At 43.6% G+C, this 144,179-nt stretch overlaps 1 protein-coding gene across 5 annotated transcripts; it reads right to left on the bottom strand.

The window, feature by feature from the left end:
* Positions 1-31,176: 31,176 nt before the first annotated feature.
* On the bottom strand, positions 31,177-140,717 carry wasf3b (WASP family member 3b). Of its 5 annotated transcripts, none has more exons than XM_085999262.1 (10): positions 140,645-140,717; positions 117,412-117,486; positions 116,930-117,091; positions 87,418-87,552; positions 67,557-67,710; positions 59,822-59,939; positions 54,823-54,998; positions 39,788-40,060; positions 33,724-34,079; positions 31,177-32,422 (listed from the first exon to the last, which is right to left on the bottom strand). In XM_085999262.1, the coding sequence occupies exons 3-10, from the start codon at positions 117,060-117,062 to the stop codon at positions 32,265-32,267; spliced, it is 1,503 nt and encodes a 500-aa protein (XP_085855388.1). In that variant the 5' UTR covers positions 117,063-117,091; positions 117,412-117,486; positions 140,645-140,717; the 3' UTR covers positions 31,177-32,264. The 5 variants fall into 5 exon arrangements, with proteins under 5 accessions (XP_085855388.1, XP_085855389.1, XP_085855385.1 ...); XM_085999263.1 differs by having other exon boundaries at positions 116,930-117,088; XM_085999259.1 differs by lacking the exon at positions 140,645-140,717 and adding an exon at positions 140,498-140,638.
* Positions 140,718-144,179: the final 3,462 nt, after the last annotated feature.

Below are 144,179 nucleotides of genomic sequence, written 5' to 3'. Positions count from 1 at the left end.
ATTTGCCCCTGAACCGGCAACGCCTTGATTTTAAAATTCTCATCCTTGTATTCAAATCCCTCCATGACTTTGCCCCTCCCTATCTCTGTAACCTTCTCCAGCCCAACAACCCTCCAAGATCTTTGCGCTCATCTAATTCCGGCCACATTTCCTTCACACTACCATTGGAGGCCGTGCCTTCTGTTGCCTAGGCCATAAGCTCTGGAATTCCCTGCTAAACCTCTCCGCCTCTCTACCTCTCTCTCTCCTCCTTAAGTCGCTCCTTAAAACCTACCTCTTTGACCAAGCTTTTGGTCTAATATTTCTTTATGTGGCTCAGAATCACAATTTGTCTGATAACGGTCCTGTGAAGCGCCATGTACAGCAGGCACCTCAAAGCACTGGAGAGGTACCACCAACGCTGCCTCCGCAAGATCCTGCAAATCCATTGGCCAACATTGCTCAGGCCAACATCCCCAGCATCGAAGCTCTGACCACGCTCAATCAGCTCCGATGGACGGGCCACATTGTCTGCATGCCCGATACGAGACTCCCAAAATAAGCGCTCTATTCGGAGCTCCAGCACGGCAAGAGAACCCCAGGTGGGCAGAGGAAACACTTCAAGGACACCCTCAAAGCCTCCTTGAAAAAGTGCAACATCCCCACCGACACCTGGGAATCCCTGGCCCAAGACCGCACAAAGTGGAGGAGAAGCACCCGGGAAGGCGCCGGACACCTCGAGACTCTTCGCTGGGGGCAAGCGGAAGCCAAGCGCAGGCAGCGCAAGGAGTGCACGTCAACCCAAGCACCCCACCCACCCGCCCCTTCAACCACCGTCTGCCCCACCTGTGACAGAGACTGCAGGTCCTGCATTGGACTCATCAGTCACCTGCAAACTCATTTTTAATGTGGAAGCAAGTCATCCTCGGTTCCGAGGGACTGCCTAAGAAGAAGGAGAAGAAGCGCCTTGGGACGTTTTACTATGGTTAAAGGTGCTATATAAATACAAGTAGTTGTTGGTTTTGAAGTGATTGATGAATGAAGCTTAGGAGCAGAGAGGTAAAGCTGGAAGTCATCAGTCTACATGCGAAAGTTGACCCCATGCTGAAGATTTATGTCGCCAAGGAGAAATATGCAGATAAGGAAAAGAACAAACCTTAGGGCACGCTGGGTGTGGGGGCAGGAAGAAAAGCCATTACATGAGATGGGGTAGCTACATCGGGAAAGTGAAGAGTTGAACCATGCTAGGCCACTGTCACAGCGATAGACCACAAAAGAAAGGCAGTGGAGAGGATGGAGTGGTCAGCTGTGTCATACGCCACCAAAAGATCAAGAAGAATGAGGAGGGACAGCACACCATGGTCACAAACATGAAGGATGTAATTGGTAACTTTAAGAAGGGCAGTCTTGGTGCTGTACATAAGGCAGAAACTGGATTGAAGGCATTTAAAAAGTAAGTAATGTGAAAGGAAACAAAAATCTAGATTTTCCTCTCTTAATGTGAATAATTACTGGTGGGTTTCAGACTGCCGCGAATGGAAATGGACTGTTTGCACACAATTTTCTGGGTCAGTTGATCAGCATAGCTTCAGGTGTAAAGTAGAGATGTTTCTAAAGTAAAATTCAAAGGGGAGTGTTACAACGGATTGACTAAAGTTTTGAAAGCTTTTGGAGAGCTGCAGAGGCATCTCAACACAATAGAAGTCTTTTTTAAGTCTGATGGGGCAGGAGACTCAGAGACCGGTAAAAATGAAAGGGAAGGAAATCCAAGCGCACTACGACATGTGGAAATGGTTGCTGACATCCTGGTGGGTTCAGCCACTCAGACAAGGCTGACTCTTGCATACTCCGGCATACATTCTTTCATGCAATGTCACTGAACGCAGAAAAATCCCTGATTGCAGGGATCATCCAACATTATGGTTAACCAGGAATTCTCGTATCCTAGTGTTGTCATCCGGGATCTGTGTTACAGTTTCTTTTGGGGAGCAGAGCCTCCGCCAGCACTAACGGTCTGCCAACCTCTAGTCGGACCTGGGCCATATCTGTCAGGAATTGGAGCCATTCCTCTGTCTGCTTAGAGTTTACAAATACAATACCCATTGTCCTTCAAAAGGATCAATAATTTGATTAGCTTAAATTCCAAGGACAACCTTGGAGCATGCAAAATGTTAGTGTGTTAGGCCTGACCAAACTCTGTTTCAGTTGCACTATCTCATTCAGGGAAATAAAACCCAGTATCACAGCAATTCAATATGTATGATACAATCATGGAAGCCTTAGTTTGCCATCAGATCTACCACCAGCCAACATAGGATCCACGTAGGAACCAAAGACACGGGTAAAACTATGAATTAGGTTCTGCTGAGGGAGTTTGAGGAGCTAGGATTCAAATTAAAAAGCAGAACCTCAAAGGTAATAATCTCTGGATTGTTACCTGAGCCACGCGCAAATTGGCATAGGGACAAACAGATTAGAGGTTTAAATGCGTGGCTCAAAGAGTAGTGTGGGAGGAAGGGGTTTCAGTTCATGGGGCACTGGCACCAGTACTGGGGAAAGAGGGAGCTGTTCCGTTGGGACGGGCTCCACTTAAACCAGGTTGAAACCAGTGTCCTGGCGAATCAAATAACTAGGGCAGTAGACAGGGCTTTAAACAAATGAAGGGGTGGGGGTGGGAGGATTCAGGAAAGAGTAAATTAAAAAGCAGTGAGAGAAATGTCAAGGCTCTAGAGCAGAGTAGAGTTTTGGGTAAAAATAAGCAGAGTGGGTCAGGAAGGACAGAGAGAGTAACAAAGGTGATAGGGCATCAGTGACTAAGGTGACATAGACATAGACATAGAAACATAGAAGATAGAAGCAGGAGTAGGCCATTCGGCCCCTCGAGCCTGCTCCGCCATTTAATGAGATCATGGCTGATCATCCAAATTCAGTACCCTGTCCCTGCTTTCTCCCCATATCCCTTGATCCCTTTAGCTGTAAGGACATCAGGGAAAAATAGAAAAAAGTCAAAGCTAAGGGCAATATATCTGAACGCGCGAAGCATTCGCAACAAAATAGATGAATTAATAATGCAGGTAGAAATGAATAGGTTTGATCTAATAGCCATTACGGAGATGTGGTTGCAAAGTGACCAAGGTTGGGAACGAAGTATTCCAGGATACTTAACTTTTAGAAGAGATAGACAAAATGGAAAAGGAGGAGGGGTAGCCCTGATAATAAAGGATGGGATAAAGACAGTAGACAGAAAGGATCTTAGCTCAGAAAATCAACAAGTAGAATCAGTTTGGATGGAGCTAAGAAACAGCAAAGGGCAGAAAACATGGGTGGGAGATGTTTATAGGCCCCCAAACAGTCGTTGTAATGTAGGGCAGAGTATAAATTAGGAAATTAGAGGCGCATGTAACAAGGGTAATACCATGATCATGGGGGACTTTAATCTACATATAGACTGGGCAAACCAAATTTGCAGTAATCGTGTAGAGGACGAATTCATGGAATGTATACAAGATAGTTTTCTAGATCAGTATGTTGAGGAACCAACTAGGGATCAGGCTATGTTAGATCTAGTATTGTGCGGTGAGAAAGGGTTAATTAATAACTTTATAGTAAAGGGGCCTTTAGGGAAGAGTGACCATTATATGATAGAATTTTATATTGAGTTTGAAAGTGATTTAGTTAAATCCGAAACTAGGGTCTTCAATCTAAACAAAGCAAACTATGTAGGTATGGGGGGTGAATTGGCTAAGGTAGATTGGGAAACTACATTAAAAGGTATGACGGTAGACAAGCAATGGCTAGCATTTAAAGAATTAATACATAATTTACAACAAATATACATTCCTTTGAGGCTCAAAAAACCCACAGGAAAAGTGGTCCAAACGTGGCTAACAAGAGAAGTTAAAGATAGTATTAGATCAAAGGAAGAGATTTATAATATTGCCAAAAAGAGTAGTAAGCCTGAGGATTGGGAGGATTTTAGAATTCAGCAAAGGAGGACCAAGAAATTGATAAGGAAAGAGAAAAAAGAATATGAGAGTAAATTGGCAAGAGACATAAAAACAGAATGTAAATGTTTTTATAGGTATGTAAATAGGAAGAGATTAGTAAAAGTAAATGTGGACCCATTAGAGGCAGAGGCAGGAGAAATTATAATGGGCAATAAGAAAATGGCAGAGACATTAAACAAATACTTTGTATCTGTTTTCACAGTAGAAGACACAAAAAACATTCCGGAAATAATGGGGAACCAAGGGTCTAGAGAGAATGAGGAACTTAAAGAAATCAGTAAAGACATAGTACTGGAGAAATTAATGGGACTAAGTGACGACAAATCCCCTGGAGCGGACGACCTGCATCCTAGGGTTTTAAATGAGGTAGTTGCAGAGATAGTGGATGCACTGGTATTAATTTTCCAGAATTCCCTAGATTCTAGAACAGTCCCCAAGGATTGGAAGGTAGCAAACATAACCCCGCTATTTAAGAAAGGAGGAACAGAAAAAACAGGGAACTATAGGCCAGTTAGCCTGACATCAGTAGTAGGCAAAATGCTAGAATCTATTATTAGGGACGTGGCAACAGGGCACTTAGAAAATCATAATACGATTAGGCAGAGTCAACATGGTTTTTTACATAGGGTTACGTTGGATATACGGCGCAGAAACAGGCCATTCGAGCCTCCTCCCATCTTTCCTCATTTAAATCTATCAGTATAACCCTCTATTCCCTCATATGCTTGTCTAGCCTCCCCTTAAATGCATCGATACTTTTTGATTCAACCACTCCCTGTGGTAACGAGTTCCACATTCTCACCACTCTTTGGGTAAAGATGTTTCTTCTGAATTCCGTATTGGATTTCTTGGTGACTATCTTATATTGATGGCCTCTAGTTATGCTCGTCCCTACAAGTGGAAACATTCTCTCTGTATCCACTCTATCAACACCTTTCATAATTTTAAAGACCTCTATTAGGTCACCCCTCAGCCTTCTTTTTTCAAGAGAAAAGAGACCCAGCCTGTTCATCCTTTCCTGATATGTATGCCCTCGCATTTCTGGTATCATTCTTGTAAATCTTCTCTGCACCCTCTCCAGTGCCTCTATATCCTTTTTATAATATGGCGACCAGATCTGTATGCAGTACTCTAAGTGTGGTCTAACCAAGGTTCGATACAGGCTTAGCGCATAACTTCCCTACTTTTCAATTCTATGCCTCTAGAAATAAACCCTAGTGCTTGGTTTGCTTTTATTATGGCCTTGCTAACCTGTGTCGCAACTTTTAGTGATTTTTGTATTTGTACTCCGAGATCCCTTTATTCCTCTACCCCACCTAGACTCGCACCCTCCAAGTAATAAGTGACCTCCCTATTCTTCCTACCAAAATGTAATACCTCACATTTATCTGTGTTGAACTTTATTTGTTAATTATATGCCCATTCTGCAAGTTTATTAATGTCTTCCTGTAATTTGTTGCAGTCCTCCTCAGTATTGACTATCCCCCCCAATTTGGTGTCATCCGCAAATTTAGAAATTGTGTTTTTGATTCCAAAATCTAAATCATAAATATAAATTGTGAATAACAGTGGTTCCAGCACTGATCCTTGTGGAACACCACTACCCACCTTCTGCCACTGTGAATAACTACCCTTTACCCCTACTCTCTGCTTTCTGTCTTGAAGCCAGCTAGCTATCCATTCTGCTACTTGTCCCCTGACTCCACAGTCTCTGACCTTGTTCATCAGTCTATTATGGGCTACCTTATCGAAGGCCTTTTGAAAATCTAGATAAATTACATCTACTGCATTACCATTGTCTACTCTCTCTGTTACCTCTTCAAAAAATTCAATAAGGTTGGTCAAGCAAGACTTTCCCTTTAGAAATCTATGCTGACTATTCATTACTATGTTTTTGATTTCTAGATGTTCTTCTATTTTCTCCTGTAGCAGGGATTCCATTATTTTTCCTACCACTGATGTTAAGCTGACTGGTCTATAATTCCCTGGACATGTTCTATCCCTCTTCTTAAAGATACGTATTACGTTAGCTAACCGCCAGTCCTCTGGCACTACACCTTTTTCTAACAAATTATTAAATATGTGTAATAATGCCTCTGCTATCTCTTTAGATTCTTTTAAAATGCAACCCATCTGGACCAGGGGTTTATCCTGTTTGAGTTTGATTAGTTTATTTAATATATCCCCTCTTTTTATTTTAAATGCACTTATCTCATTACTAATCGCATCATCCAATGTCATGTCCACTGTTCTATCTCCCTGGTAAATACTGAAGCAAAATAATGATTTAATATTTCTGCCATCTCTCTATCGTTACCTGTATTATCCTGTCTATCCCTTAATGGCCTTATACCCATCCCAACCTCCTTTTATTGCTGTGCCTGTAAAATATTTTACTATTTTGTTTTATGTTCCTTGATAATTTAATTTCATAGCTCCTCTTTGCCTTCCTAACTGTTTTTTTGACTTCTCTCCTTATGAAAGGGAAATTGTGTTTTGACAAATTTATTGGAGTTTTTGAGGATGTAACTAGTAGGATGGATAATGGGGAACTGGTAGATGTGGTGTATTTGGATTTTTAAAAAGCATTTGATAAGGTGCCGCACAAGAGGTTATTACACAAAATTAAGACTCATGGTATTGAGGATAATATATTAGCATGGATTGAGGATTGGTTAATGGACAGAAAACAGAGAGTAGGAATAAACGGGACGTTTTCAGGTTGGCAGGCTGTAACCAGTGGGGTACCTTCACCACCTAGAGGAACAGAAGAACATATCTTAGGTCCCTTGAAGCCGGGCTTTACATGGCAGGACATTGTAATATGTTATGCTGCAGCTTATGTCTGTGTGTGACAGAGTGAAAGATTGAATAAGTAAGGAGAGAAAGAATGAAGCACAAATGCATGATTGAATGAGGAAGAAACAAATGAAAAGCAGGCCTAAGTTTTGGGGAGGCCTTGAACCTCATCCTCTGCTACTTCCTCCATTGCCTCCACACCCAGAATTTCCAGGGACTTTTCCTCAAAAGGAGTCAGAGGCTACAGTATAGGTGCACCCCGCTCCTGTCTGCATTCACTGGGGCTGGTCATGTGCATCCTTTTCCCAGTCCCCTGAGGAAGTGGTCGAAGTTTTTAAACTGCCAGAAATTAATTCAAAGGTCCTCCCTCGCTGGTCTGTATAACTCCAAAAGGAAGTCAATGTCTCTTGGATTGATTGCTTCATGCAGGATTACTTATCATTGACCACAAAGTGGGTAGAACTGGCAGGGATTCCGGTGAACCCAGAAAACTGCCAATCCTATTCCCCAAATTGACATCATGATGGGAGAATGTGGGGGGGGAGGGGAGCGGGGAAGGTAAGTAGCACCCATCTCACTCCACTGGAATTTCTTGGAAGTTAGCAGTGAATCATCGTAAAAGATTATGGTCGGGGATCTAATTCCAGGTCCAGTTTTACATTGATTTTTAGTACAGGACTACTTTTTCTATGTTCCAAACAGGAGGGCTGCCTACTTCCACTGCCATAACATTGCCCACCTCAGCCCCAGATCAGCACAACTACCACTTAAACCCTCATAAATGCCTTTGTCACCTCCACACTCAATTACTTCAATACGCTCTTGGTCAGCCTCCCATTCTCCACACTTCATAAACGTTCAGCTCCTCCAAAGCTTGTATCCTGTCACGCTCATCCATCATCCCTGTCCTCGATGACTTACGTTAGTGCTCATTCCAACAGCACCTCAGATTTAAAATTCTCAGCCTTGTGTTTAAAGCCCTCTATGATTTCACCCCTATCTCTGTAACCTCCACCTCTAACTCCACCTCTTGTGCATCAACCTCCTCATTTGCCCCAATCATGACTCCCCATGACAGTGCTCTGTAAATGGGACAATGTCCTGTGACACTAGAATCACAAAATCATCTACAACAAAATAAAGAAAAACAAATCACTAATTGGCAATGCCAAAGAAAAAAACAATGCTTTCAGAATAAAATAGAAAACTAGCACACTTGAAAGAAGTGGGCCGACAAGAACTCAAAAGACCCGATGAAGAAGTTAATACTAATAGAAACATAGAAGATAGGAGCAGGAGTAGGCCATTCAGCCCTTCGAGCCTGCTCCGCCATTCAATGAGATCATGGCTGATCATCCAAATTCAGTACCCTGTCCCTGCCTTCTCCCCATATCCCTTGATCCCTTTAGCCTTAAGAAATATATCCAACTCTTTCTTGAATATATTTAATGAACTGGCCTCCACCGCCCTCTGTGGCAGAGAATTCCACAGGTTCACCACTCTCTGGGTGAAGAAATTCCTCCTCATTTCAGTCCTAAATGGCCTACCCCTTATCCTTAGTCTATGACCCCTGGTTCTGGACTCCCCGACCATCGGGAACATCCAGCATCTAGTCTGTCCAGGCCTGACAGAATTTTATAGGTTTCGATGAGATCCCCTCTCAATCTTCTAAACTCCAGCGAGTATAAGCCCAATCGACACAATCTCTCCTCATACGTCATTCCTGCCATCCCAGGTATCAGCCTGGTGAATCTTCGCTGCACTCCTTCCATGGCAAGAACGTCCTTCCTCAGGTAAGGCGACCAAAACTGCACACAATACTCAAGGTGCAGTCTCACCAAGGCCCTGTACAACTGTAGCAAGATATCCTTGTTCCTGTACTCGAACCCTCTTGCTACGAAGGCCAACATTCCATTTGCCTTCTTAACCGCCTGCCGCACCTGCATGCTTACCTTCAGCGACTGGTGCACAAGAACACCCAGGTCTCATTGCACTTCCCCTTCTCCCAATCTATTGCCATTCAAATAATAATCTGCCTTCCTGTTTTTGCCACCAAAGTGGATAACCTCACATTTATCCACATTATAGTGCATTTGCCATGTTTCTGCCCAATCACCTAACTTGTCCAAGTCGTACTGGAGTTTCATGACCTCCTCCTCACAGCATACCCTCTCACCCAGCTTTGTGTCGTCTGCAAATTTGGAGATATTACATCCAATTCCCTCGTCCAGATCATTAATATATATTGTGAACAGCTGGGGTCCTAGGACCGATCCTTGCGGTACCCCACTAGTCACTGCCTGCCACTCGGAAAACGACCCATTTATTCCAACTCTTTGCTTTCTGTCCGCCAACCAGTTCTCTATCCAAGTCAATACCTTGCCCCCAATCCCATGTGCCTTAATTTTGCACGCTAATCTCTTATGCGGGACCTTATCGAAAGCCTTCTGAAAGACCAAATACACCACATCCACTGGTTCTCCCTTATCTATTTTACCAGTTACATCCTCAAAAAATTCCAGTACATTAGTCAAGCATGATTTACCTTTTGTAAATCCATGTTGACTTTGTCCGATCCTGTCACTGCTTTCCAAGTGCGCTGCTATTACATCTTTTATAATGGACTCTAGCATTTTCCCCACTACCGATGTCAGGCTTACCGGTCTATAATTTCCCCCTTTTTCTCTGCCACCTTTTTTGAATAGTGGGGTAACATTAGCTACCCTCCAATCCATGGGTACTGTTCCAGAGTCTATCGAGTTCTGGAAGATGACCAGCAATGCATCTACTATTTCTAGGGCTACTTCCTTAAGTACCCTGGGATGTAGATTATCAGGCCCTGGGGATTTATCGGCCTTCAGTCCCATCAATTTTCCGAACACCATTTCCCTACAAATACTGATTTCTTTCAGTTCCACCCTTTCATCAGACCCTATGTTCCCCGGCATTTCTGGGAGGTTATTTGTGTCCTCCTTTGTGAAGACAGAACCAAAATATGTATTTAGTTGGTCTGCCATTTCTTTGTTCCCCATTATAAATTCCCCCGATTCTGACTGCAAGGGACCTACGCTTGACTTCACCAATCTTTTTCTCTTCACATATCTATAAAAGCTTTTACAGTCAGTTTTTATGTTCCCTGCAAGCTTACTCTCATATTCTATTTTCCCTTTCTTAATTAATCCCTTTGTCCTCCTTTGTTGAATCCTAAACTGCTCCCAATCCTCAGGATTATTGCTTTTTCTGGCCAATTTGTATGTCCTCTCCTTGGATCTTATGCTGTCCCTAACTTCCCTTGTTAGCCATGGCTGAGTCACCTTTTTTGTTTTATTTTTATGCCAAACTGGGATGAACAACTTCTGTAGTTCATCCATTCGGTCTTTGAATGTTTGCCATTGCCTATCCACCGTCAACCCTTTGAGTGCCATTCCCCAATCAATCCTACCCAACTCACTCCTCAGACCATCGTAGTTTCCTTTATTTAAATTGAGGACCCTAGTTTCTGAGTCAACTACTTCATTCTCCATCTTAATGAAGAATTCGATCATATTATGATCGCTCCGACCCAAGGGGCCTCACAAAACAAGATTGCTAATTAATCCTTTCTCGTTACATAATACCCAGTCTAAGATGGCCTGATCTCTGGTTGGTTCCTCGACATATTGGTCCAGGAAACCATCCCGTAAACACTCCAGGAATTCCTCCTCCACAGTATTGTTACTAATTTGGTTAGCCCAATCTATATGTAGATTAAAGTCACCCATGATGACTGCTGTGCCCTTACTGCACGCTTCTTTAATTTCCCTTTTAATGCCATCCCCAACCTCCGCCTTACTGTTTGGAGGTCTATATACCACTCCCACTAATGTTTTTTTCCCCTTAGTATTCCTCAATTCTACCCATACAGATTCCACATCATCAGAGCTAATATCCTTCATTACAATTGTGTAAATCCCTTCTTTAACCAGTAATACTACCCCACCTCCCTTTCCTTTTTGCCTATCTTTCCTGAATATCGAATACCCCTGGATGTTGAGTTCCCAGTCTTGGCCATCCTTGAGCCACGTTTCCGTAATCCCAACCAAATCATATTCGTTTACCTCTATTTGCACAGCCAATTCATCCACCTTATTACAAATGCTCCTCGCATTAAGACACAAAGCCTTCAGGCTTGTTTTTTTAACGCTCTTAGATCTATTATAATTATTATTTACTGTGGCCACGTTTGATTTAAACCGTTGATTTCTCTGACTGCCACTTTTGTTTTTCTCCTTCCTATCTTTTGCTTTTATCCTGGTTTCCCTTTCCTCTTTCTCCCTGCTCAGGTTCCCAACCCCCTGCCATTTTAGTTTAAACCCTCCCCCAGAGCACTAGCAAACACTCCCCCTAGGACATCGGTTCCAGCCCTGCCCAGGTGCAGACCGTTCGGTTTGAACTGGTCCCACCTCCCCCAGAACCGGTTCCAATGTCCTAGGAATTGAATCCCTCCCTCTGGCACCATTCCTCTAGCCACGTATTCAACAAACGGTTTCAACAAAGAAAATGTTGAAATTATCAAAAACATTTCAGGGAAAACTGTTTTAAATCTATTTAAAATGTTGCCTGTTGATCAATGTTCTGTTGTCACCAGTACTTAAAGTCGTTAATACATTGTCGTAGCAAACAAAGAGGAGCTTTATCACCACTTCCAAACCTGGATTGCGTTTGTCAGGAGTCTATTCGAACCCAGCTAACAACAATGCAAAATTGAAAATGTTGTAGTAATCAAAGACAAACTAATAGATGTAAATATTAGACATGGATATAAAATAAATGCTAGAAATCTGAAATAAAAACAGAAAATGCTAGAAATACAAATATCATTTAATGGAAATTCAAGTGCATAAATAACAAATCCAGTAAAATGTCCTCCACCATTACACTGGTAAAATTACATCCTGGTAGCATAGTCACCCAGCACCACCAGTGTCACCTTGCTTCAGCTTTCAAGGATCTTGAAAAACTCTGGAGCTGAATTCCATTACTGGTGCTCTGATACATTGGGCAAGCAGCCCAAGGTTACTGCCTTACTGAAATTTCAACAGGCTGATTACGCAGAAGTACCACAAATCCAAAGAGATTACAAAAATAGTTTCTGAGCAGTCTATGCGGAATACTACTGCTCAAGTATGCAACAAACAATGACTAAGGTTTCATAATGCAAGATTTTAATTTACACTAAAATCTAAATTCTTTCCCACTCTTCAGGGTTACATAGAAGTATTTATTAATGAAAGGTGACAATGGTTTACTTTGAAAATTTCATATTTTATTAAAATAAAGCATTCTGCTTGATTATGTTGAATTTGCCCTAAGACAATAGGTTTAAAATGCAGAATTATCTTCTGTGTCATAAATCTTCAGCCGTTCTGAATGAGGCAGTGAACCTGTGTTGCTTTTGATGATTTCAGTAGGTGAGGATGGGCAACTTTGAAATTATTTAAGATAGTATGGAAATTAAGGGATGCTCAGAAAGGAATGGTCCAATCAGTGATAGTCGGGATGGATTTATAAAGTGTACAACATGCTTGACTAATTTAATTGGATTTTTTTAAGGAAATCACAAACTGTGTAGATAAATGGGATGCACTGGATGTTGTATATGCAGATTTTCAAAAGCTATTTGATAAGGTGCCACAGAGGAACTGTGTTGTCAGATTGAGGCACACGGTATTAAAGGGAATGTAACTGTATGGACGGATGGAGATAGGAAGCCCTATCTTTGTAACTCCCTCCAGCAACTATATCCCGACAACCCAAAAAACATCCATCCCTGGAAGGCATTGAAGGCAGGATGAACAGACTCCTGGGTGTTGGTGCCATCAAATCATACATTGTATCACTTGTGGCACCTGGATGCCGGTGCCACTCACACTAACTACCAACTCCCTCACCCCTAGGACTGCAAAACAGTGCCGCCTAAAGCTCCACCCCTTCACATGGCAGACAAGGGACACACAGCAGATCTAACACTTTTCTTCCTTGCCTAGCCAGGGCACGAGATCCCTCTTCATCCTCTTAAAGTAACACTTTCTATCCATTCACCGTGCTTTCTGGTTAATGGGAGCTCCAACTCAACATCTTGTACTATGGTTACCCAGCTCCCCTCACAGAAATGCACAATCCTAAAACCCCTTTGTCCACTTTAACATCTCTTATTTCAACTCTCTCAGCGTCAGTTGTGGTTCAGTTGGTAGCACACTCGCCTCTGAGTCAGAAGGTTGTGGGTTCAAGCCCCACTCCAGAGACTTGTGCACATAAAGCTAGGCTGACACTCCAGTGCAGTGCTGAGGGAGTGCTGCACTGTCAGAGGTGCTGTCTTTCGTCAAACCAAGGCCCCGTCTGCCCTCTCAGGTGGATGTAAAAGATCCCATGGCACTATTTTGAAGAAGAGCAGGGGAGTTATCCCCGGTGTCCTGGTCAATATTTATCCCTCAACCAACATAACATAACAAAAACAGATTATCTGGTCATTATCACATTGCTGTTTGTGGGAGCTTGCTGTGCGCAAATTGGCTGCTGCATTTCCTACATTCCAACAGTGACTCCACTTCAAAAGTACTTCATTGGCTGTAAAGTGGTCCAGTGGTTGTGAAAGGTGCTATATAAATGCAAGTCTTTCTTTCTCTTATTCTACTTGGCCCACACTCCTGCTAGCCTTGCCCTCATTCACTCTATCTTCTTGCAGGACAAATTAGCACACAATGCCCACCATAAGCAGGGCGCCGGAGGGACATCCCCACCATTAACACCCCTTCCCCCCCAAGGTTACTGACTGAGCACCTACACTGGCCTCCTGATGTCCCTGTGAAGCACCACACAACCACAACCTTCTCTGTTTCCTTAATCCCAACAGGTGATGTTCCCCCATTCTTAGCTCCTATCCTAGTTTTCTGGAGATCCACCACAACAACAAGAGGAGGAAGTTGATGATAGTGGTGAAGAGGATGACGGGTACCAAGCCAGCCAGCCAATCATCAGTCACAGCTCCGTGATACTGTCTCTCAGGAGGGCCATCAGTCACAGCTCCATGATACTGTCTCTCAGGAGGGCAGCACATGCTAGGCCCCTAGCCGTCCACCTCATAGCATTACACCAGTGGAATGTGGAAGGCAACACACTGCCGCTAAGTAGTAAGTAGACATGAGAGGAGGGCCAACTTAGTCCCATGATCCTCCTGTCGTGCATGAGCAGTCAACCACCACTGCAATCCCGGTCTTCATGTGGGACCTAGAAGAAGCACGAGAAGTCCTGACGGTGGCAGGGGTGTGGGTTTGAAAATTTGTTGGTGGCCCAGCCCTATGGGAAGCAGTGTGAAGAAAGTGCAGCTGTCTAAAGGGAGAGTTAAACCAAATCATTCAAATTCAGCACTATTAAAAGAAACATCTCACTTCTGCTTTGCACAACTAATCCTGACAGTGGCTGCACTCCACTGAACTGTGTCTAACTTACCCCAGGTGCAACAGCAGTCCAACTACAGAGAGCTCAGAGGTCCTTCACCATTGGTTCGCTCTTTGAAGTAGTCAAATGAGGTCCGTGGCGATTCAGTGGATCAGTGGGTCACGGGTGAGCTGCAGAAGTGTGAGGAAACTCAGGCAAATCCATTAAAATGCAGAAATTGGGCAAAAACAGATTCCACCTGTTTGCGGAAGAAGTTTCCTACACTGTCCCAACATGGTAAGTGTGCTGGAAACAGTGAGGAAATTCACTCCATATGACTATAGTTAAAAGCACTGGGCCTCCAAATTTACATTGGGAATGCATTCGTTTTAATCCAAAAAGTCGACAGTGAATATTAGTGGAAAATATTCACGCACCACTTCTCCTGCTATGTCCAGACAGATTTATTGCCTGGAATTCCCCTTAAAAACTGAAATTTTGATGCAGAGATCCATTATTTACTGAACCAAAAATGTTGGAATATATATTAAACTGTAAGAAATTAGTTGTCTCTTGGTACCCCAGTATAGTTTCTCCAAGACTTTCTGTGCTCTCAGCAACAACCAGGAGCACCTTCAGGAGACATCGGTCGAGACATCGGTCCTTATTACTGATAAGAAAGAAATTTTCTTGTTACTCATATCACCAACTGTACCCTAATTTGAGTCTCTAATTGAATTTGCCATCTAGGAGGCACAAGGGGTTCTCCCAATCTCCCACCTTAACTTCAGCAGAAGAATCGATGGAAACCCTAGAGAGATGATGGCTATTTACGTCGTTTCTCTGGGGCGTCCGCCGATCTTCCATTGAAGTTACAGCAGGTGATCAAGAGAACCCCCATGGAAATTTTACCCTTGATGTATAGTAAATGTAAAGTTTGTTGCATTTGTTTACATTTAGAACTGTCAATCGTCCATATAAGTGGAACAATGGTTACATGAGTCAGAGACTGTAGTTACACTGCATGCTATGCAAAATTAAACAATGGTCTGCAGGGGTCTCACACTTCACAACCTTAGTGGGGTCAATAATCTCCGGAGTTATACTGCCACGTTTGCTCTGATGCTCATTTAAAACCATTTCACAGTGACATGAAAGTGACAATATAACTGTACACTGAAAGTTGGCAGAGCCTTCTATGGAAAAGCAAGACCTAAACAAACAACAAAGGTTACACTTATCCAAGCTTTTTCCTTCAGGGTTATTTTGTGTAACTTTGTTCATGGAGCCACTTTTATTTCTAGACTGTAACTAACAGATGGAGACACACAATCCCCTTAGGGAGAAGCCTCGAAGCCTAATTTTAACCACTTTAAACAAACATGGTAAACAAAACAAAAATACTGCCAGTATTAATTGTTCTTGAAAATGTCCTCCTTGACTCATTGACAATCGCTGTCATTTTACAGTGGACATCTTCAGGGTGAAAATGCTTGATTTCAGCTGGAAGGTGACTCGTTGGGATACAAAATTATTGTTCAATCATAGCGGTCATTTTCTCAACATGAAAGCTTCCATTTTTGCAGAAACAGACAAGAACATAACAGACCAGAGTTTGAACAAACTGCTTTTCACCTCTAGCCATGCAGTGAAGTGGTAGCTATTTTTGTATATAACTATTTCCATTTGTATTTTCTCCAATTTATCAATTGTAGATAGATTACATTGAGACAGTCCAATCACCTTGCTCAATCCCTTTTATAATTTATGATAGAAACCTAATGTGCGATGTCCAAATTAGGATCTTTAGCTGAACCAATCACATTTCCTATTGTTATCTGGTGATAGGTTTTAGATTTTTCACAAGCCACATCTTGCAGGTTTATACACTGAGTGTCATTTTGATGGCTTTATTATTAGTAAACTACTTAACTATAAGAGAAACACTTGTATTTAAGGATGTATTTATCATTTAACAATTAGAAAGAATAATGAAATCAACATTATTTTCCTGAATGCATTGGTTTCTTGTTGAGGTATGGTTCTACAGACACTTGTGGCCTCTGGTAACTCACCCAAGTGACTTAATTACATGTGAGCCTTGACAATGAGTGTCACCAAGCTATTCCACTATAGGAACGTAACAGCCAAGCCCAATATTGTACTCACATAAGGTCTACACACATGCACATCCTGTTGGGATCACTGGATAATGATCAGGACCAGAACATAAGAAAAGACAGGACCAGAAAAAAAAACTATGCAATCCATCAGGCCAGGCCCAAAAATGAATGCCTCTCAATTGCCTACTTTTTCAAATATCTATCCAGGTATTTCAGGGAATGGATGATTGAGAGATATTACAGTACTTGTTGGGACTGATGAGCTGAACTGCATAGTTTTTTTTTCCCAGTGCTGTGTGTTTTCATGCTGCAGCCCTCTACTTACCCATATTCCTAGGACCCTGGCTGATCTTTCCTTCCCAGAGCACCAAGCCCAATTGTAGTGCTCTGACTACTGAGATTTACTAACGCACACAGGTCAGAGACTCAACCTGGAACCTTCCTAGTCTGAAAGGCTCAGACAGTCACTGGATAAACTTACTGAGGAAGCTCTAGGAGTTATATTTAAAGTACATTATTATTGACATAATAATAATAATAATCAACTTTATTGTCATTGTTAGTGCGCAAGTGCAGTACAACGAAATGTAGGCTTGCGACTCCCGAGAGTGTACATTTAGATTAAGACATTTAAACATTCAACATTCATTTGGCTTGTAATACATTAACATAAACATAACCATAATAAAGTGCATTGGCAGATGTGCAGGCTTTATAGTTTATTTGTGGAGTTCAGTAGGATGACAGCCCTGGGAAAGAAGCTGTTCCTAAATCTGGTCGTTCGGGTGCGAATGCATCTGTAGCGTCTCCCAGATGGCAGGAGGGCGAACAGACTGTGGCTGGGGTGGGTAGGGTCTTTGATGATGGTCCGTGACCTCCGTAAACAGCGTTTCTGGTATATGTGCTCTATGGTCGGTAGCTGGGTGCCGGTAATGCGTTGGGCAGTTTTGACTACCCGCTGCAGGGCTTTCTGGTCATAGTAGCTACAGCTGCCATACCATACTGTGATACAGTTTGTCAGGATGCTCTCTATTGTGCAGCGGTAAAAGTTAGAGAGGATCAGGAGTGACAGGTTACATCCCTTCAGCCTCCTTAGGAAATATAGGCGCTGCTGGGCCTTCTTCACCAGAGAGGAGGTATTGAGGGACCAGGAGAGGTCTTCCGTGATGTGGACTCCGAGGAACTTAAAGCTGTCCACCCTTTCCACCACAGCCCCATGGATGTGGATGGGGGTGTGACTTCCGCCTTTAGACTTCCTGAAGTCCACAATGATTTCTTTGGTTTTCTTGATCAAGTTCCCATCTTTTTGAATTTAAATGTTCTTTTCCGCTCCAATTATTGCTTCGCATCTTCCCACTTGCGTCTCCACTCCTAAAGGTGGTGACTTATGCTGGTGCATGGCTCCTAAGCTAAAAAAGACATTCTTCCAGTACGTCGATGGAAAAGGTGCAGTGTAGATACACTAGGATGCTACCAAAGATGAGGCATTACAGTTATGCAGAGAGACCTGAGAAGTTAGACTTTTTTTCACAACAGCTGAGAAGATTGAGGTGACCTGATAGAGGTCTTCAAGATTATGAAGGATTATGAAAATATGAATAGTGATAGGTTGTTCCCACTGGTTAGCAAGACAGTAGCAAGAGGGCACGAATTTAAGAAAATTGCAAAAAGAATTAAAATATCATTTCACAGAGAGTGGTTAGAATGTGGAATTCTCTGCCACAAACCATTATCACTCAATTGATAAATCCTTCTAAAAGACAATTAGATAGTTACTTGAAAAAGAAGAAAATTAAAAGGCACGATGAGTCAGCAGGAAAGTGGGATTAAACTAGGTGGCTTACTTGAAGAAAAACACTGGTGCAGACTTGATGGGCCAAATGTCTTGTTTCTGGACTGCAACGTTCTATGACAAGTGTTCATTCTTCATAGGCGAGCCTGAACTGTTGACAGGGTTTGGGCTGTGGGAGCCATCAAACCCAAGCCTAAATCTATCCTTGTAAAAACTCTTTCAGCAGCTGTCGCTAGATAGTAATTAAGAGTGAGAATCTTTGCTGATTTTTTTCTCTTCACTCATCCTGAAACATAATTGAAGCAATTACACTTCTGAGATCAGCTAACTCAGCACAGAACAAAAATAACCTATATAGCTCAGTGTCACAATATTTACCCACTGTCCCATTTGATTCTAGGAATGTGCATCTTAATCACAGCATCAAAACTGGGCAGTTGCCTGTTTTTAAAATTCTTGGTTCATCTTTCAAACTATTGCCTCCTTACACCATGTTTAATTTCCAGCTGAGAGGCTGACAGTCCAAGCCTCTAGCAATACTGCTATTGATCAGGCTGCTAGGACATGGGTTTTATTACTAAAAGAAATTAGTCATTTAGACCACAGATAAAATTGACCCTAAAATGGGTAATGTTACAAATTCGTACTCCTAGAACGGGTGAAGCTACACGTCAGGAGCACAAATGCGTAAAATTACCTCATAGTTCAGTTTAAAGGTTCAAGTCCTGGTGTTGGCTAACACTTAAGTATCCCAATTACAAGTATGATGAGTTTTGTCATCATCCCCACCAACATGATTTACATGCATAGGGTTAGCTTTCACATGCATGCTGATGACACCCAACTCTACCACTTTGCCACCACATAGACTCCAAGGTCAGTTATTCTACTATCTGCCTGACATTAAGTCCTGCATGAATCAAAACTTCCTCAAACTCAAAACTAGCCAAAGTGAGTCAACCTGTTTGGCTCGTGCCAGCACCTACTGCATTTGGCTTTGGCTCTGACTCCATCAACTTTATTGGCTGCCTACTCATGGTGAAGCCAGTGGCATGTAACTTTGGAATTCAGCTTAACCCTGAGCTCCATATCCAATCCAATGCCACGACCACCTTTTTTCCACATCTGGAACATTGTCTGCTTATGCCCCATCTCATTCTTCTCCAATGCTGAAGTGTTCATTCACACCTTCATCATCTTTAGGATCAAGCATTCAAGTGCTCTGTTTGCTGGCATCCCTACCTCTATTCTTCACAAACTTGAACTAATCCAGAACTCTGTAGTCTAAGCCCTCTCCCACAGAGTCCTGCACACCCAGTACCTCCATTCTCGCTCAGTTCCTGGAGATAACAATTGCGTGAATAAGCATTTCAGAAGTTGAGGGGAATGAGGCAGGCTCCGGTCGTGGAAGAAGGCAGTCTTGGTGCTGGCACCCTGTTCCCATGAGAATCGATTTTAAGATGGTCCTTTTTCAAATTCCTCCATGGCATTGATTCATCCTATTAGGTAAGCTTCTCCAATCCAACACCTCCACTCAATAACCAGAGGCCAATCATTCAGCCATTATGTGCCTGCCTGCTGGAATTCTCTTCCCAATGCTCTTTACCTTGCTATTTCTCTCACGACCTTAAATGGACTCCAAAAACCCCTCTTTAACTGTTCCTTTAGTCTGCCCCTCCCTCACTCTGTATGGTGTCCCTCTTGTAAGTTGCTCTGAGATGGGTTTTTGAGGAGTTTTAAATAAATGCAAGTTGTTGTCATTCAACCAGTCAGATTGAAACTTACATCACAGAGAAGGAATACTTTTCTATTCTGAGCACAGCAATGGTATATTCTGTATCCAATGCTATTTGTAGAGGAATGGGTGGCCTAGCAGCCCTACCCCATAACAAAATGATTATGACTTCAACTTCCAGAGATTCAGGTGACGAGAGCTTGCCTGATAGTAACCAATTCAGCCACTTTATTATCTACAAGCAGCCAGCTTACCATGGTGGAAGAGAAATAAAGAAGACGGCAAAATTAAATTATTCACTCTATTCTTTGTTTGATAATGCATAAATTATTGAGATAAATTACTCTTTGCTTTTGAACGAAGTAGGTTGACATCTCTGATAAAGTAAAGGAGAAAGGCATTTGATATGAACATGTTAAATATTTGTACATTATTTTCTGCCCTTAAATCTAAATTGATTAGATCTGCCACAAATTGAGTTTTTACTAGTACGATAGCAAAATACTGCAGATGCTGGAAATCCGAAAGGTTTGATGAAGGGTTTCGACCTGAAACGTTGACTCTATTTCTCTCTCCACAGATGTTGCCTGGCCTGCTGAGTTTTTCCAGCATTTTCTGTTGTTATTTTTGAGTTTTTACTAGTTTGTTCGTAGGAAACATTGCTGACTGAATGCATTGGAGTGAAGTTGGAGGAGATATTCTGCTCATCTGCTATTTTTCATGATAGTAGGAAGGCACATTCTTGAGATCCTTGATGCTTGAAATTACCTTTGCATGTGTGTAAGGAAGTCACTATTTAAACCACATTTTCTTGTGTGTTATTTTTCGCTGTAGGAATAAGTTATAACATTGACCTATCCAGCTTCTGGGTACAATTGCATATTTAATTTTCCATTCAAGAAATTAATTAAGAATCAGTTTACCATCAGTTACTAAAGCATATGCTTTGTAGTTACAACCACATATGCAGTGCTTGTCTGATGCTTTAGAAACTGAACACTATGAACACAGCATGGTGTTAAGTGTTAGATGACTTTACGGTAAATCACAGCAGAGTACAAGCTGCTGAAAAGTGAACTATTCTGATCACTGCACCACTAGCCAGGATTCTTCTCTTCTTCTTAGGCAGTCCCTTGGAACCAAGGATGACTTGCTTCCACACTAAAAATGAGTTCTCAGGTGGCTGATGAGTCCAATGTGGGACCTACAGTCTCTGTCACAGGTGGGGCAGACAGTGGTTGAAGGGGCAGATGGGTGGGGTGCTTGGGTTGACGTGCGCTCCTTCCGCTTGGCTTCCGCATGCTCCCGGTGAAGAGACTCGAGGTGTTTGGCGCCTTCCCGGATGCTTCTCCTCCACTTTGTGCGGTCTTGGGCCAGGGATTCCCAGGTGTCAGTGAGGATGTTGTACTTTTTCAAGGAGACTTTGAGGGTGTCCTTGAAGCGTTTCCACTGCCCACCTGGGGCTCTCTTGCTGTGTCGGAGCTCCGAGTAGAGCACTTGTTTTGGGAGTCTCGTATCGGGCATGCGGACGATGTGGCCCGTCCATCGGAGCTGATCGAGTGTGGTCAAAGCTTCGATGCTGGCCTGAGCGAGAACACTAACGTTGGTGCGCCGATCCTGCCAATGGATTTGCAGGATCTTGTGGAGGCAGCGTTGGTGGTACCTCTCTAATGCTTTGAAGTACCTGCTGTACATGGTCCATGTCTCTGAAGCATACAGGAGAACAGGTATCACTACTGCTCTGTAGACCATGAGCTTGGTGCTGTGTTTGAGGTCCTGTTTCTCAAACACTCTCTTCCTCAGGCGACGAAGGCTGCACTGGCACACTGAAGGCAGTGTTGGACTTCGTCATCGACATCTGCCCTTGTTGACAGTAGGCTCCCGAGGCATGGAAAGTGGTTCACGTTGTCCAAGGCCTCGTCATGGATTTTGATAATTGGGGAGCGGCACTGTGTGGTGCAGGCAAGTTGGTAGAGGACCTTTGTCTTATGGATGTTTAGTGTAAGGCCTATGCTCTCATACGCGTCGGTGAAGGTGTTGACGATGGTTTGGAGTTCGTCCTCAGAGTGTGCGCAGACGCAAGCATCGTCTGCATACTGTAATTCGATGACAGAGGATGGGACGACCATGGGTCTGGACTGGAGGCGACGGAGGTTGAACAGTTTCCTGTTTGTTCTGTAGATTAGCTCCACTCCAGCGGGGAGCTTACTGAGGGTGAGATGGAGCATTGCAGCCAGGAAGATCAAGAGGAGCGTTGGTGCGATGACGCAGCCTTGCTTGCTTGACCCCGGTCCATACGTGAATTGGGTCTGTGGTGGAACCGTTGGTCAGGATCATGGCTTGCATGTTGTTGTGAAGCAGGCAGAGGATGGTGACAAACTTTTGAGGGCAGCTGAATTACAGACCAAAGGAAGAACAACAAAAGAATAATGATGGATCGCCTGTTGTGTTAACGAAGAGCTGTCACGCATCTTTTTATTGAACTCATTGCTCTTCATTCTTATGATTCCTCCACTCATTGGATTTGTATAAGAGCTTCTAATTAAATTTGGTGTATGTATTTTCTTGCTCTCCGATTCATAATGCTGTGGTCTTAAGAATACAAAATTACACAGAACAAATTGCTGAAACACATAGTGGAATTGCTATTAACTTTATGAGAAAATACTTGTCTTAGATATTTAATTAATAGCAATTAATTTGAATTATGTCAGCTAGGATTTTTACAGCTAGCAGCAGAAATAGTTCTGAATCACTGTATAATATTATGTGACTGTATTCATGATGGCTCAAATGGGTAACATACCTGGGAGATTTTACTTTCGAATAAGTAAATTAAATTTGGATTCCCCTACAAATGTTTATTTCATTGAAAAATAATGGCCAAAATAATCATAATCTGATGCAGTTTGTTCTTTGAGATATTCTGATCTAATGTTTGCTATTTAAACAAAAATATTTAGTACTGTACTGTGAAAGGTAAAAACTGTCAATCAATTATAGGGGAGACGATGAGTTGGACACAGGTTGCAGAGAGCTTTGTATACGCATTCCTCCCCACAGGAGGACTTTTCATTGTTGCTTCAAGCTGCCAACCCCCGCCTGCCTCAACCCTTCCCTGGCTCCATAATGGAGAATCAAAATCACCACTATTCAGCAAAAGTCATGACTCTACATTAAACACAAAGCTATTATTGTAACTGAACATATTCAGAAACAATAGTTATAAAGTGTGTGATCTGAAACTGGTACACTGGCTCCTATCTTGGCACTTTGCCCAGTCTTTAATAACCAAATGAGAAGATAGACATTTTTGCACCAACCCCCTTGGTCAACTTCATCATGCTGCTATTATATATTTTTGTCGCCTCTAGATGGCGTTGCTTAACCAATTAGAACCAATCATTACTGCTCAGTTGTTCTGTAAATAAAATCCAGAAGCTGGGGTTCCTCTTGTTTTGCTCTGGACAGTTTGATTCACTTAAAAAGAATGTTAAACACAGAGAAAATAAGTCCCTTTAAGTAAGTCCCTTTAGCTCCTCCATCAGCTGCCAATTAAGTGATGGACAAGTACACCACCTTAGACAAGACGACAGCATATTTAGTGGACTAAAAGGCACTGTTACAGCTGTGAAAGACATTTCCCGATTGATAGCTAGAGACTCTGTACTATTAGACTTGCTTAAATGTAAAATTTTAGATTTTTAAGTTAGTAAAAATCATTTGAATAGTTCTATGATTAAGAGATCTGTGCAATATTTTGTGGGGAAGTTGCCATAAAGCAGGGATGTAAACAAATGTAAGTCACATAAAAATGAAGCTGATAATTTAATTGGGCCAAAGATACCATTGAAAGGACTATACTGCAGTTGACAGTAGAAGCAATTTGCTTCTTTGTACTTCCCACGTCATTCAATTTGCTCATGTTGAAGTTACTTTTTGGTGCCAATTGTGTTTACCTGTCCTTCAGATTGCCTGATAGAAAATACCCCAGCTTTTACCTAAATTTGCTCCTAAAAATCCTTGGTAGAAGCCATGTATAAAGCAAACATCTTAAGTAATTCAGTTTCATGGCAATTATCAGTTTAAAGGAACTTTCAGTACACTTATATATCATGTTACTAGAAATAGCAAATCTTCCTGCTAGGTTTAAGGTGTTGCTGGCACATAATGGCCCTGAATTTGCGGTCGGAGGTGTATGCCTCCGACCCGAAAAAAAATCCGAAAGTCTCCGGAGCTTCGGAGTCTTCAGGTCCTGGGCCTGCAGACGTACGGCTGTGTAAAGGCCCACGGATCATAGAAACATAGAACAATAGGAGCAGGAGTAGGCCATTTGGCCCTTCGAGCCTGCTCCGCCATTCAATATGATCATGGCTGATCCTCTATCTCAATACCATATTCCCACTCTCTCCCCATACCTCTTGATGCCTTTTGTGTCTAGAAATCTATCTCCTTCTTAAATATATTCAGTGACTTGGCATCCACAGCCTTCTGTGGTAGAGAATTCCACAGGTTCACCACCCTCTGAGTGAAGAAATTTCTCCTCATTTCAGTCCTAAATGTCCTACCCCGTATCCTGAGACTGCAACCCCTCGTTCTAGACCCCCCAACCAGGGGAAACATCCTCCCTGCATCCAGTCTGTCTAGCCCTGTCAGAACTTTATATGTTTCAATGAGAACCCACTCATTCTTCTAAACTCTACTGAATACAGGCCTAGTCGATCCAATCTCTCCTCATATGACAGTCCTGCCATCCCAGGAATCAGTCTGGTGAACCTTCGCTGCACTCCCTCTCTATGACAAGTATATCCTTTCTTAGGTAAGGAGACTAAAACTGCACACAGTACTCCAGGTGTGGTCTCACCAAGGCCCTGTATAACTGTAAGACCTATGCTCTCGTACACTTCGGTGAAGGTGTTGACGATGGTTTGGAGTTTGATCTGAGTGTGCGCAGATGCAAGTGTCTACCAAAAGTCCTCTACCAACCTGCCCCACCACACAGTACTGCTCCCCAATTATCAAAATCCATGATGAGGCCAATGGACAACGTGGACCACTTTCCATATCTCGGGAGCCTACAGTCAACAAGGGCAGATGTCGATGACGAAGTCCAACACCGCCTCCAGTGTGCCAGTGCAGCCTTCGGTCGCCTGAGGAAGAGAGAGTGTTTGAAGACCAGGACCTCAAACCCAGCACCAAGCTCATGGTCAACAGAGCAGTAGTGATACCTGCCCTTCTGTATGCTTCAGAGACATGGACCATGTACAACAGGCACCTCAAAGCACTGGAGAGGTACCACCAATGCAGACTCTAAGATCCTGCAAATTCATTGGCAGGATAGGCGCACCAATGTCAGTGTTCTCGCTCAGGCCAACATCCCCAGCATTGAAGCTTTGACCACGCTCGATCAGCTCCGATGGACGGGTCACATTGTCCGCATGCCCGATACGAGACTCCCAAAACAAGCTCTCTACTCGGAGCTCCAACACGGCAAGAGAGTCCCAGGTGGGCACAGGAAATGCTTCAAGGACACTCTCAAAGCCTCCTTGAAAAAGTGCAACATCCCCACTGACACCTGGGAATCCCAGACCCAAGACCGCACAAAGTGGAGGAGAAGCATCCGGGAAGGAGCCGAACACCTCGAGTCTCTTCGCCGGTAGCATGCGGAAGCCAAGCGCAAACAGCAGAAGGATCGCACGTCAACCCAAGCACCCCACCCACCCGCCCCTTCAGCCACCGTCTGCCCCACCTGTAACATAGACTGTAGGTCCCGCATTGGACTCATTTTTAGTGTGGAAGCAAGTCATCCTCAGTTGCGAGGGATTGCCCAAGAAGTATAACTGTAGTAAGACATCCTTGCTCCTGTACTCAAATCCTCTTGTAATGAAGGCCAACATACCATTTGCCTTCCTAACTGCTTGATGCACCTGCATGTTTGCTTTCAGTGACTGGTATACAAGGACACCCAGGTTTCCTCTGTACATCAACATTTCCCAATCTATCACCATTTAAACAATACAAAAAGAAAATACTGCAGATGCTGGAAATCTGAAATAAAAACAGAAAATGCTGGAGAAACTCAGCAGGTCAGGCAGCATCTGTGAAGAGAGAAACAGAGTTAACGTTTCAGGTCGATGACTTTTCATCAATTCCCAGGTGTCAAGTTCTGATGAAAGGTCATCGACCTGAAACGTTAACTCTGTTTCTCTCTTCACAGATGCTGCCTGACCTGCTGAGTTTCTCCAGCATTTACCATTTAAATAATACTCTGCCTTTCTGTTTTTCCTACCAAAGTGGATAACTTCACATTTATCCACATTATACAGCATCTGCCATGTATTTGCCCACTCACTCAACTTGTCTAAATCGCATTGAAGCCTCTTTGCATCCTCCTCACAACTCACAATCCCACCTAGTTTCATGTCGTCAGGAAACTTGGAAATATTACATTTGGTTCCCTCATCCAAATAATTGATATGTATATATATTTTGTGAATAGCTGGGGCTCCAAGCACTGATTTCTAGGGTACCCCACTAGTCACCGCCTGCCACCCCGAAAAAGACCCATTTATTCCTATTCTCTGTCTGTTAACCAATTTTCAATCCATGGCAGTATATTACCCCCAATCCTGTAAGGTTCTCAAAATTCACACATTCCCCCAAGGTTATTAATAAAAGGGACCCTGTATGGACAATTTAAAAAGGGTACCCAAAAGATGGCATCCGCACCTCGTGACCAAATGCCTGTAAGATTTTAAAAGCTTGGACTCTGCAGCACAGAACAGGCAGCTTTGGGAAATCGAAACTTAAAATGCATTTATGTGAAAAGGACTTTGTGTTTGAAAAGCCAGACAGCTAGGCAAACACTGAATATGCATTGCGTCAGATCGGAACAGATCAAACCCAGTTAGGCCTGAGCATAAGGCCATTAATTTGTCCGCATAAATAATCGGAAACAGCTTAAGGAAGCCACCAAAGCTGGACAGGTCGATTAAAATGCATTAATGAGAATACAACTCGGACATCGGGCCATCAGGTGCGATAAACGGCCATCTAAAGCCAGTTAGTTTAAATTGGTATAATCATTTAAAACAGCCCGCCAAAAGTTAAACAATGGACTGGCCTGATTTGGCACGCAGATAAGGGCCATCGGAAGGAGTATAATTGTAGGCCCATCAGTAGCAATCGCTCTCTTGACTCTGACCTCTTGTCTGGTCTTGGGCTGCTGCCGCTCGTACTCGTGCCCTGGCCTCATGGCGGGTTCTCTTCTTGCTCCCCGCATTGGGTTAAACAGCCAAGGACATCCATACCAATCGCGGGAGAAGGACAAGACCCGAGTCCAAAGTCATACAGGACACATGGGCCATGAAACGAGACGAGACAAGTCGAGACGAAGAAGGTGGTAAAGACCCGACAAGAGCAGAGAAGGGCAGCAGAAGATGCATTGATAAAAGCCAAACGCCTAGTTATAAGCTGCCGTTTGGGGAAGAATTTAGACGAATAAGCTGGCGTTAAATGCAGGTGTCCACGCCACAACGAATATACTGGCGTTCAAAGAATGGGTAGAAAAATCTAAGCAGTGAAGACTGCCAACCGCCCTCCAATTGCAACGTTACCGACGACGACCGCCCGAGGGAGAAGAGAACCCATCGCGACGAGACGACGATGGTAGCTGAGGAGAGGGAAGGTGTGTCGCATCAACAGCTCCAGTACCGCGCCCTGAGACCATGTGGCGACGGAGTACCCCAAAGGACAGGTGACCAAACCTCAAAACTCGTAACTGTTAAAGCAACAGGCTTTGGATTGGTGAGCATGAATTCCTGGCCCCTCATAGCTTAATCTAGTTAGGTATAGGGGGTGGGATAAGGATAAGGGGATTGTTAATGTAATTGGTTTTTTTTCCCCTTCGATGTGCCATGTGTTCCCCATTCCCTGTATAAGTATAGTTATTGTTCATGCCTGTAATTTCTCATAAGACTGTGCTTTATTTCTGTTTTTAATAAAATCTTGGTTTTCTTACACCAAACCATTTGTCTACTCGATTTTTCTGTATCGCCGCCTGTACCTAAGTCCAGTGTCTAGAACCCAGGGGTGTGGGAGCGATTCGAACCGCTCACAGGCAGTCAGGGGCATAACTGACAGGGCACACGCGCCACGCACCACACGCCACCCCCTACAATCCCATGTGCTTTAATTTTGCACACTAACCTCTTATGCAGGACTTTATCAAAGGTCTTCTGAAAATCCAAATACACCACATCCACTGGTTCTTCCTTATCTATTCTACCAGTTACCTCCTCAAAAAACTCCAGTAGGTTTGTCAAACACGATTTCCCTTTCATAAATCCATGTTGACTTTGTCTAATCCCGTTGATATTTCCTGTGTCCTGTTATCACATCCTTTATAATAAACTCTAGCATTTTCCCTACTACTGATGTTAGGCTAACCGGTCAGGTACTTTACAGCCTTCTGGACTCAACATAGAGTTCAACAATTTCAGATCATAACCTCGGCCCCCATCATATATATATATATTTTTTCCCCACACTTTTTGTTTGTCTTCTTTTCTTCTCTCCCACATGGCAGCCATCTTTCATTCTGCCAGTGCAATTTACACTTCATCTAGAGCCATCTTTTGTTTCTTAAACTGTCCCATTACTATCTCCTTTTGCCTTGAATATCTCTTAATGTCTCTTAACCTCTCCTGCCTTCTAGACTATCACAAACCTTCCCTTTTGTTCTTTCATCCCCTCCCCCCTTTCCCAGCTCCTACACTTGCTTAAAAATGTTCCATTTCCTGCTTTTGTCCAGTTCTGACGAAAGGTCATCGACCTGAAACGTTAACTCGGTTTCTCTCTTCATTGATGGTTTAAAGCTGTGTTTTGTCCAGGTAAAGGGCAATTTCAGTCCATTTTCCATAAAGACAGGAGAATTCACTTGGTGGCACATGTCATTTTTCAGTAGCCATATATGGAGTAAGGGTGGGGTCATCCTATCATTTAACTAGGTACTGGGCAGAAAGGATACACTCCAGATAATAGCAGATGCAAGGTCCACCTACAGTGGTGACTGGTAATGTTGAACTTGGGAGAATGCGTAGCAGAAACAACACAAAAACTGTGGCGCCCATTAAACCTGGACTCCTTTCCTTGCCAACCTGCCCTTCTGACTTTTCAGTAGCAACAGTATAATTTCTGAATAGGCTTAGAAATTCCACTCTGTAATGGGGAGGCAATTTAGCAGATTTGGAGCATAAGAGAAGGAAATTTGGGTACTTCTTCACTGCAACAAGAGCTTCCGACTGGGAGGGTAGTAGGCACCTCTGACACCAACGCCATCCTGATGTCAATTTGTGGGTGTGCCTGGCAGGATTCCATCAGATACATTTCTTGTGCAACCAGTGGTAAGTTCGCTTGCATGAAGAAGTATACTTGCCATCACAATGCCATATTCGAATTGCAATCTATCCTAAATTAATCTAATGTCATTTGAACGTGGGGCTCCATCAGCGAAGGAGCAACAGCTAAGAAGATCTGATCCATTAAAGACATTCAGCCAGACTGCCCTGTCCCCCTCTGATGGAGTAGCAAATTGTCACTCCAAAATCCTGCAAGGTCTGCAAAGTGGGTGGCCCAGTAGTTCCAACACTGGTGTGGACACCTGACCTTAATATGTGAATGACTTTGTCCCTAGGATTTGGGATGGGGTCATGAGGACAGACAGGCAGAAGTTCCGTCCTTTCGGACTCTGACAGTGCAGTGCAATGGCCCCACTGGAATTTCTAAATTACAGTCCTAAAAGCTATAAATATTTATGAGGGTGAGCATCATCCCCTACAATGTTAGAAAGATGTTTTAATGTAATTTAAAAACACTGGGAACAACACAGATGTGTTGGGGTTTAGTTTATTTGAATTCACTTTTATAATTTCCAGCATTATAATTTTACACATCCATATACAAGTAAAGAGTAGAAAAAATTATTTGCTGTAAATGAAAATTCAGTATGAAACAAATCAAGCATAAACTATGTTGTACAAGCCGGTTTTGTTACATTATTTGAAAATTGTTAAGTATTACTGCAAAAATATTGAAACAGGAATAAATAATACCAAAGAAATGGGATTTACTTGAATTAGTTAAAAAGCAAAAAAAAGACTTGCATTTATATAGCGCCTTTCATGACCTCAAGACGTCCCAAAGCGCTTTACAGCCAATTAAGTACTTAACTGTAGTCACTGTTGTAATGTAGGAATGTGTAATGTTACACTTATATATTTACAACAATGCATACAGAAAATAAATCTTGAGCTATTGGCAATATCTGCTGACTACTTCATAAAAATACTATACATGATCAGAATAGTATAACATTTCTATGTAGCATTCAATTACATTAATATGATTTTTACAATTTATGATACTGTTTGTAGGGGCAATACTTAAATTTTCAACTCAAAATAAAACTGGTAGATTTAAAAACGAATAAGCTGCATGTCTTAACTGTGGGTTAATTTTGTGCCTAGCTATTTTGCAGTTATGATCCTCAAAAGTTTACACTATATGGATGATAGTCATTGAGGTTGAATGAAGATTTAGCTTTAATTTATCTAATGCTCAGCTAGTGACTATCCTCATACAAATGCAAAATACTGCAGATGCTGGAAATCTGAAATAAAAACAGAAAATGCTGCAAATACTCAGCCAGTCAGGCAGCATCTGTAGAGAGAGAAACAGAGTTAATGTTTCAGGTCGATGATCTTTCGTCAGAACTGGAAAAAATTAGAGATGTAACAGGTTTTAAGCAAGTGCAGGGGCAGAGAAAGGGGGGGGGGGCGAGGAAAGAACAAAAGGGAAGGTCTGCGATAGGATGGAAGGCAGGAGTGATTAAATGACAAAAGGTATGATAGTACAAAACAAAAGATGAGTCTAGAAGAGGTGTAAATGGGAATGGCAGAATCATCAACAGCTGCCATGTGAAAAAAATAGGGGCAGAGGTTATGGTCTGATACTGTTGAACTCAATGATGAGTCCAGAAGGCTGTAAAGTGCCTAATCGAAAGATGAGCTGCTGTTCCTCGAGCTTACGTTGAGCTTTGTTGGAACACCTCTTCTACTCATCTTTTGTTTCTTTACTTGTCTTATTACCATCTCCTTTTGCTTTGTACTATCATACCTTTTGTCATTTAATCACTCCTACCTTCCACCCTAGCACAGACCTTCCCTTTTTGTTCTTTCCTCCCTTCCCCTTTCTCTGCCCCTGCACTTGCTTAAAATCTGTTACATCGCTAACTTTCTCCAGTTCTGATGAAAGGTAATCGACCTGAAACGTTAACTCTGTTTCTCTCTCCACAGATGCTGCCTGACAGGCTGAATATTTCCAGCATTTTCTGTTTTTATTCATGACTATCTTCCTTAGGCAAAGGGGGATAAGTTGGATCTCTCTGGGTCCAAGATGATATCACTGTCGATGGGAGATTGAATCCTTATAGCAGTGTCAGTATTCCAATTCCTGAGGCAGGCAGATCTACAGTATTCCAGGGCATTGTTGATAATTGACCTGCAAGTCTATTTCATTGATGGGACTGATGGGGTAGACTAGTCACTGGGATCTGGGATTCTTCCTACTTAGCTCCAAATAACACCACAAGCCAAAACAACACACAAACAGGATGGTCTCAGCTGGGCAAGCTGTGGAAAGCTAAACTGTGCTTTATGCTGGTAAGTAATTATTCACACTGGTGGGGAGAAGGGGGGGGCGGGGGGGGAGTGGTTGGATCGCTAAGCCTTTGCTCTTGCCAACTGCACCAAAGTTCTCTGGGTTTAGAGAAGTGAGGTGTACTCTGTAGAGAAAGATTGTGCATTCCAAGTCAGGCAAATGTAAACTCTACATATGTGCATTTCTCAGGAGTTTCATTTGGAGATTCTTAAGCATGTTGATGAGTTCCCATACAGTTCAAGACACCCAGCTGGCCAAAAAGGAAAAAAAGATAGCTTCACTTTCTATGGCTACTGAGTCAAAGAAAGTTGTTCAATGGGTCAATGAAGCATTTTCAATAACACTGAAACTGATAATGAAATGGTATATTAATTGGCACTAGATATGAGCTACTTAATCTGCTCCTACATAGTATGTTCATTATAAATGAAAATTTGTATTTCTACAATGCTTAACTGTGTCAAGAAATCATACAGTAATACTCCTGGGAAGTGTACTTAAACAATTCAATTTGTGTTTAACTCTTTTAAAAAAAAATCATTTTAACTTTTGAAACATTCACAACAGCTTCAGCTGGAATTCTTTTTCTCCTCATCTAAAATCCATTTAAATAATTATAACTCTGCTGTTTCAGATTCGTCCCATATTACTTTTCCACTTCATATTAAATTATTAGGAACATTGAAGCATCGATGTTAGTCAGACCAGTCATTCTCATCAAACTCCGAGTCATCATCCGAATCACTATATTCCACAGCAATACGTCTCGACAGAATAGTTGCCACATCATTCCCAACTGGCTCTCGCTTAGCTTCTTGCTCACGTTGCTCTTGAACCTTTTTCAATTGAATACCTAGAGTAAAGAAAGTTGATTCCAGTAAAACTACAAGATTATTTGAATAACCAATAGTGGCATTTGTTGAATCAGAGAGAATAGATCTTATGCTTAGCAACAGGCATCACAATAGGCCAACACTAATTTTGCTCATTTATTCAAAAAGATTAAATTTAGTAACTCAAAAATAAAACTCCATAGTATACCATTTTTTCTGTTATTGAAGTTGTTAATGAGAGTGATCTGGTGTTATCTATAAATTACATTCAACAATCATAAACCTTACAGCAGGCAACTAAGATATACAAGAACGGTCCTCTATATAACTGGAACTAGAATCATCAATGGCAGTTCAGGCTTAAACCAATAAAAAAATGCAGATTTTAAAAAAATGTACCAGTTTGGTTTCCACTTCCCCAACTGCTTGCACCCTCCTCATATCCACAATGTACTATTCTTTCTATATATATCCTATAAGTGTGTCCCAGTGTGTTCAGAATCTTTTATAAGAAATCTACTCTGAAAGGTATAACCATTCCATCCTTAAATATGAGTCTCATCGATATATAATGAAAGGATTCTTCACACAGAGAAATATTTTCACTGAAGTTGAGCAAAGGATATGAAAAGCGCCTAGGAAAATAAAATGAAGGTCATATCTTGAGAAACTCATCTCTAAGCATCAGGAACTATGGTCTGATTTAATTATACCACAGTGATGCACGAGAGTGTCTGCAGAGATTGATTCCCGTTCAGGCCTGGATAGTGGGGAAGGAAAACATTCAAGCGGATAGAACTGGCTCCCTTTCCAACAATACTCATGGAAGAGGGAAATATTGGCAGGTAACACTTTAAGGTCAGTCAACTCCACAAGAACATTGGTAATAAATATGATAAGGAAGTACCAGGACAGCCTCACTTTTTAGGAGTGCTGTGATCGCAGTTTTATCCCCTCATTCTAAAGAACACCTTTATTGATATTAGTTTGGGAGGATATTCAGAGAGAACTTCAAAACAGGAATGACTTATTTTAATACGGGTCCGAGGAAATTGCAACACTCCTTATATTATCCATTATACAATGTGGTGTACAATCAGTCTTTTCAATGTCCTTCTAAGTGGAAGTTGTCAGTTGTAGCCTTATAAAAGAGAAAAATGATCATAAATCATAGGTGCTGGTTTCCTCCAGTTAAAAAGCATTTAAGATGTTTTTCTCGGGTTTCCATTGGCTCTTCCGCCTGCCCCCCACCCAATGTTTGAGAATGTTAAATAAAAAAGAGACAGGCAAGAAAATGAAATTCTGCACTTTTATTACTTACCCATACGAATAGCAGCAAGGAGGTCACTTCTGGCATCATTGAGAGGAGTACCTGCTGGTTCATGCCGTTTGTTTTCAACCACAAGCTGACAGTGCATTGGAGAAGAAGCAAGGGAAGAAGGTGGTGGTGGTGGAGGTGGAGGAGGTCCAGGGGGACCAGGCGGAGCAGCTGCTCCAGGTGGGGGTGGGGGAGAAGTATATGCAACACCCACCAGTGATCCAGGATGGGAAGCTGGAGGAGTAGGCACTTGGACAGGACTGACAAAAGCCGTTTGTGCTGAAGGAATTACTGGACCAGGGGGGAGCAGAGGAGGGCCAGCAGAAGTGTAATATTCCATCATCTGAGGAGGTGTCATGCTACAATGAATAACAATATTTATTTAGTTTAAAACATAGCATTCAACATATGCATCGGATATCTTTGCTATTTTCATATCCTTAAAATTTATAATATTAACTAAAATCGATATTCTCGACTCTGCACTGAATATTTCAGTAGAGTGGTAACTTACAGGCACAGAATCTGGTTATTCATCCTCGCCAACAAAAATAAAAGTCAGTGTTTTATCCCAACTCTCTCCATGAGAAGAGCTGAATTATCTATCAAGAAACATCTACAGTTGTGTTTTCAGGTAACACCAAAACACAGAAAATGTGCAAATAGGTAAAACTAAGCAAAAGTAAAAATGTCAGAAAAAAATCTTTGTGTAGAATTGTGAAAAAGCAAAAATGCCTTCTTTCAATTAAAGTAATAATTCACAATGAATGTTTTGTTTATTAACTCTTAAAATGACTTACAAGTTTTTGCTGCTGAAAATCTTAGGTCACTTCACTAAAGATATCATGCTCCAAATGAGTGTCTGATAACATATCAGCACTTTAAAATTATTTCCTCAATAATAAGACATAGACAGTTAGTCTGATTGCCTGAAGGATGAACAGATGGTGCCTTCCCACCTACCTGTACCAGGCACCATTTCCAAGGCAATGGCCCAGAAATTCGGCTCTCCCCGGGTGAGTACACACGGGGTACTCACCCGTAGGCCGAATGGAATTGCCGGTTTCCTGCATGCACTGCGCATGCGCGGGAAACCGGCACTTCCGATCCTCTGAACGAAGAGGTTCAGAGGTCGAACGCGCGTGCAGGGGAGACTGCGCGTGCGCTTTGAACTTAGGTTTTTTTTTTATACAGGTTTTCCCGGGAGGGTAAGCCTGCAGCATTTACACATTTAAAAAGCAGGCGCAAGGCCTGCTTTTTGCAAGGTAAGTGGTCAATTAATTAAAATTAAAACATTTTTTCCACAGCTTTATTATTTTTAAATACTTTAAAGCAAGGTAAGTTTATTTTTAGCCCTGTTATAATATTAAATTATTTTTTTCAAAAATTTAAATTGTTTAAAATAGTTATTTAATGTAATTTATAGTTTTTTTTAAAAATTATTTGAAGGTTTACTGCTATTTTGGGCCCGTAGTATTTATAAGTTTTGACAGGTCTACCTGTCAATCTTATGAATGGGCTTTTCCCTCCTCCGATTGGCTACCCATGGCCCATGTGATCCCAGGGGACGCATCGCACTAACTACGCCCCTGGGACACGCAAGCACAGCGCGCCGGCAGCTGGGCCAGACCCCGGAGTGGAATTCCACGGGGCCCTACAGCTCAACTGCTGGCGCACAAGGTAAGTGCAGGTCGGGGGCTTACACCCGCGGGAAGCCCCCGACCCGAATTTCTGGGCCAATGTGTTGGTTGCCTAACTAGAAATGGTAGGCCAGTACTGCATCAATCATTCTGACTAACTCAGAGTAGGGTGGAGAGAAGGGGGATTCTTCTGTACTTGAGAATAGGTACCCTAATATTTTGAATCTAAAATACGTGTTTCCTAAATATTACAATAATCCATTTTAAAAAATGAGGGCAGGTCACATTTAAAAAGTTATCAATATACGCAGTTGCATTAAGTATTCTGGGAACTTATCATTTCTTTAATTATACAGGTCTAGAATAGGTCGTGCTTTCGAGGGCCGACTGTCCTCTGCCTTCTATCTGGGAACATTAATTTCCCAGGAGCAAAGCGGCGTTCCTACTTCCTGCATATTTTCAGCATTTTCTATTTTTCCCCCCCCATAACAATTTAGGCAATGATTGTTTTGGAGCCACTGAACCACTGACAATACCTCACATTGTGTACTTTTCTGCATTCCTAGCAGGAATTTCACTTTGTCATCCAACTATACTTTGCTATTGATTACTCCACATTGCCCCAATCACCTTGGCTGGAATTTTCAGAGGTAAGAATGGGTGGGATGGAAGCATGTGGTGGTGGGGGGGGGGGGGCGGGATTCAAAGTTGTAAAATATGTGAACCCCAACCCGTCCACTTTCATCTTTAACTCAGGTGGGACAGGGGCGGGCTGCCAACCTGCTGCCAAGAGGCAGGGTGGTTATTTACATAGTATAATGAGGCTTGAAGCCTCTACTTTAACCTGCTTTGCAGTTTTTAATGCAGGCTGCCGGGGATCCCAGGGTTCGAGATTCCCAGTGGCTGCAACGAGGCAGCCTCAGCCTCGGGAAACAATCCTTGTGGGCTGGGAGGAGCAGGAGTGCTTCCTCCCAGACCCCCAAGCTCCCCCACCGTCAGCCTGGGCCTCCCCGGGGTCGGGGTTCAGACTCCCCCACCCCAGGATCGCGACTCGGCCCAGGAGCCAGGGATCAGACCCCCCGCCCGCCCCACCACCATCCTGGACCCAGCACTTACCAGGTCCTGTGGCCTCCTTCTCTGAGTTTCCCGCATGACTGGAAGCCATTTGCCAATCAAGCTGACTTCCGGGAGAGGAACCGCCCCTGACGTCGCACGCCTATGCTGTGGAGTTAAACGAGTGCTTCTCCAGGCCCCACAAGGAAAGTTTAGGCCTTCCTTGCCCCGGACAGCCTCCCTCGATCAATTTACCAGAGTGCTGCCAATCGTTCCTTTGGTCTCCAGTTGCAGCCTCCTGCCACCCGACATTCTACTCCTGCCCGCTGCCCATCTGCCGCTTCCTACCGGTTTCGGACGTTAAAGTTAAAATCTCCCGGGCCTCACGCTGAGGGGGCAGGACAGTTTGCCGCCCACCTCAGCACTTGCCTGCTTGAGTCCCATCATTGGGGCTATTGTGTTCCACGCTGGACCTTTAAAAGCTTGAGATACACATAATTTAACAACTTAAAACTCTTTTCTGTGCCAACTTGTGAAACTTAAAATACATTTCAGAACTTGCATTTTGTTGCACCCAATATAAACCAGAAAGATGGATATAAATGTCAGACCATTTCAAATATATATTTCCCTCTTGCCAGTTCATCCTCTAACAAAAAGACTTGTACAAGTGATTGGCAGATCAATAACATTTTCAAATAAAAAGTAGGACAGAAATACTTTACTACACAAGAATGTCAAAATAATTTAGACCGAAATGTAACTAGACAACTAGATTTTTCAACATACCAAATCTACTGTGGCACTATAAGTTTATTAATATGCTCAAAGTAATAAAATACCATGGGGAAAAAAATTGGGTTGCACCCCTTATGGGGTGCTAACTTCGCACCCCGCAGCCGAAATTCACCGGCAGCGCCCCAAGAGGGAGGCGGGGCGCTACTAGGGCGCTGCGAGTGAACATCATGCCGCGGTACTGCAGGCCTTCCTCCCCTTATTAAAGGGGAGAGGCCTAGCACAGCGCGACCCGGGGCCCAGCTGGGCCACCAGGGATCGGAGAGCCGGCCAAAGAGAAGTGCCGGGCTCACGGAGCGCAGCCGGTACTCCGCGGGGTGAATGCTCAGGAGGCAGGTGCTGGCAGGCGGCCAGCAACAAAAATGGCCGCTCGGCACCGCCTCTTTAATTTGCGCTGCCCCAGCCGCAGGTAGGTCCCCCTGACCCGGTCAGACATAGCGTCCGGCGGTAAGTCAGGAGGCGCTACCGAAGATCGCAGCCGGTGCCGGTGATGGGGCGCTAGCGGTTACCGCTGCCGCTAACCTCCCGCTGAATTTCACGGGAGGCACTGACAGCGCCGTGACTAGGCACTAGTTGCTTTGCGCCCCGTTAGCACCCTCTTGGGGCGTTAACGGGAGGCGCAAAGCAACCGAATTTTTAGGCCCATGAATCTCTAGCTCTGGTATAGTTAAATCAATATTGGTGCATTACATAACAGTATAATGCAATCAGAGTTTAATTCTATCATATTCAAGACAGATAAACAAAAATAATACTACAAAAATATTGTTCCAAAGCTTATGCAATCAAGTGGTTGATAAGAACATAAGAAATAGGAGCAGAAATAGGCCACTTGGCCCCTCGAGCCTGCTCCGCCATTCAATAAGATCACGGCTGATCTTGGGCTCAAAGCCACTTCCCTGCCCACTTCCCATAACCCTTCACTCCCTTATCTTGCAAAAATCTGTCTATCTCCACCTTAAATGTATTTAATGACCCAGCTTCCACAGCTCTCTGCGGCAGAGAATTCCACAGATTTACGACCCTCAGAGAAGAAATTCCTCCTCATCTCAGTTCTAAAAGGGCACCCTTTATTCTGAAACTATGCCCCAAAGTTCTAGATTTCCCCATGAAGGGAAACATCCTCTCTGCATCTACCTTGTCGAGCCCCCTCAGTATATGTTTCAATAAGATCACCTCTCATTCTTCTAAATTCCAATGAGTATAGGCCCAATCTGCTCAACCTTTCTTCATAAGTCAACCCCCTCATCTCTGGAATTAACCTAGTAGTCTCTGAACTGCCTCCAATGCAAGTACTGTATATCCTTCCTTAAATAAGGAGACCAAAACTGTATGTAGTACTCAAGGTGTGGTCTCACCAATACCCTGTACAGTTGTAGCAGGACTTCCCTGCTTTTATACGCCAACCCCCTTGGAATAAAGGCCAACATTCCATTTGCCTTTTTGATTACTTGCTGTACCTGCATGCTAACTTTTTGTGTTTCATGCACAAGGACCCCCAGGTCCCTCTGAACTGCAGCATTTTGTAATCTCTCTCCATTTAAATAATAATTTGCTTTTTTATTTTTCCTGCCAAAGTGGATAACCTCGCACTTTCCCACATTATACTCCACCTGCCAAATGTTTGCCCACTCACTTAGCCTGTCTATATCCCTTTGCAGATTCTTTGAGTCCTCTGCACAACTTGCTTTCCCACCCATCTTTGTATCATCTGCAAACTTGGCTACATTACACTCTGTCCCTTCATCCAAGTCATTAATGTAGATTGTAAATAGTTGAGGCCCCAGCACCGATCCCTGTGGCACCCCACTAGTTACCGTTTGCCAACCAGAAAATGACCCATTTATCCCGACTCTCTGCTTTCTGTTAGTTAGCCAATCCTCTATCCATGCTAATATATTGCCCCCAGCTCCATGAGCTCTTATCTTATGCAGTAACCTTTTATGTGGCACCTTATCGAATGCCTTCTGGAAATCCAAATACACCACATCCACTGGCTCACCTTTGTCTACCCTGCTCATTACAGCCTCAAAGAACTCTGGCAAATTTGTTAAACATGATTTCCCTTTCATAAAACCATACTGACTCTGCTGGACTGCATTATGATTTTCCAAATGCCCTGTTACTGCTTCCTTAATGAAGGATCCCAGCATTTTCCCAACGACAGATGTTAGGCTAACTGGTCTATAGTTTCCTGCTTTCTGTCTCCCTCCTTTCTTAAATAGGGGTGTTACATTTGCGGTTTTTCAATCTGCTGGGACCTCTCCAAAGTCCAGGGAATTTTGGTATATTGCAACCAATGCATCCACTATCTCTGCAGCCACTCTTTTAAGACCCTGGGATGCAGGCCATCGGGTCCAGGGGACTTATCGTCTTTTAGTCCCATTATTGTACCAAGTATTTTTTCCTTAGTGATATTGATTGTCTTTAGTTCCCCCCTCCCTGTGGCCCCTTGATTATCCATTATTGGGATGTTGTTAGTGTCTTCTACCGTGATGCTAACAATTACCTTAGCAGAATTGGATTACTGTTCAAGGCTCCACAATATTTTGACAACTGATGAGATTCAAGCTATTTACCTGTAGTCCACTGGTTGTGGTGGTGATGGAGGAGCACCATTTACAGTAGTTGGTGGTGGAGGTGGTGGGGGTTGTTGAGGCCTGTTCAGAGTACCGTGTCTGAACCCTGCTGCAGAGGATCTGTAGTCATGTTCCTGGACCTGATTACCAGTCAACATTTGCTGCTGGTTATCGCCAGACATGTATGAAGCTGACATTTTCTGCTGCTGTGGATGATGAACATGGTTTGGGGTAGCAGGGTATGAGTAATCGGTAAGATCTGATCCATGAGATCTGGTGTTAAAAGCAGAGACAAAATATTTAATAATCAGCAAATGTAATGGCGAGTTCTCTGGAAAGGATTTCAGTTAGGTTTCAAAGCACAGTATCATAACTGAAATCCAGTATGCTTATTGAACATTCTACAACCAATATTTAAGATGTTTAATTTTGGGCCTTTAGAAAATTTGATTAATTTCCAAATTTCTGCAAAGCACTGTAGCATTCAAGTATATAACTTAAGCATATATTTATTCAAGTACAGAATACATTATCTTCACAATACTAAAGTTTAGTATTCATATAATCTAATTTTAAAAATCATGATACTTTGAATATCCATCAAAATTTGTAATGCAATAGAATAGTTATGTAACAAAAATATAGATTGGAGAGCAACATTCATTAAGTCATTTATCTGCAAGTTGGGAAAGAAAAGATAAACCCTGAAAAGACAGAATATACAATGAGACACCAGTGAGCATTAGTAGATTTTATGTGAGCCTATCAGACAGTCTTCCCCACTAAAGCATAACACTGACCCAACAGACTGACAAAAGTACTGATACCCACCATATGTGGCAAAGACGACCAATTCAAAAGCTTTCATTATTCCTGCCTCATTCTCCCAATTAAAACACAATTCCATGAAATAACCACAAAAATTTCTAGCTTTTAAAAATAATGCAAATCTAAATAGAATGAGGCTTGTGTTTCTAAGAGCTATATATGAGATTTTTTTTTTTTTTTTTTTTTTTTTTTTTGGCAGTTGCCTAGTTCCAACTTCCCTACAGTCAAGTCCTTATTATGGAAGAAATAAAAACATAACTGCTGAAGATGCATAGCACGTCTGTCAAAATCTGAAAAAAGCAATGAACAACAACTACTTGCATTTATATAGTGCCTTTAACATATAAAACCTCCCAAGGTGCTTCACAGGAGCGTAATCATAAAACACTGACACAGAGCCAAAGAAGGAGACATTAGGACTGGCGACCAAAAGCTTGATCAAAGATCTAGGTTTTAAGGATGGTCTTAAAGGAGGGGAGGTGTAAAGGCAGTGAGGTTTAGGGAGGGAATTAGGGAGCTTAGATCCGAGAAGGCTGAAGACACGTCTGCCAATGGTCGGGTGAAGGAAGTGCGGGGGTTGGGGGGGGGGGGGGGGAGATGGACAAGAAGCCAGAGTTGGAGGAGTGCTTGGAGGGTTATATGGCTGCAGGATGTTACATAGATAGGGAGAAGCAAGGCCAGGGGGGGATTTGAACACGAGGATGAATTTTTTTTTAAATAAATTGAGCCATTCAGGAAGCGGGAGCTAATGTAGGTCAGTGAGCACAGGGGTGATGGGTGAATGGGATTTGTTATAAGTTAGGATATGGGCTGCAGAGTTTTGGATGAGCTTAGGTTTATGGGGGTGGAAGATGGGAAGCCAGCCAGGACAGCAGTGGAACAGTCCAGTCTGCAATTAACAAAAGTGTGGAATAGTGTTTCAGCAGCAGATTGACTGAGGCAGGGGCAAAGACAGATGATATTACGGAGGTAGAAGTAGGCAGTCTTGGTGATGGAGAGGATATGGGTCGGATGCTCAGCTCAGGGTCAAATAGGCTGCTGAGGTTGCAAACAGTCTGGTTCAGCCTGAGACAGTGGCCAGGGAGGGGGATGGAATCGTTAGCTAGGGCACGGAGTTTGTGGCGGGGGCCAAATATCTTCAGCCTTCCCAATGTCTAACTGGAGGAAATTTCAGCTTGTCCAGGACTGGATATTGGACAAGCAGCCCGACAACATAGAGGCAGTGGAGAGGTTAAGAGGTGGTGGTGAGGTAGAGCTGGGTGTCGTCAGCGTACATGTGGAACCTGACATTGTGTTTTCGGATGATGTCGCCGAGGGACAGCATGTAGATAAGAAATAGCTGAGGGCCAAGGACAGATCCTTGGGGGACTCTGGAAGTAACAGTGTGAGGGTGGGAAGAAAAACCATTGCAGGAGATTCTCTGGCTACGACTGGGCAAGTTAAGAACCAGGCGAGGGCAGTCCCACTCAGCTGGACAACAGAGGAGAGTCATTGGAGAAGGATGGTGTGGTCAACCGTGTCAAAGGCTTCAGAGAGAACCCTTGTAGCTCCTTTGTCAGAACTGTAAATTGGAAGATAAATTAACCCCTTAATAGGACTGAACAACGTGAACGGGTGGGAGAAGGGAAGAAACCAACAGGTACTCTGACCCCAGTCATAAAAGGGGACTAAACACAATTTTTATAAACTGAAGCGATGAAAAACTACTGGATAATATGCAAAGATCATTTCAATATCAGTGAAAAGGCATATGGGAAAGACAGAAAAACCACCAAAATGGAGGGAAGTAAAGCGATAGTAGATCAGAGGCTGCAGAGTGCCCTGAAGCTTACATTAACGTTGGTTGGAACAGAATAGAAAGCCAAAGGCAGAAAGGTCAGAGGGATAAAGGAAGGGAGTGTTAAAGTGGCAAGCCACAGGAAGGTCAGGATCATACTGCAGTTAGTAGGGAGATGTTTGGCAAAGCAGTCATCTAATCCAGTTTAGTCAAAATAGAGACTGACTTATCAGTTGCAAACAGGATACAAGATTATAGGAAGTACATGTACATTGCTGTTTCACAGGGAAGGAGTGTTGGAAGACCTGGATAATGGTGTGGAAAGAGGCGAATGGAGGGGTGTTGCATATGCTACAGTTGCATGAGAAAATGGGTGCAGAAATGCCATCAGAAGGTGGGGTGAAAAAAAATGAAGGATAAAGTGGAGGAAAGCGTCCCTTTGGCAATCGTGGAAGGGTTAGATATATTTGGTGGTAGGATCGTGTTATGGGTGATGGACAGTAGATTAGGGAAAATTTCAACTGAGAAACAAGGTAATTTCAGAAGCTCTGGTGGGGAAAGTAGAGTTCTCAGAGCAGGCATAATGGAGGCAGAGAAATTGGGGGAAAGAGATACAGGCCTAGAAATTGGGTATAGCCCCGCTTGAGGCGTTAGAACTGGCGCTGAGCAAAGTTTATAGCCAGATGCAACTTATCGCCGCCTGGCGCGATATTGGGTTGCATCGCCCCCAAAGGTGATTGAGGCGCGAATTCAGACGTTGCACAGGACTCCTAAGGCACTAAACTTCCGGCGCAACCCAATATCGGCGCGGACGGGCGCAGCGCAGGTGCTCTCAATTACTGATAACCACGAGACTTCCAGGCGCCGGCCGGCTCTTAAAGGGGTGGGTCAGTCAGCCTCAGCTTCCACACTCAGCGCCTTGTAGGCCTCAGAATCGGCGCAGGCCCTTCTCCGGCACAAAAAACTTGGACCAGATGGAGAAGGTGAGGCAGAGAGCAGAGCGCTTCAGCAATGAGGCTCTGGAGCAATTGGTGGCCGCAGTGGAGTGCCGTCGAGATGTTCTGTACCCAGACAATGGCAGGAGGCCGAATCATAAGGACTACCGACGAGCTTGGAGGGATGTATGCCAGAGGGTCAACTCCAGCAACATGGTGACCAGGAGCCCTGTCCAATGCAGAAAGAAATTCAATGACCTCACTCGGGTCGTCAGGGTGAGTGCTGTTTCTGCATACTTCTGCATCCCTTCATTAGCACCTGTCTTTATGGCTACAGGATGGCCTGTGCCCCATTGGTCATCTGCCAGCAAGCACCGATGGCCCTTTCTGGGCACACACATCCACATTTGACTCAGGGCATCATGTAAGGGCTCTTGCACCATTGGGGGCATGTAAGGGCTCTTGCAACATGGGGGGCATGAGATGATCACTCAGGGCATCATGTAACATAACTTCCCCTCCTTTCCCCTGCAGTCCAAGCTGGCGAAGATTCGCAAAGACCAGCTTCGAACCGGTGGAGGACCTCCACAAGTGGTCACTCTCACGGATCTCGAGGAGAGTGTGCACCAGATTCTTGGAGGACGTCTGAGTGGTCCTGTTACCACTGCAGCTGCCGACCCCATTGTCGGCAGCGATGGTAAGGTTCTCACCTTTTACAACTGTCTCCTTCCACTTGGCCCCCCGCCAGCATGCTTTCTCACTGTGGAGCCATGTCATAGCCTTGCTGCAATCTGGCATCCCTTGCTGCCAACCTGTCCTTTTGCTAAAGCTACTCTTCCACCTCCCTGCTTTCAGGTGCTGCATCACCAGCTCGGAAGCCAGGCCCTGAAGCTGCCAGTGCCAGTGCCTCCGGAGGCGAGGAGCAGGAGGAAGCCGGACCATCCGTTCCAGCCTCAGGGGAGCCTACACCTCTGCAGACTGGGGATAGTAGTTCCCTGGAGGGGAGGAGGGGGGGGGGGGGGGGCTCTGATGAGGAGCCAGTTGCCGGAACAAGCGGCCTACAGCAACGCGAGGGGGGTAGGCAAGTTCGGGCACCAGCTCCCCGGAGGGCAAGGCAGGGAACGATGACTGCTGCACAGAGTGCAGAGGAGGTGCGTAGCCTGGCTGAAATGAGCACCCAGGCCCGGCTCAGGCACACTGAGCTTATGGCTGCAGTGGGGAGGATGCCTCAGTCGATCGACACACTGGCAAAGAGTATGCTGGACTTTGGGGCAGCAATGGAGGAGGACTGTCCAGGGCTGCGAGGCCGCTATGGAAAGGACTGTTCAGAGCTTCGGACAATCCCTGGAAAGGTCTGTCCAGGGCTTGTCCGAGGCAGTGGAATGGACTGCTCCGGCCTTGTCTGAAGCAATGGAAAGAACTGTCCAGGGCTTCTCCGAAGCACTGGCACCTGCCACACAGGTCCTCACTGCTGCCACACAGTCACTTGCTGGCCTCGTCCACACCCAGATTGAGGCAACGCGAACTCTCACTGCTGCCACCCTATCTGCATCAGCCAGGATCACCCTGGGCCCTTCCAGTACCACACGAGGCCAGGAATCAGTGGAGCAGTCGATTGTGGCAGATGATCCGAGCCAGTCCCCTCAGAAAGCCAGTGTGTCATCCGACCATGGTGCAGGTGTCCTCTCTCGGCAGGTGAGCATTGCTCATGCCACCGCTGGAACGTCTGCAGTGCAGCTGCCACCACCTGCAGTGCACACTGCTTCCAGCCATGCCCAGTTCAAGCAGCCAGCTTCAGCGCCCTCCAAGCCCAGAGGTCATCCAGGCCGTCCCTCAGGGGCTTCTGCGCTTCCAGACAGTCAGCAGGCGTCCCCCAGCCTTGACGCTGCCACTGGGGTTCAATTATGTAGGAGCTGCAGGGAGGGAAGGGGCCGACCGCGAAAGAGAAGTCGGTCTCCATCAAGGGGCCAGCAGTAGAGGGAGGTGCTGAGACGTTTCTTTCTCCAAATTCAAGGACGCCCTCACCTGTTGTGATTGTTTGTGATGGTTTATTTAGTTTTGCGGCTTTGCCAGAGAGTTAACTGTTATTTTGTTAGTTATGGTTTCTGTTGACATGACGTTGTTATGCTGGAAGGAAGCACTTTTTTGACAATAAAGATTTTTTTTTATTTACAATGGTAATCATAACTATTTACACTCATGGTGGCCTTCATAGGCTTTGTACGAGCCGAAGTGCACAGTACGAATGACACCCATCATTCCGTCAGAGGGGCCTAGAACCGAGTCCTTATGAGCCTCTGACGGACGGCCCTTCCAGTTTCAGGAGCCCTCCCATCTTCCTCCTTCTCCTCCTCCTCGTCCACATACTCCTCCTCCTCCTCGTCCGCCTGCTCTTCCTCCTCCTCCTCGTCCGCCTGCTCTGCTGGACCTTGAGGGTCGGCTGGCATTGGCTGGGTTCGTCGAATGGCCAAGTTGTGGAGCATGCAGCAGACAACGACAATGCGACCCACTTGCTCCGGCGAGTACTGCAGGGCTCCCCCCCGAATGGTCTAGACAGCGGAAACGCTGTTTGAGCACACCAATAGTGTGCTCCACAATGTTCCTGGTCGCCTGATGGCTGCTGTTGTAAAGCTCTTCTGCCGGGGTGGCGGGCAAATGGAGTGGGGTCATGAGCCATGGGCAGAGAGGATAGCCCTTGTCGCCAAGAAGCCAGCCTCGTGGGTGAGCCGGGCCCTCAAAAATGTCAGAAACTCAGGTCTGCCGCAGGATGAACGCATCGTGGCTGCTCCCAGGGAATTATGCGTTGACTGCCATGATCATCTGGCGGTGGTCACACACCAGCTGGACATTGAGGGAGTGGAACCCCTTGCAGTTGCGGATTCTGTAATGGCGCCCGCAAAGCCACGTGTGCAATCAATGGCCCCCTGCACCATGGGGAAGCCCTGCGCGCGCTCCGCCTGCTTCTCCAGGGTCACAGGGAAGGTGATTAATTTACGCCTCCTTCTATAGAGGGCAGCTGTCACTTGCTGGATGCAACAATGCACTGCAAATTGTGATATATTCGCGATGTCCCCAGTGGCTGACTGAAAGGATCCGCTGGCGTAAAAGTTCAGGGCAAGAGTCACTTTGATGGCCACCGACAGAGGTCCTGCACCGTAGACGCGGCTGCAGATCTTCAGCAAGCAGGTGGCAAAGCTCAGTCACAACCTCCTTACCGAATCTGAGCCTTCGCAGACACTGCTCCTCCGACATAGTAAGGTATGACACCTGCTGCCTGAAAACCCTCGCAGCGTATCGTCGGATTGGGCGACCTCCATTGCCCCTCCTCCTTCTGGCCAATCCCGGCCCTCTCTCCCGCCGTCTCTGTGCCCCTTCCAAGTGTCCGGCCATGAGGATGTTCCCCTCCAAAGCAGCTCCCATTGCTATGCCAGACTGGCAACACGCAGTAATGTCTAGCGCTCCAACTGCTCCGGACAGGGCTGCAGGTCCCAAGTCTCCGAAGGCTAAATCCGAAAAATTCTGTGCAACAGTAGTTCACCAACGCTCTCCAGCAATGTTCAGAATGACCAGGCCAAGTGGCTGCAGCTTTTATACTAGAGCTGTCCCCTTTAAATAGCGCCCCCCGACTCCGAGAAGGGCCGGGGAACGTTCCATCCAACTGTCACTAATAGCACCAGGCGGAAAGGTTCCGGGCGCCACCGAATATCCGGTCGGGGCGCCAAAAAGGCGTTACACATTGAAATGACGTCATGATCTGCCTGTGCACGCGGGCGCATGCTAAGAGTTAGCGCAGGCGCTAAATGGATACTCAATATGGGAGGTGGCGCTATCTTCACTGCGCCCGCCCGAACATTGGGTAACACCCCAATTCTCGGGCTCTTTAGGCGCTAATCGCTGGCGCAAACAACCGAATTTCTAGGCCATAGTCTTTTACAGGAAGTAGAGTGGGAGGAAATACAATCCAGGTAATGGTGGTAGTCTGTAGGCATGTAACAGATATCTTTGAAAATCCCACTGCTTGAGATGGAGAGACAGAAGCCAGGAAGGGAAGGGAAGCAAAGCATCAAATGAACCACAAAAATGTCAGGAATAGATGGTAAAGGGAAGCAACATCAATTAAATTCTTCAGATCAGTGTGAAAGCAGGAAGCAGCACCAACACATGTATCAGAGAAAGAGATTAGGGGAGACCAAGTAAGGCTGAAACAAGAGTGTTTTACACTTTCTACAAAAAGACAGACATAGCTAGAATCCCTGTGGGTTCCCATAGACACACCTTTTATCAGGAGGAAGTGGTTAAAAGAACATAGGAACAGGAGTAGGTAATTCAGCTGCTCAAGCCTGTTCCGTCAATCTATTAGATCATAGCTGATCTGCACCGCAACTCCATTTACCCACCTTTGATCCATATTCTTTGATACGCTTACCTTATAAAAAAAAATCAGTCCATCTTAGAGTTGAAAATTTCAACTGACCTAACGCTTTAAGCCCCGGTATCATTCTGGTCAATCTGCACTGTACCCCTTCCAAGGCCAATATATCCTTCCTAAGATGCGGTGCCCAAAACTGAACTTAGCACTCCAGATGGGGTTGACCAAGACTCTGTATAAGTGAAGCATAGCACCCCCCCCCTTTGTAGTCCATCCCACTTGAGATAAAGGCCAACATTCCATCAGTCTTTGATTACTTCTGTACTTATGCACTGACTTTTAGTGATGTGTGTACCTGGACACTCAAATCCCTTTGCTCCTCCACAGTTCCTAGTCTCTCGCCATTAAGAAAATATTCGAATTTCTCTTTCTTGGATCAAAAGTGGAGGACCTCACAATGTCCCACATTGAATTCCATCTGCCACAGTTTTGCCCACTCATTTAATCTGTCTATGTCCCTTTGTAACTTCCTGATCTCATCTACACAACTTACTGTCCCCCCTAAAGTGCACTTGGATATACAGCTCTCTGTTCCTTCATCCAAGTCATTGATTTTTGTGGCGAAAAACTGAGGCCCAGTACTGATCCCTGTAGACCACCACTTGTCACATTCCACCAATAAGAGCACATTCCCTTCATCTCTACTCTCTGTCCACCACCTCCCAATCAAATATCAAACCATGTCACAAGGTTACCTCCAATTCCGTATGTTTTTATTTTAGCTAATAAGAGAAGTTGGTTAAGGCAAAAATAAGTTTAGTCAAGCAGAGGAGATTGATTATGGATGGAGACATTTGAGATGTTACTTGACAAAGAGGAGACAGCTGGGGCTAGAGAACTGGAAATTGCCAGAGATACTAAAACTGTTATAATGAATAAAAGTGCCACAAGAGTCATGGTTGCATGTAGAGACTGGACAAGTGGGGAGAAAATCAAATCAAAATAAGATACTGGTTTGGTGGGATAGGAGAAAGCTGAAATAATGGGCCTGCCGCATTCTGTCTCCATCTTATGACAACACAGTTGGTGCAGAGAGATGTATTACTTTGTAAATCCAATAAATTGATATTTACAAGCAAGTCTACATATATTTCAGTGCAAGTCTTGAACAATCGTGTTCCTAAGACTTGTGAATTAACAAGATAAGCTATAAATATTTTAAAATAAAATAGAGTTGTATTTTCAAGAAATAATGGTACTATTGTGTTAACGAATAAGCACATTTGAAACTTAATTTGTAAGTATTTCTCTCCCTCATCAATAATACTGACTTATTCTCCAACATAAATTAAAATATGACTTTAAAATACAACTATTAAAAAATTTATGATACAGCACCAAAAAAGGCAACACGGACAAACTGAAACTGATTGTTCGATTAACTGCACTGAAAACGTTTCGGAGCACTTAAGAAGCTATAGGAAGAGAATTAGAAAAAAGAAAATTGTCATTCTGAATTAGTTGAGCAGAGAGTTCATAAAATGTAAAGGCCCAGAATACCCAAGAAAGATGTTTTGCTGCATGAAGATGCTTCATTAGTATGTAGAGTCATTTGCTCCCCAGCATGCCATTGATCTGAGCAGTAAGCCCAATTAAGAGGCAATTAAGATACTGCTGCTCTCATGCAGCAAAGTCATTGAAACAAGACCTGAAGCAGGATTGGTACCAAAGCAGTCAGGGCTTTGATAATAAAACTAACAAACCCTTTCGGCATTTTCTCCTCTTTCATGCCCTCGGCCTGCTCCAGTTCCTTTGCGTCTGTCATGAACTCTTTGCCCATTTTCATTCTCTCCCATTCTTCTTTTCTTGTTCTGACTTTTCTCACATTAACTTGGTGGTTTCTGTTTGAATTCAACTTATGTTTCTCTCTCTGGAGGGGAAACCATACCAATATAGGAAATAAACATAAGACCAGCAGCAGTTGCTTAAACAAAGTTCTTTAGGAAAAGCCTCCCAGCTCAACTTAAGGGTGCAAGTGAACCAAAACAATAATATGGGTAACAGTCTCAGAAAAATCGACAGTCTCAACCACTGCTCAAAAACAGCACAATGAAGATTTAAAAGTGACCAGGTTGAAATTCATATTGTACAGTAATTATGAATATCAATAACAAATAAAACAATGTTATCAATTACTGTTTGAAATTCCCAAACTAAATTGCATGATTATGACTGATGACAGTACTGCAGCTTGTTGACTGCAAGTCCATCAAATTATTTTCTATTTCATATTATGAATCTAAAAGAAGTTAATCTAAAATTACTTTGCAAGCTGCATTGAACAATGTCTAATTGGTGAAATAACACAAAATGTAAAGATAATATTTTTAATGATGTGACTCTAGGCAGAGTGAAATGTGTGTAACAGTTTATAATTTTTCAAACTCATTTTAAGTGTACAGTCTTATAGCTACAGTGAAAAACACTAATGGGAATACAAAATCAGAAACCCATATTGGAACTGGATGAATCCGATGTGAAACTAGTTTCAATGGCCATTTCAATCCAGTTCCTAGTGGGCAAAATTTGGCACTAATTCACAATGTCATCAAACAGGCCTACGGATAGTTGGCGCAGTAAGAGGTGTTCTTCTGAGGTTGGCGCTGAGGTACATTGTAAAGGGAGCTTTGCTCTGCATCGGTCTGTGTTATACCTAACCTGGAGTGCTTGATACTGACGCAGGGTACCTGAAATGGAAAGTGTTCCATTGCCCAGCATTAACATACTTGCCTTAACGAGCACAACAAAATAAGTTTATTCTGGGATTGGAAACAGCTCAGCTAAAAAATGCTCTGAATACAAATTCATAGGCCAAGAGTTTTCACTTTGGGCCCAATCGGCGGGCTGGGACAAATTGCACTCAAAATTGCGCTAGTTTTGTGAAGTGCTTTTTTTTTCAACTTTCCGCTCAAACTTATTTGTAAAATCTCCCCTAAACCAGCGCAATTGGGCAGCGTTTTAGAATGTTGAAAAAAAAATTTGCATTAAAAAATAGTCTGTGATATATTTAAGACTGGTAACCTGTTGCAGTTTTATTAATATAGAGCTGAAAATGGGTTTATCACAAAATTAAGCATTTTTAATCAGTGTCTATTCAATCACCTGTGAGTAACCAGATTTTAAATAACTGAAAATTACTTTAAAAAACAGAACCATTTACTAGTTTCATTGGTGTACAGTAGTCAGTTACTTAGTAAATTAAAAAATTAAAAGCTTTTAAAATGTGTCTATTAGTGTCCTTGCACTTTAAAAAAAAAAAAAGCGCTTAATTTTAAGAGCCTCCGCGAAGGACCACAAATGAGCACAATTAGCTCTGGTAATTAATTCGATCTGGGGGTATGGCCAGTTGTTTTGTGGGCGGGGCCGGCTTCTAGCGCGATGTTTTTTTAAAGCAGCGTAATAGATCATAGAAACTCAATTTGCACTGAACATAATTTGTACTTCAAATTCCTCAATTTCATGCAAATTGTGCTGAAAAAACTAGTGCAACCTAGTGGAAACTCCTACCCATAATGTGTATTGGAGAATATTTCATATAATTTAGTCAAGCTTTCCTGTAGTTGTTGGTTCACAATTTTGCAGGCAGTCCTTTGATAGCTTCCTGTAAGAAGGCATATAGTAAAAAAAAAACAGAACTTTAATTTTAACCTTATATGTTTCGCTAGGTGCCTTCATTTTCCATGTTGAAATATTAAGGCTGGAATTTTCTCAAGGGAGGTGGGTTGGCGGCGGGGGGCTTCCAAGGTGGGCAGGAAACCCGGGAGGCTGGATTTCCTGCAGGCCCTACCAACTTTAACAGCAGGGCCAGAATTGAATATGAGGCCTCGAATTCCTGCCCACAGCCAGCCAGCTTGAGAGGCTGGCTGGCTGCAGGCGGGTAGGCCTCAGAAGTGAGGGACCGGTCCGGGGGAGGGGGGACGGCAATTGGCCGGGGGTGGGGATCGGTGGGGTAGGGGGGAAAAATCGGCCAGGGTGGGGGATCGGGAGGGTGGGGTGGGGGGGTGGGAGAGAGAGGATCAGCAGGGGTTGGGGATCAGGATGGGGGGAGGGGGATTTGGGCAGTCCTCAGCATCATCGTTGCGGGGGGGGGGGGGTGAGGGAGGAGGCCTGAGGAGATGATCGGAGGCCTCGTGGCGGGGTCTCCGATCGCGGGGGTTGGGTATGGTCAGGACATTGGATCCAGGAGGTGGGTATAAAGCCACTTACCTCCTGGATGCAGCAGTCCCCGCCTCTGTTTAACTGCCGGGTTTCATGAATTGTGCGAAACCAGTCCACAGGCAGTTAAACACAAAATGGAGGGGGGAAAAGAGGATTCAAGCCTCATTACAATATTTAAATTGAGGTAACGCCCCCTGGGAGTGGGTTGGTCACCCCCCACTCCCCGTCCCTGTCCCGCCTCCACCAAAACCGGAAGTGGGCGGGTTGGAAGCTGGACCAGGTCAGGAATTCCATTTTTAACACTTCAACTGCCCCTATGCTCCAAACCCACCTGTTTATTTTAGGGGAAAATTCCAGCCTAAGGGCTGGATTTTACCAACCTCGGTGGGTCCGTGGCAGGTGACGTCGGTGGCGGATCCTGGCCTTGCTGCCGACTCCAGCTCGCTGTCCAAAATGATTTTCCTCTGATTGGGCTCGTTAAGCCCGCCCAGCGCATTTGCCAGCCGACGGAAGCGGGTCTGATGATGTCATTTGATGACGCGTCATCAGCCCGTTCCCATAAAGGGATGTGCGTAGATTGATTTTGACAGTTGTGCGGTCAGTGTTCTACAGCAATGAGGTGCTGCAAACACTGACAAGCACTGCACAGAGGTGCACAGTTGCACCCAAGCTCTCCCACGACTCCCTCCACGCTTATGGAGGGAGTCACAGCACGCAGGGAGGTTCTCTTCCCTTCCAACGGGCGGACGAGACCTCCCCAGGAAACCAACGCAGCCTGGTTGCACATTGCACAGGAGGACACAAGCAGGGATGTTGGCAGGAGGACCAGGCTGCAGCGGCGCAAACCTTTCAATGATATCAGATGATCATAAAACGTTAATGCAAAGCCACACTCAACCTCATCCTGCTGTACCACTTATCACATCCCCATCACTCTGCACATCCTTACTCACATAAAATAGAAGTAGAGATGACAGAATGTTGGGAGAGGTAATGAGGTCAGACTGGATGGAAACTTGTGTAAAGACTTGCAGCATTCTGAATCTGTAGTGGAAATGCAGTTTAACGAAGCTGGTGGCTGAGGGAAGATATATGATTCAACTGGGAGCTTTGACTTGATATTTGAAGCGGTCAACTCATCAGTTGAAACAATGGCAAGTCACCTCCCGCCTCAGCTTCACTGACGAGGTTTAGGCACAGCAGAAAACTGGTTGGGGACCTGTCAAAATCAAAAAGCTGGGAAAAAAGTCAGGGAACACTTCAGTAGTCAAGGACATTCAGCCTTCGATCTTCGGGTAAGCATTCTCCAAGGCGGCCTTCGAGACACACGACAACACAAAATCGTAGAGCAGAAACTGATAGCCAAGTTCCGCACTCATGAGGACGGCCTCAACCGGGATCTTGGGTTCATGTCACGCTACATGTAATCCCACCTGACGTAGGGTCACCTAGACTCGAGTCGTCGTTGGCTTGTTCTCTCTACACAGGTGCGGCTGGACCCACTGTGATTTCCAGCAAAAAAAGTTTTTTTGTCTGTTTTTTGTTTTTCATACAGACCCCAGCATCTGCAACATTTGACCCCTTGTGACCCCACCTCATTGTTCTTTGATGTAATGTTTTCCTGACTGACCTGTTTGGACACCATTCACACCTTTGATTGCTGTGATTATCTCTCTGCCGAGGTGTGATAAATGGCAGTTAGAAAGATTACCTGTAATCATCTCGCATTATTCTCTGACTATAAAAGCTGTGTCTTTATGCATCTCTCCACTTCACCTGATGAAGGAGCAACGCTCCGAAAGCTTGTGATTTCAAATAAAACTGTTGGACTATAACCTGGTGTTGTGTGACTTCTTACATTTGTCCACCCCAGTCCAACACCGTCATCGCCACACCAAGTCAAATACACTGTCAGCATTTACTGACATGGCTCAGTCCTTCACAAGAGGAAGGTGAGAAAATCAACAAGAAAGCTGCCATTAAAAAATATAGGGAGATAAATTCAACTTACGGCCACCCGTTTTGTGATAAAAAAGGCCTTTGAATTTTGCATTGCGAGCTGCGGTGCCCAATCTGGACTGGAAGTGCGCCATATTGGCTTAGGTGACTTCTAGTCATTCGGGGCGCCCACCTGAAACAGGAGTTAGACTCCTTACATATGCAAATCAGGGTCCAATGGCAGTTGTAGGACCCCGAATGAGAGATTCTAATGGCCAGAGCAGAATTTGCAGCGGGACTAATCGTACCACATTTCAGCAATCTAACCAAGGGTTTTTAAAGGGACTGCTGGAGGCTACTCAAAAACAGCCCCAAGATATTTTCAGTTTTTACTTCTCTGGGCTCAGCAGGACTGCTCCTCCCGAGTCCACAAAAAAAAACAGGCCTGCTGCCAGAACGTTCAGGCCCCACCATCGCCCCCTCCTAGACATGACCTCCTGGCTAGCTGTTTTCCTGTCCTCCCCAGCCAATGGGTGCCTGTTTGGCATCCACAGCTTGCTGGTGGGATTTAAATGAGGCCTGAAGCCAAATTTGGCTCGGCCTCAGGCCACCGTCACCAGTGTAGAAAGTGCTTGCTCCTCCGCCCATATTTTGGGCGCAACTTGAATCTCTACCCCCATAAAGTCATCACTGTCTACCATCACCCACTCTTGGTTTTATACTACTTTATTTCCAAATGTTGGCATCTTTAAATTTAAAAAAAAAAAATTGTTTTCTATTTACATTCAGATTGATTTGGTTTTGTCAGTACAAGACCTCAGTCTACCTTTCTTAATCATTCAAATTAAATGTTCAAAAATGCATTATGTGTAATTATAACTTGTTTTCTTATAGAAAATAACAAAGAATTCTGGAAACATGGTTACTCTTCCAAGTGATTACAGACCAGGCAGCTTTGATATGCACAGACCTATTGTCTGGGGAAACTGATCCCTCTGAAGATGCTCCATGGTACAGATTTTGAGATAACCTGTTGTCAGGTCTAAGTTCTTTGTCATACGCCATCATATTCCATTCCTGCCGCCTGTTCTTGGCCTTTCTAATTTTTTTCACCTCACGGGTTGTGCCATCTACACGCTTCTGCTCCTAAGGAGTGAAGAAAGCATGCCAAGAGATAGAAATGACGAGACATACAGTGGGTAAATTTTGTTAGCATAACAGAAAGAAAGTGCAACGCTTCAAAGAAGGAATCTTGCATATTATATGAAAAGCAGTGCAATTGTTCATTTTTTTTTCCAGTAAAGATATGGATTACAAATATAGATTATTAAAAGGTTTGGATTCCAATATAGTGCTCATTAAGTCAATGAAATCTTGGTGAACACTTAATTATTTTGTATAACCTTCACTTCCATGGAGGAATTAAACAGTATTAAATGGATTTCCGTTGGAAATAGAGGGTTTTAAAGGAAGTAGGTGAGAACATAGCAGATGCCCTAATTATAATCTTCCAAAGTTCTCTTGATTCAGGAACTGTTCCTTTAGATTGGAAATTGCTTCTGTCACTCTGTTATTTAAGAAAGGTGAGGGAGGGAAACCAGGGAATTATAGACCAAATAAGCCTTACATCTGCTGTCAGGAAATGACTAAAGTCTATAATTAAGGATAGAGTGACTGAACTCCTTGAAAATTTTCAGTTGATCAGAGAGAGCCAGCATGAATTTGTAAAGGGTAGGTCATGCCTGACAAATCTGATGGAATTTTTTGAAGAGGTAACTAAAGTAGTGGACAGGGGCATGTCTATGGATGTTATTTATATGGACTTCCAGAAGGCATTTGATAAAGTCCCTCATAAGAGACTGTTAGCTAAAGTTGAAGCTCATGGAATTGAAGGCAAATTATTGAAATAGTTAGGAAACTGGCTGAGCAGCAGGAGACAGAGAGTAGGGATAATGGGCAGCTACTCGAACTGGCAGGATGTGACGACTGGTGTCCCCAAGGATCTGTGTTGGGGACTCAACTATACACCGTATTTATTAACTTAGATGATGAGATAGAAAGCCACATATCCAAGTTTGCCGATGATATAAAGATAGGCAGCATTGTAAGCAGTGTAGATTGAAGCATAAAATTACAAAGATATATTAATAGATTAAATGAATGGGCAAAACTGTGGCAAATAGAATTAAATGTGAGGTCATCCACTTTGGACCTAAAAAGAACAGAACAGAATACTTTCTAAATGGTGAAAAGCTAGAAACAGTGGACGTCCAAAGAGACTTGGGGGTCCATGTACATTGATCATTAAAATGTCAAGGAAAGGTACAGAAAATAATTAAACAGGCTAATAGAATGCTGGCCTTTATATCTAGATCTAGGGGGTAGAAGTTATGCTACAGCTATACAAAGCCCTGGTTAGACCACACTTGGAGTACTGTGAGCAGTTCTGGGTACCACACCTCAGGAAGGATATATTGGCCTTGGAGGGAGTGCAGCGTAGATTTACCAGAATGATACCTGAACTCCAAGGGTTAAATTACGAGGAGAGAGTACACAAACTCGGGTTGCAGTCCCTGGAATTTAGAAGGTTAAGGGGTGATTTGATTGAACTTTACAAGGTATTAAGGGGAGCTGATAGGGTAGATAACGAGGAACTATTTCCGCTGGTTGGGGAGTCTCAGGCTAGTGGACATCGTCTAAAAAATTAGAGCCAGGCCTTTCAGAAGTGAAGTTAGGAAACACTTCTACACGCAAAGGGTGGTAGAAGTCTGGAACTCTCTTTCGCAAACAGCAGTTGATGCTAGGTCAATTGTTAATTGAGATAAGCACACACCAAAACAGCAAATTAAAAAAAAAATCTATTCAAAAAGAATAGAACGATACAATTGTGTTTCAGTTCTATTATGTTGGTACAAGTTGTGTTTGTTTCTTGCTTTTATACTATAACATATTAAAGCTGCTTTCTGGCATTACACAAATTTAATGTTAAGATGAGAACCTAGAAATTACTGCTGGTGATATTAATGATCAATATTTAACACACTTTTAATGCAGGATTAACTCATTTATTTTAAATGGATTAATGCCTCCACTGAAACAGTATACAGGAGAATGCCAAACAAATGTGTTAAGTGTACATCTGCGAATGTTGTCAACAGTTATTTCCAGGCCTTAGATTTAAACTAGTAATATTTTTAAATGAATCATGTGTTTAATAACATTTAGAAGTTTGGTTAAAATCTAATGATGCTAATACTTAATTACATCCCAAGTCAGTATTTATGGGCACTTTAACATAGAGGTTATTTGCAGCTCACTTAATATCAAAAGAAACCAAATGCTTGATGTTCCAACCACTAATTGAATGAGTGGCAAATCTAGCTGTTGATCTGTCTTGCATGATTAAAATCTGATAAACACTTACAATTATTGTGGTGAAAAGTTTATGCTGAACCACAGGATATTTACAAACTTGTGGTGCAAGACACAGATGGTTCACTTCATACCTGCTTTCAGAATTAACACAGAATTGTGACAGCAAATAATTTGTTGGGTTTGGTTTAAATATAAAATTACATTTTTATGTTAATGATGTGAGAGATTATTTCTTACACACGTTAACAAGATACGTGCGAGTGTGACTTTCAAAAAGGAACTTTGTATCAAGTGGTAGAAGACAGTTTGTTTAAAATTTAGTAAAATGTTTTTAAGACACTGAGGTAATAAGTTGTTACTCACAGACAGTGATGCAGGTACAAAAAGATTAACAGCTCTGTTATCACAAATTGGCAGTTCTTGGGAGTGAGGGGAAGAGATTGAAAACAAGACTAATTAGCAATATCTTGGGAGTGGGGGAGAAATTGAAAATTAGCACTAGTTTACAATATTTTAGTAAGGTTGTTAATTTCTTACAAAATGTGATGATGGATGCCAGTTTTTACGCTTTTAGGAATATTTTGTACTGTATTATCTTCTGGTTCAACATGCCAACTACTGAAATCATGGCCCCGATTTTAAAAGGGGGATGGGAACGGTGTGAACGAGCCCTAAAGCAGTCACGCACTGAAGAGTCGGGGACATGGAAGCCCTGCTGATTTTTATGGCTGTGCCACATTTGAACAAATGTTCCCGAAGTCCCGCCCGAACCAGCCAGATTCACTACCTGGTCGGCAGCAGGAATTTTGCAGCAGGAGGCGGCAGCCGGGGACCCATAGGAACAGTCCCCGGCAGTCAATGGGAGGAGGGGATCGGGAGAGGGGGATTCCACTGCAATCAGGGGAAGCCGGGTCTGGAGAGGCCCAAGGACTCTTTTGGGGCTTGGAGGGAGCACTCCTGCGCCTCCTGGCCCACAAGGAATTCTGACTGAAGTCATTTTTCAAACTTACCTTGGCCTCTTGGCGAGTCTCCCGCTGTGGTTCTGCTGTTGGGCTCCAGACAGTGTGGGACTCCTCCTAACTTTCTGTTAATATCATGGCGCAGCGCCGATGATGTCATCGGCCAGCAACTTTTGCATTTAAAGTAGACCCCCGCCCCCCTGCCTGTAGCAGAGCCTCAACCAATTTGAAAGTCGGCCAAGATGTGCAACCTCAGGCCGGGAAATTGACTTGGCATAACTTCAACCTCTTTCACGCACCATTTTCACTGGGTGAGGGTGTTTAAAAATCGAGGCCCACATGTTACTGAAAACCAATAATATTTCATGTCCTTAAACTGAATAGTATTGGAGTGTCAAGGTTAGATGACTCTAAATAGACTTAAAGATCGCAGTTTTCTGCTTCTGTGCTCACCAGCCCACAATTTTCCGTCCATTTGAAATGAATGAGCGTTGAAGCAGAAAGCCTCAGCCATCATTGTTAGCCATTTTCATTCAGTTAAAAATTCCCAGGCTGTTTAAAAGGAGGATAGTGAAGGAACTCCTCCAGTTACATAATGTGAAAAATAAAAAAAGGAATATCCTATCTGCTGGAAGTTTGTATTTCCACCATTATATGGGGATTTTGCATTTTAGGTTTCCAGACGCAGCCGAGAGCTGCAACAGTGAATTCAGCTTTGAGACTGGCCAGCAATTGGTTTCACTGAAATCCCAGAAGGCAGCATCTGGACAAGCCCCACATGCCAACCAAGTATCTGAGATGCAAACATTCAGTACCAGTCTAGTTTACAGCAGCACTCATCTGTGGTAATGAATTTCTTTACAATTACCTCTTCCTATAGAAGTAAAATCTGAGGAAGGGAGGGGAGTCATAACAATACAAGTCATATGTTTACAGTTTATTTTTATAAATCACATTCTACTCTTTATTGGTTTCCCCTTTGGCCACATACTATTCCCTAGCCAGTAGAGTGGCCAGCTCATTTCCAGGCCTCTGCCAATGTTGCTTCGTAACCAAAAAATGTGATTTCTCCTGACCACCCTAAATAGATAGTGCCTAGGCTGATCTTGGCCTCTCCCTGCCACACCTCCCCAAATAGCAAAGATCTGATCCAGATGACATATGTGGTGAATCATGAAAACTGATCGATTATGTAATTGACAAATACAACAATAAGGCTGTTATATTAGTGCAATTGTTCAATCAAGAGTAAAAAAAGGTTAAAAGCATTTTCTCAAATGTGCAATCAAAAACACTACTTTTAAGTCTCCTTCTTTGAATGCCAGGCTGCATGTAGCTCAACAAGCTGTTAACACTAAAACTAATTGCTAAGCCATGAGATTTTAATAGATGCATTTGCAGCATTGTTTTTGAAAGCAGTTTAGTTTTCAACAGTTTGTGTTATTCTGGATTAACATAAAAGCAGCTCCATTTCTAGCACTATAGAAAGTTAATTCCTTGTTAAATTATACTTAAGAACTTTAGTCAAATTACTTTGGCATGCAACAACACAGTAAATACTTTATTATTAATGGTTGTTAGTATATAATATAATGCAGATATAAAAATCCACCATTCCTCTCTAACGTTTCGTACCTTTTGTCTTCTTTTCTCTTTTCTCTTATCCTCCGTATCCTGTAGCATCTTCTCTTTCCACAAGTCAAAGAAATAAGATGGATCTGTGTAAAACTTAAGTCCATCTTTTTTATCATCTCTGCAATTGGAAAATACAATCATTTCAGCTCTTCATAAATGTCAGGATAGTGCAGTGAATTCTGTCCCAAAGATCTACAGTAACAGCCTAGGATAATTGCCAACAGTAAGTTACCACAACAGAGGGATAGGTTTTTAAACAGCACCTGATAAACACCACTGTTTGATTTTCAAACCAATTTTTGTGATTTTGACTGTCGATCATAATTTAGTGATGAACCCCGAGTCCCTACAATCATTCCTTTTCAATTTTCATTGTTCTTTTCTCTTGTAGCTTTCAAAGTCATGTTTTTTCATTACATAACTTGTAGCAGAAAATGTATACTTAAGATATCTCTGGCCGAATAAGAATCTACTATACAATGGAAATTCTATTGATTAGCAATCTGTTCTATGACTAAATAAAGATTTTGTTTCTGGGCCTCAAAAGGTTCATTTCCATGGGATAAACAGAGGTTAATAAATAGAAACACAAACTCATTATCCAATGAACATGGAAGATTGTATAAGTTATGAGACACAAAATTATGCATTAATTAATTACGGTACATAAACAGTTCCAATTCAGTATTTTATTTATAGCATGAATTGGTTAAAAAAATTAGAATGTTTTTTATTTAATTTTATTGACAATTACATGTAATGTATTTCAATAATTCCCAATCAGAAGAAGGAACTTCCACTTCTATTCAATATTTTCTCAGATTACTAAATATGTGTTAAGGATTTAGGTTGAAAGAGCAATGTCTTCATGAAACATACATAGAAACATAGAAGATAGCAGCAGGAGTAGGCCATTCGGCCCCTCGAGCCTGCTCCGCCATTTAATGAGATCATGGCTGATCATCCAAATTCAGTACCCTGTCCCTGCTTCCTCCCCATATCCCTTAGAAATATATCTAACTCCTTCTTGAATATATTATTGTTTATAGAGGCAGAAGACCTGTGTGTTAATTTTGTCACAAGGATGTCATATGCCAGTGTTGGATTGATGCTTCCTAAACAAGATTTACCTCAATTAACTATGAAGTTATGAACAAACCAAAATAGATTTTGGTTTATTTTTTTCATGAAGGCAGTGCCCCTTTAAATAAATAACACACATCACTAAAGTATCAAATAATTAGGTGATATTACCATTGGAGCAGAACTAATGAAAGTTTTGGCACAGTACTGAATGCTATTTCATTGGAACTGAAAATTAATTCTTTTTTTAAACCAAAATGGAGTTGCTAGAAATGTTTAATTCTTAAAAACTGTTGATTGATTAGATTCAGTTAATTACACACACTAGTTAAATGCATCCAAGATAAATGGCCAACTTAAATAATGCTATACTTCAGAATGTTTTTCATAGATACCAATTCTTTTTTAAATCAATGTCTGCTTTTGTTTCAACATACACAGTCAACTGCAGAGAAAATTTAAAAGTAAAAGTCTTGTTAACCAGCTACCAAATTACCAGAACCTGTAAAGATCACATGTCTTTCACAGCCAGATCAGGCTTGCTAATTTGGTGCTGGTTTTGGCCTCACTTCTCCAATCAGTAATTTATTAATTGCTGATTTGCTTTATAGCCATAAATATACAGGTGGTTATGTAATTTAATATAAAATCCAATGCATTAAGTCACACATTCATGCAGGTCTTTATGACTTGCAAAGTTGGGGTGTCATTCATCAACAGTTGCAATATATTTTACCAGCTGGTAATTCAGGTGTAATTTCTACACTAGTTTGAGAAACACTGAGAACAGCAGCTTGGAGTAGTAACACTTCGAAGTGCTGGGACACGAGATTAGGCCTGCAATTCCCTACATGCTGAGTTCCCAGATATTAGCACGATAGCAAAATACTGCGGATACTGGAAATCTGAAATAACAACAGAAAACGCTGGAAAAACTCAGCAGGCCAGGCAACATCCGTGCTGTTCCTCATCTTCCGATTAGGCACTTTACAGTCTTCCGGACTCAATATAGAGTTCAACAATTTCAGATCATAACCTTGGCCCCTATTACATTTTTTATCCACACTTTTGGTTTGTGCCTTTTCCTTTTTACTCTCTCTCCCACATGGCAGCTGTCTTTCACTCTGCCAGCGCATTTCACACTTCATCTAGAGCCATTGTCTGTTTCTTTACCTGTCCTATTACTATCTTGTCTCACCTTGAATATCTCTTAATGTTTCTTCTTTCATCCCCTTCCTCATTTCCCAGCCCCCAAACTGCCTTTTAATCTGTTTCATTTCCTGCCTTTTCTTCTCAGTTCTGTAGAAGGGTTTCGACCCGAAACATTGACTGTTTCTCTCTCCGCGGATGTTGCCTGGCCTGCTGAGTTTTTCCAGCGTTTTCTGTTGTTATCTCAGATATTAGCTTTGTGTAAGAAAAATGTAAAATGAAGAGAGACAAGGCAGTTCCTACAAGCAAGGAGCAGAAAATATTAGTTTTATTAAAGGAGAAGTGATATCTCCTGTATTGCCTCAATCTCAAATGTAATTAAGTAAGATAAACATGCATTTAAGGCATATTTCAGTTCTTTCATTACCTTATTTTAGAAATATTGGCCAGGCACAGCCTGGAAACAGACATTTTGTACAGAGCTCCTATGATGTGATATCATGAAGTTATGTTTGAATGATATTATGACATAAATTTTCATCCTCACTGTCTGGGTTGTAATGTAGTGGAGTGGATTGGTCGTCCATTATTGAACCTGTCCGATTTTCATTCCATAGAATCGTACAGCACAGAGAGGTCATTCGGCTCATCATGCCTCTGCTGGCTCTTTGAAAAAAGCTATCCAATTAGTCCCACTCCCCTGCTCTTCCCCCGTACCCTTGATTCCGTTTAAATCAATGCAAGAAAAATTGGGTGGGTTCTATAATGGGTGGGTGAACCACTCCACCAGATTACTGCTCATAAGGTGAATACTGGAATTTATCCCATGAATGAGACAGTGAGCTGCAAGCATCCTTCACCATTCACTGGCAGAACTCAATGATGTTACAACTGTGCCAGGCCCAAGAAAGTTTGCTACCACCAGGGGATGCAGAGTACTCAGCTGGTAGCAGCTTTTCCTCAGTCGGCTGGCTCTGGACCATCTCAAGCTAGTCATCATTGACGTCACGTAGGTGGCAGAGGATTGTGCATCTATATTTTTATTAACATATATCTTTTCCAATTAAAAGTGTATTCCCTTAGACTTTTCCTCCCCTTTAATTGGCAAGCTTGATAACAGATACACAATCATAGTATTGAGGTCCTATGAATTGAATCACTCAAAACATTTTGAATTTAGTCAAGAAGCAGAAACTTAGTCCTAGATTTCACTGCCTAAGAAATGTTTGCAGTCTCCAGCTAATATTAAGAGGCTGAATATGACAAGACTCATCTTTCCATTAGCAGTACTTTCAATAAGCTCACAGCTGGGTTTGAAATCACTGTAATTGGTATTTCTTGGATAGAGAACTGGTTGGCAGACAGAAAGCAAAGAGTTGGAATAAACGGCGCTTTTTCCGAGTGGCAGGTAGTGACTAGTGGGGTACCGCAGGGATCGGTCCTTGGACCCCAGTTATTCACAATATATATTAATGATCTGGATGAGGGAACTAGATGTAATATCTCCAAGTTTGCAGATGACACAAAGCTGGGTGGGCGTGTGTGCTGTGAGGAGGATGCCGAGAAACTCCAGGATGATTTGGACAGGTTGGGTGATTGGGCAGAAGCAATATAACTTGGATAAATGCGAGGTTATCCACTTTGGTGTCAAAAACAAGGCGGCAGATTATCTGAATGGCAATAGACTGGGAGAAGGGGAAGTGCAACGAGACCTGGCGTCCATGTGCACCAGTCGCTGAAGGTAAGCATGCAAGTGCAGCAGGTGGTTAAGAAGGCAAATGGTATGTTGGCCTTCGTAGCGAGAGGGTTTGAGTACAGGAACAAGGATGTCTTGCTGCAGTTGTATAGGGCCTTGGTGAGACCACACCTTGAGTATTGTGTGCAGTTTTGGTCGCCTTATCTGAGGAAGGATGTTCTTGCCATGGAAGGAGTGCAGCGAAGATTCACCAGGCTGATGCCTGGGATGGGAGGAATGACGTATGAGCAGAGATTGGGTCGATTGGGCTTGTACTCGCTGGAGTTTAGAAGAACGAGAGGGGAGAGGGGATCTCATTGAAACTTATAAAATTCTAACAGGACTAGACAGACTAGATGCAGGAAGGATGTTCCCGATGGTGGGGGAGTCCAGAACCAGGGCTCACAGTCTAAGGATAAGGGGTAAGCCATTTAGGACAGAGATGAGGAGGAGTTTCTTCACCCAGAGAGTGGTAAACCTGTGGAATTCTCTACCACAGAAGGCAGTAGAGGCCAATTCATTAAATATATTCAAGAAGGAGTTGGATATATTTCTTAAGGCTAAAGGGAATCAAGGGATATGGGGAGAAAGCAGGGACAAAGTACTGAATTTGGATGGTCAGCCATGATCGCATTGAATGGCGGAGCAGGCTCGAGGGGCTGAATGGCCTACTCCTGCTCCTATCTTCTATGTTTCTATATTTCTATGTATGTTTCTACGAAGACTGACCATTCATAGAATTGTGAATGGGTTTCATTTCCTACTAAAAAAATAAATTTAAAGTGAACTTCAGTTTCAAGGTACCAACATAATGGCCCAGAAATTCGGGTCCCAACGCGTGAGTACGCACGGGGTACTCACGTGTGGACCCAATGGAAGTGCCGGTTCCTTGCATGCACTGGAAACTGGCACTTCCGATCCTCTGAACGAAGGGGTTCAGAGGTCGAACGCGTGCGCGCGGGAGTCTGCGTGTGTGCTTTGAATTTACGTGTTTTTTTTTAAAACAGGTTTTTCCCGTGAGGGTAAGTCTTTAGATTTTAGAAATGTAAAAACCAGGCGTAAGGACTGCATTTTAAAAGGTAAGTGGTCAATTAATTAAAATTAAAACATTTTTCCCACAGGTTTGTTATTTTTAAATACTTTAAAGCAAGGTAAGTTTATTTTTAGCCCCGTTTTTTTATAAAATTATTTTTTTCAAAAATTTAAATTATTGTTTAAAATAGTTATTTAATGTAATTTATAGTTTATTTAAAAAGTGTGATTTAAATTTTTTTTTATTTGAAGGCTAACTACTGTTTTGGGCCCCCAGCATGCATACGTTTTGACAGGTCTTTCTGTCAATCTTATGAATGGGCTTTTCCCCCCTCCGATTGGCTGCCCATGGCTCACGTGATCCCAGGGGACGCATCGCACTAACTACGCCCCTGGGACACGCCAGCACAGCGCGCCGGCCTCTGGGCCAGGCCCCGGAGAGGAATTCTACGCAGGCCCAGCGCTCAACTGCCGGCGCGCTAGGTAAGTGTAGGTCGGGGGCTTGCACCCGCGGGAAGCCCCCGACCCGAATCTCTGGGCCATTAAGAAAGTTGCAAGCATCTGGGTCATTGGGTTAATTTTATAAAAGAAAACACATTATTGCTCTTGAGTACAACTATCTCAATTGCTTTCACACCAGCAAAATAGATGTGAATCAAGCAGATGCTGATTATCACAAGAACAAAACTAGACAGTTGCTGAACAACTGGGATGTGAACCCTTTGTGACTGAATTGATGCCGATTTGCAAAACTGTGAAGATCGTTTTGCCATCCCATTAATGTTAAATTTGAGCCAGGCAGCTTTTAAAGGGGCATCACATTCTTCAAGCAACTCAAATTTTCTCCCTGCTTCTCCTGAAGATGCTGAATCATGCTGGAGTGGTGTTCCATGGCCACCAACTACCCTCCAGAACATCGCACAAGTGGTCATGCTTCATGTGTGAGCCAATACAGTGACCGTCAGTAGGCTATTCATAATACTGGACAAAAAATAAATCAGTACACACTGCAATTTACATCAATGTACCTCAGGACATAAAATGTGAGAGTCTGCCATCTGTATTGGGACTTAAAAGTTTTACAATCCAATTGTCTGAATTCAGGGGTCTAAGAGGAAAGTTATAATGCTGGATTTGTACCAGAATACAAGGGTAAACTTGAGGACTAACCAAATTATAAAAAAAACTAGTAAATAGCAGGTAACACAGATTCACAAGAGGTAGATCTTGCCGAGTAAAATCCTTGATTTTTGGGGAAGTGACATCCCAAGTGGACATGAAAAGCCCTACAACATGGTGTACTTAAACTTCCAAAAAGCCATCGACAAAGTTTCACACAAAAAGACTGCTAATTAAGTTTAAAGTGCAAGGGATACAAGGTAAAATTTGGGAATGGATAAGAAATTGATGGTTGGGTTGGATACAGCAGGTACTTGTTGGAGTGGGACAAAGTGCTGAATGGAGTTTCAAGGGATCCACGGAGGGACCTCTACTGTTTTTTATTTACATAAACAATTTAGATTCAGAAGCTTATTGCAATCTGGTCAAATTTGCAGATAATACCATACTTGGGGTGAGGCAGTTGCATCTGAGGAGCCAGCCAGAGACTTACAAATTGAGATAGATAAAATGTGAGTGAACAGAATAGTGTCAGATGAAACTTAATATGGACAAGTGTAAAGTATTCCACATAGGAAGAAAAAAAGTGAGTGACATAGCCACTACATTATGTTGAAATAGCCAAGGGCTAAAGCTGAATTATATAACCGAAACAGCATGGCACAAATTAGAGGAAATTATTCCTAAACTGTACAGCACTCTGGTACTTTGTCAAATTCTGGTCTATAAAACACAAGGGAGAAATTCAATCTCTGGAGGTGATGCAGAGAGGCAAAAACCTGGAAATCATTTAAGAAACAAGATGATGCTAAGAGGGCGACAAGAAGTTCTTTCCAGACGCATGAATTAGGATGAGCTGAATGGTATTCCTCATCTGTACCTATCTTGTGAACTCCAGCTGTTTACATTGAGTCTTGAAAAACTACCAGGTTTCTAATGGTTATGATCTCCATGGTGAATGGGACTTAGACTGCAGAAACTCTCACACGTGAAGTCAAAACAGAAATGCTGCAGATGCACTGCCGGGTCAATCAGAAACTTGAAGAGAAAGGGTGATTAATGTTTCGGGCATAACCCTTCACCAAAGTGATATCATCAGGCTGCAGAAGTATGTTTTATAGGTTAACCTGTTTCTCTTTCAAATTCCTTTTTGTTCACCCTTGGGCCTCGCTGGATGGATACTGAACAACCTATTGTGCATCTCCAGCATGTTTTTATTTCAGATTACCAGCATTTGCGTTTTAATTTTACTTCTACAATTCATGTGATCTGCTGTAGAAATCATGACCAAGATTTTCAGTTTAAGTTCTGCTCCCTGACATAACCGAGGCAGACTTGGTTGGGAAATACAACCGGAGCTGATGATCTTACGGCTTCCTGCTTTCCTACGCTTTTTTTTTAATGTTTAAAAATTTATTGCATTTCCACTGGTAGCACTGGAATGCTATGGAAGGCCCCTGAAGATCTAGGGTGCATGCCAAAACAATAAATGACTTCAGGCTAGAAATCAGCTGGGGTCAGGGGTACAGCTTTGCGGCAGATAGAAGTAACACTACACCAAAGATGTCCCCAAATCTGCAAAAGCAGAATATCTAGGCATACATTTCACATTTGTACCTGTATGGTGAAAGGATGTCCAGTGGAGGTGGTTTATCACTCTTAGCATACATTTCCAGCACTGGGTTTGGAGTTGAACTCTTTGAAACAACCTGTTGGTCTTGTATTGTAGAGCTCTTGAAAGCTTTCCTCATGTTAATATCTTGTAAAGAAACTACACAACAACAGTTCATATTAAAGCCTTGTTTTCAAACCTAAGATTACAACTAGTGCAGAACACTAATCACTGACATATTGAAAAACCTTTTCAGTTTTCAAAATATACATATTTTACTTTAATTTTTATACATCTGTAAAACTTTAAAATGTATTGATTATTATAAGAAATCAGACTAAAAAGTCAAGAGATTTTTCAGTTCACACACTCTGATTTTTGCCTTTATTCCCCTATTACAGTTTAGGTTTTCTCCCAATACCTGTGTTCACAGCAAAGAGGGAAGCTTCCATAAAAAGACTAAGGGCTAGAAATTGGTTTGCCTCCAAAAACGGGTGCAGGGATCGCAATGCACTAGCAACTCTCACCCGTTTGGAGGACTGCAGGCAGCACGCGTAACTTCGTGCTGCCTGCTCATTTGCATGATTGTGGTGTTCAGCCTAGACACGCTGCTGAGCAGCTGAACGCTCAGCAGGGGGCCCAAATTTTTGTGAGGTTAGCACCAATTAAAGGTAGCCTGCGCTACTTAAAGGTAGCCTGCACCTCTTAAAAGGGGAAGTGTATTCTGCCTGCAGATCATCATTCAACTGGCTGAGGAAGACAGTGCAAAAACTCAAATCAGGTTGGCACAACAGGGGAGAGGGCGTGCACCAAGGTTCTCCGATGCAACATTGGAGGCCTTAGTGCAGGAGGTCAATTTGAGGAGAGGGGTCCTCATTCCACATGGGGCCAGAAGGCCCTCCAGGCAACAGACAAAAGTGCAATGGGAGCCGATAGCCAATGTGGTGAATGCCAGCAGTGTTGCCCCGAGGACGCGGATGTAGTGCAGGAAGAAATTTAATGACCTCGCACGCGTGCTCAAGGTCAGTGAATTCTTCTTCAAGAGCCATATCCTACCATCTGCACTGCTAGCCTCACACACTGCTCAATACACTACACCCCCATCACTCACCTACCAACAATCTCTACCAAACACGACTCATACCTCACATTCATAGCTTCACCTCACCCTCACACACTTACCACTGCTACAAGCTTCACACCCACATCTCACAGTTTGCATACACTGCCAGCTATTCAACCATGACAGGTACAACACCCAAGCACTTTGCACCACACTCGTTGACACAAATCCCTTTCTCTTACAAGAAAAGGTGATACATAACCGGCACCAGCAGAACCTAACCAGTGGGGGACAGGCTCGCCTGCGTCACCTTGCCCCCTTAGAGGAGACGGTGCTGGCCATTCTTGGGAGGGGAATGGCTGAGTCCATGGCCAGCGGCGGGGCTGAAAGAGTACAAGATGCCGAGTATACTCATACGTTATCCTCCTTCTCATATCCCACTTCCCCCTCATCCCACAATCTCTTCTGATTTATAATCTGCACATGGTGTAAGCATGCACCTCTTGCTTCCCCGCCCCACCCCCTCACCACAACCCTACCCTTGTGCCTTTCTCATTTCAGATACGCAAGAAATCCAACCTGCCCAGCCAGCCAAGAGTGAAAAGGAGGGAGGAGGGGGAGGGGGAAAAGAAACCCCGTCACTCGATCTCACACTCGCTGCCACCAGCTCAGATACTGGCACTGCGTGGAGTTTAAAGGGTAGCTTAGACGTGGGATCAGCACATGGTGAGTCACCAGGCACAAGTTGGCTACAGCCAGGGTAGGGGGAAAGGGTAGTGTAGATGCCAGCTTCCTGGACAGCAAGGTCACAAACGAGTTCTGCTGCAGCGGACTCAGATAAGGACTTCAAAGGGGCAGTCTACAGAAGGACGCTAATGGGTATGCACAACCAAATGCTTGGTGCTTTGGCAGGCCTGCCAGAAAGTCAGAGTGCAATGCCAAGGAGCATGGAGGAGTCTGACACCAACCTTGCACAGAGCTTTGCTGGAAAGGATGGGCAGATCCATTAGCGCACTTGTCGACCCAACCATCATGTAGCGTCCAAAGATGTGCGGGTTAGGTTGATTGGCTATGATAAATTGACCCTTAGTGTTAGGGGGATTAAATATGTGGGGTTACGGGGATAGGGTGGGATATGTGTTGGTGTAGGGGTTACGGGGATCAGGTGGGATATGTGTCGGTGCAGGCTTGATGGGCTGAAATGGCCTCTATCTGCACTGTGGGGTTTCTGTGATTTCTGTGATCTGAGTGATGCAGTGGAAGTTCAGACTGAAGTCATGCAAGCTCAGCTTACTGCAAGACAAGCTCAGACTGCTGCCGCCGTGGCTGGGTTTACCAGTGTGGAAAGGGGCTTGCAGAGTGTCACAGCAATCTGTCCTCCAACAGATGGCTAGGAATGCTGAGGCGCCGCCCTGGGGAGTGGCAGTGGCTCCATGGAGGACGGACCTGCTGTCCTCTCTCAGGATGACAGCATTCATCCTCCCACCATTGCCACTCCACCAGTGCCCTTGCTGTTGACTGTCACCCAGCCAGCCCAGACTGCTGCCGCCCATGCCGAGGTGGTGCAGTCTACAGTCAGGCCTTCTCGGCTCAGAGGTGCTCGAGGTCGTCTTGCAAGGCCATCTGCAGTCTCCACCACTGAAAGTCAGCAGCCTTCCAACAGCCATGCTGCAGTCACTGAGGTAGCACTTCGTAGGAGCAATAGAACAGGCAAAGGCACACTGAAGACAGGCACCAAGAGAATAAGCATAGGGGATTAGTTGACTTTGTTAGGTTATATTGGATGGATTGATGGATAACATTGGATTAGAATGTTTCTTTTGTGATGGCTTTTACTTCAGCATACTGGCCAAGAGGACGCTGTGATGGTTAGTAACTGAGAAAAGGTAGTGTGTGGAACTATTGTTGAATGGGGAATTGGGATTGCGTTCACTCGTACCGCAGTCGGATGAGTTGATCACGGATAGCCCGGGCAGAAAGGGGCTGTCTGGGTTGCCTCCTCCCTTCCGCTTCCTCCTCTTCCACTTCCTCCTCCTCCGCTGGTCACCGTATGCCTGGTGGCAAGGGCTGTGCCTTTATGATGGCGAGGTTGTGGAGCATGCAGCAGACCACGATGAATCTTGAGATGCATTCTGTGAATACTGCAGGGCTCCGCCAGTGTTTAAGGATGCCAATGGTCTGCTCTATCAAATTCCATGAAGCAACATGGTTCTCCTTGTATGCATGCTGCCTACGTGTGGTTGGGTTGCAGAGCGGAGTCATGAGCCAGGTGATTAGCGGATAGTCCTCGTCATCCAGTAACTACCCTGTGGTTTGTCATGGTGGCTCAAAGACTGAGGGAATGGCAGACTGGCGCAGAAGAAAAGCATCATGACTGCTGCCAGGATACCAGGCATTCACCATCATGGTCGCACACCAACTGCACATTCAGCAAGTGTTAACCTTTGCAGTTGTGGTACCTCTCAGCATTTAGATATGGTGCCTACAAAGCCACGTGCGTGCAGTCAATGGTGCCCTGCACCATGGGGAAGCCCGCTATCCTGGCAAAGCCACGTGCATGCTCTGGCATAAAGAGCTTCTGTTCCCTTTGTTATGTAGCTGTGGACGGCAAACTGGAAAATGTTACAGATGTCGCCTGATCCAGCCTGGAAGGATCCCGACGCAAAGAAATTCAGAGCCACAGTCACCTTCACAGCCACCGGCAGCGCTGTCCTTGCCCTGCTGTGAGGCTGTAGGTCTGGTTGCAAGAGGTGGTAGAGTTCTGTGAATACCTCCTTCGTAAAGCACAGGCACTTCACACACTGGTCCTGGCTCAGGTTGAGGTTATAGAATTGCTATCGGAAGACCCTAGGTGGGTAAGGTCTCCTGCCGAGAGCCCTTCTCCCCCTCCTCCTCCTTCCTCTGCGAGCAGCTTGTTCTCTTCTTCGCTGCCTCTGCTCTATCTCCCCATCATGCTGTAGGCCAAGAGGGATGACAACTAGAGCACCCATGACTGGGAGCAAGTGGTCTGACCAGTGCCCTTGAAGTCAGAAGCAAGGCCTTCTCCACTTGCAACACCACCTCCTGTCACCTCACCAACTTTAAACAACTCTAGAAAGCTGCAAACACTTCTACAAACTTGCACAGAACCAGTAGAAATTAATCAGCAACTAACCTGAGTGGTCGATGATCCCTTTAAATAATCGCTGGCAGGGGGTCCTTGCAGCTGCTGAACGCATGTTCAGCTGTGCGAGGTTAATTCAGAGTGGTACTTCCAGCATAGAGGACGAAAATGGCAGTGCTGGTGTCCAATCAGCGTTGCACACTGATTGAGGCAACGATCTGCCTACTTCATGGTGCACCCCTGCAGCGCCAACGCTACCGCCCTCACCAAGATGGCGTTCGGCGCGGTCCGCACCAGAATTGTGAGCACAGCTCTGATGCCTTTTCAAACCAAAGTGACACTTGTAGCGCCAAAACAGGCTCTACGCAATCGAATTTCTAGGCCAGAATCTCGTCTGAACTGAAACCTGTGCCCTTGAGTGCCACGAGTGGGATAATGTGCCACTGAAACGAACAGTTACCCCTTAACTATAATATACTGCATCAGAGATCAGATGGGAACCCAACCACATTCTCCATCTACCCAAAGAGGCAGTAAATACCAAGGGTCATGATTAAATAAGATAATACACAGATGCAGTAAGACTTAACATAGACTCATAGAATGATACAGCATAGAAGGAGGCCATTCTCCTCATCTTGCTTCTGGCTCTTTTGCCAATTAGCTTAAATCTGTATCCTCTGGTTACCAGCGCTTCTGCCACTGGAAACAGTTTTTCCTTATTTACTCTATCAAAACCCTTCATGATTTTGAACACCTCCATCAAATCTCCCCTTAATCTTCCCTGCTCTAAGGAGAACAACCCCAGCTTCTCTAGTCACTCCACGTAGCTGAAGTCCCTCATCCCTGATATCATTCCAGTAAATCTCCTCTGCACCCTCGCTAAGGTCTTGGCATCCTTCCTTAAATGTGCTGCCCAGAATTGAACACAATACTCCAGCTGGGGCCTAACCAGTGACTTATAAAGGTTTAGCATAACTTCCTTGTTTTTGTACTCTCTGCTTCTGTTTATAAAGCCTAGGATTCGGTATACTTTTTTTTTTTTTTTTTTAAAAACAGCCTTCTCAACTTGTCCGCCCACCTTCAAAGATTAGTGTACATACACCCCCAGGTCTCTCCGTTCTTGAACCCCCTTTAAAGTTGTTACTGATGGCACAAACAGTTAGAAATGATTAAAGGTAGATTGATTCCTGGGATGAAGGGGTTGTCCTATGAGGAGAGATTGAGTAGAGTGGACCTATTTTCTCTGGAGTTTAGAAGAATGAGAGGTGATCTCACTGAAGCATATAAAATTCTTAGAGGGCTTGACAGGGTAGATGCCAAGAGGCTATATCTCCTGGCTATAGGGTCTAGAACTAGGGGTGATAGACTCAGGATAAGGGGTCGGACATTTAGGATGGAGATGAGGAGAAATTTCTTCACTCAGAAGGTTGTGAATCTTTGTAATTCTCTACCCTAGAGGGCAATGGATGTTCAGTCGATGAGTATATTCAAGACTGAGACCGATGGGCTGTATGAATATATAGGAACATAAGAAATAGGAGAAGGGGTAGGCAATTTGGCCCTTCAAGCCTGCCATTCAACAGCATTACCATTGTCTAATCCCCACAATCAACTTCCTGGGGGTCACCATTGACCAGAAACTTAACTGGACCAGACACAAATACTGTGGCAACAAGAACAGGTCAGAGGCTAGGGCCTCGATTTTCCTGCAGCCGTCAGGTGGGGTGTCAGGCGTGTGGGGGGGGAAATAAAAAAATTAATAATCGCAGAAATAGGGGGTCGCGACCCCCACCCCCCCCCGCCCGATTCCCCGCCCCGTCCGACTTTCGCCCCGGCGTTTCAAAGCGACCCGAATCAGTCCCGCCCGCAGCAGGCAGGACTGGTCGTCGGGAGCCTAATCAGCAATAATTGCCATCTATAATGCCATTTTAAGGGGCCCTTGCAATTTTCAGCCTTTCCCCACGTAAACCACGCCTGGTGGGAACACCGCTGATGAAACCTGGCGTGAACAATGTCGGCTTGCTTACTTTCAGCTGCAGGTCAATCAGGAAAGAAGAGATTTAATCAGACAGCATTTGTAGGTTGCAGGGCCTTGTTGTTTCAGGCTTGGGGCAACTTGTTGAAGGCTTAAGCACAGGTGTAGAAGGTTGGAGCCTCACACACTTCTCCAGTGAGCTCCTGGGAAGCCCCTCTCACCACCCTAACTCCGTTGAGGAAGCGCTGAGGTATCGGCCAGAAGCATGGGAGGCCTTTTGTTCCTTCCCTTCTTGGCATTAGAGGATCTCCAACAGCAGAGGAGGCTGCAGCAGATCCAGCAACAACAGCAGCACCAGCAGCAGCAGGAGCGACAGGCTGCGGCTCACCCAACTGAGGCAGCACAGGCCAGAAGGGGCCAGCGCATGGAAGGCCGTCGGCGCAGGAGATACCCCCCCGAACAGGGTCTACAGACACAGGGTGAGCTACCTCAACATGACTGAGCAACAGTGCCAAAGGCGGCTCCGACTTTCGCGAGAGGTAGTAACTGACATCTGCGCAATGCTGCAGCAAGATCTGGAGCCCAGAGCACCAGGTCGACACTCCTTACCAGTGGCCATCAAAGTCACCACCGCACTCAACTTTTTTGCCTCAGGCTCCTTCCAGGGATCAGCAGCAGACATCAGCGGCATCTCCCAGGTGGCCGCACACACTTGCATCACTCAGGTAACCGATGCCCTCTTTGCCCTCACGCACAATCACATCCATTTCACCAGGGATCGCACAAGTGTGAGGGCGCGAGCGCTTGGATTAGCTCAGCTGGCAGACTTTCCAAGGGTGCAGGGCATCATTGACTGCACACGTGGCCCTTAGGGCACCCCATCGCAGTCCAGGAGTTTTTGTCAACCGCAAGGGCTTCCACTCCCTTAACGTTCAGCTGGTGTGTGACCACAAGGAGAGTTTGCATGTTTGTGCCAAGTACCCTGGCAGCTGCCATGACTCCCTCATACTGCGCCAGTCTACTGTGCCTCCGCTATTTAGTCCGCCAAACGAACTTCAGGGATGGCTACCTGGAGACGAGGGATATCCCCTGCGGACTTGGCTAATGACGCCGTTGAGGAGACCAGCCAACGAAGCTGAGGAGCGCTACAACTCCAGCCACATTTCCACCAGATGCATTATCGAGCAAACCATCGGATTGCTAAAGATGCGCTTCAGATGCCTCGAGAGATCAGGTGGAGCCCTACAGTACTCAGCAGCCAGGGTCTCCAAAATCGTCGTGGTTTACTGTGTGCTTCATAACATGGCACAGCGTCGTGGCTTGCAGATTCCGCAGGACCAAGAGGCTCCTCACAGAGCCACCTCGGATGAGGATGATGCTGAGGAGGAGGAGGAGGAGGAAGAGGAGGAGGAGGAGGCCGGAAACGAGCATCCTGCCGAGACTCATCAACCAGCTGCATCAGTACGCGAGAACATTGCTGGCCGGAATGCAAGGAACGCACTCAGCCTGGCCAGATTTGCTTAGCCTGGTGCATCAAACACTGTAGCGTCGCTGATTCTTACCTGACCATGGACAGTGGCCCATCCCTGCGCATTTCTACCTATTTGACCAGCTTGCTGACATCTGCAAGTAATCCTAAGGCCTCAATGTGAAATCCCCATTCGCCAAATGACAGACGCCACAACTGCAGCAGTTGCCATCAGATTTTTTATGTACAAGAAACTGATGGCATTAAAACTATATACAAAACTTTTCACCCAAGTGTCTACCCTTGTGATTAGTGGTGCTTTATTTTTCACTTACGCGTGCTCCTACGTAGTGGTACCCCTGTGGCTTCAGCAGATGTGGAGGCCCCTTGCTCACTTTCCTGCTGCTCCTGTCTCGGCACCTTTGGCGGGCGTCCTCTGGGGTGGCGAGCCTGTGACGGCTCGCCAGCAGTCTGCTGCTCCTGTGGCTGTGCAGGGGTTGAGACGCCTATCTCACTTGGGTGTGGACTCTGAAGTGGCATGGAAGTGTGAGCGCGTAGAGAGGAGCCCCCACTTCCTTGAGGTGTGCCAACAACCTCCCCCTCATGGGTCAGCTCCCCCTCAGCGCCTGCAAGTGGCTGGAGAGCACCTTGCTGCACATCAGGGGGGCCATGGGGACCCATATCTGCACTGGAAGTCCTGCTCAGAAGGACTTCCATGAAGGTCTGGTTTCGATGCTCATTAGATGCCCATCGCTCCTAAAGAGATGTCATTCTATTCTGAGCACTCACCATGTTTTCCATACCCTGGCGACTAAGCTCCTCCATGGCCGCAGCCCTCCTCTCCTCGGCCGCAGCCCTCCTCTCCTCGGTGGTAGCCATCCTTTCCGTGGTGATGCGTTCATGCGCCAATGACTCCAATAAGGCTCTGCTCATGTTCGCCACGGACTCCTCCATTCGCTTCACACTCGCAGCGACCCTGGAGACAAAACCTGCCAGAGACTCCTGCATCTGTGCATTGAGATCCATCACCTCTTCTCTTGCAGATGGACCCAGAGGCATAGGGTCGACATGCAGCTGAGCTGAGCTGGCAGAGGCCTGCGCCCTCCGACGAGGGCTCTCCACTGCCGTCCGTCTCCACAATCTGCTGATGCTCACTTGTGAGCTGTGAAACACCAGATGACAACACTACTCTATGTCCCGAAGGCCCCCCCGAGGTGTGAGTGTCTGCGCTGGTGCTGGGTGCGCTTACTTCTGCTGACGCTGCACCCTCAGAGGTTGGAGCTTCCTCTGAGGAGTCTGGCTGCACAGCCTCTTCCTCCTCGACAGTGGGGACGGGGGCTCTGGATGGTCCTGTGGGGGAGTAAAGGAAAGAGTTAGAAATGTGATGCCAAGGCTACATGCACATTGGATTTTGCAAATGTTCATAAGTCCAAATGATGTAGCTTCAGAATCATAACAGCGACTCATGCTATGTCAATGAGAGAGATGGAAAACTATTCTGTCACCAGCTTGCGGGCTTGCTCCTGTCTCTCCTTCCCCAGCTTCCGCAGCCACGTCAGCCCCGACAATCTCCAGCACTCCTTCCTCCCAGGGGGTCAGGTGGGCGATTGAGGGTGGGCCTCCTCCAGTCCTGGCTCACTCTCCTGTTGTGAGTTCTCTTTTCCTGCAATGAGGGAGACAAGTGGAGTTTGAGTGAGTGTAGAGATTGCATAGCATAGATACTTAGGAGACAAAGATGGTGTGAGGCTGCAAGACCAAGGGCCTTCCCTGTGTGTTGTCAGTTGTGTTCCAAGCATCAGAGTGAGAGGCAGTGTGAGGGCTGTATGGTGGAATAGTTATGTGAATGTGAGCATAGAGAGAGAGGGAATGGGTAAGGGTGCATGGATGTGACTGTGAAGTGGGATGTGGAGGAAGAATGTGCTGAAGCGGAGTACTGTTGGGGAAAGGCAATGGGGATCAGGTTGAGGGTGATGGAAACTTCATACTTACTTTTCCTGTACAGTGAAGGTCATGGAATCGCTTCCTGCACTGCATCCAGGTTCTTCAGTTGACTCCGAGAGTTCACCTCTGCTGCCACCTCCATCCAAGCAGCCCTGGTCTCATTGGGAGGCCTCTTCCTCCCGGAGCTGGGGAAGAGGACCTCCCTGTGGGCCCTAACCCCATCCACTAATGTCTGCAGTGAGGTTTCGTCAAATTTGGCGGCAGCTCGGGCTCTGCCACTGGCAACAGCTGCTGCAGGCTCCTCTGCCATACTGGACGGCTAGCTGGGAAGCCTGCAGAGGTTGAAAAGCTTGCTGTAGACTTTAAAAGCACCACGAATGATGACTGGAAATAGTCAATTGGCAAAGGTGCCCACACGCTGGAAATTAATTGGCCAATTGTGCAAAAATTGCATCCAGCTGGCAGACCCATTTAGATTCCTGTCGGAACCCGACATTCAGGGAACCCGACAATTCCCCGCAGCTGCAGGAAAATCGGCCCCTAGGGATTCTGCGGTGAGTGTCTCACCTCCTGACTCCCCAAAGCCTTTCCACCATCTACAAGGCACAAGTAAGGAGTCTGATGGAATACTCTCCACTTGCCTGGATGAGTGCAGCTCAAGAAGCTCGACACCATCCAGGACAAAGCAGCCCGCTTGATTGGCACCCCTTCCACCACCTTAAACATTCACTCCCTCCACCACCGGCGTACCGTGGCTGCAGTGTGTACCATCTACAAGATGCACTGCAGCAACTCATCAAGGATTCTTCGGCAGCACCTCCCAAACCCGCGACCTCTTCCACCTACAAGGACAAGGGCAGCAGGCGCATGGGAACACCACCACCTCCAAGTTCCCCTCCAAGTCACACACCATCCTGACTTAGAAGTATATCACTGATCCTTCATTGTCGCTGGGTCAAAATCCTAGAACTCCCTACCGAACAGCACTGTGGGAGTGTGGTGATTATTCCTTGATTAGTAAAAGTATTGTGATTCGTTGTTTGTTAACTGCCTTGGGATATGTGTTGTAATCTCATTGGTAGTTGATGATCACATGATGTGTTGTGGCTACCTTAAATTCAGTCCTTTTCTAGCTTTAGTTGGGACTGGATGTAGAAAGATATGCTGCCGATTTTAAAGTTAATAAAGCCTAACTTTGGAAGGCAAATCTATTCTTTATTTCAATTTATTAACTTTATGTTAGAATGGAGCGATATCTTCAACCAGAACGATTCAAGGCTGACCCCAATTCTGCTGGAGTGGATGATAAATGGAAACATTGGTATTGTACATTTAAAAACTTTTTGGGTGTGTTGGATCAAGAGGCTCTAAATAAACTGAATATGCTGATCAACTACATTGACCCGGATGTATATAAATATATTTTGCACTGTAAAACTTATGAAGAGGCTACTTCTACATTGGAAAAGATTTTTGTTAAACCAAAGAATGAGGTATTTGCACGTCATCTTCTATCTGCCCGTAGGCAGCAGGTGGGAGAATCTTTGGATACTTATTTACAAGCACTTCGGTGCCTTAGTGTTGACTGTAATTATAAGGCTGTGACGGCTGAAGAATATAAGGACGAATCGGTACGGGATGCTTTTATTAATGGATTACTGTCTAGATCAATTCGTCAGCGGTTGTTAGAAAATAAGACTCTGGATCTTAAAAGTGCTTTTGAGCAAGCTTCTACATTGGATATGGCTCAGAGAAGTTCGGATTCTTATGCTCTTTTTAATCGGCCTGCGACTATGGTTTCGGCAGTTTTGGATGAAAAGGAATTATGTGGACTTAATGGGAGTGGTTTACTAGATTTTGAAACAGTTTCTACTTCGGCGGCCGTTGCCTCTAGGATTCAGAAGTGTTATTTTTGTGGGAATATCCGGCACCCTCGTCTGAAGTGTCCTGCTCGAGAGGCTGTGTGTAGTAAATGCGGCAAGAGAGGTCATTATGCACGTGTGTGCAAATAATCAGGTTCAATTACCTTCCCTTCTCCTGGTGTGGGAGGGTCTTCCTCCACTACCTCTTCTGTGACTATTCAGCCTTTAGATAGGGCGTTTATTGCATCAATTTCTGCTGCATTTGCTCATGGCCTAAACAAAGCTATAGTTACGGCTCAAGTTAATGGGTTGGAAGTGAAGGCCCTTATAGATACGGGCAGTACTGAGTTTTATAAGTCTTCAGTTTGCGAAGGAGAAGCATTTGAAAATTTCGCCTGTTACGTATCAGGTGTGTATGGCTCAGATGACCCTTACTTCACAAATAGCTGGTTGTTGCTTTGTGAAAATGTTTCTTCTAGGTAATACGTATGCTGATATACGCCTATCTGTTTTGCCTAATCTCTGCGGATATTTTGATTGGACATGATGTGCTTCAGTTACACGAGTCTCTTAGTCTTTCATTTGGCGGGACTAAGCCACCTTTATCTATTTGTGGATTAACCTCTATCTATTCCTCCATTATCACTTTTTTCCAATTTGATGTCGGATTGTAAGCCAATTGCTACCAAGTCAAGAAGGTATAGCAGTCAGGATAGAGAATTTATTAATTCTGAAGTTCAACGTCTCTTATTGGAAGGAATCATTGAACCTAGTTGTTCGCCTTGGCGAGCATAGGTAGTTGTCACGACTAACGAGAGACACAAGAAACAAATGGTGATAGACTATTCCCAAACTATTAATAGGTATACTCAATTAGATGCATACCCTTTGCCTAAGATTGATGAGCTTATCAATAAAGTATCTCAGTATAAAGTTTTTAGCACTATTGACTTAGAGTGCTTATCATCAGATTCCTATTGTTAAGAAGGATCAACCATATACGGCCTTTGAGGCTGGTGGAAAGCTGTATCAGTTTTGCCGAATACCATTTGGTGTTACTAATGGTGTTGCTTGTTTTCAACGGGCAATGGATGCTTTTATAAGTGATAACTCTCTCTCTGACACCTTTTCATACTTAGATGACATCAGTGTGTGGCAAATCAAGGGTGGAGCATGATTCTAATTTAAAAAGATTCCTTCAAGCTGCGGAAAAAGTTGGTTTAACTTTTAACAAAGAGAAATGTGTTTTTTCGACTACTGAGGTAAATCTATTGGGGTCTATTATTTCGGGAAATAAGATTAAACCAGATCCAGAACGTCTGCGACCATTGATCGATTTACCTTGTCCTACTAATTCTAAGGCTTTGCAACGAGTTGTTGGACTGTTTTCTTATTATTCTAATTGGATTGCAAATTTTTCACAGAAGATCCGGCCTCTTATTCGGGTTACGACATATCCTCTATCATGGGAGGCCAGGACATGTTTTGAGAATTTTAAAAAGGATATTTTAGGAGCAGTTGTGCATTCCATTGATGAGCAGGTTCCCTTTGTGATTGAGACGGATGCTTCGGATTTTGCAATTGGGGCTACTTTGAACCAAAATGGAAGACCTGTGGCCTTTTTCTCACGTACTTTGAATAATAGTGAAAAAAGACATTCCTCAATAGAAAAAGAGGCATACGCAATAGTAGAAGCATTGCGTAAATGGAGACATTATTTATCGGGGCGACATTTCACGTTGGTAACTGACCAAAAATCTGTGTCCTTTATGTTTGATGTTAAACATTTTGGAAAGATTAAAAATGATAAAATAATGAGATGGAGGATTGAGTTGGCATGTTACCATTTTGACATAGTTTATCGTCCGGGGAAGGATAATGTTGCTGCTGATGCACTGTCGAGGGCTTATTGTTCGGTGATTCACGGAGATACGCTTATTAATCTTCACAATGCCTTATGTCACCCTGGGGTTACGAGGATGATACACTTTTTGTACGCAGTAAGAACTTGCCTTTTTCAGTTGAAGACGTCAAGCGGATGACTTCATCATGTTCTATCTGTGCTCGGTGTAAACCGAATTTCTTTAAGCCTCAACGAGCTCATCTTATAAAGGCTACTTCTCCTTTTGAATGTTTGAGTGTTGATTTTAAGGGACCTCTTCCTTCAACTACTCAAAACCGATATATATTTACTGTTGTGGATGAGTTTTCAAGGTTCCCTTTTGCTTTTCCTTGTGCAGATGTATCAGCTGCTACAGTTATTAAATATTTGACTCAACTTTGTCATCTTTGGGATGCCTGCGTATATCCATTCGGATCAGGGAAGTTCTTTTATGTCTTCCCAGTTGAAGGAATACCTTCAGAGTCGGGGAATTTCTACTAGTCGAACTACCCCGTATAATCCCCAGGGTAATGGACAGTGCGAACGATACAATGGGGTGATCTGGAAGGCAGTTATGTTGGCGTTGACATCCCGGAACCTTAAGAATACACAGTGGGAAATGGTACTGCCTGATGCCCTGCATTCCATTAGATCATTGCTTTCAATGGCTACTAATGTGACCCCCCATGAAAGGCTCTTTAACTATCCACGGAGATCTACTACGGGATATTCGGTAGCTTCATGGCTTACTATGCAGGGACCTGTGTTGCTTCGACGCCATGTTAGATTGTCAAAATATGACCTCTTGGTGGAGGAGGTGGAGCTGTTGGAGGCAAATTCCCAATATGCTCATATTCGATTCCAAGATGGGAAAGAAAGTACTGTTTCAATTAAAGATTTGGCTCCTTGTGGGGGCCAGCCCTCTTTTGAGGATAATAATAATGGTCATGATTCGGATAATGTGGATGCTGTTACAGATACTACGAATATTTCCAATCCGATTGCAGATAATCATACTTCAATTAGTCAGCCTTTGATAGATGTTTATGACGGTCCCAGTGCATCTTCTGATGGGATTTCTAATCCGGAAACCGTTGAGAATCGGGATATGGATAGCCTTCCTGTTGAAGATACTTCTGTGCCTTCTGGCGTGGGAGGGCAAGGAATTTCACCAAGGTTAAGAAGGTCGACACGAACAAGATATCCGGTCGACCGATTGAAAATGGACTTTTAAATTGATAGTAATGTTATAGTATATTGTTTTAGTTGAGAGATACTTAATACTTATGCGTAATGTTATTATTTGTTGTTGTTCATTTAGTATTGTGTTATGTAAATAGTTTTATTCTCGTGCATAGTTTAGTTGTAAATAATTAATTGTAAAAGTTATTAGGTTAGAGTATATTTTAAAGGAGGGGTGAATGTGGTGATTATTCCTTGATTAGTAAAAGTATTGTGATTCGTTGTTTGTTAACTGACTTGGGATCTGTGTTGTAATCTCATTGGTAGTTGATGATCACATGATGTGTTGTGGCTACCTTAAATTCAGTCCTTTTCTAGCTTTAGTTGGGACTGGATGTAGAAAGATATGCTGCCGATTTTAAAGTTAATAAAGCCTAACTTTGGAAGGCAAATCTATTCTTTATTTCAGGGAGTACCTTCACCACATGGACTACAGCAGTTCAAGAAGGCAGCTCACCACCACCCTCTCAAGGGCAATTAGGGATGGGCAATAAATGCTGGCCTTGCCAGCGATGCCCACATTCCATAAACAAATTAAAAAAATCATGGCTGATCTTCTACCTCATCTCCACTTTCCTGCACTATCCCCACATCCCTTGATTCCCTTAATATTCAAAAATCTATCGATCTTGGTCTTGAATATACTCAATGACTGAGCCTCCACAGCCCTCTGGGGAAGAGAATTCCAAAGATTCACCACCCTCTGAGTGAAGAAATTTCTCCTCATCTCTGTCCTAAATGGCTGGCCCCTTTATTCTGAGACTGGGACCCCTGGTAGGGCCTATTCCTGCTCCTATTTCTTATGTTCTTAAGGGAGATTTTCCTGAATCTGCACCCAGGTGCACCATATTCCTCTCCTCCTTTAAGACCCTCCTTAAAACCCTTCTGATTACGATTTATTACAGCACTTACTGCATTAAAGTTGTTTTGTCTTTTTTTTACACCTTTAAAATGCTGTAACAGCAGTGGTTATTAAATGTCACTGATGTATGGGCCTATTCTGCAATGTTAGATACCCAACATTATTTGAAGCAAAATACACAAACATCAACCAAAACATAGGAAAAGCCATCCCTGCTGCCATATTTCTTCAGGAGCCCTCATCGAGCCTCCTACCTCCATATTGGTTTTCCCTCACTTACCAATAACAACATTGGCCAGTAATTTCCGATAGGAGGCTTCCTGCGTGTGGATGCCTGCTATCGGGGAAAAAATCTACGAACTTACCCGAGGTCCAGACACTTCTGTTCCTGGGCCTCTCCACAGTCGAAATGCGCAGGGCCCATGTATCCCAGGGGCGCATGCAGTTCGCAAGCATCCCTGGGATCACGTGGGCCAGGCCAGCCAATAGGAGAAGGAAATCTCCCTATATACTTTTGACAGATAGACCTGTCAAATATATGAATGAAGATCATCCCAAAGACATTAAAACATTAAATACCTTAAAAAAAAAAAAAAAAAAAAAAAAAATGATGTTTTTAAAATGAGTTAAAATTACATTAAATTAAATATTTTAAACAAAAATTGAATTTTGAGAGTTTTTTATGGGGCTAAAAATAAACTTACCTTTTACCAGGCGTAAGATTTCTAAGGGTTTTCAGCGGGCAGAGGTTCTGCAGAAAGCGGAACTCTCACCCACAGAGGCCCTTCTCTAGGGCAAGAGGATTCTTGACAGATCGCAAATGCCGGTTTTCAGCGCATGCGCTTCGCATGTCTGAAACCGGCATTTCTGATGTCCCTACGGGTGTGTACATAGCTCGTATACACCCGTAGACATCGGAAAATACGGGCCCTTGTGTTTTACTGCATTCCCAGAGTTCCCATTATTGAAATAGACTTTGTTTCCCAATTTTTTGGAACTACTGCACATGCAGTGTTCCTCAAGAGTTGGAGCTCAAAAGTTTCGGCAGTAACTGGGTAAATTCATGGTGAACAGAGGGGAGAGAAACCATAGCCACAATGCAGCCATCTGGGATCCTCCACACTCGCGCAACACAGCAAAAAGTTAACGAGGCAAGGCCACAGTTTTGCAGCCTGAATCTGGGTACAAGCACTGTTTTTCACTTTAGTGAAAGAAAAAGACTTGTATTTATATAGCACCTTTCACGTCCACCGGATGTCTCAAAGTGCTTTACAGCCAATGAAGTGCTGTTGTAATGTAGGAAACACAGCAGCCAGTTTGGGCACAGCAAGCTCCCACAAACAACAAGTGATAATGACCAGGTAATCTTTTTTTTAGTGATGTTGATTGAGGGATAAGTATTGGCCAGGACACCGGGAATAAGTCCCTTGCTCTTCATCGAAATAGTGCCATGGGATAGTTTATGTCCACAAAAGAGCAGGCGGGGCCTCGGTTTAACATCTCATCCGAAAGATGTGGCACCTCCAACAGTGCAGCACTCCCTCAGTACTGCACTAGAGTGTCAGCCTAAATTTTTGTACTCGAGTCCATTGAGTGGGACTTGAACCCAGAATCTTATGACTCAGAGGCAAGAGTGCTACCCACTTAGCCACAGCTGACACTACAGTGGGCATTGTTTGTCATTATACCCATAGGTGGGATTAGGCCAAGCAACATCCAGCTGGGGAGGGTGGAGAATTAACTCTAACCATTGGTCATGCAATTACCCGAAACCGATTTTTACACGCCCAGCACAACTATCACTCTATAGTCAAGGTTGTGCACCTTTCTGCTCTGTCTCATCCTTGTTCTCTCCAAGCCCACTCCCTTGCATAAAGGTAACAAGGTAAAAGACAAGATCATTTTAGAGCTTTGAAACTTGGAGCCTGTGTCAACATGACAGATGAGAGAAAAAGTAGAGCATGCAAGGCATATAGAAAAATAAACAGACAGAAAAGGAGATATCGTCTCATTAACATCATGATTTTGAGCAGTAGCGAGACAGAAGAGGAAAGAATATCTGGAGGATATTAGTTCTACTGGATTCCCACGTGGTTATAGTCGCTCTCGATATTCGAGTCAGGGCTCGGACAGGCATCTGAAGTTCTTGCCGGAAACAGGCAGGAGCTTCAATACTACATTAAAAATGGGGAATGGAAGGGCTCTGCACCATTTTCAGTCCCAAGGGCATGCCGGATACCTAGTCTACATCACGCCAGTAAAATTCAGCCGGGAAGAAGGCCTCAAGTGGACCTGCAAGTGAGAGGAAATTTAAAAGGCAGCAATTCAAAAATCACCCTCATAGACTCAAAGGCTGGAATTTTAACTGTCCGATGCGCTGGCAGCAGGGGAGCCCGATCGCGCGTGGGGATCCCGGAAGTTTCAGCAGCACGTTGACTTCCGGGTTTCCCGACCAATTAACGCGAGCGAGCGTGATGATGGCAAGCATGAGTCTATTTCAGCTGAACTATTTAAAGGGACCATGCAAAGATGAAAGTTGAAGGATTGTCCAGGTGGGGGAACAGAGGAAACAACTGTATTAATGGAGTCCCAACATGGCAAGGCTGCATCTCACTTAAATAATGCCTCCCTAGAGCTGATGCTGTGTTCTTTAAGGGCCCGCAGGGAGATTCTCTTTTCAAGCCGACTCCAGCACATCACTCCTCATACATACTTACCTTGCAGGTACACCCATTCCTATCTGTCCAAGCATCTAAAATGCAACTTCAGCATTCCGATTGCTTGCTTGATGACAGTTCCCGTGGTCATGTGGCTTTGATTGCATCTCTCCTGGGCCTCACTGTTTAGGCTCCTAACAGGTGTCATCAGCCACATCTTCAGGGGGTAGGCCTCGTCTCCAAGGAGCCAGCTGCTAACTGTGCTTCGAGGTCCGAAGAGCTCTGGGAGGGTGGACTAGCGCAGGAGGAAAGCATCATAGCAGCAGCCTGGGAATCTTGCACACACCTGCATGATGATTTTTTTTTGTGGTTGCAGACAAGCTGAACATTGATGCAGTGGAAGACTTTGTGGTTGATGAAGACTTCAAGGTAATCTGGGGTCACCTTGATTGCCACGTGTGCAATCGATGACTCCCTGGACCTGTGGGAAGCCAGCCAGGGCCGCAAAGCTGAGCATTTTGACTGGCCTCATCGGTTGCAAAGTGCACATAATTGCTGGCCCTGGCAAAAATGGCATTGGTCACCTTGAGTGATGCATTTGTGGGCAGCAGAATGCGAGATTCTGCAGATATTGCCTGCAGATCCCCGGAAAGAGCCAGAGGCGAAGAAATTGATGGCAGTGGTGACAGACAGCCACGGGCAAAGCGTGCCCACCAGGTCCACTTGGCAGGAGGTCTTCTTCCAGGAGGCTGCAAACGTCTGCCACCACCTGAGACACTGGTGTTCTGCCATGTCCAGGAAGCTTTTCCTGCTGCTAGTATTGTTGCTACTGCTCATCTTAGTCCTCATCTGAGGTCCAAGGTAAAGCTGCATAAGCAGCACCCATGCTGAACTGATGCTTGACAGCTGGAAAGTGTAGATCAGACTCACAAAAATCCAAGGTAGCAGAAATGACCTCCAAAGTAGTGAAAGCACACTCTCGGAACAAGTCCTGTGAGCAAAAGCCTTTCACTTAGGCAAGGAAGCAGGTGTGAGATCTGAGTATTTATAGAATTGTTTGCCTGTCGTTTGGTCAGCCCCTTCAATTCGCACTGTCATCTCGCCTTGCTTTCACTGGCGAGTTCCAGGAAGCCTGGGAAACCTATGCACTGAGTTAAAGCTCAAATCTGCAGTTACAACAGCTCCTAATTGCCTATTAACATCTTTTAATCGCCAACTGTCACGGGGGTTTCTTGCACGCAGCTGAAAGCGCTGCAGTTAAAAGTGGAAGTCGGCGGGTTCGAGCCAGCTTCCCAAAATGCTGTCAGTTTCATCCCTTTTAACCACCCACCCACTCCCAAACACTCACTTTTTTTTTTAGGTAGAAATTCCCCACAAAGTGCTTATCGGCGATTTTGCACACTTTGTTTTAGCCTATTTCAGACTATGTAAAGCTAGGTTAAATTAACAGTTTTATTGTACACATCACACCCACATGTAGTTTAAAACATGAATAAATTTATACTAAATGTGTGCCTTTTTTTGAAAGAAAAGGGTATACTTTAAACAGGTTTAGGTGGATTAGCTATTTCCTGGGTCTAAGAAGAAAGTAACTTATCACAAAAACGGGCAAGATCTACATTAATAATTAAAAAGATTCTTATTTGTTTCTCTACTGGAATCTTAGACTGCTTTCAGTAATTATTCAAAAATGGAACAGAAAAATCATTAAGAATGTCTTCAAGTAAACCAAACAGAAAAAGCGAATATTAATTCTTCTGGTAGCATAATAATCACCACAATATCAGCCCTACCATGGAATTACTTACCTTCCTCCACTGTAGAGTCCAGCTGAGTGACTTTGACAGCCAAACGATCAATTCTATCTTGGAGAGAGTTTGCTCGGATATGGAAGTTATTGGCTTCATTAAACAGCTCACCAAATATGTCCTCTGCATGTTTGCCTAAACAGATCGGTACAGAACAAGTTTAAGGAACAAGGGAAATCTATAGTGCAAAAGAAGAAAAATATAAACTATCCAGAATTCTCTTGATAAATACTTTACCATTAAGTTTATGATAGCAAAATACTGCGGATGCTGGAAATCCGAAATAACAGAAAATGCTGGAAAAACTCAGGTCAGGCAACATCCGTGGAGAGAGAAATAGAGTCAACATTGACTATTTCTCTCTCCACGGATGTTGCCTGACCATTAAGTTTATGTTTAGAATAGAAAAGTAGCAATCCTCAATGATATTTTACGGTCACTCTAAACAGCAAAATGAAGGCACTGCAACTTAAAAGGACTAAAAAAAAGAGATACTCTGACCACTGCACCACAGGCATAAGAACCATTCGGTAACATATAACAGGAAATATACAAACAAATAATAAAGTGACTATATGGATCTAAATAAAGAGTTTAGTTCCACTTTGAAAGACAACATGCTGCCATAAAACTGCTCATTCAAAAAATGGATTTGATAAAGCATTTGTATAGTGCTTCTCTACTGGCACAAGATATGTCTGGCAATTTTCTGTGGAATTTTAAATACCAATGTTGTAACGCAGAGCAGTAGTAGTCTAAGCGCTCTCATAATGAATGAAAAAGATCACTAACATATAAGCAAATAAATGGCAAAAACTAAAATTTGATTACTCTATTTGGTTTTACACTTCTGACTTAATAATGGCTGCCATCAAGATACACAATTCAGCAATGCCAGAAACTCTATAGGTGTCAGTTAAGCTATCTTGGAAGCCTTTTATGAGTTTCTAGTAGAGCAATGCTTTTTCAACAATTCAATTTCAATGCACCAATCCTCCATGCCTTTTCTCTTCCTGTCCACACATCCATGGTCATCATTTCTACACTCCCTGCAGCCATTGCATCTTCCTTAATTTTGGCAAGTTTGCTCCACAGCTATATTTGCTAACCTCTTAAGTTTTCTCAAATCTGCCAATATTTCTTCTGTGCCTTTCTCTGTTGGTTCCATTAATACAAAAGGTCAATAAAACACAAAATTCAAAACAGGATAAAAAATAAACATTGAAAGGGGAGGCAAAGACAAGGGGAAGGAGGGTCATAGAATCATAGAATGGTTAAAAGACCAGCATTTACATAACGCCTTTCACGACCACCAGACCTCTCAAAGTGCTTTACAGCCAATGAAGTACTTTTGGAGTGCAGTCACTGTTGTAATGTGGGAAACGTGGCAGCTAATTTGCGCACAGCAAGCTCCCACAAACAGCAATGTGATAATGACCAGAGAATCGGTTTTTGTTATGTGGATTGAGGGATAAATATTGGCCAGGACACCGGGGACAACTTCCCAGCTCTTCTCCGAAATAGTGCCGCGGGATCTTTTACGTCTACCTGATCGAGCAGACGTTGAATGTCTCATCCGCAAGACGGCACCTCCGACAGTGCAGCACTCCCTCAACACGGCACTGGTGTGTCAGCCTAGCTTTATGTGCTCAAGTCCCTGGAGTGGGACTTCAACCCACAACCTTCTGACTCAGGCGAGTGTGCCACTGCTGTTACAGCACAGAAGGCGGCCATTTGGCCCGTCGAGCCTGTACCTGCTCTCTACAAAACCACCTCCAGTTAGTCCCACTCCCTTGCCCTTTCCCCGTAGCCCTGCAAATGCTTTTCTTTCAGGTACTTATTCAACTCCCTTTTGAAAGCCGTGATTGAGTCTGCCTCCACCACCCTTTCAGGCAGTACATTTCAGATCCTTACCGCTCGCTGAGTAAAATTTTTTTTTTCTTATGTCACCTTTGGTTCTTTTGCCAATCACCTTAAATCTGTGTCCTCTGGTTCTCGACCCTTCTGCCAATGGGAACTGTTTCTCTATCTACTCTGTCCAGACCCCTCATGATTTTGAGCACCTCTATCAAATCTCCTTTCAATCTTCGCTGCTTTAAAAGGAGAACAACCCCAGCTTCTCCAGTCTATCCACGTAGCTGAAGTCCCCCATCCCTGGAATCATTCTCGTAAATCTTTTCTGCATCCTCTCTAAGGCTTTCACATCCTTTTCTTGGTCAGTCTCCAAAGAGACAGAGTACAATGATGCTAATACTGCTTTACCGTGCATCCGTCCAGAACATTTTTTATATCATCAAGTGGCTGAAAAGAGGGCTCCAGGGGGAAACCTGAAAACAAGATTGTTTTTCTCTTTTCTCCTTTCTCCCATCAATCATTAGCAATACATCTCATACAAACTCCAGGCATGCTCACTGGATCCTTCTTGCAAGAATGCAATAAAGTGTTACTATGAAATAAAATATGACAGTGTCATCCCAACATTCTCCATGTGATACATGTGTAGTTTTCACTTTCCACTCTTAAATAGAAAGAACTACTCCTGAATTTATGAAGCTAAAGACAGTTGTGCAGAAACAAATCTAAAGTCAAATACCTTAACATTTTACTTATTTAATGAAAACTTATAACAAGGAATTTTTGGACATTTCTTGACCAATGCAGGCAGGACTCATAGGCAACAGGGAAAATATTAATGGAAATGTGTTATCATACAGGCAGCCCTGATTCCCTGGTTTATCAATCATTCACCTAGCCTGATAATCATCACATTAGAGATGCATTTTCTGAGCCATCTTTTTACCTTTAGTTTCCATGGGGTTGAAATTCATTTAGGCCCCAAATAAAACCGATTTCTACCCCTATGTCTTTATACTTGAATAGTCAATTAATTTCCTTCCTTTTCTTTGTCATCAATCGTATTTGATCAATTGATAATCTCAAACAGGATGAACAGAGGCAGGGAAGATAGACTGTACCAAGTATCAGTGATGCAGATTTAAATTGACACCTTTCACCAGTTCAGATTATACAATAAGGAATTGATCCTGGGGCTTTATGTATGCAAGTTTGAATAACTAGCTATAAATCTACTGATTCAAATTCTGGGCGGGTGGGAGCACAAATGAGGCAGAAATCTGATGACAGGCAAAAAGAGAAAGAGCATCCAGCTAGTCTGACTGACCTTTGGCTACATATAATTCTTATTTGCAACAATTTAATTTATTTAAAAGCTTCACAGGCTCATCTTAACATACTTTTCCCACGACCTTCATGGTAAAATACAATTCCAAAGCTACATTTTATTACATTCCAAAATTTCAGTCCTAATGCTTTTTAATGCTATGTAATCTATGCAATAGTTCTAAGTAACACTAGTGCCCTGTCACAATGTAGAACTACTAGAAATGCCAATGATAGAATTATTCTATATTTAAAAAGAGGAAAATTCAAAAAGTATGCCAAAAATGTAGTACAAGAACAATACAAAAGGTACTTAGCCTATCAAGTCACTTATTCCATAAAATTGAGAAAAAATTGCATAGCCACAGACTCTACAAAGATTGGTTAATCTCCTGAGAAAGTTTAACAAAAGCAACACATCCATGTAGGAAAAAAACTGAAAGATCTCCCTGACCACTGAAGGCAATCAAACAGAAATTCAAGAATTTGAATCCATTACATTCTTGATCAGTTACCTTCTATGAAAAACATTTCTACAGTCCCAAAAGAACTGTACAGTGTCTGATCATCTAAGTTAATATTTATCCCTATAACCTTCTATCTCTTTTATAACTGGATATTTGTCAAAATCCTTTTTAAAGCAAAGCAAATTTACAAAGCAAGTTACTTTTGATGGAAATGTATTCCACATATACTTTATGGGGAAAATTTCTATGTTCTAATCTTGCATAGAGGGTTGTTTATTTTGTATTCACATCAACTAGTCCAGTACTGTCCAATACATTACTTATTAGCTACATGTAACTAATTGGGAATCCAGGTGTGGCTAATTGCATTTTTGATTAGTAAATAAAAATGAGTAAGACACACTGTCGTTGAGCATGTGATCGCAATACTCATATTTGCATAAGCACTTTAGTCTTTTTGTGCATTTGTTGGTAAAATGGTAATATAAAAAGCAGAGTATGCGAGTGTTTTTGATTGTTGTGTGTGCTTTACTTTCTTAATTCAGTGGTCATGAAAGGCACTATATAAATGTAAGTCTTACTTTTCTTTTTGGTTACTGTTTATTGGTTACCTGCTAAAATGCTGTGTCACACGGGTGAAAACGCTGGACTGCAGCACCATGGATGCACCAACAACATTGTATAGAGAAAGTGTGGTGTATGTGCCTTTAAGAGCCCCAGGTGTGCTGTAATGCCGGTAATTGCCACTCTGGCTATATAAGTCTGTATATTGTGTATATCCGTTAGAACCCCCCCCCAAGACTTTGCTTAGTAAATACCTATGAACCAACTCCTGTCTTCAGTGTCTTTATTAACACACAGACACTACAGTGGCGACGAAGTGGAAACGGACTTACCTGCAATTCAGCAGCACCTCAAGGACATCGATTCCTCGGGCGTCCAGAAGACTCAAGGAAGTGAGAGAAGCTGTGGTTTCACCAGCTGGCCAAGCTGGTGGCAGGTACTGCACTAATCCTGCCTGGGCATCAGGCTGGGGCTCCAGCGGCTGGCTCTACAGCTGAGACAGGCAGCGAAATCGGAGGCAAGCAATAACGGACTGGGAGGGAGCACTCTGGAGACGGCCGGCGCGGCAAGCAGGTCAGCGTTCAGACCTCCGGCGGGAACGAGTCTCCAACAGTAAATTTAAAAAAAAAACGGAAACCGCAGTAAACAGCTTTGTTATCGGCAGCAGCGGTGGGAAAGCGCGGGAAGCGCCATATCTTTGCTACAGAAAAGAAAAAAAAGCGCGGGAAGCGCCATATCTTTTCTGAAATGCCTAAGTCTGGCAATATTGATGCTTTTGATAGTGAAATAGAGGATTGGACCACATACGTGGAAAGAGTAGAGGTATATTGCACTGCAAATGGAATAGAAGATGAAAAAAAAGCTTCAGTACTTCTGAACTTAATGGGCGCAAAGACATACGGGCTGTTACGAAATTTAATCACTCCAGCCAAACCAAAGGACAAGAATTTTAAAGAAATTGTTGATACCCTGCAGGACCACTTAAACCCAGCACCGCTGCTGATAGCGGAACGATTCAAGTTCTTCAAGAGAAATCAACACAAGAATGAAAGTAACGCTGATTACCTAACCGAATTAAGAAAGCTGTCAAAGTACTGCCAATTCGGGGCAGGACTATCAGATTATCTCCGAGACAAATTCGTTTGCGGTCTCTTAAGTGAAGGAACACAAAAAAGACTGCTTTCTGAAAAAGATTTAACATTGGACAAAGCTTTCAGTATGGCTGTATCATACGAAGCAGCAGCAAAAGGAGCTGCAGAGATACAACAAGAGACACAAGACTTCGGCACCCATGAAATGACACAGGGTTTCGAAAGATGTTATCGCTGCGGCAGATCCACCCATAACCAGAGGGACTGCTGGTTCAAGGACAAAGCATGCAGGCAATGCGGGAAGATTGGACACATTGCACGGGTATGCCGATCTGGACAAAATAAATCCACGGACAGAAAAAAAAAAATCAATAAAGAAAAGTACAGGAAGGTACAAACGATGACGGACAGTAGCTCCGAAGACCAGAAGAGCGATAGCGACTTCGAAAACAAGAGACTAAGCTGTCTCAAATTACATAATGTACTTGCCAAAGATGATTACTAAACCATTTGGGTTACCCTCACAATAGCAGGGTCCCCAGTTAAAATGGAGCTAGATACAGGATCAGCTCTAACCGTAATAAATCGACGGGATTACGAGAGGCTATTTTCGCATATACCTCTAAAAGACACATCCATTATCTTAAAAACATATACGGGGCAGAAAGTATACCCCAAAGGAAAAATAAGGGTGCCTGTTGTATACAACGGCAAAGAAATACAAAAGTTGTATTTATACATTCTACAAGATGGTGGTCCACCGTTGTTGGGACGTGAATGGATCAGGAAGATACGTTTAGACTGGCACTCCATTCAGGCACTGACGGTGACCAGTAAGGAAAAAAACAATGATATCATACCTGAACGATTAAAAGACATCTTGGCCAACGCCAAAGAAGTGTTTCAAGAGAAACTAGGAACCTTGAAAGGCATCACCGCCTCAATAAAAGTGGAAGATGCAGCAATTCCCAAATTTTTTAAGGCAAGACCGGTGCCATACGCAATACGTCCAGCAGTCGAGGCAGAGCTGGAGAATTTGGAAAAAGCAGGCGTATTATCCAAAATAGATTGGAGCGAATGGGCAACACCCATCATTCCAGTCATGAAAAAAGCATTGAATAAAGATAATTCTGAAGAACAGAGAAAAATTCGCATCTGTGGTGACTTCAAGGTGACTGTAAACCCGGTCCTTCACACAGTACAGTATCCTCTTCCGAGGATAGAAGATATTTTTGCCTCACTATCCGGAGGGAAACGTTTCACCAAAATTGACTTGGCACAGGCATATCTACAGATGGAGGTTGAGGAGGCCTCTTAAAAAGTATCTCACGATAAACACACACAAAGGCCTGTACCAGTACAATCGACTGGTTTTTGGAGTAGCATCAGCTCCAGCTATCTGGCAAAGAGCTATGGAGCAAGTCCTGCAAGGGATTCCGGGGACTCAATGCTACCTAGGCGACATCCTTGTAACAGGAGAAAACGACAACGAGCACCTTGCCAATTTGGAGCAGGTGCTCACTAGGCTGAAAGAACGGGGCCTGCGAGCGAATCGCCCCAAGTGCAAATTTTTCCAAAATCAGATCATATTTTGGCCACATAATTAATAATGAAGGGTTGCATAAGTCACCTGAAAAAATTGAAGCGGTTATAAAAGCCCCAACACCTGAAAATGTTTCACAATTAAGGTCGTTCCTGGGATTAATAAATTACTATCATAAATTTTTACCGAACTTATCAACTCTTCTACACCCTCTTAATGAACTGCTACAAACTGGAGTGATTTGGAAATGGAACGAAGACTGTAAACGTGCCTTCCATAAATGCAAAGACTTAATCACATCCGAAGAAGTTTTGGCTCATTACAACCCATCACTGCCAATCAGACTGGCGTGCGATGCATCCCCTTATGGCATAGGAGCAGTATTATCCCATAAATTCCCTGATGGCTCAGAACGGCCGATAGCTTTTGCGTCACGCTCATTAAACTCAGCTGAGCGTAACTATGCCCAAATCGACAGGGAAGCACTCAGCCTGGTATGGGGAGTGAAGAAATTCAACCATTACCTACACGGACAAAAATTTACCTTGTTGACTGACCATTAACCCCTCATCTCCATATTCAACCCTAAAAAAGGTGTTCCCATTATGACAGCGCAAAGGCTACAGAGGTGGTCCCTTTTTCTAGGGGCACACCAATACAACATTGAATACAAAGGGTCAAAACAGCATGGGAATGCTGACGGTTTATCGCGCCTACCGTTGCCAACGGTAGAAGAGGCACCTACAGTAGACCCAGTAGAGATGTTCCACTCTACCATAGTGGAATGTCTACCAGTGGCAAATTCTGCCATTGAAAGGGAGACGAGAAATGACCCGACTCTCTCACGGGTCTACGATTTAACAGTGAAGGGATGGCCAGCACATGGCGAACCACTGTTGCCAGCATTCTCGCAAAGAAGAGAACAGCTGTCAGTGTGCCGAAGAACCTTGATGTGTGGATCCAGAGTGGTGATTCCACCCAAACTCCAGGATAAAGTGCTAAAGGAGCTTCACGAGGGGCATCTGGGTGGAGTGAAAATGAAGAACCTAGCTAGGGCGTTTGTATGGTGGCCAGGTATCGATGGAGACATCGAAGAAATGACCAAGAGCTGCCTAGGATGCCAGAAGGTCCAAAACGCTCCACCACAAGCCCCTCTACATCCATGGGAGTGGCCCTCATCTCCCTGGCAAAGGGTGCACATCGACTTTGCTGGTCCATTTATGGACTCAATGTTCTTAATCGCGGTTGATGCACACTCCAAGTGGCCGGAGGTAATAGAGATGTCCTCCACCACCACGGAAAAAACCATCACAGTATTAAGGACCATATTTGCCAGGAATGGGCTGCCGGAACAGATATGTTCTGATAATGGACCGCAATTTATGTCCGAAGAATTCAGAAAGTTCTTAAAAAAACAATGGGGTTAAGCACTACACGTCCGCCCCATACCATCCCGCCACCAATGGATTGGCTGAAAGGTTTGTCCAGACCTTCAAGAAGGCCATAAAGGCCATGGGTAATGAAGACATAAAACTTCAGCACAAGGTGGATAACTTCTTATTCGCATACAGGAATGCAACACATATGGTTACCAACCAAACTCCCGCCATGATGTTCTTCAATAGAAACCTAAGATGCCGGCTGGATTTGGTCAAGCCCAACATCAGAAGGGACGTGGAGAACCAGCAGTTTCAAGGCATAAATGAAAGGCCAACTAGAACCTTCCAGATAGGTCAACAAGTTTTGGCCCGGGACTACCGTACCGAGAAATGGCAGCCTGGAACTATCTGCACACGACGAGGACCACTGATGTATACCGTGGACATCGGAGAAAGCATAATAAGGCGCCATGCTGACCAAATCATAAAGTCATCCGAAAAGGGACAACCTACACCACAACTCTATACATCTAACGATGATGAAGTAGAGATACCCATATCTACCTCCGATCCGGTGATACTGGAACCCGATGAACCCGACACTGGCATTCAAGCCGAATCCGCCTTGCCAGAAGAACCTACTATACCACCAGAAACTACTACACCCCCGAGGCGTTATCCGGACCGAGTCAGGAAGCCTCCTGAGAGACTAACTTATAATTAATTAACTACAGCAATGTATATTATTTTGCTTATAACATGTAATTAATAATTACTTAAAATATGATGATGTGGTTAGCTAAAAGGGGAGGAATTGTGGTGTATGTGCCTTTAAGAGCCCCAGGTGTGCTGTAATGCCGGTAATTGCCACTCGGGCTATATAAGCCTGTATATTGTGTATATCCGTTAGAAACCCCCCCCCACCCACCCAGACTTTGCTTAGTAAATACCTATGAACCAACTCCTGTCTTCAGTGTCTTTATTAACACACGGACACTACAGAAAGTAGCTGTCATCGTGGTCAGCTGTGACCAATCAGAATAACTGCTCCAGGTCAGCAGACAATGCAAGCCCAACCAATAACGAGTCGCTCCAACAGGGCAGGTCACAGAAAAGGTCGAGCAGCAACCAACTGCGTTCTGGATGGAGAACAGAGGTGGGTCTGGCGCATCTCATTGTGTAAGTCAACATTCTCATCAATCACTCTGATGAAATCAAAGTACTGTTCACAACCGCTGGACAAAAAGCTAGAAGCTACACCAAGATGTGCTGTGCCTGATAAATTCATGCCACAATTCCAAACTTTGGTGAAAGAGAAAGACTGCAATGAGTCACACTGAATCTCTTCTCCAATGCAAAAAAAGACAAATTGTCAGCCATCCTCATGACTCAGAAGAGGGAGAATGGAAAAAGGTTTTTTTTTGCTTCATGACATTAAAAAAATTTATTCCTTGTTTAACAGGAACAAGAAAATGAATTTTTAAAATAGCAAAACGTTACCAGGGATGCCACCAAAATGTAATAGAAATTATGAAACAGAATACAAAATGGGCAGTGAAGTAAAAACAGGAGAAAATAATAAACAGGAACAGAGAAAGTGAGAAAGCAGATGCAGAACAAAATACAGAACTATAACAGAAATAAATGAAAACAGACAAGAAAGAAAGGAAAAGCAAGTTAAGGTGCACTAATACATCTGCGTGAGCAACAGAAATAAGCAAGATACACATAAACAATGCATGACCTGAGCTTCCGGTCACTTGCTATTTTAATTCTCTATCCCACTCCCACTCTGACCTTGGTCTCCTACACTGTTCCAATGAAGCTCAACGGAAACGCGAGGAACAGCAGCTCATCTTTTGGTTAGGCACTTTACAGCCTTCTGGACTCCACATTGAGTTCAACAATTTCAGATCATAACCACTGCTCCCATTTTTTTTTGGACAACAGATGCTGGTAATGATTATGCTGGTCAGTTCCTCTATAACCATCTTTTGTTTCTTCACTTGTCCAGTTACCACCCGCTTTTGCCTTGCCCCATCATCTCTTTTGTCATTTAAATGCTCCTGCCTTCCACCCTATCACAGACCTTCCCTTTTGTTCTTTCCTCCCCCAATCCCCCACCTTTTCCCTGCCTCTGTATTTGCTTAAAACCTGTTACATCTCTAACCTTTGCCAGTTCTGACGGAAGGTCACCGACCTGAAACGTTAAATTTGTTTCTCTCTCCACAGCAGCTGCCTGACAATTTAAAAAAAAAAAAAAAAAAAAAATCATTCCTGGGATGTGGGCGTCAGTGGCAAGGCCAACATTTATTGTCCATCCCTAATTGCCCTTGAGAAGGTGGTAGTGAGCCGCCTTCTTGAATCTCTGCTGTCCTTGTGGTGAAGGTACTCCCAACAGTGCTGTTAGGTAGGGAGTTCCAGGATTTTGACCCAGCGACGATGAAGGAGCGGCAATATATTTCCAAGTCAGGATGGAGTGTGACTTGGAGGGGAACTTGCAGGTGATGATGTTCCCATGCGCCTGCTGCTCTTGTCCTTCTAGGTGGTAGAGGTCACGGGTTTGGGGGGTGCTGTTCAGTTCCATCTGACCAGCCTGTCCTTCAGCCTCCCAGTGGCAGCGGCGCGGGTGGAGGAGGAGGGACACCAAGCCGGAGCCTCACTGCCCGTGTCTCCAGAGAGCGAGACGTCCGATAACGGGGCCACGCTGTCACTGGAAGGGAGCAGAGGAAATGGCTCTGATGTGGGTGAAGCTCCGGGATCCAGCAGGTAGCAGCAACGCCATGAGGAAAGGGAAGCTCAGGGACCATCTCCCCGGAGGGTGAGTGCGCACACGAGTTCTGCTGCACAGGACTCCGGTGAGGACCACGATGTCGAGGCGATGACACACAGGCGATGAGCATGTATACTGAGCTCATAGGTGTAATGGCAAGGGCGCCCGATAACATGGATGCACTGGCTAGAAGCATGGAGGAGTCCACCTCCAGCATTGCGCTCATCTCTGCGCTAACCATCGAGCCCATCCTTGGCACTTTGCAGAGGATGGTTGACTCGCAGAAAGACCCAGACATCATGCCATGTGTCATGGGTGAGGAGGCAGCAACTATTGCAGCACAGGCCGAGGCAACACAATGGCTTAGTGCTGTAATGGAGTTAGTGGTTGGGGGCATCCAATCTTAGACTGCTCTCATGCAGTCTCAGATTGATGCCACGCAAACGCTGACTGCTGCCATCGTCGCTGGGTCGTCCACTGTCAACCAGGGATCTCACGGTGCCGCAGCAGGCCAGCAATCTGTGCTCGAGCAGATTGTTCCAGATGCTGAGGTTCTGCCCCGTTAGTCTCTTCCGATCCGCCATTTTTCAGCGTCTCCCGCGCTGCCAGTAGTCTCTTGGAATAAGTGTACAGTCAACTACAGTACTGTATACAGTCGTTTACTGTATAAGTTTTGTTTTACTGTTAAGTAATTAAAGAGTTATGGATTACCCTCAATTGGCAGTACTGTACTAATCAAGCATCTTCCACCATCCATTTAACACAACATTCTGTAGGTGAGTACCCAATTACTGTATACTGCACATTTCTTGATTTTCTAATTTTTGTTTGTTAAAAATAGCCTCGGTAGATAACCCTCTTCGTCATCCGGAATTTTTAATCAACCGGCACCATCCCGGTCCCATCGGTGCCGGATGCCAAAGAGTTTCCTGTATATGGACTTTCAGAAGGCTTTCGATAAGGTCCCGCATAAGAGATTAGCGTACAAAGTTAAAGCACATGGGATTGGGGGTAAGGTACTGACTTGGATAGAGAACTGGTTGGTAGACAGGAAGCAAAGAGTTGGAATAAACGGGTCTTTTTCCAAGTGGCAGGCAATGACTAGTGGGGTACCGCAGGGATCGGTCCTTGGACCCCAGCTATTCACCATATATATATTAATGATCTGGACGAGGGAACTAGATGTAATATCTCCAAGTTTGCAGACAACACAAAGCTGGGTGGGCGTGTGTGCTGTGAGGAGGATGCAGAGAAACTCCAGTACGATTTGGACAGGTTGGGTGATTATACTGCATCTGCCCAATGTGGATAAATGCGAGGTTATCTACTTGTGGCAAAAACAGGAAGGCAGATTATCTGAACAGCAATAGATTGGGAGAAGGGGAAGTGCAACGAGACTTGGGTGTCCTTGTGCACCAGTTGCTGAAAGCAAGCATGCAGGTGCAGCAGGCGGTTAAGAAGACAAATGGTATGTTGGCCTTCATAGCGAGAGGATTCGAATACAGGAGCAAGGATGTCTTGCTGCAGTTGTACAGAGCCTTGGTGAGACCACACCTTGAGTATTGTGTGCAGTTTTGGTCGCCTTATCTGAGGAAGGATATTCTTGCCATGGAGGGAGTGCAGCGAAGATTCACCAGACTGATACCTGGGATGGCAGGAATGACGTATGAGGAGAGATTGGGTCGACTGGGCTTATACTCGCTTGAGTTTAGAAGAATGAGAGGAGATCTCATTGAAACTTATAAAATTCTAACAGGACTAGACAGACTGGATGCAGGAAGGATGTTCCCGATGGCCGGGGAGTCCAGAACCAGGGGTCACAGTCTAAGGATAAGGGGTAAGTCATTTAGGACCAAGATGAGGAGGAATTTCTTCACCCAGAGAGTGGTGAACCTGTGGAATTCTCCACCACAGAAGGCAGTTGATGCCAATTTATTAAATATATTCAAGAAGGAGTTGGATATATTTCTTAAGGCTAAAGGCATCAAGGGATATGGGGAGAAGGCAGGGACAGGGTACTGAATTTGGATGATCCGCCATGATCTCATTAAATGGTGGAGCAGGCTCGAGGGGCCGAATGGCCTACTCCTGCTCCTATCTTCTATGTTTCTATGTTTAGCACGCCGATAGTCTGTTCGATCAGGTTCCTGGTGGCGCTGTATGTGTGCTGAGCAGGCGTGTTGGGGTTGCAGAGGGGTGTCATCAGCCAGGTGGCAAGTGGATAACCCTCGACTCCAAGCAGCCAGCCACGAACTTCATTTGGTGGGTGGAATATTGCTGGGACACCAGTCTATCGCAGGATGAATGCATCATGGCTGCTGCCAGGGTAGCAGGCATTGACGGCGAGGATGTCCTGTCTGCGCGTTCAGAGAGTGGTAGCCTTTGTGGTTGCGGATCACCTCTGCATTGTGACGAGATGCCCACACGGCTACGTAGGTGCAGTCAATGGCGCCCTGAACCTTGGGGAAGCCCGCTATCCTTGCAAAGCCACATGAGCGTTCATGCGGTGTCGTCTCTGGTCATGGGGAATGAGATGTACTCCCTTCTCCTTCTGTAGAGAGCTTCTGTTACCTCCTGGATGCAGCAATGGACGGCGAACTGTGAAATGTTTGCAATATCCCCTGTTGAAGCTTGGAAGGAGCCGCTGGTGTAGAAATTGAGAGCAACTGTGAACTTCATTGCCACTGAGAGACGTGTCCTGGTCCTGAGCTGAGATTGGAGCTCTGGCTGCAGGAGGTGGCAGAGCTCTGTGACCGCCTCCTTGCTGAAGCAGAGCCTTCGAAGGCACTGCTCCTCTGACAGATGACTGTAGGAGAACTGCTCCCGGAATACCCTGGGAGAGTAAGGTCTCCTGTTGAGAGCCCTGTTGGCCCTCCTCCTTCTGGTCATGTTTTCCAATCTTTCTCTCTGCCTCTGCTGCCTCTGACGGTGAAGCTGGAGGGAGAGGTCCCGTGCCAGTACAGCCCCATTAAGTGTTGGAAATGTTACAGTATCAAAAATAAGACAAATGAACCAGATAAATTTTTGTCCGGAGCAAAACTCCTTCAAGTAGGAAAACCTCAAATGGGTCAAGACGCCTGTCTGCTTCTGTCATGGCCTTTGCTGTATTGTTTGCTGACAAAAAAAAACAGGAAGTGCACGCCTTTAAACAGCGTTCCTGCAGCTCCCAGCTGACTGCAAACCGCCTCCTCTACCTGTCGTTCCGAACAGCAGGCGCTGAGGCAGGGTGCGAAAATGAATTTCCCGTCTGGGGCAATGCGGGTTTAGATGACGTCACGATCTCTGGGCGCAGGAGATCATGGCGGTAGTGGTTAGTGTCGCCACAAACCGCCAGGTGAATTTCACCAGCGGCGCCAAGTCGTTAGCGCCCACCCTTTTGTCCATGTTTGGACCAAGGCTGTAATGAGGTCTGGAGCCGAGTGGTCCCGGCGGAACCCAAACTGAGCATCGGTGAGCAGGCTGTTGGTGAGTAAGTGCCGCTTGATAGCACTGTCGACGACACCTTCCATCACTTTGCTGATGGTTGACTTATGGGGCGGCAATTGGCCAGATTGGATTTGTTCTGCTTTTTGTGGACATGACATACCTGGGCAGTTTTCCACATTATCGGGTAGACGCCAGTGTTTTAGCTGTACTGGAACAGTTTGGCTAGAAGTGTGGCTAGTTCTGGAGCACAAGTCTTCAGCACGACAGCTGGGATGCTGTTGGGGTCCATAGCCTTTGCTGTATCCAGTACGCTGAGCTGTTTCTTGATATCTGAATCGAAGTGAACTGAATTGGCTGAAGACTAGCTTCTGTGATGGTGGGGACCTCCGGAGGAGGCCGAAATGGATCATCCACTTGGCACTTCTGGTTGAAGATGATTGCAAATGCTTCAGCCTTGTCTTCTGCACTCGCGTGCTGGGCTCCACCATCTTTGAGATTGAGAATAGTCAAGATGGCGTCAGAGACGGTCCAGCGCTAGCACGCTCTCCCTGCTTCGGGCGGCCCGCTCTCGCCACTCGCTCCCGCAACCGGAGCGAGGTGTTCGGCGAGTCGGGCGGAGGCAGCGCAGCGCATCGGGACGCAGCAGCAGCCACGTCGACCCGCTAGGGCACGTCGGCCAGCTGCTCCTCAGTGGGAAGGCATTCCTGGGAGGAGGGGAGCCGAGCATGGCGGCCAGAGGCCGGACCAGAAGCGGGAGAAGCAGGCCCGGGCCGTCAGACCGTGGAGCTGGCGACGGTGAGGTGGAGGCCGCGGCAACCGGAGGATGTGTTCGGCGAGTCAGGCGGAGGCAGCGCAGCACATCGGGATGCAGCAGCAGCCACGACAACTCGCAGTCCGACTGGGAGGAGGGGAGCCGGGAATGGTGGCCAGAGGGTGAGCGGGAGAAGCAGGCCACCACACGTGGAGCTGAGCCAGCAACAGTGAGGAGGAGGCCGCGGTGACGAGGACGGAGCGGCTGAGGGACATCATGCACCCACTGCCACTGGATGCCAAAGAATTGACTTTCTGAACACGGCACTGTAAAAATAGCTGACGTGTCCCTACGGGGAGTAAGCATTCCATTGTACTTGTACTGGTTACATATGGCAAATAAAATTGAATTGAATTGAGGATGTTCATGGAGCCTCCTCCTCCCCGTTAGCTGTTTGATTGTCCAACACCATTGATGACTGGATGTGGCAGGACTGCAGAGCTTTGATTTGATCCATTGGTTGTGGGATTGCTTAGCTCCGTCTGTAGCATGCTGCTTCTGTTGTTTAGCATGCATGTAGTCCTGTGTTGCAGTTTTGCCCTGGTTGGCACCTCATTTTTAGGTACACCTGGTGCTGCTTCTGGCATGCTCTTCTACACTCCTCATTGAACCAGGATTAGTCCCCTGGCTTGATGGTAATGGTAGAGTAAAGGATATGCCGGGATTGTGGTGGAATAAAATTCTGCTGCTGCTGATGGCCCACAGCGCCTCATGGATGCCCAGTTTTGAGCTGCTAGATCTGTACTGAATCTATCCCATTTAGCATAGTGGTAGTGCCACACAACATGATGGAGAGTGTCCTCAGCGTGAAGATGGGACTTCATCTCCACAAGGATTGTGCGGTGGTCACTGCTATCAATGTAGCCATGGACAGATGCATCTGCAATAGGTAGGTTGGCGAGGACAAGGTCAAGTAGGTTTTTCCCTCGTGTTGTTTTTTTCACCATCTGCCCAGGCCCAGTCTGGCAGCTATGTCCTTCAGGACTCGGCCAGTAGTGGTGCTACCTGATGCGCTTTTAATTACTCATAAAAGACTGAGAGTTAAGAGAGTAACTAAAGGCTTTTATTAACAAAAGAATGAAGGTCTGCCTCGAGTGGTCGACCGGTCCAGAAATACAAAGGGCTGGGGAGCAGTCACCTTTATACTAGGACTTGTGGGAGGAGTCAGCCGAGGCATGTCCAGGCATGTACACAGTGGAATACAAACAGTGGTTTACCACACTACCGAGCCACTCTTGGTGATGGACATTAAAGTCCCCCACCTAGAGCGCGTTCTGTGCCCTTGCTACCTTCAGTGCTTCTTCCAAGTGGTATTCAACATGGAGGAGGGTGGTAGGTGGTAACCAGCAGGAGGTTTCCTTGCCCATGCATGACCTGAAGCCATGAGACTTGAGTACTCCCAGGGCCACTCATTACTGAATACCACTGTGCCCCACCTCTGGTAGGTCTGTCCTGCCGGTGGTGATGAAGGAGTCTGAGATGTTGGCTGAAAGGTATGATTCTGTGAGTATGACTGTGTCAGGCTGCTGCTTGACTAGTCTGTGGGACAGCTCTCCCAATTTTGGCACAAGTCCCCAGATGTTAGTGAGAAGGACTTTGCAGGATCGACTGGGCTGGGTCTGCCTTTGTTGTGTCCGAAGCCGGTGCCTAGGTTGATGCCGGGTGGTCTGTCCGGTTTTATTCTTATTATTGTTTCTTGTAGTAGTGTGGTACAACTGAGTGGCTTGCTAGGCCATTTCAGAGGGCAGTTAAGAGTCAACCACATTGCTGACTAGAGTCACATATAGGCCAGACCAGGTAATGGATGGCAGATTTCCTTAGCTAAAGGACATCAGTGAACCAGATGGGTTTTTATGACAATCAGGTAGTTTCATGGTCACTATTACTGATGGTAACTTTTTATTCCAGATTATTAGTCCAGGCCTCTGGATTACTGGTCCAGTAACCGAACTACTATGCTACCATACCTGCTGAGTATTTCCAGTTTTATTTCAGATTTCCACCTTCTGCAATATTTTGCTTTTGTTATATACAGAAACACTTCCATTTTATAATGAAAGCAGTGCAGTCAGTGTCCCCTCCTTGCTAAATAAGTTATTTTCAAAACTAAAACCTACAATATAGCACAAAAAATGTTTCTACAAAATGCTTACAGCAAATAACATCTTTATTTCACTTGAGGTCATACCTGATCAAAACTGATTATTATCCATTGTTCTGACAAATACTTAAAGTAAAAATGTGAATTTGGAGTAATATTACAGTATGGCATCCATGTCAATGCATTTGATCAATTCTGCTATTCTTCAAATCTCCTGGAAGACAATAAATCCTTGTCTTGAGTTTAATTCCATTGCAGCTAGTCTGTGGAGCACTGAGAGTGCTTAATACACTTGGCCAACAAAAATCTATTCTCTATGGAGCTACAGTGCCTTGAACTAGTGCCCAACAGTACAGTGCTCCATACTGACCCAATATTATTTATATATAAAAAAGGAGCTGATCAAAATCCATTAAATACCACAAACACTTAAAATACCACAACAGACACACACATATTGTACACTAGTAAATCTCCCACGGTCTTGCTCACCGTTTGTCTTTCAGCTAGGTTTGCTGTAAAAGACTGATAGAGGTTAGAGCACCAGCTCTTAAGCAAGTAATAATAACAGGCATTTGTGTATTACTTTTAGTGGTTACAGCACATCATCAGGAAATAAGAATAGCAAGTGTTACTATTATCATGGATTCTGACGTACTGGAGGTATTACCAATTCGAGGATTTTGAAATATCTGTAACAATTATATATTAACAGTGGGGGTAAAATTGGTCTTCGGCGTCGACACGGAATGAGCGATAACGAAGCAGCAGCCCATTTTACACCATACCCAATTTAGATTGAAATCTCTGGTAGTCCGTTGGCACCGTACCAAAATTGGCTGCGAAGCACAGCAATGAATCAAGCATAGAGGAAGAGTGCAAAATATAAAGGTTAACACAATTAATTATGGAAATGGAAGATTACAGTAAAGGGAACTTAAAAATGACAGGTACAGTAGCGTCAGCACTGCACAACAAACATTTCCTCAAGTGTTCCAAACCATAGCGTCCTCCGCCTGGACAACAAGTATGCAGACAAGAGTAATAAATGCCACAACTGTAATAGGACAAAGCAACTACCTCCCCCACCCACTGAGTATACACCGGAGAAACCTACCAAGCCCAACATCGTGTTTTAAACCCTCCCAATAAGCTCACATCAGCACTGAAATTTAACTAAGCAGACAGCTACACCTATCCCATTTGCCTCCGCACAGCAGATTGGTGACACCCATCAACCTCACACCCACCCGTAGTAGTTCGGTCAAACCATACTAGCCCCACACTAAAAATGTCGGACAAACACCCCACACCCACACAAAGAAAACTTTGACTCCCCTCTCACATTCAGTTGAAATTGGAACCCCACCCCCAGCCCATGAAAACAGTTCTAAACCCCTACAAACTAATTCCAACCTCCCTCCCACTCCATTTTATGGCCGGTTCAATGCACACATAACCCCCCAAATAGAGAACATCTCATCCATGGTTCTGCAAACATATACTGGAGATCAAGATAACCACTTACAGAGCACATAGCACAGAATGCGATTCCCACCAAACCACATGTAAAATCAGGATGACCTCATTCCTCCACTTAAACAAGAACAAAGTGTTAAATGTATTACAATAATAATGGAATTCCCATGACTTTGGGGAAGCTTGTTATTTAAACTGGAAAGGGCCTTCCCCAAATCTGTGGCTGCCAGAAGAATTTAATTTTCCTACTCCCTCCTTCTATCCCAAGCACTGGATCCTTCTCACCCTATATCATTTTGCTCACCTTACTACAGCTTCCTGCCTAGCGTCTCCACCTCTCGCCCTTTTCCTCTCCCTTCAACTACCTGCTGCCCCAACCACCATTCCTTCCCGAGCCTCCCGCTTTCTCTGTTCCCCCAATGTATTTCACCTCTTGCCCTCTTCCTCTTCACATCCATTCCTTTCCACGGCTTTACCTTTTATCCTCACAGAAATACAAAGAAGTTACAACATGGAAACAGTCCATTCAGCCCAACCAGTCTGTGTTGTGTCTAACCTCCACAGGAGTAAATAGTTCTAATCCTATTTAGCCACCCTTTTCCCATATTCCTCCACCCCTTTTCCTTCATCCACCTACTCAATCTAATTTTGAACGTTAACATAGGCCCAGAAAATCCTTAGAGCTGTTCCTGCTCCGCAGAACAAGAGCAGCTACAAGGAAATTCTGAGCCATAGTTTCTGCCTCTACCACTTACTCTGGAAGTGAATTCTGTGGCCTCCAAGCTCTCTGTGTAAAGAAGTTTCTTCTGCCCTCTGTTCTAAATCTCTTACATTTCATCTTGTATCTATGGCCTCCTCATTCTTGACCTCTCAACTACTGGAAACCGTCTGCTTCTACCAGAAGAAAAGATAGTGACACAATCTGAAGAGGAGAGAAGCTGCAACAGAGACAAGTAAGAGAAAGAACATCTCCTTTTACAACATGGGTATTATGGCAAGGAGTGTTACCAAGAACACTGACTTGGGGGTGGTCCTGGGACCTACGAAGGGAGCCCAGATCCTAGTGGTACTGGGATGGGAATCTTGGCACCAAGCAGCCTTTAGAAGGGAGTTTCCAAGGTCTGGGGAATGGGGGTCCCAGGAACATTGAACAAGGTCCTGAAATCTGGATCACTGCAAGAAGATTCTCAAAACTAGGGTCATTGGGGTGGGAGAACTGGGGTCAGTTCCAGGAGAAGGGAGCACTGGGAATGTGGTCTGGGAGGTTGTGAGTACAGGTAGACTATCCTTTATCCGAAAACCTCGGGACCAGCCATGTTTCGGTTTTCGGAAAATTTCGGATTTCGGAAGGTATTTTATAAGACTGGGAAATTTGTCGGGGGTGGGTCGGCGGGGGTGTCCGCGGGGGGGGGGGGGGGGTCGGGGTCGGCGGGGGTCGGGGTCGGGGGTCCGCGGGGGGTCGTGCGCACGACTTACGCTGACCCTCTGCTCAGCGTAAGTCGTGCGCCACTCTGGTCATGTTGTGCGCACGACTTACGCTGAACGAAAAAACCTTCGGTTTTTAGAGGGTTTCGGTTTTCAGAAGTTCGGATAAAAGGTAGTCTACCTGTACTGAGACAGTGTCCTGGGATCTGGGAGTGTGGAGGAAAGTGTCTGGGGAGAGATATTCAGCAGTCCAGCAGGACTCAGGAGGGTATCTTGGAGCATTTGGGAGCCAAAGTCTAGGAGTTTTGGGGGTTTCTGGGATCTGGCTGTATTGGGAGAAAGCAAAGTTTAACAGCCTTGTGGGGGGAAAAAGAATCCAGGAGAATCGGACCCAAACTACTGCTAGCCCCTTTCAAATCATCAGGTCCCAAGCCCCACGTGATCCTGCCTCCTTCCCCAACCTGTCAGCAGCCCCTTTGTGCCCTCCGCTGCACCCACCAATATTTTATCATCATCAGCCAGTTCTTATCTTTATGCTCCTGCCTTAAAGGATTTAAACATAAATTTTTTGCTTCTTAAAATTAATGGATCAAAAAATCAAAGGCTGGGGTGCACAATTTCCTGATATACAATCCCAATGTGTACCAAGAGCGCAGAGTGAAACATTTAATGCACTATTACTGAGCTTGTTCAAAAGTACATAATTAATGCAGTTTCTAAGATTACAGATAGGCACAATTGTTAATAAATTGATAAAAATTAATCTTTAAGAATTTAATTTGCAGTTTCTTTCAAAGTATTTTGGAAAAAACAAAGAAATTCTCAAATCCTCACAGGATATGGGGAACACCCTCCTATTTCTGTTAATCCACAGATCACATGCTGGGGAAGTCTGCAAACTGCACATGCTCAGAATACACAGATGTGACTGAAAGCTCTCTCTTAATTCTGTAAAGGTAAAAATATCCAGTTGAAGCGCAAGCTGGTGAGATAGCCTTAAAGTAAAAACCTTAATGATAGTATTGAAAGACACAAAATATATTGATAAATTTAATCATCTTATTGTGAAGCATGTCATTTAAAAAAAAATTTAAACTTATTTTGTATATGCTGGGCACAAAATTGGGATCGGTAGTGCCTGTTATTTGGGCACTACGGCTGCCATTTGGGTATCAAAATGGCGTCTGATGCGCAAGCACAGACTTGTGGGGAGAATCGTGCCAGCTGCCACATTGGTGAGGGCATTAGCGCACACGCGCAGGTAAAGTCCACTGGAAGTATGCAGAGCAGGCAGATCATGAACACATTCAGCAGCAGAAAGGACCCCCCACCGCCGCTATTTAAAGGGATAGTCAACTACTTACAGGTTAGTTACTGGTTGATTTCCTCTCGCTGTTACTACGATTCTACAAGTTTTGGTGCTTTCTATAGTTGTTTCAAGTTGCAAAAGTCTACAAGCATTGGTGTGGCAGGTGCTGAAGGACTTTCTGTTGACTTCAAGGCTTCTGCAGAAACCACTTGCTGCCAAACATGGGTTCACTAGTAGACATTCCCCTTGGAATATAGCATGACTTGGACAATCAACAGAGGCCATGCAGAGCAGGACAAGCTACTGGTAGAGGAAGGAGGAGGAGCGGGGGGGTGGCGGGAAAGAAGGGCTCTCAGCAGGAGGCCATATCCATCCAACATATTCAGGGAGCAATTCTCCTACCTGAACCTCAGCGAGGAACAATGTGCGAGATGTCTGCGCTTCAATAATGACGTCCTCACTGAAATCTGCCACCTGCTGCAGCCACAGAGCAGGCCAAGGACCGCATAGCCAGTGGCTATGAAGGTGACCATGGCGATACACTTTTATGCATCTGGCTCCTTCCAGACTGGAGCTGGAGATATTTGCAACATCTCGCAGTTTGCTGTCCACTGTTGCGTAAGGGAGGTCACGGAGACTCTCTATTGAAAGAGAGCTGACTACGTTTCATTCTCTCTTGCCAGAGACAGCGGAGCGTGCACACGGCTTTACTAAGATTGCAGGCTTCCCCATTGTGCAGAGTGCCATTGACTGCACGCACATTGCTTTGCGGGCGCCGCATGTCAACTCTGCCATGTACCGGAACTGAAAGGGATTCTACTCCCTCAATGTTCAGCTGGTGTGTGACCATAAGCAGCGCATCATGAAGGTCAATGCCCGGTATCCTGGCAGCAGTCATGATGCCTTCATTCTGCCTTTTGAAAGGTGACTGACCTGAAATGTTAACTCTGTTTCTCTCGCCACAGATGCTGTCTCACCTGCTGAGCATTTCCAGCATTTTCTGTATTTTATTTCAGATTTCCAGCATCCCCAGTATTTTGCTTTTGTTCATAATTTATTATATTGAAACGTTCCTGTAAATAGTTACCTTGTTTGGAAAAAAAAAAAGCACGCATACAATGGGGGCAGTGCATTGGAACTCCAGCATGCTGTACTATGGAGTGATAGGATACATGATCTCTGTCACAAACCTTGAGCAGTGGCCATGAAGAGAAAATTGGAGGGAACCATCATGTGTGCTCATATCACATCAGCATGAGAGGCCTCTCATGCCAATAGTACTCGGCTTACTCTTTCAAGATGGTCTCAGCATTGAGTTTTTTTTTTGTTCTTGGGATGTGGGCGTCATTGACAGTATTTATTTTACATCCTTAGTTACTTTGAAGGCAGTAAAAGTGAACCATGCTGTATGGGACTGGAGTCACATGTAGGCCATACCAGGTAGGAGTGGCAGGTCCCTTCCCTGAATGACGTTAGTGAACCCATTTGGTTTTTACAATTCAGCAGCTTACATGATCATTTTTCTGCTGCCCATCCACAATTTATAGAATTCAATTTCACAACTTGCCATGCTGGGATTTGAACTTCGAATCTCTACTTTGCCAGTCCAGTATTATATCCTACTAGCTGGGGGGGCCCGGCGTTGCCAGGGCTGTTTTGGGCCGGGCAGTTTAAATCGAGTCCCAGGCTTTCGGCCCTGTCTCTCTGTGAATCTGCTGCCGGGCAACATTTCTACTTTTTAATACCTTCAAAGATGAAAGTGAAAGTACTTATAATACGTTTTTGGTAAATCTTATGTTATTTTTAAAAGAGATACTAACTTTTTCGAAGCTGGATTAGCAGATTTTGAGCTGGAAGTAGTTGAAGTAATGGCTGCCCGATGCCGGAGTTCAAAATCATTAGTCCCGCCCACAGATGCAGCGATTGGCCAACCATCAGGTGACTGAACTGTAGGATTGGTCAATCATCAGGTCACAGGATTGGTCAACCTTGACGTCACTCAATGCTAATTAGCAGATAATGAGTGGAATTTTGAAAGTTTTTTGTATATTGTCTGACCGAAAAGTAAATACGCTTATGACCATTCCGGAATCGTAAGCTTTCTTTTGATGTAACGCGCGTGTAGGTATGCTCTATAACTTTAGAGTGTATAGCCGGACAGACACACCGAAGGACGGACAGACTGACAGACAGGCGGGCTGGACAGGCGGGCTGGACAGGACAGACGGACAGATGTGACCCATTCTTTTCTGAGCAGAGAAACTTGCGCACATCTCACATACTGTCGGGATTGTGCCTGTTTGAACCCAAAGCTAAAGAATGCCTTGTAGCATTTGGCACAGTATTTAAAACCTGGCATCAACTTTAAAATAAAGAACATCACCACTTTCTGCGTATGAACAATAGCACTAAATGTTCAACTGCTGACAAAGATCAAATTAAGTGAGATACCAACCTAGAGAAAATGTCTTTATGGTACAGGAAAGGAAGATCAAATAGAGGACATTGTACTGAAATCAAAGTAACTACATAGTCTAGGATGTCAATCGAGGACTCAGGATTACTCCTGAAATATGTGGAGGACAGTGAAATGAAGAATCTCTCCCTCTCTCATTAACTGCACCTCAGCCTTCTTCACCAAAATTAGAAACAAACCAATAATTAAATTCTCTAGCCACATGCCAAAAACATACAGCCTTCATGCACATTTCCTTTTACATAAACACTACTCCCCTGTTCTCGCCCATACATTTCCAAAAGCAACTAAAAGCCTTTGAAGACATTTAAAATTACTTTCTGCTCTGTCCAATCATTGCTAATAATAAACTACTCTTATTAAATATTAGATACCAAGAGAATATATAATTCTGTGGATGAACATAGATAGATCCTCAAAAAAAGTAATTACTTAAATCATGTAAAATAAAATAAATGTACAACAAATCTTGAAGTATCATTTAGTATAATTTTTACATGTGTGAATTAACTTGACTGTCACTTTATTGTAACAAATATTGAACAAAAACATTTAATAATGGATACCTGGAAGCTATGATAAAGCTATCATCTAATTGAAGGGTTTGGCTACATCTGCAATCAGATTACATTGCAGTCTTGTTGTTTACACAGATATTTACAACTGTTTAAAATGTATAATTTCAATTTAATGTGGGGGTTTATTTATTTTAATGGCATAACTTTTTGCTGGCAGCATGGATTTCAATTCTCAATGTACTTCCTGCCACAGATCATAGATTAATATGACATTAACACAAGAGGCTTTCATTATGGTTTGTGAAAACACTGCCACAGAAATACTGAGAAATAAAGCAGCAGATAATGTTGCAATTTGATTAGTAAACATATTTCATTATATAAATGTATTCAGAGGCAGAAGCAGGGGCGTAGGGGAGGGGGGGTCAAACTAGATTTGGCCGACTCCGCCTATAGGAAATGCCCTGTGAGCTGCTCCATCCTTCTGCCTTATCATCCTCCCAAAATAGATCTGCCTCTGCATCTATGAGCCAGATAAAGCAGAGAGCACCTGGAAACTGAGGGCCAGTGGAAAGCGCCGCTTGAAGGGTGCCGAGCTGGGAACTTACTTCGAAGGCCAAACCGAGAACTGCACACGGAGGCTGAAACCTGGAGGCTCAAGAGGTTCCTGGGAGCAAAACGGTGGTAGTCCTCCAGTGCCACGTTGGCTGATCTCAATGATTTTTTTTTTTTTTTTTTTTTTTTGGAAGTGGGGTCAATGACACCCAAATCCCCACTGAATGCATTTTGTGTGGTTTTAATCTCACATTACCATGATTTGGATGACTTGGGGACACACCGTTTCCAGGTATCAAACCTTAACTATATGCCGTTACAAGGCACACAAGCAACTCAAAACCTCCCAAAGCCACAGTTTCCCTTAAAAGCCAACAATACACTTCACAGAACTGCTACTATGCAGACAGTATTCTCTTGGTAAACTAAGCATGTGTGTTTCTGTATAAATTTCAATTAATATCCCCATACAGTTTCAGTTTCTGTTCCTTTCAGGTAGATATAAAGTAGTGAATCATGAAACTACTATATTTAAAAACAAGAAGTGATGTTCCATTTAAAGACATTTTCATTATTAGTTTTATGCTTTTAAACTGAGAAATCAGTACAAAGTGAACAAAAACATCAGCCAAATAAGCCTGATAACACAGTTTATCATGCAACTAACTTGGGGTCAGCTTCCATCTGTATGCTGACAACATTTAGCTTTACATCACTGCCTCCTCCATCAATTCAAAAGCTGTTGCTGCATTTTCTAACAGTATGTCCAACATCATGATGTGAATGACCCAAAATTCTTTCAAGTTAATGTTGGCCAAACCAATGCCATTCTTTTTGGCAAACACCAACACCTACATGCCTTTGGCCTTGATGCCATCAAACCCTGGCTGCTATCTCAGGCTGTCAGAAGGTACAAAATCTTAGTGTATTGCCTGATCTAGGTCATTCACCTTACAAATGGGAGGTATGGAGTTCAAAGAGAAACACCAATACTCATCCAAAGCAAATATCTTGAAGAGAACTAAATGATTATATTTGAATAAATAACAGGACACTAGAAAGTAGGACTGTAAAACAACAGAATTAGAATTCCAAAGAAAGTTTTTAGTTATGTAAATAGCAAAGAGACATTTATAGACCATGTAGGTCTGTGAAGAGATAAGTGAGGTACAAAATAGTATAAAAGATCAGGAAATGGCAGATGTATTAAATTAATTCCTCATTGCAGTCTTTACAAATTAAGTTTGTAGATAAATCAAGAGTCAACTTTATGTTAGCTCAGGAATCTAGAATATATGTAAACATCAGTAAAGCATATGCTCTGAAGACATTCAAGGCACTAAATGTACACTGTTGGTCCTACCGTTCACGGAGGTCCCAGGTGCCCCGTTCCCTTTACCCTGTCGTTATAAGCTCGCACTTCCTGCAAAAAATGTTGAGCTGAAGGGTGCAGAAAAAAGTCGAACAGGGCACGCCACAAAATGCCCAGCTCCAGCATGATTTGGCCCACTATTTTGGTTAGACCAATGCCAGCCCAATTAAGACAATCATCAAGGATCCCCATTTACTGATAGGGCACCACTATTATTTCAATGACTGCCTCCTCTTGTAAGGGGTGGAAAGCACAAACATTTTGAGAGTACGTTCATCCAAACATATTTTAAACAAAGGTAATAATAAATTAAAATAATGAAATTAGGATTCCATAATAGAGCAGATTATACATGGTAGGTGGAAGGAAAGAACTTGGTGGGCCAAAAGTTGTTTCTCATTCCATGCTTTATATTCTTATGCTTGTGAACATTGGAAAAACATCCATTTTGAAATTCTTAAGTTATTCTTCACATACCAAATTTAATGAAGTTGCAAAACTTGTGGAGAGATGTATCATAAATACAGATGTGCATAGAGTCCAGTTTCTCAGTGATTACTGCAATACTGACAAAGTTCCTTAAAGCATTAAATATCTACTATTAACCTAAATAACTCACCATCCTTGTGTGAATGTCTTTATTTCATTTAGTGATAAATAGTACATTTGGTTTGTAGAATACCATGAATTCGCCAAATTAGAAAAAAAAGAAATAAACACACAAGCAGAGCAGTCAGTCCATTACTGAATCGATGGTGATGCTGTCAATAGATTCCTCTGTCTTGTATTATCTTTCCAGGTCATTTTATGTATTGCATTACTTTGTCCCCAAGTGTTAATATAGTTTAGTTTGTCTCACCTTTAGCCACATACAATCTTCTCTCTTCCAGACTTTGCAACAAAGTCTATACCAGCACATGTACCCTCTTTCACTCAGGAAGTAAACAGTACAGAATGGGAAAGGGGAAATGACAGAAAGTGAACCCCTTTCCACAAGTGCCACCCAATGCAAAAAGTTACAGAGTACACCACAAGAGCCTGGTTTTAAAACAGGTTAAATAATCCACACAAAACTGCCTGTTTGAATCCCTCTTTACAAAACTGGCAGGATTGTCCATCTGCCTCACAACTGTATATCCACTGCCAAGCGGTTTCATATATAAAGCACATCAGCAATGCAAGACGTATGCTGACATCTATCATGACATGCTAACCATACAGCATTTACAAAACAAAATTTAGAAAGACAGCGGCAAGAGCTCAGATGTCAGAGCTTTGGCGCTCCCTTATGTGGACAGTGCAAAACTAGATTTTTTTCCTTTAAAAAATGGCCCAGAATTTGCAGTAGTAATCATGGTGAGGCTGTCAGTGCTTGCCGTTATTACTGTGTAAAACTGACAGCATCTTCTGCTGTCTGCAGGTGGGCAGTTAAACGCAGCAATCCAGAAGTTGCTGTCAGTGATACCCTGCTCCTCCACAGGATGCGCTGTTGCAGCCTTCACAGATAGAATCAATTAGACATCACTGATTTATCAGGAACTTCAACTATTTGCACACTATTTTCTCACTGCAAGGACTAATGAAAAAGTTAAGCATTGATCAATCAGGAGTAACTGAGTTTTCAACTACGTACGAAGTCATAATTACTGCAGAAAAACCTCATTGGCCCTGGAAAAACTAATTTTATAAGTGTGAAGTCTTTCTCTCAGAAGAACATTTAAAAATTGCAGATTTTAAAAAATATATATATTTTTTTAAGTTTAGTGTTCTGATGTTTATGTTTCTCCCTTAACCCCCGTGTGCATGTCCCAATCTTTATTTTGCTTTCTGTACAATTATTTAAATGTGATTTATATTCCCTGCTTTTTACTTCCTGCTTTGCCATCAGCAAGAATTCTTCAATCTGATTGGCTGATCTGCCTGCCCTGTTGCTGGACGCCACAGACCCCCTGCAGAAGGCGCTAAATTCAAAGTGGCGCCGGAATAGAGGAAGTCTGCAGTCGCGAACCAGATAAAACATTGTGGGCAGATTTTTTGGGGTCAGCCATGAGTGCCGTTCCTTCACTGCTGACCGCAAAATCCAGGCCAATACTTCTACATGGCCACCATTTGCTCAAAACGATAATCCCTTTTATTCTACTGAGCAATGGACGCATCTCAGAAAATATCTGTTATGCCCAATCTTTTCCAGTTATAATTTAACATGGATATGGAAATGGATTTGGGACGTTTTACTACGTTAAAGGTGCTATATTAATACAAGTTGTTGTTGTTGTTGAAATAATAGGGAACTGAGAGATTTTTGCACTCAGCTTCTCTTTAGTCACAAATACAATCTTAACACTAATGTGCATATGTGATTAAGCCAGATTGCCATCAGCAGCAACTCTAAATTACAAACAGTGAATGTGTTGATCAACCATTTTGAGGTCTGGCTGAAGTCAATGTACTTTTAGCATTGCTGACCTCTACAGATAGCTTAATGCTGACTTCAATCTGCCAATGAAATTTAAAAATATCAGATAAATCACGATTTTCACATCATCCTCTTTTCTATTACAGTGTACAGAAGTGTGGCCTGACAATACAAGTGAAATAGAAGTATAAATGTGTTAAACACCAAGAAACAATTATTTTGGGCGTTACTCTACTGAATTTGTACAGTCTGCCTCCCAACTCATCTGTAACTCCGCATTTTATGGTCAATACAATTTAAAGGCAAACACATTTACCACAAGACATCAAATCTATCTCGTAACTTCTGAACGCTCCATAAATTTTCAGTTATTTGGGTCATACTTTTTACGTTAACAAGTGTCTATCCACAGATATTAGTCACACCTGCTGATCAAATGAGGAAAAAATGTTTCTTTTATTAATATTTGTACCAAAAGATTGAGATTTAATGGATTTTATATGAACATTTACATTAAAAAAATTTTTTTTTTTTTAAATGAGACAACAAGCATTGGTTAGATCCAAATTATGAAAATAATCTAAAAGTCAACAAACTCAGAAAACAGAAAGAGGCTTCTACACTTACTGAGACTGCTGAGCTGACGAATGATGGCTGCTAGCGTATTGTTTGTAACACATTCCAATTCATTGCTAATTCCTTCAGGCAAAGCACCATGACAGAGGTGCCTGGGTTCAATGTTCCTCTTTACTAATGGCATGTTTTCTTGTAAGGATAGAAAACTACCTGCTAAAAACAACATGCAATATTTAACAAGGGGTCAAGGCATTAAACTCATTTCAATTTAATTTCATTTAGCCACCAAACTTTATATACCTTGAGACAAATAAAACTGTTAAAGTTTACAGCATACATTATAAAGCTGAAATTCACTACATTTTGAGAATGTGAACTGCACTGATTCTAATATTGTAAAAGTGAGATTTACCAATGAATGCAAACACAAATAAGTAACAAATCTTTTATCATCAACCATCAAGTCACTGTTCTATTGTCTAAAACAAATGGCTGCCAGATTAAAGTATTATGGAAAAAGGAGAGATGCTGACCTGCTAATCCTGTTCTCACTGTAATGGCTGATCATACCTAGCCAGTGGTACCTCCAACAGCTGAAACAAGCTTGCCTGGAAATTGAAACATCTGTTGATTAACAGTTTGATAAATAAAGCTGTGAAGTCAGCATACTTTAATAACTAGGAATAAACTTATAAATAGAAAATGGCTACCATACTGCCCTACATAACAACCATCACTGCATTTCAACACAATTAGCACTTTGAAGCACTTTAGCATGTTTGTCAGATAGTATGGCATTATACCAATGTAAGTTTTATTTTATATTCACAGCAGTAGATCTATTGTGGTGCTGCTCATTGTAAGGCAGATTATTGTACACAAGTTGTGCTATTGTGACTAGGAAAACTGTAAATTTAAAGCCCTAATGATAAACAGCTCATCTAGCATTCATAAGAGTGCTTGTACAAGTTAACATTTATAAAAATATTCCTGAAATAAGATCTTTGTACTGATCAAAGTAATTTATCAACATTCAACTTTATTAGTAAAACTAGTGGATACTTTTGTTGTGGTAAATGAGAAGTCTTCATTTTTGCATATTCCAATTATATCTTACTGGGTGTTCATTAATCACTAGCAATCATGCATTTATTCCATATCAAAAAAGGTGCACCCCATCACTGTTTTACATATTTTATGCATTTTCTATGTCTGTGTCTGTATGCTACAGGCCATTCCTCAGCTCAGAGGGCTAGCAGGCAAATGTCCAAACTTTGTCAAGGCTAATTAGTTATCAATGACATGAAAGTTCACAGAACAACCAAAGGTGACTCGACCTCTGATTTTTCTCTTCCTCTCAGCAAATCATATGGCTTTTATTCTGCACGTTCCTTTGGCATTCTATACGCATGGGGTCACCTTCCACATGTACATTGATGACACCCAGCTCTACCTCTCCAGCACCCCTCTCGATGACCCCTCCACTATATTGTCAGATTGCTTGTCCAACATCTAATCTTGGATGCAACACAATTTTCTCCAGTTAAAAACTGGGAAACTGAAGCCATTGTCTTCAGCCCCGGCCACAAATTCCGTACTCTTGCCATTGATTTCATCGCCTTCCCACTGTCTCAGGTTGCAATCTGTGTCCTATTAGACACCCAAGCGGAGCTTCTGAACCCATATACTCTCCATCACAAGGAACGCCTACTTCCAGCTCTGTAACATTACAAACTTATGAAAATGATGACAGGCAAGAAAAAGCCAGTTGGTCAATCAAGCCTGCCCCAGACTCATGATGCCTGTAGAATCATGAGTAGACACTACCTACACACCACCAACAGCCCCCACCCCACCCCCCCATCCCTTCCCCCAAAGCCGGGGAATCTCCTGGGAGAGACAAAATAAAGGGGGAAACTAGAAACTTCCTCTCCGACCCCCTCAGGTGATCAAAACCAATCCAGGAGATCACATTGACCATGTGTAGGTTATCTATTAATCCACTTACCATGGATCAGTATAAGGTTTAAATTAATGCTCTAATTAATTTTCTTATATTTCTATTTGCTAATGCCAACAGGCCTTGCTGTTCTGATTTAGGATTTATTTGCCATTGAAGCAACATTACTAAAACCAGCCCTTTCTAAACTTTCAGGCCCACAAAGTTCAAAACAAGCCAGCAAATAAGAAATGTAAACACAAATATGACTCAGTTCACTGGGCTAGGAGGGTCGGATTGCCAGGGCTCTGGAGCTGCATTGCTCTAGCCAATGCAATGAATGTAGTTTGCACATCCCTACATTAGAGTGAACTCAGTGGCGACTATAAGCAAGCTTGTGTAGTTAATAACCCAGAAATTCGGGTCGGAGGCTTGCACCCGCGGGAAGCCTCCGACCTGCATTTACCTAGCGCGCCGGCCGTTGTGTTGTGGGCCCGCGTGGGATTCCAACCCTGGGCCTGCTCCAACTGCCGGCGCGCAGTGCTTGCGTATCCCAGGGGCGCAGTTAGTTCGAAGCATCCCCTGGGATCACGTGGGCCATGGAGAGCCAACGGTAGCAGGGAATCTGTATTCATAGATTTGACAGGACGACCTATCAAATCTATGAATACAATTCAGCCCCAAAACATAACTAAAACTTCAAATAATTTTTTTTTAAATCACATTTTTAAAATAACTATAAATTACATAAAATGACTATTTTAAACAATAATTTAAATTTTTGAAAAAATTAATTAGAGTTTCTAACAGGGCTAAAAATAAACTTACCTTTCTTTAAAGTATTTAAAAATAATAAACCTGTGGAAAATTTTTTTTTAAATTTTACTTAATTCACCACTTACCTTGTTAAAAGCAGGCCTTGCGACTGCTTTTTAAAAGCGTAGCTCCGGGAGACTTACCCTCCCGGAGAAACCTGCAAAAAATCCAGAAGTTCCAGGTGTACGCGCTGCCTCTGCGGCACACGCGTTTGACCTGTGAACCCCTTCCTTTAAGGGAACGGAAGTTCTGGTTTCCCGCGCATGCGCAGTGCATGCACGAAACCGGCACTTTCGTTGGGCCTACACGTGAGTACCCAGCGCGTACTCACCCGTGGGGACCCGAAGTTCTGGCCCATTGTTTATACTATTTATGGCAAATTGTTCTCAGAAATTGCTAAAGTTTTATACTACTTGATTCTTAGGGAGAGAAATTCGGTATCGCCCCGTTTGGAGTACAATTATCGTCCGGGCGCAAAGTTTAGCGCCTGGCGCTATTTCTCGCCTCCGACTGCAAACTTGGCTTCTATCACCCCTGGAGGTGATTGGAGCACTAAATCAGGCGCTACACACCTCTCAAGGCGCTAACGCCGAGGAGCGAGGCGCTAACTCAGAGCGCTGGCGAAGCTCATGTGATGTCGGTCAGCAATGGAACACAGACACACTGGCGCCAGCCAGTTCTTAAAGGGGAGGGTCGATCTTGCTCTTCATCCACACCCTGCTCATTGCAGCCTTCAATCTCGGCCTGGAGAGATCTGTACATCAATTCTGCTGGAAAGAACAATGGAGAGACCCAGGGAAAGAGCTCAGAGTGCAGCCCCCATAGTCTCTTCTAAATCGATGCAAGGAAGATCAAATCAAAATGAACCTGCAAAGTGCTGCTCATTACCCAAAACTCCTTCACACAGCGTTGAACCTCTCCAGAAGTCTCTCTCTATCTCTCGCAGAATGCGTGGTGCAAAAATGTCAGTGACAAAAAAAAAGGCTGGAAGCGGCCGCCTTTAAATAGCGCTCCCCCAGTCCCTTCCCGACTGCAAAACGTTCCCCTCAACCTGTCGTTGCTAGCGGCAGGCGGTAAGGCAGGGGACGCCACTTAATATCTGGTCCGGGGCGTTACCAGGGCGTTGCATGCTCGACTGACGTCATGATCTGCGGGCGCAGGAGATTGTGGCGGTAGTGTTTAGCGCCGCCGCAAAATGTCTGGTCAATTTCGCTAGCGCCGCAAACATTGCCGCGCCCAGGCACTAGTTGCTTTATGCCCTCTTAGGGCGCCAACGGGAGGCACAAAGCAACCGAATTTTTCCCCCATAATCTTTTAATTCTTGAAAACGCAGCTTTAGAAGCCCACATGTCTGGGTTGGAAATGCTATACCTACACAAGACTTAATGTGCAATATAAAATTATTACATCCTAAAAAGCAATCTCTGTTATCTTAACTTTAAAAGCGGGGAAATTGATTTCTACAAAAAGAATGAGACTTCAGGTCGTCTGACCATCGATGGTAGGTAAGTGTTTATCAGCTATTGAGCATGGACGATAACAAGTCACAATAACAGGAAGTCAGTTGGAATTTTCAACTGCAAAATAATCAGTTTGTTAAAAAGCACTTAAAAATAAAGTACTGCAGTTTCAAATTATTGTTTATCCTAGATTAACACAATACTAGATTTAATTGTTTCTTATTTGGAGTTATAGCCCTCAAGATTTGACAAGATGAATAGCACAGAAGCATTCATTTTAGTTTATTCTATATCCACTACACCAAAGTTTTATTTCCTTAGCAGACAGAGATAAAACTGTAAATGTACCCTGACTGTGTCCACAGCACTGCTTCTTTAAAACAATGGCTTAAAACAGATGACTGCAGGACATCTGTTGTTCCAGATATTTTGTATTACATGTAAATTAACTTACCAAAATGCTTTGAATCTCTTTAAAGCTGATTTCAAAAAGAAACAAATTCTGTAAATATGGTGGAATTGCAATTGACTGTGCAGAATCCTTAAATTTACACTCTGGATCCTTTTGAAATCAATTGCTACCAAGCAGCATAACAAGAAACGGCTCCTTTCCTCAATAAAAAAGGAAATCAAGTTTTATGCTTTAAATAGCTTGTGCGTCCTGTGCACATGACAGTCCACAGTTGCCAAAGGACCACCCTTGTCAAAGGGTAAGCTTTTCTCCTTGTATACAATAGTATAATGCAGTGCATAATTTGCTGTCTGGCTTTTATCCAGAACTCTAATCAATTTATGATTTCTATGTCTTAAATACAATTACTAACCAAGAGATGAATATCTCACAAGATCAGCCCACAGCTACATGCAATTTTAGAGCTCAAGGTGAGGGATAGACCGAGTAATTACAGGCCAGTCAGCCTAACCTCGGTGCTGGGCAAATTATTGTAAAAATTTCTGAGGGACCGTATTAATCGTCATTTGGAAAGTCACGGATTAATCAAGGACAGTCAGCATGAATTTGTTACGGGAAGGTCGTGTCTGACTAACTTGACTGAATTTTTTGAGAAGGTAACAAGGAGGGTCGATGAGGGTAGCATATTTAATGTAGTCTACCTGGATTTTAGCAAGGCTTTTGACAAGGTCCCACATGGCAGACTGGTCAAAAAAGTAAAATCCCCTGGGATCCAAGGGAAAGTGGCAAGTTGGATCCAAAATTGGCTCAGTAGCAAGAAGAAAAGGGGAATGGTCGACAGGTGTTTTTGTGACTGGAAAGCTGTTTCAAGTGGGGTCCCTTGCTTTTTTTGGTATATATCAATGACTTAAGACTTCAATGTAGGGGGCATGATTAAGAAGTTTGCAGATGATACAAAAAATTGGCTGGGTGGCTGATCGTAAGGAAGAAAGCTGTAGACTGCAGGAAGATATCAATGGATTGGTCAGGTGAGCAGAAAAGTGGCAAATAGAATTCAATCCAGAGAAGTGTGAGGTAATGCATTTGGGGAGGGCTAACAAAGCAAGGGAATACACAATAAATGTAGGATACTGAGAGGTGTAGAGGAACAGAGACACCTTGGAGTGCATGTCCACAGATCCCTGAAGGTAGCAGGGCAGGTAGGTAAGGTGATTAAGAACTTTCCTTTATTAGCCAAGGCATAGCATATAAGAGCAGGGAGGTTATGCTTGAACTGTATAAAGCACTAGTTAGGCCACAGCTAGAATACTGCATATAGTTCTGGTCACCACATTACAGGAAAGATGTGATTGCACTAGAGAGGGTACAACAACAACAACTTGTATTTATATAGCGCCTTTAACGTAGTAAAACGTCCCAAGGTGCTTCACAGGAGTATTATACAACGAAAAAAAGATTTACGAGGATGTTGCCAAGACTGGATAATTTTAGCTATGAGGAAAGATTGGACAGGCTGGGGTTGTTTTCTTTGGAACAGAGGAGGCTGAGGGGGGATTTAATTGAGGTGTATAAAATTATGAGGTGCCTAGATAGAGTGGATAAGAAGCACCTATTTCCCTTAGCAGAGGTCAGTAACCAGGCGGCATAGATTTAAAGTAATTGGTAGAAGGATTAGAGGGGAATTGAGGAGAACCTTTTTCACCCAGAGGGTGGTGGGGGTCTGGAACTCACTGCCTGAAAGGGTGGTAGAGGCAGAAACCCTCATTGCATTTAAAAAAGTACCTGGATATGTACTTGAAGTGCCGTAACCTACAAGGCTACGGACCAAGAGCTGGGAAGTGGGATTAGGCTGGATAGCTCTTTTTCGGCCGCCACAGACACAATAGGCCAAATGGCCTCCTTCTGTGCCATAAATTTCTATGATTCTATGATATCAGTGCTGGGGAATGGTAGATTTTCCACTTCCTCTACAAAATCATAATAAAGCACTTGAGGTCAAATATGATATGATGTGTTTTAACCCCAACCACAGAAAAACACTAGTATAACCTTTTAACTTCCTGCACCAGCCTCCATGTCACCCAAACAAAAAGAACTGCAGCTTATACCTACATAAAACAAATATTTAAGTATTCTGAAGCCAATTTCATTGGCAAGTTCGTATACCATTTGGTGAAAGACAATCTAATGTTGCATTGCTAAGAGCTCAATTACACTTTCATACCATACAAAGTTGTAAGTGTTCCTAATCAGTACACATTAGCACCATATTAGAGGCAGTTTTGCACTATTGTCACATGTCCACGAGCAACTCTGTTGAGACGGTAGAAAGTTAATTTTACTTAGCACTTTTATGGCCTGCAAAGAAGCAGAATATCATCTTAAGCAGTGGCTTCCCTGGACTTTGCCAGAGGCAAAAGCACCATCAGCAACAAATACTGCCACCTCCGCCAGTCAGCCATTTTAGTGGCTGCAGGCAGGTCGCCTCAACAGACCAAAAATGCAGCTTTCCTATTTTCAAACAACTGCACGTGCATAAACTCAGAATTACTAAATTTAGACCTTTCTGGGCGTCAATTTGGTTTTGCATTCGCACCTTGAGTTCCTCACTGAGATTCACTTCTTCTTTAAGACCCAAGAGAGGCCAAAAGTTCATGTTTACTGCAACATGCCGTACTCTCCATGTCACTGTGTACCCACCATGCTGGAAACAATGCAAGAAAGTTCAACACTCGATTCTGATGGGCGGTTCTTCCATTAGAGATATAAATACTAAATCACACTAACAGTGGACCATGAACGAAGTCTGGATTTCATAAAATGTGTTGAGAACTGAGGGGTTTGTAAAGACACATTATTCTGTCCTTTAGCAGATAAATAACTGGCCATTTAATAAAAACAAGATATTTATCGGGTAACACTGGATCTAGTTCAGTTCAAATTGTCTTTGGATCAATTTTTTCAAAACATTTCAAGAACGGCATCCACTGAACCATACCCCAGCAAGAAGTAAATACCTTTATAAAAGGAGAGTACAGAAATATTGCCAAAAAAGAAAAACAAATAAGTGTGCCGGGATTTGCTGAAAAAATAACGGCGCGTGAACAACGCATGCCTTTATTAATGTGCAAATTGGCCTGCAACTTATGGCGAGGAATTGCGAATCGACACAAGTTGCTGGCTGATTTGCGCCAGTCCGCCGGCAGCTTTGTGAAAATGCCATCTCGCCCTTAGCTTCATGAGTTCCATGAAGTTGTTGCACTGAGCTAAAGGATGAAGGAAAAAGAGACACACCGCAAGATGCCCTGCTCCAGCAAATTCCGCCCCAATATGACCTCTAATATCGCTTGGCTCCACCACTGACTCAATCCATCTGCTGCTGAAACACTCATCCACGCCTTTATTACATCCAGCCCTTGATTACCTCCAGACTAGATGTCTCTCCTGGCTCGCCTCCCATCTTCCATCCTCCGTAAACTTGAGCTTATCCAAAACTCTGCTGCCTGTATCCTAACCCGCAACAAGTCCCACTCATCCGTCACCCCTGTGCTCACTGTCCTACATTGGCTCCCTGTCCACCAACACCTCAAATTTAAAGTTGTCATCCTTGTGTGCAAATCCCTCCATAGCCTTGGCCCCTCCCTATCTCTGTAGCCTCCTCCAGCCCTACAACCCTGAGAACTCAGCATTCCTCCAATTCTGACCTCTTGTCCTTCACCCCACCATTGGTGGTCATGCCTTCAGCTATTAGGCCTTAAGCTTGGGAATTCCCTCCATAAACCTCTCTGCCTCTCTCTCCTACTTAAAACCTACCTTGTCACCTGTCCTAATATTTCCTCATAGTTTGGTGTCAAATTTTGTCTGCTAACACTGCTGTGAAGTGCCTTGGGATGTTTTACTACGTTAAAGGTGCTACATAAATGCAAGATTTTGTAAAATATGCATTTTTATGTCATCAAGCTTTATATCTAATAGAATTTTTTTTAAATTACAAACATTAGAATGTCCTGGAACATTTAATCACTTTTGGCAATCATTTTGAAACAGATTTTTGTACAGCAGATCATGACAAAAAATTCACCACCACCTTCATAATCAATCTCTACATTTATTGGCCTCAGCTGGTGAACTAGTGCTAACATTAATAAAACAGACAAATTATATATCTCTCTGTCTCTTTTTATTTCTCACTTATTACATTTGCACTTTACTTTTCTTCTACATCCTCAATCTCCCAATGAGGATGACAAATAGTTTACCTATCCACTAGTCTCTGCCTATGTCTTAATGAATCAGCTACACAAGAGAGTCACAGGTTGACTCATTTTTTTCCCCTGTCTTGCTTGGGGCCTTTTCTCATGGTCTAGCTAATAGGGGAACTCATGGAACTTAAGAAATCACAGAACAAGAAGTCCATTTGATACACCAACCCTCGTCCTTCTACACACCATATACCCTAATTCTCCATGCTCCTGGGAAAAACTTCTGCATAAATACTTTTGACCTGATCCATAAAGGCAATCAAACAATACTCAGGAATATCACATATTTTCACTATTTAGCCCTGGACAATTGCCTTGCATAAATGACACCTGCCCCCTCCTCTCCAATCCTTGATTCTAGCAGCACAGGAACCATTAAATCATATGCCTATAGCTAACCCAATAGCCTTCCAGCCCAATCTCAGCCAGCTATTTATCTAGATATTTTAAAGGAGTTAATAAATATAACATCAACTGCTTTTGGCAGGAGACTATTCATAAATCCATAGAAGTTTATAGCACAGAAGGAAGCCATTCGGCCCATTGAATCTGTGTCAAGGCAATCAAGATCTAGTCTCACAGAGTCCAAAACTTATCTCTCATATTCTGCGAGAAGTATAATTTATTCTAATCACAAATTTTGCTTTAGGCTTGGTAATCTTAAACCTCTGTCAACAAGTTCTATGTTAATAGTTCAAGTCAAATACTTCTGCTCAACTCAACATCATCTACGTCTCAGCTTTTTAAGAACCCAGATTATATTGCCTTTAGTCTTTGCTTTAATTAAAACTTTCATTCTTCAATTCTCTGCACATAATTTTGAGTCCCAAGTCCCAGAATTATCTTTGTCACTCTTCTCAAAACCATTTCAATTTACAAATGCTCTTTTTAGAAGGTATGGTGCCCAAATTGTATATAATATTCCAAATATGATTTCACTAGCTGAACTATACAGGGTTAGAATAGCTTGCATTTTTGGTAACAGTAGCATATTAACTGAAAACATTGTGATTAAATAGTCATTCCACACAAATTATTTTTTTTCCCTTTTGGTAACAGACTAGCATGCAATATCTACTGGTTCAATTGATACCTCGCAGGATCGTAGGCTGTTACAATTCAAGATTTTATGACCATTCTTCCACAGAAAGTTTTTGTAACAAAGTTACTTTCTATTGTATTTTAAAGCATGTGTATTAACACTTTTTTTTTAAAAAGCTCAGACAATAGTTGGTTAAAATGCTAATGAGATTGCTTTTATGTTGTTTCCCCATAGACTGTAAATAATAAACAATTTGTTAGACTGTTCTGGCAATCAATAAATGCTTCATACCCATTGTGTTGAGAACTCTGTTTCATTCTGGTTGTGAAGAGAGGATTTAAAAAGAGAGACACGGGCAGTCAGTCAGATCCAGCAAAGGCTGAAAAGGCAAGCTTTGGCCAGGCTCCAAAGCAGAAAACAGGATGGGAGATGGGAGTTATTTCGTTCAAGTCAAGTAAGGCAACCCACTAAAGTGGGGAAGCATGCATTTTCATTATTTTGTATTAATATGTGAAGAAAAGTTGTAATGATTGGACTAAATAAGTCTGATCACAACAGTTGCTCTGTACATGCTCTCACTGTGAAGTAAAGCAGCTTAAGGATTTGTACCCAGCCTCGCATTACCAAGTGTTTTCTTGGTCTGCCTTCGGAAAGATTGAAAGAGTACATATGCAAAAGGAACCATAATCAACTTCAGGTCACAAGGAGACACTGTTGATGGTTACACCATCATACAGTTAGATATTGGTCAGTTCAGGCACATCTCTTAACATGGTACTCAAACCACTACAGGAGTGACTAGCATTGCTGTACCCAAGAGAACAGCTACAGAATGTCCCTGGATAGGCACTGCATGGCTCGTTTAATATTACTTCACCTGTTTTAAATATGAGTTATTCATCATTTTTTTAAAAAAAATATTGGTTTAGGGTGGGCCAATCCTTCCCTGTATTATTTGTGCTGCCCTCCCTGCAAGGGAAAACGATGGATGATACACCCCAATTTTCTAAGAAATTCAAAAATTGCCATAGAATTTATTTTTGTTAGTATCCTCAACTTTTACCAGTGAGGTTTTTTTAATGAACAGCATGAATAATGGAGACTACCTTTTGAAAATGGGTTAGTATTTTATTCAATTACAATCCCATAAACCACCAGCCCATGCAAAATAGGGCCCATTTATTATGAACACGTCATGTGTCCTGCTCTATTATGCGTTACTTTGTATTTATCAATGTTAAAATCCATTTGCCATTCCCTGCTCCGTCTGCTTAATTGCCACAGATCTCTTTCAATGCGCATTACCTCCCTTAATCTTATCACCTGACAAAATAGCTTGGTATTATCCACAAACATTACGTTATGCAACAAGTAGTCTCCTGCAATTCATCACATACAGAATCATAGTAAAGAACTTACACCCGACTGTCCCATAACACTCGTGTCATGACAGAGGAGTACTCTCTTACTATCGTTAAAGGCCAAATAATTAGACATCTTAGCTATAAAAGGTCAGAAAATGTATGAAATAAACATTACCAGCACTTTACTATATTTACTTGCGATTAGTTAACTTAAATACATTGACTATCATTTTAAGTTATGACCATAAGTGAACTCAGCCCAAGAAAGAGAATAAGGTAAACTGATTTAATGTTGTTGTGCATTTTGTACAATACTGTAATGGTGCAAAAGAACCCGAGCAGGAATGTAATCCAAATAATTTTCTGCTGAAACATGAAACGTATTGCACATTCCAGTAAAGATTTTGGATATTTAACTGGGGACTATACATTCCAGTTACAATATGTTTAGAATTTGCACCTGTCATTGGGCTTACCCTTGAACTTAAGAAGGCATCAATTGATTTTATATAATTTCTAAGCGCTCAAAGAAATTACAATATTCACTGTTGAGTATTATCTATATTTCAAATAATGTAAATAAATACATTAATAGATAAATAAAATATAGCTAAAATACCAATCTACTGAAGCAACTAAACAGCCATTTAACTGGTATAAATGATTAGTTAGTTAACTACTCAATGAAAATGAAAAAGAATTCCAATTGACCCACACGTCCCTGCATGTACTACGAATTACATGGTAATAATTCCAGCAGTAATAAGAGATTAGTGTTAGATTGTGAAGAACTGTAAAAGGAGACTAGTGAAGGAAGAGCCCGGGGCAGCAGCAGCAAAGATTATTTTTGTGGGACCTAAGGATCACTCCTGCTCCTCCTGCCCTCAGAAAAATCATTTAAACTGACCTGTTTGGGACCTCAGAGCATCGCTAGTGAAACTAGTCAGACAGAGCGCAGCGCACACTCCAACCACTTCTTTGCTAAAATGGCAATCGGGGTCCAATGTCTGCCTTAGAACTCCAATTTGCATATTAGAAGTGGAATGAGTGACCATAATATGGTTGAATTCCAAATTCAGTTTGAGGGTGAGAGAGTTGGATCTCAAACCAGCGTACTGAGCTTAAATAAAGGAGACTATGAAGGCATGAGAGTAGAATTGACTAAAGTGGACTGGGAAAACAGATTAAAGTGTAAGACGGTACAAGAGCAGTGGTCTACATTCAAGGAGATATTTCACATCTTTCAAGATAATATATTCCACTGAGGAAAAAGGGGAGTAAAAGAAAAGACAGCCATCCGTGGTTTAGTAAAGTAATAAAGGATAGTATCCGACTGAAAACAAGGGCATATAAAGTAGCCAAATCTAGTGGGAGGATAGAAGATTGGGAAGCATTTAAAAGCCAACAAACAATAACTAAAAGATTAATTAAGAAAGGGAAGATAGATTATGAAAGTAAACTAGCAAAAAATATAAAAACAGATAGCAAGAGTTTCTACAGCTATATAAAAAGAAAAAGGGTGGCTAAAGTGAACGTTGGTCCCTTAGAGGATGAGACCAGGAAACTAGTGGTGGGGAACATGGAGATGGCAAAGACGCTGAACAAATATTTTGTATCAGTCTTTACAGTAGAGGACACTAAAAATATCCCAACACTGGAGAAACAGGGGGCAATGGGGGGGGGGGGGGGGCGCGGAGGAGCTAAAGACGATTAAAATCACTAAGGAGATGGTACTCGGTAAAATAATGGGACTTAACGCGGATAAATCCCCCGGACCTGATGGCCTACATCCTAGGGTCTTGAGAGAAGTGGCGGTAGGGATTGTGGATGCATTGGTGATTATTTTCCAAAACTCCCTGGACTCAGGAAAGGTCCCGGCAGATTGGAAAACTGCTAATGTAACTCCCTTATTTAAGAAGGGAAGTAGACAAAAAGCTGGAAACTATAGACCAGTTAGCCTAACATCTGTGGTTGGCAAAATGTTGGAGTCCATTATTAAAGGAAACAGTAACGGAGCATTTGGATAAACATAATTTAATAGGACAGAGTCAGCATGGTTTTATGAAGGGGAAGTCATGTTTGACAAATTTGCTCGAATTCTTTGAGGACGTAACATACAGGGTGGATAAAGGGGAACCAGTGGATGTAGTGTATCTGGACTTCCAAAAGGCATTTGACAAGGTTCCACACAAAAGATTACTGATCTAGATTTAAAAAATCACAGGATTGGGGGTCATATACTGGCATGGGTGGAAGACTGGCTATCTAACAGAAAACAAAGAGTTGGGATAAATGGTTCATTCTCAGGATGGCAATCAGTAACTAGTGGTGTTCCGCAGGGGTCAGTGCTGGGACCCCAACTCTTTACAATCTATATTAACGATTTGGAGGAAGGGACCGAGTGCAACGTATCCAAGTTTGCCGACGATACAAAGATGGGAGGGAAAGCAGTGAGTGAGGAGGACATAAAAAACCTGCAAAAGGACATAGACAGGCTAAGTGAGTGGGCAGAGATTTGGTAGATGGAATATAATATTGGAAAGTGTGAGGTTATGCACTTTGGCAGAAAAAAATCAAAGAGCAAGTTATTATCTAAATGGAGAGAAACTGCAAAGTGCTACATTACAAAGGGATCAGGGGGTCCTGGTGCATGAAACACAAAGTTAGTATGCAGGTGCAGCAGGTGATCAGGAAGGCCAATGGAATCTTGGCTTTTATTGCAAGGAGGATGGAGTATAAAAACAGGGAGCTCTTGCTGCAGTTATACAGGGTATTGGTGAGGCCACACCTGGAATACTGCGTGCAGTTTTGGTTTCCATATTTAAGAAAAGATATACTTGCTCTCGAGGCGGTTCAGAGAAGGTTCACTAGGTTGATTCCAGAGATGAGGGGGTTGACGTATGAGGAAAGGTTGAGTAGGTTGGGCCTCTACTCATTGGAGTTCAGAAGAATGAGAGGCGATCTTATCGAAACATATAAGATTGTGAGGGGGCTTGATCAGGTGGATGCGGTGAGGATGTTTCCACTGATGGGTGAGACTAGAACTAGGGGGCATAATCTTAGAATAAGGGGCTGCCCTTTCAAAACTGAGATGAGGAGAAACTTCTTCACTCAGAGGGTAGTAAATCTATGGAATTTGCTACCCCAGAGATCTGTGGAAGCTGCAACATTAAATAAATTTAAAACAGAGATAGACAGTTTCCTAGCAGACAAGGGAATTAGGGGTTACGGGGAGAGGGCAGGGAAGTGGACGCGAGTCTAGATTTGGATCAGCCATGATCCTATTGAATGGCGGAGCAGGCCCGAGGGGCCGTATGACCTACTCCTGCTCCTACTTCTTATGTTCTTATACCACAGGCAGGCGCTTACAGCCGTCTAGCGATAGGCCCTTGTAAAAGTGGCAGTGGGCAAAATGTCGGGTGTTAACAGAGCGGTAAGTCTACCAACCCCATTTTGAGGCTGTTACTGCCTTTTTAACACCGATTTCAGCAAGTTAAAATTGACCATTAATGTCCAAATTACAGTTTAAACAAAAATTTTAATTTCTCCCAAAAACCTGAGCTTGTTCTTGATATTTTTGCCCAGAACTATGACTGTGAACTAAAGGTGGATTGTGCAGTCGGAGGGTCTGCAGTGTGTCTGATGTTCCAAGATGTATCAGTACCATTCAGTCATCTATATTGATGGAATATTTTTCTTTTTCACTTCTATCACTTTCTACTCAAACTTTATCTCAGTTGACAAATTAAAATTTATATTGAATGCGTTGTTTTTTCAAAAAGAGGCTGTCTGTGTGAGTGAATAAGAAAGAATAACGTCTGATTACATGCCTGTTGTAGTTCTTGCTTTGTGTTTTATAAAATTCAGAAAGTTCATTAAGCTGAGGAGAGAGGGAGGGGCTGGAGCCAAGTTAGAGGAACAGTGAGATAGAGGAGTGGCAGGGGAGGGGAGGAGTGTTGAGGGAGAGAGAGAGAAACTTCCAAGTTAATGTTAGTCTGATTTTTTTTTAAAGAAAGACTTGCATTTTTATAGCGCCTTTCATGTCCTGACGTCCCAAAGCGCTTTACAGCCAATTAAGTCCTTTTTGACATAATAGCAAAATACTGCAGATGCTGGAAATCTGAAATAACAACAGAAAATGCTGGAAGCACTCAGCAGGCCAGGCAGCATCTGTGGAGAGAGAAACAGAGTTAGTGGCCCAGAAATTCGGGTCAGGGGCTTCCCGCGGGTGCAAGCCCCCGACCTGCACTTACCTTGCGCGGCAGTTGAGCTGTAGGGCCCCGTGGAATTCCGCTCCGGGGCCTGGCCCAGCTGCTGGCGCGCAGTGCTTGCGTGTCCCAGGGGGCGTAGTTAGTGCAATGCGTCCCCTGGGATCACGTGAGCCATGGGCAGCCAATCGGAGGAGGGAAAAGCCCATTCATAAGATTGACAGGAAGACCTGTCTAAACTCATGAATACTACGGGCTTCAAAATAGCATTGAACCTTCAAATAATTTTTTATTTTTTAAATCACACTTTTTCAATAAACTACAAATTACATTAAATAACTATTTTAAACAATAATTTAAATTTTTGAAAAAAATAATTTTATAAAAAAAAACAGGGCTTTAAAGTATTTAAAAATAATAAACCTGTGGAAAAAATGTTTTAATTTTAATTAATTGACCACTTACCATGTAAAAAGCAGGCCTTACGCCTGCTTTTTAAATGTGTAAATCCTGCAGGCTTAACCTCACGTGAAAACCTACAAAAAAAAACTAAGTTCGATGCGCACGCGCAGCCTCCCCTGCATGCGCGTTCGACCTCTGAACCCCTTCGTTCAGAGGATCGGAAGTGCCGGTTTCCCGCGCATGCGCAGTGCATGCAGGAAACCCGCACTTCCATTCGGCCTACGGGTGAGTACCCCGTGCATACTCACCCGTGGAGAGCCGAATTTCTGGGCCAATGTTTCAGGTCGATGACCCTTCGTCAGAACTGGCAAGGTTAGAGATGTAACAGATTTTAAGCAGGTGCAGAGGCGGGGAGGAAGGAACTGAAGGAACAGTCTGTGCTAGGGTAAGAGGCCGGAGAGATTAAATGTTGCAAATGGGGATGGCAGAATCATCAACAGCCACCTGAAAAATGGTGGCAGGGGTTATAGTCTGAAATTGTTGAACTCAATGTTGAGTCCAGAAAGCTGTAAAGTGCCAAATCGAAAGATGAGGTGCTGTTCCTCGAGCTTACGTTGAGCTTCATTGGAACAAAATTTAAGAGGCCGAGGACAGAGAGATCAGAGTGGGAGCGGAGCGAAGAATTAAAGTGACAGGCGACCGGAAGCTTGGGGTCACCCTTACGGACTAAACGGAGGTGTTCCGCAAAGCAGTCGCCCAATCTGCGTTTGGTCTCCCCAATGGAGAGGAGACCGCATTGTGAGCAGCGAATACAGTATACTAAAGTACTTTTTGAAGTGTAATCGCTGTTGTAATGAAGGAAATGCAGCAGCCAATTTACACACAGCAAGCTCCCACAAACAGCAATGCGATAATGACCAGATAGTCTGTTTTTGTTACGTTGATTGAGGGATAAATGTTGGCCAGGACACTGGGGCTAACTCCCCTGCTCTTCTTCGAAATAGTGCCATGGGATCTTTTACATCCACGTGAGAGAGCAGACGGGGCCTCGGTTTAAAGTCTCATCCGAAAGACAGTACCTCCAACAGTGCAGCATTCTCTCAGTACTCCACTGGAGTGTCAGCCTAGATTTTTGTGCTCAAGTCCCTGGAGTGGGACTTGAACCCACAACCTTCTGACTTTAAAAGCAACAGCTGAATTTTGAAGCCACCTAATTATCCACCTATGTTGTTAACAGTTGGAAAAGGTCATTGTTAATTCCTTACCACGAAGACAGAGATCCTAATTGCTAACAACTATGAGACAGAGACACATGTACACTGACACGCAAAGATCACGGCGAGTGTGCTTGCTTCATTTAGTGTTATTTTAATTTTCACGGGAAAAAACAATTGAATTTTGAATCCAAGTAATTATCTCCAACTGTGGCTTGTTGACAAAAAAGGTCAATCGTATACACCGGTAAGACAGATTTTAATTTTTAACATCTATGAAATGGGGAAAGAGAGAGAAATAGAAAAAGGTAAACAGGCAGATTCTTTCAATCTAATTTGATTTATTTTTTTAAGTTGAATTTTGAAAGCAAACAAAGCCTCTGAGGGAAATAGATAGGAAGAGATGATGGTAAGGAATCAGCTGGAGGCTGAAGGGGGGGCTCTGGCCGCTCAGCATCCGTCCTTGAGGCTGAAGCAGGTGCTCTGCACTATTGGCACCTGCCCTTGGGCGATGGGCGGGCTAGGGGAGTGGATGGAGGGTTAAAAGGGATGTAACTGACAGCAGAGCAAGCAGAAGGTGGTGATACAGCGGTTGAATAACTAGAACCAAGGGGAAGAGATAGAGGTAGTGATGAGTGAAAATGGAAGAAAGAGGAATGGGTAGTGGGAAGGTGGAGGGTTAAAGGATGCGATGGATGGGAGAAGCATCAGTGATTGGAGGAGGAGAGGGAGGGGAAGGGAACTACTGAAGACCACATTTTCCTCACAATCCCTACACAAAATGCAGCCCGCTGTTGTTGGTGTTTCCTTTCCCCACCACACCACATCACCCACAACCTGCCACCCAAAAGGAAAAAGAGAAGCAGAAAAAGGACAGAGAAAGAAGCAAAAAAGTTAGAGAGAAACAGCAGAGAAGAGAAAGAAAGAGCAGAAGTGAGACACAGATAAACAGCACACAAAGACAGAAGTAAAAGAGTCATCCTATTCTCGGACTTAGTGAGAAATTCCATGGGAGATTGATATTTTGAGGGCATCCACATCACACTTCAGACATCATACTTCAAAGTGTCAAAATTATATACAAAAAAAGAGGGAGTAATTTCATGTAAAGATCATGAGGGTAGTTGTTAGATTGACCTGGAGGCAGAAATTTGTACACACTGTCAATCATAACAGCAATTAACCTTTAATTAACCTATATTTAGATCACATCCCCCACAAGGCATATATAAATGTAAGAAGTCACACAACACCAGGTTATAGTCCAACAGCTTTATTTGAAATCACAAGCTTTCGGAGCGCTGCTCCTTCGTCAGGTGAAGTGCCTGACGAAGGAGCAGCGCTCCGAAAGCTTGTGATTTCAAATAAAGCTGTTGGACTATAACCTGGTGTTGTGTGACTTCTTACATTTGTCCACCCCAGTCCAACTCCGGCATCTCCACACCAAGGCATATATAGGCAGTGGCGTCAGATACAAACTAGGTACAGTAATCAGCTAAACCAAATAACTGTTTTAGACCCTTGGCTAACCGCGATCAAACCCATGGGGGAATCACCCAATTGTGTATGAAGAGCCTCAAGACTAAAATTATAGTCGTCGTCTGCTAGCCCACTAATATTTCCATTGAAAGTGTAGATGCAATTAAGTTAATGTTGTCAATATTAACTTAACACAATTCTAAGAGATGACCGATGAGCTGAATTGTATCTATTAAAATAATTAATACAAAATGGCCAAATTGTCTGAAGTTATATTTATTTGTAGTAGCCCAAGATATTTAAGCTCAAAACATTATTTCCATCAATTTGGCAGGTTTTCATAAGGTTATTGAGATGTCATCTGAAAATTGAGTGAAGGTTTTGGAAAAGTTATTGAGAATGTTACTGCAAAACTGTAGAAGGTTATCCAAGAGTTGAAGTGCAGAGAAAATATAGTTTACGAATGTGTGCAAGGTGTTAGACAGATATTAGTGAAAGAAGACATTTGTCAACGAGTTGCAACTTGAGGAAGACAAAGGATTGAATCATCACACTACAGAGGACAGACCTATTTTGACAAAACGATTCACCGGTTTCCTAAATGAAAGAGATTGTATGTTTTTAGGATAACATCAGCCAAGTGATAGTTAGCATTGGAAGCCTAACAGTGCTGCCTGGCAAAACAGATTGGAAAAGAGAACAAAAAGCAAAATACTGCAGATGCTGGAAATCTGAAACAAAAACAGAAACTGCTGAAGAGTTCCACACTTCTACCACCCTGTGCGTGAAGAAGTGTTTCCTAACTTCTCTCCCGAATGGTCTGGCTCTGATTTTAAGGTTATGTTCCCTTGTTCTGGACTCCCCCCCCGCCCCCCAAAAAGCTTATCTCTATCAACCCTATCAATTCCTTTCAAAATCTTAAAAACCTCAATCAAATCACATCTTAATTTTCCAGGGGATACCAACCTACTTTATGTAATCTCTTACAATCTAACCCTTGAGATGGGTTCTACCATTATGGACAGCAGGAAAGCAATTCTCATCACAAATGCAAGAGCTTCAAAGGTCTCTATTGTGGTTGGTTGTGGATAATCTTCACCATCCACTGTAGTAGCCAGACCAATTGGTACTTTTAAAATCCCAATGGGAAGGTAGCAATTTTACACCAATGGTTTACATTGTTGTAGCATCAAAATACCTGGGTATGTCCTGTCCCACCAGCAGGACAGACCCACCAGGGATGCCGGCACAGTGGTATACAGTCAGGAAGGAGTGGCCCTGGGAGTCCTCAACATTGACTCCGGACCCCATGAAGTCTCATGGCTTCAGGTCAAGCACGGGCAAGGAAACCTCCTGCTGATTACCACCTACCACCCTCCCTCAGCTGAAGAATCAGTACTCCTCCATGTTGAACAGCACTTGGAAGAAGCACTGAGAGTAGCAAGGGCACAGAATGTACTCTGGGTGGAGGACTTCAATGTCCATCACTAAGAGTGGCTTGGTAGCACCACTACTAACCAAGCTGGCTGAGTCCTAAAGGACATAGCTGCCAGTCTGGGCCTGCAACAGGTGGGGTGAGAACCAACACGAGGGAAAAATCTACTTGACCTCGTCCTCACCAATCTACCTGTTGCAGATGCATCTGTCCATGATAGTATTGGTAACAATGACCACCGCATAGTCCTTGTGGAGACGAAGTCCCGTCTTCACACTGAGGACACCCTCCATCGTGTTTTGTGGCACTACCACCGCGCTAAATGGGATAGATTCAGAACAGATCTAGCAGCTCAAAACTGGGCATCCATGAGGTGCTGTGAACCATCAGCAGCAGCAGAATTGTATTCCACCACAATCTTTAACTCTTGGGCCCAGCATATCCCTCACTCTACCATTACCATCAAGCCAGGGGACCAACCCTGGTTCAATAAGAAGCATAGAAGAGCATGCAAGGAGCAGCACCAGGCGTACCTAAAAATGAGGTACCAACCTGGGGAAGCTGCAACACAGGACTACATGCATGCTAAAAAGCAGAAGCAGTATGCTATAGACAGGGCTGAGCAATCCCACAATCAACGGATCAGATCAAAGTTCAGCAGTCCTGCCACATCCAGCCGTGAAAGGTGGTGGACCATTAAACAACTAACGGGAGGACGAGGCTCCATGAATATCCCCATCCTCAATGATGGCGGCGCCCAGCACGTGAGTACAAAAGTCAAGGCTGAAGTGTTTGCAACCATCTTCAACCAGAAGTACGAAGTGGATGATCCATCTCGGCCTCCTCCCGAGAACCCCACCATCACAGAAGCCAGTCTTCAGCCAATTCGCTTCACTCCACGTGATATCAAGAAACGACTGAGCGCACTGCATACAGCAAAGGCTATGGGCCCCGACAACATCCCAGCTGTCGTACTGAAGACTTGTGCTCCAGAACTAGCTGCACCTCTAGCCAAGATGTTCCAGTAGAGCTACAGCACTGGCATCTATCTGACAATGTGGAAAACTGCCCAGGTATGTCCTGTTCACAAAAAGCAGGACAAATCCAATCCGGCCAATTACCACCCCATCAGTCTACTATCAATCATCAGCAAAGTGATGGAAGGTGTCATCGACAGTGCTATCAAGTGCACTTATTCACCCAATAACCTGCTCACTGATGCCCAGTTTGGGTTCTGCCAAAAAAACACTCGGCTCTCGACCTCATTACAGCCATGGTCCAAACACAGACAAAGGAGCTGAATTCCAGAGGTGAGGTGAGAGTGACTGCCCTCGACATCAAGGCAGCATTTGACCGAGTGTGGCATCAAGGAGCCCTAGTAAAACTGAAGTCAATGGGAATCAGGGGGGAAACTCTCCACTGGCTAGACTCATACCTAGCACACAGGAAGATGGTTGTGGTGGTTGGAAGTCAATCATCACAGCCCCAGGACATCGCTGCAGGAGTTACTCAGGGCAATGTCCTAGGCCCAACCATCTTCAGTTGCTTCATCAATGACCTTCCCGCCAACATAAGGTCAGAAATGGGTATGTTCCCTGATGACTGCAGTGTTCAGTGCCATTCACAACTCCTCAGATAATGAAGCAGTCCATACCCGCATGCAACAAGACCTGGACGACGTTCAGGCTTGGGCTGATAATGAGTGGCAGGTAACATTCACGCCACACAAGTGCCAGGCAATGATTATCTCTAACAAGCGAGAGTCTAACCACCGCCCCTTGACATTCAACGGCATTACCATCGCCAAATCCCCCATCAACATCCTGGGGGGTCACCATTGACCAGAAATTTAATTGGACCAGCCACATAAATACTGTGGCAACACGAGCAGGTCAGAGGCTGGGTATTCTACGGCGAGTGTCTCACCTCCTGACTCCCCAAAGCCTTTCCACCATCTACAAAGGCACAAATCAGGAGTCTGATGGAATACTCTACACTTGCCTAGAGGAGTGCAGCTCCAACACTCAAGAAGCTCGACACCATCCAGGACAAAGCAGCCCGCTTGATTGGCACCCCATCCACCACCTTAAACATTCACTCCCTCCACCACCAGCATACCGTGGCTGCAGTGTGTACCATCTATAAGGTGCACTGCAGCAACTCGCCAAGGCTTCTTCGGCAGAGCCTCCCAAACCCACGACCTCTACCGCCTAGAAGGACAAGAGCAGCAGGCGCATGGGAACACCACCACCTCCAAGTTCCCCTCCAAGCCACACACCATCCTGACTTGGAAGTATATCACCATTCCTTCATCGTTACTGGGTCAAAATCCTAGAACTCCCTCCTTAACAGCACTGTGGGAGTACCTTCACCACATGGACTGCAGCGGTTCAAGAAGGTGGCTCACCAACACCTTCTCAAGGGCGATTAGGGATGGGCAATAAATGTTGGCCTTGCCAGCAACCCCCACATCCCATGAATGATTTTTTTTTTAATGATCCTTAGAATTGTATCTACAGGGCTTAATATATGCAATATATAGTTTTTCAAACTGGGGTCCCTTGGCCCTAGGGAGTCCTCAAGGTTTTTAAATTCCTGTCCATCTGCAATCAGATTTTTGTGTATGTTGACTTACTAGCACATTATTTCTGTTGTTGTAAAGCAATAAAAAACATATTTTCTGCAATTATAGCACTGTTTTCCATTAAGTAGCTGACATGGTCATGCAGACGTTAATCAGGGAGCCGCAACCAGTGTGTCCATATTTACACGGGTCCTCCATATAAAACAAAGGTTGAAAACCGCTACATTATTTTAGCTATTTTGTTTTTGCGCTACAATAGATTGGTTACTATTCAAAGCGTGAATGCCTCAGTACTGGTTTATCTTTACTCGTGCGGACAAACTGTGGTCCTTGGCGTTTATTAAATCATTGCTACTGTATACATCCTGATTTTAGTTTTATTAAGAGTTTTGAACAAAAAAGTTACGAACAACTTTCAAAATGTGATCTTTACATAGATGCACAATCAACTAACAATACGCGTTGATGGTTCTCAAACATGTTTGTATATAAATCAATGTGACCAAAACCAAAACCGCCAGGTTATGCCATTACAAAAGTAACATGTTGACCAAGTAAACAAACGCATTGTAAATTAAAACCCCTACAACCAGGAGTGAAGAGAACGGTCTTCTTCCCCCTGGAGGAGCTGTCCTGTCGGGACAGGAAGGCGAAACCCTTCATCGACCGACTGCCTCTGTCCTCATTCAGCCCGCATAACAATGACCAGAAAACCGCAACGTCGAATAAAAAGGCAGCCGACAAGAGCCGTTACTTCACACGGCCATTAGCAAGCGGTGTACATACAACTAAAACGCCCGTTATTTCACATGTAACCTTTTGCTGTCACCGGCCTGCCATCTGCTCCCGTCGCCTGGCTGTGACTGCGGTATAATTATTAAAAGCCGAGTAGCGGCTCCCCGCCGACCGGCTGGACTCGATCGAACAGTGACCACCAGAAACTTAACGGATTCGACGGACTCTCTTTTCTCTCACACACACTCTCTCTCACGCCGCTCTTACCTCGGGTGAACTATTTACACCGATCAGAAATTATTTGTTAAAATTACAGGATTTTTTTTCTCTCTCTCTCCCCCTCGATTATTCGTTTCAGCACCGTGAAGACGCTCGAGCGCCCATCGCAAGCCGAGGATGCCCAGTTAACCTAACCTGCTAGCGGCCGCGCTCGGATTGACGTGCGCGCTGGCCACACGGGAGCGTCGGCTCTGAAATGCCACCGTCCCCGACATCCAATGGGAGGAGCGCTGAGAAAACGGCAGCGATCGGGTTAGTGTGACGGGTGCGCGCGCTGCGACGGTTATCCGCCGAGTGACGGGCCGAACAGCTTCTCACAAGCCAAACTCGAGGAATACCTCAGAGCAAATCTTCACTTTTGTCCATTGCATTTTTTTTCCCGACGAGGAAGGGACGATCTAAATCATTGTATATTGTGCATTTTATGTATTTAAAAAGGCATAAGGTCTTCGTCAAAAAGTGATTTAACTTTTATGTGCTTGCCAAATGTTCAACGCAAGGATACAATTCGCGGAAAACGCTTGAATTTGCTGGGAGCGCTTCGTTCAACACACTGGTGAACGTGCATCAATGTGCGCAATCTTACGAAGTGGTAGCGACTTCGTTAAAATAGGCCACATAGGAATTTTACATGAGTGTGAAAATCAACGTGCTAGAAATAGCATTAATCAGAATTTCAATATTACGTTGCTTGCATAGTGTTGTTTCGCCAAATGATGTGGTGGGCTGGTTTTAGTTGTTTCTTCTCTCCAACAGTGATGTAGGACTCAAAAGATCTCGGATTCTTGGACGTAATGTAGTTATAGCCACGACTCGCTTACGCCTAAAATTCCGCGATCTTTTGCGCTATTCGACTTGGTTCCGCCCAGATTAAGCTGTTATCTGGGCGGAAATCATGCCGAAATACCAGGTCAACTTTGGGTGAGAGTCTGTTAGTAGATTTAATTTAGAAGTGTTCTTCTGTTGAATTTTAATTTGCTTATTGTATTACTAGAACCAGCATGTAGGTCACGCAAAATATTTCTCAAAAGGAAAACCATCAGCTCAGTCCAGACAGGCTAGCTTCAAGGGATTCCTCAAGGTGGGAGTTTCGAAGGCATGCAAAATGTGGTTGTCTAAATCATTTGATTGAAGAGGACCATCGCATTCAGACACTAACATTTTTGCCATTGGTTGGATGTTGATCTAAAGTAATTATGGGAGATAGTCATATACTGTCTTTTGTTTCAGTATAACAAAGAGAGTTTGGGGTCATATATCTGTGGGTGAACATGTCTGTAGAGTTGGTCCTGTGCTAATTTGAAACAAATTGAGGAATTACAAGCCGTGCTATAGTGACAGCAGTGTCTTAAGACCTTTGAGAAGTGAACAAGGTCTTTGATTGTCAGCAGTCCTCTCTGATGGACAGTTTGGTGGCTCAGGGTCTCCTTCACTGGGTTTACACTGTGTGTCAATCTGCAGGTAATGTTTCAGATTTTGCAGCCAGCAGCCAAACAGTCGTGTGTTAAGTTTTAGTGCCAGCATAGCAGAAAAGCTAGGCTAGATTGAAGCTACAGCAAGTAAATCTCTTTGTAAAGTCTATGCTTAGAGAGAAAGTGAGTGATATATTTATTTTATGTATCAAGGGTAGAGAAATGTGCAGAAGATAGGGGAAGATGAAACCTTTGTCCATGGTTTTATCAGTTCTAGATTTTATTTCAATCCTCCACCCTTCACAAACTACAATTTGTCCAAAGTGCAGCCTCCTGTATCGTGTCCTGCTCGCCGTCATCCCCAACATTGCTGGCCTACACCAGCTCCTGTGTCCCACATATTAAATTTAAACTCCTTATCCTGGCTTTCATTGTCTAACCCACCCTTATCTCTGCAAACTCCTCCAGCCTTATATACAACCACCACACCAATCAGCCCTCTGACTCTGGCCATTTGTGCATTTCCCCCTGCTCCCCCACCCTTGCTCTCTGAAACCCCCTCCCTAAACCCTTCGCTTCTCCTCTCCCTTGAAAAGCTTTCTCGGAGCCCATCAACCAGACTTTAGGTCATTCCTTCTAATTTTTCTTCTGTGGTTTGGTATTCATTTCTCTGTCAATTCCATTTGCAAATTGCCTTTAGCCATTATTGATAAGCATTATATAAGTATGCTGTAGAAGTATCTTTTTGATGCTTGGTTTCTTTCCAAGTGATTCAGAGTTTGTGATGAGCCAGAACTGCACTATGGATCCAATCATGTTGCATGGGGTAGAACAGGCACTTAAGTAAAAGTCTCATTGATTCGAGAGAGCCTTAAGAGTCTTCCTGTCTGGAACTGAAGTTCAGTAGGGACATCTTCCGGCTGGGTCTCGGTGTCGTCATTTGCACTTGGAACTTCTGTTTGGTGAAGCTGTGAAATAGGCAACTGACTACATTGATGATCGAGACCCCACCACCCCTCAAACTCTTTAACATTCAATGGCTCGTTCAGCCAGGATTTTGGTGGCCACATGACCCTCATATCGCTCCTCAGCTCTTGTCTTGAGGTCATAAACCATTGCTGTAAAGGATATCCTTGGTCTCTAAAGAGTTATCTGACCAGTTTTCCTGCTCTCTTCAAATAATCGTGGCACCTTAAATTGTCATAAAATGAGAGGGTCATGGTTGCTGCCGGGAGATCAAGCATTCACACACAAAATCTTGTACCTCTGTTAACTGACCAGCTGCCCATTAATAGACAGTACACCCATTCTATTCATGAAGGCTGCAATATTCATAGTACAGTAAGTGCCAATATGGCCACATGTATGCCATCAATAATGTCCTGCACGTTGTGGAAATGCACAACATGGAAAAAATCCAATGCTTTCTCATACTACTGCTGGATTTCCATGGGGAAATTAATGAAGGAGTTGGCATTGGCAAAAATGATATTTTGCTGGTATAAAGGGCATTAATTGTAAGTTACCTTCTTATATTTACTGCCAAGCCAATTTTCCAATCAAGCTCACCTCAATATCAATGGTAAGGTAAGCAAGCCAATCATTGGAATTTGGCAATAATGATAGTTAATTAACAGAAAAGGCTTGAAATTATGTACTTGCCTGTATAAATCTGCACCCAATAGTACTGACCAGAAAATGACAGCTGTGACTAAACAAATCAGGAAGCCCAACTTAGTGGAAGCAGAGCTAGATATTGTATTGGAAGAGACAGTGGCTAGGAAGACTACAATGTCTGGAATGATGTTTAACCCTTGGATCTACCTTCACATAGAGAAAGCTTGGGAAAAGTTTGCCAGGTGGTGTCTCATAACAAATGGAGCTGGCATAGCATCTGGAACCGTTTAATAATGCAAATCAAGAAGGGAGAGGCAAATGGAAAAGGATTCCAGTCAGAGAAGCAGCTGACAGTTACACAAGAGACAGTGGCTCAGCTGTTTGGAGAGATAATGTACGGAAACTTTCACCTGGATATATCCTCCTCTGTGTTTGTATATATCTCCCATTTATCCTCAGAGAGTATAACAGTTGCTCCTGCTGCAATGAAAGACATTTTTCAAGAAAAAGTGCATTTGGTTTGATAGCAGGAGAAATAAAACCTGGATGGATCTTGACATACACTGCTGGTGGCATAAACTATTTAAGATTTTGGAAAATGACAAACAGATCTGTAATCATTTACTGCTGTTCAAACCCCT

The sequence above is a fragment of the Somniosus microcephalus genome, chromosome 10 (genome assembly GCF_052327205.1).
Source record: "Somniosus microcephalus isolate GS21.2 chromosome 10, FLI_Smic_1.0, whole genome shotgun sequence".
NCBI classification, from domain to species: domain Eukaryota; kingdom Metazoa; phylum Chordata; class Chondrichthyes; order Squaliformes; family Somniosidae; genus Somniosus; species Somniosus microcephalus.
The sequence above is the reverse complement of the archived record's forward strand: the minus strand, read 5'-3'. Positions and strand labels throughout refer to the sequence as shown.

What these genes read in the sequence shown, in the direction of transcription:
- wasf3b (XM_085999262.1), bottom strand. Translation starts at nt 117,062, where the DNA reads ATGCCATTAGTAAAGAGGAACATTGAACCCAGGCACCTCTGTCATGGT. An exon ending in TCGTCAGCTCAGCAGTCTCA is followed by an intron (nt 87,553 to 116,929) that starts GTAAGTGTAGAA and finishes CGATCTGTTTAG; the next exon opens with GCAAACATGCAGAGGACATA. An exon ending in CCTTGCTGCTATTCGTATGG is followed by an intron (nt 32,423 to 33,723) that starts GTAAGTAATAAA and finishes TCTTTACTCTAG; the next exon opens with GTATTCAATTGAAAAAGGTT.